This window comes from Urocitellus parryii, chromosome 11 (genome assembly GCF_045843805.1).
Source record: "Urocitellus parryii isolate mUroPar1 chromosome 11, mUroPar1.hap1, whole genome shotgun sequence".
NCBI lineage: Eukaryota > Metazoa > Chordata > Mammalia > Rodentia > Sciuridae > Urocitellus > Urocitellus parryii.
Window position 1 is genome coordinate 66497315 of NC_135541.1, and position 136903 is coordinate 66634217.

General features: G+C 36.0%; 2 protein-coding genes and 1 pseudogene across 2 annotated transcripts; all 3 read left to right on the forward strand.

The window, feature by feature from the left end:
- Positions 1-28559: 28559 nt before the first annotated feature.
- Positions 28560-30282, forward strand: LOC113193028 (DNA-directed RNA polymerase III subunit RPC6-like; annotated as a pseudogene).
- Positions 30283-33640: 3358 nt separating this feature from the next.
- Positions 33641-58469, forward strand: LOC113193024 (calcium-activated chloride channel regulator 4-like). Its single transcript, XM_077791282.1, has 14 exons — positions 33641-33799; positions 36308-36448; positions 36596-36743; positions 39578-39686; positions 40308-40485; positions 40920-41138; positions 43138-43365; positions 46806-46983; positions 48396-48502; positions 51912-52127; positions 52645-52912; positions 54658-54828; positions 57470-57712; positions 58075-58469. Exons 1-14 carry the CDS (start codon positions 33641-33643, stop codon positions 58467-58469), a joined length of 2760 nt encoding a protein of 919 aa, XP_077647408.1.
- Positions 58470-70444: 11975 nt separating this feature from the next.
- On the forward strand, positions 70445-99593 carry LOC113193008 (calcium-activated chloride channel regulator 4-like). Its single transcript, XM_026403320.2, has 14 exons — positions 70445-70603; positions 74413-74553; positions 74703-74850; positions 77684-77792; positions 78412-78589; positions 79019-79237; positions 81766-81993; positions 85397-85574; positions 86763-86869; positions 89371-89586; positions 90092-90359; positions 92145-92315; positions 98534-98776; positions 99145-99593. Exons 1-14 carry the CDS (start codon positions 70445-70447, stop codon positions 99591-99593), a joined length of 2814 nt encoding a protein of 937 aa, XP_026259105.2.
- The last annotated feature ends 37310 nt before the right edge of the window (positions 99594-136903 follow it).

Below are 136903 nucleotides of genomic sequence, written 5' to 3' on the forward strand. Positions count from 1 at the left end.
AATTTAAGTAGTTTTTTAAAAATTACAAAAAATCAAATAAATGATAATTGTGGAAATTCACTGGTTTTGGTGCCATTGGTATAAATTGATGGCATTATACCTAAAAGCTCCACTATAGCACTGAAATGTCTATAATCATATTTGTTGCAATTCATGAAATATGGAAGGTAGCAGTTAAAAAAAATCAGATACCACCTGTCAAACAATAGTTTTTTTCTGATTTCAGTTCAATATAAACATACGCGTATTTTTCCTTAAAAAGCCATACCTACCCATGTACTGTTACTTTCATCATAGGAATTATTGAAGCTACTGTGTATTGACTGTTTTCAGAGAAAAAACCTAAAATATGTAAAAAATAATTTCATTCATAACTCAGAGTCACAAGGTCCCAAAAACAACTGTAGGGGAAGAAAACTTTACTAAGGGCTCATGGTTTCAGAGGTCTCCGTCCATGACAGCAGGCTCCATTCTCTGTGGCTCAAAATGAGGCAGAACATCATGGTAGAGTGTGTGGCAGAGGGAAGTGACTCACATGGGTCAGGAAGTAGAGAGAGAGGTCTCCACTTGCCAGATACAAATATATACCCCAAAGCCATACCCCCCAATTCTCACCACCTCCAGCTTCACCCTACCATTTCAGTTTCCACTCAGATAATCCCTATCCGGGGATTAATTCACTGATTTGTTAAGACTCTCACAACCCAATTATTTCTCCTCTGAACCTTCTTGCATTCTCTCACTTTTGAATATTTTGGGGACCTCACATCCGAACCATAACAAGAATTGTGTTGTTGAGGAAGAACAAATATTGCAGTCTTACTCCTTCTTGCAGGTTAGCACCTGTTCAACTACTGCTAATAGGTAGAGAGATATAGGTCAATGTGGAGAACATAGAAAAGGCCTGTTACACTTTGGAATTTTACAAAGAGGGGAATGAAGGCCTGAGATTCTGGGTTAGCAATAGTGATACTACTGAATCAGACTTTCTCAGTATCCTTCCCACCCAGCCACCCCATACCTCTGAAGGCAAAGCTTATTGGCATGGTTGTTTCCCTTTGTGATGCTACTGTATAATAACTAGGCACAGGCAGATCCCTATATTGGGCTATTCCCACCAAGATCTAGCTCTGAATTAGTTCTATTACCAGATTTCTATAAGTAACTAGTTGTTAACTAGTTAGAATTAGATAACCAAATGATTGTTATTATTATAGTCAGGACAGGTAAATAACTTGTTTCCCAGTAGGAAATGGAAACAAGAGGCCTCTGTTTAAAAAATTATTGAGAATTTCAAAACAACAGCAAAATTTCAAGCAATTTCAAAAACAGTGAAACCAAGTTCAAAGTCCTGCTGAGCACAAAGCTCTGAACAACTGCACAGACCCCATATCCACAAAGCCAGCCCTACCTATGCTGCAGGAAAAACTAGCAACAGCCCCAGTTGTGTAGGGACTCTGTAGGGTCCAATAAAACCACAAAGTACCCTCCATGGTCTCATAGTAGGTCTCGTTAATCAAGAAAAAGTATCAGATTTGGGTACAGACACGTAGACCCATCACCTCTGATTAGGAATCTAGAAACAGAAAGTAAATCTAAGTTTCCAAGTAAAGAAGAGAGTCAGCCCTATGTGGGAAGGAACAGCTCCTGTACCAACCTCAGAGAATTAGCTCTCTGAAGGGTTCCTGAACAGAAAAAAACCTGTCACAGCAGCCATCCAAGTGGATGATGCCCTGGAGTTAGCCAGTCACAGTGTCACAAGTTAAATACCCGCCCTCAGAGATTTACACAAGCCTCTAGATGTTTTTCCATTTGTAATCACTAGACTTCAAGAATAACCAGCAAACAAACCTTTCATTTAATCCCAGTCAACCAACATAATCATGGAGAAAATATAATTATTGTTTTAAGCTACTAAATTTTGGCATAATTTAGTCCATAGCACTAGATTAGCATAACAGCCAATTCCTGTTAGTAGTCCAGATTCCATTAGGGAAACAGAACCACTATGAATACTACAGAGCATAGAACTTCTCACCAGTTCTACCCAGAATCACAGTTTCTGCCAGATGCAGTTTCAATACATCTAAGTTGCCTGAGCAAAGCCTGAACAATCACAGAAATATGCAATCATGCCACATGGTGGAATCACAAGGAATTTCCTCATGTGGTAGTGAGTGGTCCTTGTCCTCAGCCTAGTAATTTTAATAGGCAGAAAGCTGGAAGCTATGAGCTCTTGTGACATGGTGACCCTCACTCCACACTGGTGGCACTGATTAAGACTTCTAGCCCAATCCCCTGTTGTACTGCAGAGTCATGTGTCATTGTCTGTGTATTCACTTTAATCTCAATCTTGTAAATCTTCTATAATGCTTGTTTGTTGGTTCAGTAAGGAGCCTAAGGAAAAACAATTTCAGATGAATTGAAGTTGCCATTTTCATAAACTAATAGATGTATTTTGAGATTGAATAGGGAGGAAGAGCTGTCCCTTGACTTATCCCCACACCAAACAACAACAACAAAAGGCTAGGAAAGACTTCTGAAGACAACTGTGATTTTCCAAGACTGTGGGGTCATAGGCAGAACAGGAAGCAAGCACAAAAGAGCAAGTGACTGTTTCGATTAATGCTGAGAAATGGACAGTGAATTTAGCAACACAAAGTGATCAGTGAACTTAATAAATGCAATTCTCACAAAGAAATAATAAAGAGAGTGAACAAAGATTCTTTCAGAATCTTGACTGTGAAGTACAGTATAGAGAAGTGGAAATTAGAAGAATTAGTATGTTTGAAGCCAAGAGAGGCTTTATTTGTAGAGTAATTGTTAAATTCTATTATAAGTATTATAGAACTATTTTATATTTTAAACCTTGTACATATGAAATGGAAAAAAGTTTTTAAAATTTTAAAAGAACACTTTGGATTCAGACTTACAGTATTGTAATCTGCAATCTGGGACAATTGAGCCTACCTCCAAGTATTTTGTGGATTCCATTAAATAATGGCAGGTTTTGGGTCCTGTTCCTATATGTACTTAGTGCTGAATTCATGGCAGCTCTCATGTTTAGAACTTGTTAACTCTGAAGCTCAAGGATCTTAGCATTTAGGACTATCTGCCCATCTTAGCCCAACTGACATATTGAATCCTACTATTTACCAGACGTCATCACTTAGTGCTGAAGTAGAAAGGTGAATGAAAATAGAGCCTCAGAATGGAAGGAAAAAAATTAAAAGCCATGTACCTAAAAGGCTAATATTAAAATATGTCAGAAGCCAAAACCTTCCCAGAGCAAAGTAATAATAATAAAAATGATGATTCTAAACATTCTCCACTAACAGTTGTTCCTTTTTAATTAATGAGTGTTTCATCCTTCCAAGTATTTAGACAAAAATCTAGATTTACTTTCCTTCCAAATTCCCCAATCCCACACCCATCTATACCATCAGGAAATATTGTACATGATACCCTCAGACTATGTTCAGAATTACACACATTAACTATCTCTTCCACAATATCTCTGTCCTTGTCACCATAACTGCTCACCTGCCACAGCTTCCTACTTGGGTCCTTCTATACCTCTGTGATACATCAGAATTTACACAGGATGGGTGACAAGTGCCAATCCTCCACCATTTACACCACACCACAGTCAGAGCTATCTCAGAACACTTAGGAGAATGCACAACTCCTCTGCTCAAACTTTCCTGTGGATTCACATCTCAGAATAGTTACCAAAGTCTTTCCAGTGGTCTGGGCTCTGTTTTGCCTCCAGTTTCAGCTAGTCACACTCTTCCTCCTATTCATCCACAATTTTTCCTTGGTCATTACAAGCATGCTGTCACCTCCATGCTGTGCACAATTTACAGATTGTTAGTGGGCTCTTCCCTCACTCATCTTGGTTTCTGAGATTTAAAGTGGGCAAGGGATCTGATTAGGCATTTCTCAAAGAAAAACATTGGGATAGTGGAAGATGGCAGAGTAGATAGTAACAATGGTTCTCGTAGCTCCAAGGACAGGGGATTCAAACATCCACAACACTGCTTCTCTGGGTGGTAAGTGAAAGAGATTTCACTAAAACTCAATAGCCGACAGCCAGAGTGCCTTAGAGACATAAATTTGGGGATCATTAAACAAGGAAAAAGTGACAAAAGTAGGAATGAAAAGATTTGGAGTTAATTTAGGGCATTTTGAAATTCAGACTCTATTGGACATCCAAGTAGAGGATGCAGGAAACTGAATTTATGGTTAAAATTTGTGTGTAGGTAAAAATTTTAAAGTCCTCAATGTAAAGGATACAAGTCCACTAGCTGAGTGCAAACAGAAGAGAAAGACCAGGATCTTAAATGAAAGACTCTAATTTTCTAAACTTACTCTCAACCATAAAATACAAGATAATACAGAGATTGGGCTTACAGTAATGTGAATTGTTTCTCTGTACCTGACTTCTACATGTACTCATTTCTTGTATTCAATTTCCGGATGACATAAAAGATGATATATGATATATAATAGATGCTCACTTTTGAAGTCTTCTTTAGTGATTCCAAAGCTACTATTTATTGCTCATTCCCTATAAAATTTCTTGCAGCATAGAGGTGTTTGTTTATTGGTACCTTATGGATTCTAGAAAAGATAAATATTCCTTTAACTTGAAAATATGGGTTCAAAGAGCAGATAGCACAACCAAATTTTAACGATCAATTCTTAGTATACAAAGCTAAGCATTCAATTTTAAACATTTCTGAACTAAGAAATTAGTATTTGCTAAAATGCTTTGATGAGGTAAAAAGTTTCTTAACATGGTCCTCTTTTGAAAACTAAAAGGTAAATTAAATTCCTAGTAGACATCTGTAGATTTCACATTGGTTCTTGACATTTTCTTAGCTCTTTACAAATTTTTTATTTTTATATCATCAGATAACTTAGTAAAATACTATCATCCACATTACACAGAAAAAGAAAACTGGGGTTCTGAAAAGATAGATGATCTTTCTCAGGTTACACTAAATACAATCAGAACTGAGATCTTTCTCATGAGCTGTGAAGACTGATGGACCTTGTTTTGAGTTCTAACTTGAATAAGATGGCAAAAACCCGAACCAAAATATTCTTTCCTAAAAACTTATGAACCAAAGTGGTTTTAAACCTATTTTTAGAGATACCTGAGATGTTCAATTTTTAAGTTTACTTTTTCTATGTTTTAATATTTATTCTTGGTTTGAGAGTAATTACTTCTGCAAACACTGAAACTGTCATCTTCTTCATCCAACTAGGTTATTATAGGAACTCTGAGAAATAATTTAGAAGAAATATTATGGGTATCCTGCTTCCAAATCTTAGGGAACAATTATTAGCTATTCCAAGATATCCCAGGGGGTGGCAGTCATCTAAGGGTCTCTGGCACCCCTCCTCACCACTATCCAAGACAGCCCACTTGGACCATTGAGACTCCAACATAAATGCAATCCCTTGGAGCTGTACAACGTCTTACCCACACAATCACACACAGCAACCCTGTTCAATACACAACTCTATTTGAACCATCAAATACACTTCCTTCTTGTGACTATTTCTCTGTAAAATTTCCTCCAAAAAACATTCCAAAGCTTTCTAGAATAGTTTGTTTTAAACGCTGCAACCATTTCCTTGTAAAACTTCCTGATGCAACTTAAAACCAGTGCTACAGTTTTGGATGAAATAAAGAACACCTGCTTCAGATTAAAGTATCCTGTCCTGTACCATAAAAATGCTTTAATAGGCTCTTATCTCTCTATGGACTATACCACCAATCTGCCTCATGTTGGTAGTTTTTAGAGGTTAAGCAATTCATTATACATTTGTTGTCATGCTTATTTAGACAAAAATTACTGTTATTTACTGACATTTAAATTTTTATTACATCTTATTGATCCTTTTTAGAGTTATTTTGTTGCTTGCTGGAGATTTTCCTCCAAGAGAGCTATTTTGGAGTGGTGCAGGGACTGGGGATTAAACCCAGAGCCTCAGGCATACTGAGCACACACTCTACCACCTGGCTGCAATCCAGGTCCCAAAGTACATTTAGCATGTGTGTTTGGTCATATGAGGCCTAAAATATCTGACTTATTTTTATTTCACCCTAATAATTAAGTGATAATTAAAGATGCTATATTTCACTGTTTCTTCTTTCAACACTTCAAAAGTATTATTTCATTGCCTCTTGCAGCAAGGGTTGCTGCTAAGAAATCCAGGCTGGACATTAAAATTGGTCATCATCAGCATATAGAAATAATGGAAGCATGGTCCAGAGTGAGATAAGCAACTGGAATAGAGAGGGAGGCAAGAAGGAAGCCAAGAATCAACTCTTGAGAAGACCTGACCTTTAAGGAGGTGGTCAAGAGGAGGACAAAAAACCAAGACAGGACACATTTTTAAAAAAATAAGAAATTATCAACAACATCAGGTATTACAAGGAGGTCAAGTAAGATAAGTATACTAAATTATTCATTGCTTGAAACAATATATCCAGGTCATTGCTGGTAGCAGGCCTTCCCTGGCCCCGGGGCCCAGCCCCCAATTCCTTGTTCTGCATGTCAAAGTGGCCAGCTCACAAGGCCATGACGCAGACTTGCGGTTCTCCTGTTTATCCGCCTGAGACATATGTGCTCCACGGGAATGTCTTGACCTTTAGCTAACAATGGCAGATGTCACAACCGAATTTCTCCCCTCTCCCTCCTTCTTTTGGGTAACTTTCCACTTCTGCTGCTGGGGGTATAAAAGGAGATGATGTGAGTAATAAAGTGCTGACTCTGGAGACTCCTGGATGAAGAACCTTGGTGTCCTGTGATTTTTTTTATTTTATTTTATTTTATTTTTTAACCTTGACGTCTCTCGCCGGACTCAGTTCCCGTTAGCCGGACGCGGCAGGTCATTGGGTTTTTCCTTTAAAGATGAGAAAAATCTGTATTATTTTCAAATGCTGATAAGAGGAGTAGGAAGCCAGGAGAGAAGAAGCTACAAAAAAAATTAAATTAAAATTTAAAAAAAAGAGAGAACAGTGCATCTTCTAAATACTAGAAGACAATGTTGGAGAACACAAATAGAGAGAGATTAACTGTTAAAAATGTAATATGTGGTGTTCCTGAGGCTTGAGAATAGAAACAGTCCAAATAAAGACACATTTGTAGACGCGAAGACAAGCATTTGATGAAATTCACATCTAGGCGTTTCTATTTTCCTTGTGAAACATCAAGAATCAATTTTGCTGATAGGTAAGAAATGAGGTGAGTTGATAGCATGAGTAGCACTGTAACTTTAATAATACCAGTAAACAGGATCAGTAGCAATGGGCATCCCTTCAGATTAGACCAACGTATGGAAACGTTTGCCTAGAACATAAATGGATTTCATGTATTCCCAGGAACTACAAACCAGACTAGACTAAGAGAAGAAACGGTGCTTCAATTACCCTTGAAAGTTATTTAACAGAAATGTAATGCTTCAAATGCAGGTTTAAGAACCAATTACATTTTCCTTTTAACGTTATGAGAAAAGTTATTAGATGAGGCACTGTTTTTTTTCTCAGAAAAATTTTGGTTTCAACTCTGATTTTCATAATTCTAAGTCCTATAATTAAGGCAAAAAGCAGCTAATAAAGTTTAAAAAGTTAAAGAATAATGAGAAGCAAAATGTTAGTCCTTCTATTTTCTATGCTACTGCAACAAAGTACCAAAAACTGCATGGAAAAAAATTATATTCTCAGTTTTGGAGACTAGCATTCAAGATTAAGGTGTCTGCAGGATGGTCCCTTCTGGGTGCCATGAAGGAGAATCTATTCTACACCCATCTAGTGGTTCTCTGGCACTGGTTGACTTGTAGACACATCATCCAATCTCTCATTTTTATATACTTCTGGTGTTCCCCCTGTTTGAGGACCTATGTCTAATTTCCCCCTTTGTATAAAGACACCAGTCACATTGGAATAGGGAGCCACCCTAGGCCAGTATGATTTCATCTTAACTAGTTACATTTGCAATGGCCCTTTCCCAAGTAAGGCAATATTCTGAGTGACTAAGAGTTGGACTACAGCCTGTGAATTTGGGGAAAACATGATTCAACCCAGACAGTACATTTTCAAACTTGCAAAGAGGTTTCCAAAGACCTTTTTCAAACAGTTCCTTTCAAAATTTTTCAGATTGTGAAAAGTCACCTATGGGATTTAAAACTTTCAATCTATGATGATTATCTTTGTTTTTGTTTCTATTTTTCCTCTGATAATAGGAAGAAGGCAAAGGTAGAAAGGAGGAAGCTAAGTATATGAACAACCTAGAAGAAGGGTGCTGGCAGCCTAAAAGAAATAGGTGTGAGTAGAATTCCAGTCTCTCCAAGAAGTCTAGCTGCAATTTAAGAATCAAAAAAAATTTTTTTTGTTTGGGGGTCAAAATTATCAGTTAACCAATAATTGATAAAAATTAGTGAATGTGATCCTGATAAAAATTAACAGAACTTAAGAACTGAAAAAGAATTTAAGGATAATCTATTCTAATACCCTCTTTTGCTACACTCACAAGCACACACACATTTATTTACATGCTTATTTATTTTGTAAGTGGATATGTGTGTAAGTATATAAGTGTATACATGGATAGATAGAGAAATAGAGAGATTATAGATAGACAAATAGATAAACAAGTCTCTTCTACCTACATGTCCCTTTGATGACTCAAACTCAGCTCATTCAAAACTGAATCAATAAATATGGTTCTTCCTCCCTCTTCCTAATCTGGTCTTCTTACTTTCTTCCTTGAATGGGTAGCACTAGGGTGTCCCAACATTCTACCTCCCTAGGCAAACTATAAAGCTGAGAGTCCTCTCATGGCTTTCTTCACCCTCAGTCACAAAGTTCTAGAGAATATGTACTGTAATGACCTACAAAATTCATAGCTCTCCTTTCTATCCCCATCAACACCCCTTAGTTTGGGTGTTATGTTCTTTTGTCTGGATTAGAGCAAACCCTTCCCTCTGTTTGCTCTCTAGTCAGCACCATCAGAAGCTGGTCCCCTCAGCCCCTGCCCAGTGCATCCTCTATCTCCTGGCAGAGTCACATCTATCATACACTCTAATCAGGTTGCAACATTTATTAAAAGATTTCCAACTCTTTATGAAGTCAATGACACAGTTTTCTCCATAGTTGACTCCATAGTCTAATCCTCACAGGATGGCATTTCAGGTTGTTCATATAAGATCCCAAAGACTAGAATAGTAGTCACTGCAATCCAAGCACCTGACACAGTGTCAGGAAGGCAATTACTAAACTAAATATCTCACAATAAACTTATCTATTATTCTGGTCACATCTTGGACCATTCCTCACCTCATTCATTACAACCTGAAAATACTACACGAATGATTGCTCCTCAGATAGTCCATGCTTCTTCACCTCCATGGCTATCACACTGCTCTGTCAGGAATGACTGCTCCCTCCCTCTCACTGTTTCATGGCAAATTTATTTATCTATCACGTTCCTGTTGAGGTATTACTTCTTCTAACCACCTACCCACTTGGCCCCCAAACTCTTCTTTCTTTAATAGTTCTGAACCTCATTTTCCTCAACTGTAAAGTAATAACATTTCTTTATATGTGTCATATCATCTCCTGATCATTGAGGATTCAGTAGAGGGGGAAAAAAGAAGACAAAATCGTTACCTTATATCCTTCTACTACTATTGCCTTGTAAATGGCCAAAGCTGATCCTTGCTAGATTTAATAAACATTTACTAGATCCAAGCACTGTTTTCATATTTTTATGATATGAACTCATTTAATTCTCACAACAAGTCTATGAGAATGGAATCATTATTACCTGAATTTTATAAACGAGAAAAGTGAAGCACAAACATATCTATCAACTTGCTTAGGATCATAGTACCAGTGAAAGTAATTAAGCCAGGATAGAACATGCATTCTCAACTACAGTGATATATATATATATATATATATTTCTGCTATGTGTTAGTCAGATTTCTATTGCTGTGACAAATGCCTAAGGTAAATCAACTTAAAAGGAGGAAAGGTTTATTTGGGTTCTCAGTTTCAGAGATTTCAGTCCATGGCTGGTTGGCTACATTGTTTGGAGGCCTGTGGCAAGACGAATATCCTGGCAGAGGGTATGTGGTGGAGAAAAGCCGTTTACCTCACAGTGGCCATAAAATAAAGGGAGAAAGAGGAAGGGACTGGATTCCCAATATTCCATTCAAGGGCACAACCCCAACAACCTCCTTTCACTAGGCCTTACCTCTTAAAGGTTCCACCACCACCCAACAGAGCCACAGTCTGGTGACCAAGCCTTTAGCACATGTGCCTTTGGTGAATATTTAAGATCCATACCCCAAAGTGTTATGTGTTGCATTGCACCAAACTGCGATCATTTATCTTTGTGTCCATATTCCACGTTAATTTGGGGTCACACAAAAATCGAAGACTATATTTAATTTGTTTTTATATCCCTAAGGCCTACTAAAATGTCTGCTTGTTGACAGTAGGGCTCAACAAATACTTGTTGAATCATTGGCACACGGGTTCAAATACCAAATACAAACCTACCTAACAAATACCAAGTCACCTGGTAGAGGAAAGAACACTGCGATAAGTATTGAGCCCATTAACAAAAGCAAGTCAGATAATATAAAAATGCTAAAAATTCATCCCTTCAAACCTCTGATTGTTTTCATTATGCTAAGAAATAAAATTTACCTTTTTAACCATTTTTAAATGCACAGTTCAGTGACATTAGGTACATTCATGCTGTTGTACAAGCATCAACCCTATCCATCTCCAAGTCTTTTTCACCTTCCCAAAACTTAAACTCCTTACCCAATACTCCCTGATCCCCCTTCTCTCCAGCCCCTGGCAACCATTACTTTATTTTCTGTCTCTATGAATCTTCCTAGTCTGAGTACCCCATTTGAGTGGATTCAAAATTTGTTCTTTTGTGCCTGGCTCATTTTGCTTAACATAATGTTGTCAGGGTTCATCCATATTATAGCGCATGTCAAAATTTTTCTTCCTTTTTAAGGATATATATATATCATATTTTGCTCATTTATTTGATCTACATCAGTGACACTTGAGTTGCTATTGTGAATAGTGGTGTTATATGATCCTGTGTGTACAGATATTAGTTCATATTCCTGCTTTCAATTCTTTTGGTTCATACCCAGAAGTGAAATTGCTGGATCATAGGGTTATTCTGTTTGATTCTGTGAGGAATCACCACACCATATTCCACATGGCTGCACCATTTTACATTCCTTACCAGCAATGCACAAGAGTTCCGATTTCAACTCACACTTGGCATTACTTATTTTATGTTTTTGTTCTGTTTTGTTTGTTTTTATGATAGCTGTTCTAATCGGTGTGAAGCAGTGTCTCATCATGAAATTTCTAATTTTATTTTTTGGGCAACTCTAAATCCTCTCCAAATCTCATATTTCTCTTGAGTCCTGAACTGAAAGAAAATCTCTTTGAAGTCATGTGCGTGAAGGACACTTTCCACAGAATATTGTTCTTCTCACACACATTTTTTGGAGGTGCTGAAAAATTTGATATTTTTTTAATACATAAACAACAAGTTTTTTCCTCTACTGTTAATCCTAAATAGTGTTTTTTCTCTTGATTGTGTAGTTTGTTTAACAGCCATTAAACTTCATTCTGTTTTTACTAGCTTTCCAACTCTGTAGTCATTCAAAATTACTACACACAAGAGCCACAGCATGTTAATGGTGATCCCCACTATTTATCAACTGCACTTTAAAAATCTAGGAGTAAATTTTAAAATACTTTTAATGTTGTCACTATTTGTTAGGCTCTCTTCCTTAGAGATATATTTCCTTAAGTAAGTATTCTAATGAAATTTACTTTTTAAAAGAAACAGAGCAAGTATTTTATTGATTCATGTTACAAAAGCAATTTTCCTAAAAGAAATTTAAATTGATTTATTATTTGACAGTCTTCTCAACAAAATCTCTCAAAGTATATAAGAACAGGCTGTATTTATATATTCTTATCCAGAGGAAGAACCCATTGTGTAAACAATATATTTCACTAAACAAGGACTCAATAATGATTCTGGATTTTTATTACTTTAATATACACATATGTAGAAAAAAAGAAAAACAAGCAATCCAGCCAATAACTAATTGGAGAAGTATTTCACTGAAAGAAGGGCCTCTCCTCTTGGTCATCAGATGGCAAGGATCAGCCAGAAACAAGAGAAGTATCTGAGCAGTTTGTACAAGAATACTATGAAACACATAATAAGACATGAATACACAAGCTTACTCTGTACCAAACCCCAAGGCCACGCCAACAAAGGAAATGCAAAGATGTGAATGACTGGCAAAGAAAGTATGGCAAGCATGAAGGATTATGTGAGTGTAAAGTCTGTCACCCATAGCCTATTGAATGTCATCAGGAAGTCAATGGTAATAATGCATTTGTACCCAAGTCAACCAAAGTCAGTATGTGCCAGTTATTGTCAATAATGGCAAACACTGTTTTTTCTCAAAATTCAATGTGCATAAGAATCACCTGGGAATCTTGTTAAAAATGCAGATTTTGATTCAGTAGGTCTGGGGTAATTGCTGAGACTCTGCATTTCTAACAAACTGTCAGGTGATGCTAAGGCATCTGGCCCATAGGCCGTCCTTTTAATAGCATGATGTACAGATTTACATTAAACAGGGATGAGAGGTGGGAGGGAAAGGGAGTGAGAAGGGAAATCGCATGAAATGGAAGGCGATCCTCAGGGTTATACAAAATGACATATAAGAGGAAAGGAGGGGTAAGACAAGATAATACAAATCGAAGAAATGATTTACAGTAGAAGGGGTAGAGAGAGAAAAGGGGAGGGGAGGGGAGGGGAGGGGGGACAGTAGAGAATAGGACAGACAGCAGAATACATCAGACACTAGAAAGGCAATATGTCAATCAATGGAAGGGTAATTGATGTGATTCAGCAATCTGTATACGGGGTAAAAGTGGGAGTTCATAACCCACTTGAATCAAACCATGTAATATGATGTATTAAGAACTATGTAATGTTTTGAACAACCAATAATAAAAAAAGGAGCAATTAAATAAATAAGGCACAAAAAATTTTAAAAAAAAGAAGGTCTAGCCAATTATATCCAAGTTGACATCTTATGGAGATTTGGTCAAACTCTTGCTTTTCTAATGAAAGAACAGACATTGTTGGGGCCACCACATTCCTGTGGAATAGCTTAGATATGGGGCCTGTGGCTGCAGCAGCCATCTTTTGATTGTGAGTAAAAGCCACCAATCCAAGGTTGGTGGAGAAGAAATTTGAAAAGAAACTGTGTCTTTAGTGCAATCATTTTGCCACTGCACCAGCCCTGAAGTGCTGTGTATGGATAATATACCAATATTTGAGTAAGTCACTATGAATTAGATTTTATAACAGAAAACACTCCTAATGCATACAAATAGGCCTTGGTACTAATGTGTAAAATATAGACAAAAAAGCTAGCAAAATGGGGAGAAAGAAGAAGAGTAAAGGACCTGGGTAATCCAAACCCAGATAAGCTTCTTCAGGTAAATAAGGACCTGATAGAGAACTGTGATCCCTAACTTTAAAAAAAAATTTAGAAAAAACAGTTTGGGTTCACAGCAAAATTGAGAGGAATGTCTACACATTTCTTATATACCCACTGCCTCAACACATGTACGGCCTCCCCATAAACAACATCCCTCACCAGCGTGGTATATTTGCTCCAATTGGTGATCTTGCATTGACACATTATCACTACCGGAAGACCACAGTTTACGTTAGGACTCACTCTTGATTTTGTACATTCTATGGGTTTTAACAAACATATAATGCCAGGTGTCTACCACTATGGTACCATACACAGTATTTTCACAGCCTAAAAATCCTCTGTGCTCTGACTATTCATCTCTTTCCTGAATAACCCCTGAAAATCTATGTAATATGTAATATCTATGTAATATGTGATAAATGTAATATGTAATTTATGTAATATCACCATAATTTTACCTCTTCCAGAATGTCAACGACTGGAATTATACAATGATTGGAATTACACCTAGTGATACAGTATGTATGCCTTTGTCCTATAGTCCTTGGATATTCTGTTCTTTTTTTTTTTTTTTTGTCTTTCTCTTATTTGTTTTCTTGTCTTTTTCTCTTTAAATTTCAGTTTTGAAAATTTGGAGATTTGTATTGATAATAGCCTTAAACTCTGAGATTCCTTCCTCAGCTATGTCCAATCTACTAATAAACTCACCAAAGGCATTCTATATTTTGGTTATAGTATTTTTGACCTCAAACATAATTTTTTTATCCTTTATCAGAATTTCTATCTGATTACATTTCTCATCTGTTCACACATGTTGCCTACTTTATCCTCTAGATCCTTTCATATAATAGTTTTAAATTTCTGACCTGACAATTTTAATATTCCTGTCATGTCTGGTTTTCATGCTTCCTGTGTCTTTAGAAATTGTATTTTGCCTTTTACTATGTCTTATAATTTCTTCATATACGGATATGATGCCCTGGGTAAAAGGAACTAAATTAAACAGGTGTTTAGTAACATGGTGGTGAGGTGTACGGGAGGAGATGTTCTGTAATCCTATGATTAGGCCTCTGGATTGTGAATGTCACAAGTATGTCTCAGGCTTTTTTCCCCCACCATTGATGTGACAGGACAGCTAGAGTGAGCCGAGTTGTATATTTCCTTTCTCCACGTCAAAGGGTAGGGTTGACTGGGGCTGGGTGTTGTCCTTTCCCCCTGACAGGCTAGGACAAGACTCCCAGCAGAGTAGGCTCTGGATAACTAGTTTCTCCAGAGGGCACGCCTTATTAAGAACAAGTGCTCTAGCATATTCCAAAATGGTGTTTCCCCTCCTCCTGCTGGAAGCATGAGGGTTTTTTCCCTACGTATTTACTGTAAGAACTTGGTCAGACTCTTCAATGCAAAACTTACAAAAGTGTGGGTCCCACTCTGACTGGGTGGCCCAGGGCTTTTAGATTCTCAGACTTAGCCATACTGAGCTTCCAGTACTTTGTCAACTGCAGTTCAGAGTTTCCCACCTTGGCATCAGTTTGCAAGGTGGTTTGCACCTCGTCTCTGCTCCAGTAAGAAGACTCCCTATGTTCACCTGTCTGTATTTCCCTTCTTGGGACAGCAGTTTTCCCTGTGTCCTCCTTACCATATAGAGCCATTCTGCTAACAAAACTCCTTGCATGCTGCACCAAGACAGATGTCAATCTGCAGCTCTTTCAGAAATAATCTAGTAATTTTTCAATGTAGAAAAGATGGTGATCCACTTCCCCAACTCATAGTGGTAACAATTGGTATTCACTGAGCACTTACCATAGTGTTCTAAGTGTTTTATATGTAATTTGTTTATGTCCTAAAATTCTTTGAAGCAGGGTTTATTGTTATAATTCTCCTGATGAGGAAATTGAAGCAAAAAGAAGTTAAGTAATTATCAGGTTGAGGCTCAGACCCTGGGAAAAAAAATTTCTTCCACCTGGGATCCCACCAGGTAGAAGAAGATGCTAGGCACAGTTGGGATAGTAGACATGCTTTGAAAAGGTTGCAGTAGACCCCAAGCCCCCAGTTTTCAACCATCCAGCCTTCTGAGTTTTTCCATAAGCCTTTTTTATATGCAGGCCAAAGAATGCACATTGCCATCAATTTACATATGTGAGCACATGTTCACAAGCAAATGTTTCCGACCTTGAGTACATATGCTGAATCAGGTGTTCATGACCTTAGCAATATATTGCAATGTAACCTCAGTAAGAGGGCCTAAATATAGCCATCTTGGGCCTGCCCTTACAGTAACTTAAATAACTTTGCTCATTTACTAAGTGATGGGGATGGGATTTGAACTCAGACAGCACAACTTTAAACCCTGTACCCTCAACTGCTTTGTCTTATTGCTATCCTACAACATAAGAATTCTAGTATCTTTAGCTTGGAAAAGGAGTCACATATGCATATGAATTTGGATACCAATCTCAATAAACTTGACTTTCTCAGGTTCTCTTAAACCACCGGGCTGGAAATCACTTTCCTTTATCCATGTTGCCATTAACATCTTCAATTTCTCACCTCCATATTAGAAACTTTTGAAAATTTAAAACCTCAATTTTAGGATCACCCATTAGATATAGCTATGAATAACTATGAACATAAGCAATCATTACTTGGAAGCAAACATGTTAATTGTAAAATAATTAATTCTCAGTCATTTTAAAGACTACAGTGACTCTGCCTACTCTAGCAATCAGAGAAAGAAGCACTGCTCTTGCACCTATCAAAGGAAATACTTTGGTGTCGCGACCCCTTGCCCGCAAGGAAGACGCAACTCAGGAATCTTCTTTCAGCAGTTTATTCAGGTCCTTGTTTTGACATGTCTTTTAGCTTGTTTCTCTCTCTACTACTACTACTACTACTACTCCTACTGCCACTACTCCTACTGCCACTACTCCTACTGCCACTACTACTCCTCCCGTGTGCCCCAGCCTTAATAAAGCAGATAAAGCCCCAATGCACAACTGCCACGTGGACTTTTCTCATAGGGTGCCAAGTCACAGCGTGCCAACTCATTCTGATAAGGAGTTGTTTGTCACAGACTACAGCGGAGCCAGCGCCATCTTGTAATGGCGGCCACAGTACACAGAAACAGCTCACCACAGTTCCCCCTTTTTTGTTTTATTACGACAATACAGGCTAGAGTAGAGGTCCTATCCCACTGTGCAGAAGTGGCTGTATAGTATGGCCCAGCCTTAAGGAGGGCCCTTCCCCAAACCTGAGGTCATATCAGCCGACGCCTTTTTTCATGGGGCGGGGCGTGGACGTCAAACCCGCATGCAATAGGACATGCTCCCCTTGAGGTCCACTCAAGTGGATCACTCAAGTGCAGTGCCTTGCCTCGCATCCTGTATCGTGACGATGGTAGACGAAGGGGGACAGCTGAGGCTGTCTTCGTAGTGCAGACAAAATGAAGTTGGCAACACCCCAAGAGAAAGGCACGGACAGTAGAGAGGGGGAGAAATTCGGTCGTGACATCTGTCATTGTTAGATAAAGGTCAAGACGTTCCCATGGAACACATATATCATGGCCCTCTGAGCTGGCCACTTTGACATGCAGAACAAGGAATTGGGGGCTGGGACCTGCTACCAGCAAGTCAACCTCTCTTGCATGTCAAGGGGAATCAAGTAGCCCCTGCACTGCTTACCCGTCTCTGGGGAGGCCCCATTCCCCTGTCTTAGGTTGTAGTGCAAGCGTGGAAGTTGCCCGTCACTGGGTACTACAAGATTAGCTCAGCGTGTTGTGGCCAACAGGACATTGTTATGGTAACCGCCTCCATAAACAGGACCCATGACCATCACCATCAAATGGCAGGTGTAGTTGAACCGTAAGATTAGCTAGTAAAGATCCTAGTGCAGAAAGGCAGGGAGGACAGGTGTGCACAAAGGAAAGATATGGTAGAAGTTCCAGCATTAGAAGAGTGACAAAAGAAGGACATGTCGATCCCAGTGCAATGTTATAATAACTTGGGGTGTAACGACCATGTCAAAGGTTTACTGTTTAAGATGTGCAAGCCAGACTTGAGGTGAGTTGCCATTTTCTAAAGCAGCAAGAGCTTGGACGAGCATAGCCTTATCCTGAGCATTGCGGGCCTTGAGACGACAGAGAAGCCACAAACAAAGAATCACACCAAAGCAACACATAGTGCCCAAAATGCCTACTCCCACCCATTCCTTAAAAAAGGAAAAAGCAGAGGATAGCCAACTGGTGAATTGACCCAAAGTCACTGGTTCGACACGGGTGCTATTCAAAACAGCAATCTGAGTTAGTTGAGACTGGATCAAGTTTTCTGCTTCCATGGACCAGGTTCCGGATAGATACTCCCCGATGATGCGTGAGGCATTTCTGGAATCATAAAATCTGACAGAGGTTATACATAAATGTGCACGTTGATCAATACAACCCAAATGTACTAGGTCAGACAATTCCTCAACTTGAGCTTGAAGCAGATCTATCCTTTGATTAGCAGCCAAAATCCCAGATAAAATGTGTTGATTAATTCTACTTTGAGATTTAAGTATGGTGGATGTTTGTTGAATAACCTGATTAATAGTGGCAGCAGTTTGGACCTGATTAAGAGCCTGTTTGTATTTAGCAAGTTGATCCTTAATCTTCACTTTATCAGTTAAAAGAGCATCCTTTACCAATCTCCATAGAGAGAAAGTAGCAATCGGGACTCTATCTGGACCCTGGTCCCTCAACAACTTTTGGAGATCCTGCTTTACCAAATCCCAATCACTGTAATTAAGAAAGCCTCCTGTCAGAAACCAAGGACAAGCCTGGGCTATAGCTTCAACGAATTCAGTTGCTTTCTTGGTTTTTATTCCTGTTCCTTGTTTGTTTAACAGTTCTTTAACTTCGTTGGCCAGACGAAGTTTCACTGTTAAGTTACCCATGGTACGTACCCTGTCTCTTTAAATTATCTTTGATCCAATCCTCCCCATTCTCCCTTAGAAGGTGAGCCTTGTCCGCTTACCTCTGCTTTCCGAATCTCGGTAAGGACCTCCAGATGCCAAGTCCGGCTAACGGAAACCGAGTCCGGCGAGAGACGTCGAGGTTAAAAAATAAAAAAAAATCACAGGACACCAAGGTTCTTCATCCAGGAGGAGGCATGTGTGCCTTTTTTTTTTTTTAATTTCTTTTTATACTTTGGAACAATTTTTGAAAACCTTAGAATCTATAAACAAATTATTATATTTTGATAAGAAATATCAATGAAAATAAAGTTAAAACCTTTAGATATTTTGGAGAAATAATTATAATAATTTATCATTTTATGAGTTTGAACAATAACCTTGAGAATTAGAAATTACTTGATTGTATTTTTACTTAAAAGCAAATTTATAGTAAACACATTTATCTCAAATATCTGTAACTGAAAAGGCAAAGTATCTGATAAATGTAAATATAAAACATAAATTATGGGTTTTCTGTTGAAGAAAACAATTAGGCAAATATATATTAACTAATCAATTAGGCATGTGCTAATTAATTTATAGATTAACAAATATAGGTTATCTAAATATCTAAAATATATATATATATATTAAGAATAAGAACATAACTTATAATTGTATTAACTTTATGTAACCACGTGGTCTTAAAATATTTGGATCCATTTTAATTTATTTTTAACTAGGAGTGCACTCTTCTATGTGACGTCACTTGATGTAACTGAAATAGGATCCTTGAGTATACATTTTTATTTTTATAGTTAGCAATGAAAATAAGGATTTTTTGGTCATCACAGGAACTTTGCCGGCTTGTTCCTGTGGCGAGCAAATGCATCCTCATAACCTTCAAAATTAAAAGTAAAATATAAAGAAGCATATTTGATATTTCTCATCAATAGAACATTATTTAGTAACACAACTATAGAGAAAAAGTCAGGTTATTTAACTTAGAACTAGCTTAAATTTAGGACCGTAACATAGAAACCTGTGGAATTAAATTTTGTCTGAAAAAGATATCTTTCATTAGCATTTACAGGTAGGCATTTTTTAAAAAAAAAATACAGGCTCTGAGCAGCTCCGGTAGAAATCTGAAACACAGCAGTACAGGTTAGTGGCTGGAAAGCGGGACTAGAAGTCCTGTCTGAGTGACTGTGGAAGAACCAATAGCTCGCGACACCTCTCTTGATTTTCTCGTGTACATCCTGCACTTCCTGGCATTTGTTTAATATCCTTAAAGGCTAAAGGAACATGCACTCTGGCCAGCTGTCCATCGGCATCCAGGTTTTCAATTACTGGAAAAGTTTGGGCTGTCTTAGGCTGCCACTGAACACCGCCCCGTCTTCTGGGGTTGTCCTCATCCCAATCAGGGTTATAAGGAGGGAGCGTGACAGCGATCGGGGCCGTAGGTGCTTTAAATCTTGACTTCCTTAATCGACCCTCCAGTTCCTCCTCCTGCCAGCTGTTACCATGGAGCCCAATTAGTAACTCCCTTATCTTAGAAATGTAGTCAGCACTGTGAAGCCCAGATCAAGGCCAGAGGCCTTGTTTACATATTTTTGTGAAAAACTAGTAAGGGAGTGTCCAGCACCTGGAGTGCTGATTTTTTCAGACAGTGGCCAAGTAAAACAGGGCAACATGAAAATAGGAAATTTTATTTATATTGAACTTTTTTGTAGAGATTTTTTTTGCTAAGAGTCCTAAAATCAGCCATGGTGAATATTCTGGAGAAGGTCAATTAAGACTTTGGGCTTGAGGAGTTAACACCCATAATGTTTTCAAAACTATAAAGAAAGTGAAAGTACAAAGCCCCGCTCTCTCTTTATCTACAGAGGAGCGTCCTGTTTAATTATTTTTCCGCTCTCTCTTCATTTACCGAGGAGCGTTTTATTTTATTATTTTTTCCCCGCTCGCTCTTTATCTACAGAGGAGCGTCCTATTTTATTATTTTTTTTCCCGCTCTCTCTTTATCTACAGAGGAGCGTCCCGCTTTCATTTGTGGATTCCCACTTACCTGGGAATTTATTATTTTTTCCCCGCTCTCTCTTTATCTACAGAGGAGCTGCCCCGCTTTAATCGCTGATCCCACTTACCTGGGACTAACTGGTGCACCACCCCTGACTGCTGAAAGTTCTGGTTCCCGGGTTTCGGCACCACTTGTTGTGACCCCTTGCCCGCAAGGAAGACGCAACTCAGGAATCTTCTTTCAGCAGTTTATTCAGGCCCTTGTTTTGACATGTCTTTTAGCTTGTTTCTCTCTCTACTACTACTACTACTACTACTCCTACTACTACTACTCCTACTGCCACTACTCCTACTGCCACTACTACTATTGCCACTACTACTCCTCCCGTGTGCCCCAGCCTTAATAAAGCAGATAATGCACAACTGCCACGTGGACTTTTCTCATAGGGTGCCAAGTCACAGCGTGCCAACTCATTCTGATAAGGAGTTGTTTGTCACAGACTACAAGGGAGACCAGCGCCATCTTGTAATGGCGGCCACAGTACACAGAAACGGCTCACCACACTTTGGAATATAGATTTTTGTGTGTGTGTGTTGCAATTTTAGTTAGCAGAAGTAGAGATATAGGCCATTTTCTAATTCCATCATTTTGGTCTCTCAAGTAAAATTTGGGTATTGTTCTTCTTTTATAATAGAATAAAATAGAATGATAAAACACTTAATAAAATGTTAAAATCCTGTCCACTCTTTATAACCCAGCTTAAATCATCCTATTTCAACTTTATCACTAGCTCTGACTCATCCAAGGAATCACTGGGGTGTGAGTCTTTGTTCCATTTTCCTTGCTGTTATATATTTTTATTATAGTATTCATCAGTTTATATGATAGGTCTTCATAGTCCAGATCCCTCTAGTAAATTGCAGATTTCTTAAGGGAAAGAACTTTTTATCTTCTGAGCTTATTGCAGAACATACTCTCCATAATTACTCAAGGGTTTAGTCTAAAGCCCACATGACCTCTTATATATATTTTCCTCAGACAAGAGTTCTATTTCTTCTAGTAACAGAATTCTAGATCTTCTGGATTAGGGAAAGAAAATTATAAAATTGTGATAATTTGGTTTTGTACTGGAATTTTAATAATTTGTTTTTAATATTCTTCCTAAGATAGAGGGTTTGACTAAATATGAATTGGACTTCCTACCAGGGGAAATAATGTGTCCTCAAGGAATGCAGCACAAAGGATAAAAGATGACTTTGAGTCAGAGTAGGATTTTTATTTGGTTCTGACAACTACTGTCTGTATGACTTTGAGTAAGTTTTCTCATTTGTATCATGAGAGATGGTGTCTACTTCTGTAGTTGTTTGAGAGATCAAATGAGTTAAAACTTGCAATGTCACATGGTGCTTGGCATACAATAAAGGCTTAATAAATATTATTTTATTTCTTAGAAAATGACACCCTATCTTAAATTGGGGTCATTAGAGGCAGGCTCTGAGACAAGGATTTATGTATAAACAATTTACAAATGAAGTTTTCAGGGGAAAAATTAGGGAGTTGTAGGAAAGGGCAGTAAAAAAGAAACAGTCAATTAGAGATGTGATTACAAAGTCCTACTGATCCACAGGGATCTCTGTCACACCTTAGAACTTGTCCCAACCCACAGGAAAGGCACTGAGATTTCATATTCCGATACTCTCTGGCATTGGTTAGGGACCACCTTCATGGAATTAAGCTACCTCTGGTTTTCCACATGAAGCAATGTCAGCAGCCTGGAGGTCATCATACAAAGAAGAGCTGCAGGTATGGATCCTTGGAAGCAAAAGCATATTTAAGCACAGAGAAGGAGCATACAGGAACCAGAAAGAGGATATGAAAGAACTTGGGGGGAACACCATACCCCATGGTATAACCAACTGGACATAATATAACTAGCCATAGCATGGCATAGGGACAGAAAAACAGGTTTAGATCCCATCTTCTCCACTTTCCTGGATATACAAACTTGGATAGTTGACTCAAGATCTCTGAGTCTGTGTCTCACCATTTATAGATAGGGGAAGAATTAATGAAAACTAAATAAATTAATAATATAAAGTAACTATCGAAGTATCTGACATACTCAGGTAGGCTCAGTAAATATTAGTTCTCTCTAATCCTTGCAAGATTCTTAATCTATCCCAAGAATGGATTATAGTGATCATGGTGGATAAATGAATTTGTAAGGTACTCACTCCTGGTGTAAATTTCTTCAGACAAACTCTGTTTAAAGCAAGTTTGTTCAAAGGATATTTCTCCTTACGGCTTCTTCATTCTTTTGATTATATGAAGAGAAATTCTTTAATACAATATTTCTACAGCATCTGCTAAGTTTATAGTTTCTAAGAAGAAATAAATGCCCTGAACTAAGGGTTCAGGAGGTATAACAAATAGAAGGAGCAAAAAAGCAGCCAGGGAGAGTCAGGAGGGCCCGGCACAGCAATGACCAGCAGGAAGCCATGAGAGGAAACCACACTGGGCTAAAAGTCACGTATCTCTAGTCTAAGTTTTTCTATTCAGTCAGACACTTCCTTGGACACCAGGATTCTCAATTCTAAGTCAGTGTTTTCCCTAGATGCCTCTAGGGTGGTTTCTAGTTCTAAAACTGTATCATGTGACTTTTCAAAACCTCAAATCCTTATCCAAAATCTCCAGGATTTCCTCTGTGGAAAAATTCCTTTATGGTACAAAGGGCACAGAAGTTTAAGGAAGGGAAATTACAGCCTAGATTGCTCAGAAAAACTTCATAGGGAAGTAGAACTTGAGCTGGATATGGAGAAGAAAGCAGAATTACAAACATGGGTGTGTACAATGACATTACAGTGGGAAATTTTTTAAAAATTCACAAAACATGAACATATCAAGAGGTATAATGACAGGAGGGTAAGGTTTATTATATGTAGTATTCAGAAATAACCCTGGAAATGATAAGTTGGTGCCAGATTGTAATGGGTTCGGATAGCATGTAAGGGATTGTGACAACCTAAGTAATGATATGTTCTTGAAGAATCTGACAAAGGAAAGGTGGCATTGTACACAATACAACTAGGTGATATGTAAGATAAGTCAGAGCCAGAAATTACTGTTAACTAAAAAATCTTTAATAAGTCTGCCAAATTGCCTAGTTATAAATGAAAAGTCTTTGAAAGTTGAGGTTTTGTACCATTTCGTTAATACCAACAGAGAGAGGAAAAAATGGAATTACCTCCAATAGTCCAACCCCTACAGGAAGATGGGTTTCTTTTGTTTTATGTAAGACTATACAGCTCTTTATAAACATAATTACGTCCCATTGATGGATTTGGAGGGTGAAAATTTGGGAGGAAAGGTAAGAGCTAACATATAGCTTTGTAGGTTAGAAGAAAAGTAATTGGACTTCCAGGAATTTATCAATCCAAGAAAGAAGAAAAGGATAAAGGAAAGAGAGGGGGGAAATGGACACTAAGAATAATTTGATTTCACATTGTTCCCTGTTTTGGTGTATTGGAGCTTTCAACTAGCAAGAACAAAGCACAGCCCTTTTGTTTCAGAGTTTGGAACTAATTTGGAAATAGACATAGGGGTCAGGCAGATGATCAAAACAGTAGTTATACATATGGTGAAATTAGACTAAAATTGTGTGGTATGATCTAAAGCCACACTTGGGATTTCTTTTTTCTTTGTAATCTTTCAATTTGTTTTAATTAGTTATACATTCTATATTTACATTCTATATATAGAATGCATTTATGCACTTTGATATACACAGATGAAATATAATTTCTCACGTTTCTGAGTGTACATGTTGCAGAATAATATTGGTCATGTAGTCACCTATATACATACAGTAATAATGTCTATTTCATTCTACTATCTTTCCTATCCCCACATCCCCTCCCCTTCCTTCCCATCACTTCCATCTACTGAATCTAAGGTAATGCTATTCTTCCCTAGTGCCCTTCACCTTATTGTGAATTAATATCTGCATATTAGAGAAAACATTCAGCCTTTGGTTTTGTGGGATTGGCTTATTTCATTTAACATGATATTCTCCAACTCCAACCATTTACTGGCAAATGCCTATAATTTCACTCTTCTTTAAAGCTGAGTAATAGTCCATTGGGTATATATACCACACTTTCTTTATCCACTCATCTATTGAGGGAAACCTAGGTTGGTTCCATAGTCTAGCTATTGTTAATTGAAGTGCTATAAATATTGATGTGGCTGTGTCACTATACTATGTTGATTTTAAGTCCTTTGGGTATAAACCAAGGAGTGGGATAGCTGGGTCAAGGGGTGGTTCCATTCCCAATTTTCTGAAGAATCTCCATACTGCTTTCCATACTGGTTGCATCAATTTGCAGTCCCACCAGCAAAGTATGAGTGTGCCTTTTCCCCCACATCCTCGCCAACATTTATTGTTGTTTGTCTTCATAATAGCTGCCATTCTTATTGGAATGAGATGATATCTTAGAGTACTTTTGATTTGCATTTCTCTAATTGTTAGAGATGTTGAACACTTTTTCATATAATTTTGATTAATTGCAATTCTTCTTCTGTGAAGTGTTGTTCAGTTCCTTAGCCCATTTATTGATTGAGTTTTTTAGGATTTTTTGGTGCTAAGTTTTTTGAGTTCTTTATATATCCTAGAGATTAATGCTTTACCAGAGGTGCATGTGGTAAAGATTTTCTCCCAATCTGTAGGCTCTCTCCTTACATTATTAATTATTTTCTTTGCTAAGAAGAAGCCTTTTAATTTGAATCCATCCCATTTATTGATTCTTAATTTTACCTCTTGTGCTTTAGGAGTCTTATTAAGGAAGTCAGATCCTAGGAATTAGGAAAACTACTCCATTCACAATAGCCTAAAAAAAATATCTGGGAATCAATCTAACAAAAGAGGTGAAAGACCTCTACAATGAAAACTACAGAACACTAAAGAAAGAAACTGAAGGAAACCTCAGAAGATGGAAAGATTTCCCATGCTCCTAGATAGGCAGAATTAACATTGTCAAAATGGCCATACTACCCAAAGCATCATACAGATTTAATGCAACTCCTATTAAAATCCTAATGACATTCTTCATAAAAATAGAAAAGGCAATCATAAAATTTATTTGGAAAAATAAGAGACCCAGAATAGCTAAAGAAATCCTTAGCAAGAAAAGTGAAGCAGGAGGCATCACAATATCAGAGCTTAAACTATACTACAGAGCTATAATAACCAAAATGGCATGGTTTTGGCACCAAAATAGACTTGTAGACCAATGGTACAGAATAGAGGACACAGAAACTAACCCACATAAACACAGTTATCTCATACTAGACAAGGGTTCCAAAAACACTTATTGGAGAAAAGATGGCATAGTCAACAAATGGTGCTGGCAAAACTGGAAATCCATATGTATAAAAATGAAATTAAACCTCTATCTCTCAACCTGCACAAAAATCAGCTCAAGTGAATCAAAGACTTAGGAACAAGAACAAAGACCCTGTGGCTAAAAGAAGAAAAAATAGGCCCAAATCTTCACCACAGTTAGGATTTCTAATACTTCTTCTCATGTCTGGAAATCATAAAGACACTCCCATTATGATTCCAAAGATACAGTCTGATGGGAAGGCATTTATCTGACTAGGTACAAAGGGAATCATACCTTACATTAATTGGACTCTGGTGGGGAGAGAAACTAGTTTCCAGATCTGCCTCTTTAAAGACAGGACAGGACTCTGACCATGTGTGCTCAGCCCAAGGAATTTTGGAGCAGAAGGCACACATTGAGAATGGACAGATTCAAAGGGAAAGAAGAAGAAACCAAGCTTCATAGATAATTTCTAGCCCACTTATATCCCAGGTTCTGTGTTAAAGGTAACTTATAATAACTAAAATCCAGTATCACCTTCAGAAAATGTATAAAGAGAGTAACTCGGCTTTGCAAAAGGAACCTCTTCCCATTTTTTAAAGCTAGCAATCTCACAAATATGAGTTCTTCCAGGAAATGAAAAGTGAAATCATAGACCACATATCTACCTCAATAATAATATAAATCTTCCTGTCATAATGAAAGTAAGTGATTTTTACTCTCCTAGCATGTGACTGATCAATGATTTTAATCTCATGACAGAAGACCTTCTGTCGCCATGATAATCAAAAGTACTTACACTCCCTGGAGAATTCAGTGTTGTTCATCTGAAGCCCCAGAGAAGAACCTGGAGTAGGAGGTCAAAAATAAAAAGAGAACAAAAAAGTAGCACCCCATTTTCTGTATTTTCTGGCATTTTCATTCTTCCTATGAGGAACATATAAGGAAATTCTCTCGAGATAAATTTAACATGGGAAAGTCCAAATATGTTTCTTTTATGGTTCCTGTTTTAAAAAAAGTGTTATTGAGACAATAAAATGTCTGTTAGATCTACAAAGAGAGTAGAAGAGAGAATTATTAACACAGTAAAGGTATGTTCTCCTAAGATATTAAATGTTCATCCAATCTGTCAGTATTCTATGACAGAATCTGTTATCCACCAAAATCAGTTTTTCTTTCTTTTTAAATTAACATACATTAATTGTACATATTAATGGGATTCACTGTAATGTTTCCATACATGCATATAGATTGCATTGATCATATTGAAATCAATTATTAATTTAAATATATGTATTATTTCCTTCTTGAGTTATGATCTGATAACTAAATCTAAAAAATATTTTGAAGTTGAATAAATAGATTATATGTAACAAATGTTTTATATAGGAACATGTATAGTAATTATATTTGAAAAATTAAACATTTACCAATTTTGTAACATTGTACTTATAAACGTAAACATACTATTAAGGGTAAAATAAAAATGAGCACAACCAAATCTAAATATGTATATGATATTCAAGGACCCTGGGAAAATTTTTGCAAAATATTAATTTTGCAAAATAAATTTTGCAAAAATATTAATTGCATAATTAAATATACCAAATACCCCAAATCTGGTGTAGAATTAGAGAGGAAATCAAAACTTAAATTCATCTTATAAACTATGTGGAAACAAATGTTAAGTATATCAATGAACAAAAGAGACTATAGACACTGATATACACTATGCTAAAACTTGTGGAATGTGGCCAAAATAGTGCTCAAGGTATTTGTTTAAAACATATTCCTAAAAAACAATAAAACAAACACAAATAAATTAGTTAAGTAATTAAATTGGGAAAGCAGCTAGAGAATTACATTAGAAATCAAAAAGTAACAAAAACAATGACTAATAAAGAAGAAATTAATGAAATGTAAACAACACCAATAACAACCAAAAGCTACAAAAATAATTTTAAATATACAATTCCTAGGACTTGTAAAGGCATGGGGAAAGCTTTTCTTACATTTATGATCCCCTGAATTGTAAACATGAATATAGATAAATGTTCATTATTAATGGAATTCGTAAATCATAATTAATCTATATTATAAAATTATATATTCAATGTTTAAGAAATATAAGATGATTGCATGTTTACCACGATAAACTAACACCATGCCTACACATGCCAACCTCAAGCATACTCTTGGATCCACTATACTATTTCCCTAATATTTTCTTTTCTTTTTTATATTAGTTGCTCAAAACATTACAATGATCTTGACATATCATATATCATACATTTGATTCAAATGGGGTATGAATTCTTATCTTTCCCACGTGTACAGATTGCAGGATCACATTGGTTATCTATATACAGCCAAGTTTATACATACTGCCATACTAGTGTCTGTTGTATTCTGCTGCCCTTCCTATCTCTTTCTATTTCCCCCTCCCCTCCGCTCCCCTCCCAGCACCTAATATTTTCTTTAAATAAAACATTCTTTAAAAGAAAAACACAGGAAGGACTGGCTGCAACAAAAGGAAGAAGTCCTCTCACTCTGGGCCTATGCTGTCTTCCATGGTTTACCAGTGTTCCCCCAGTGAGTTATCCAGTGACTCTATGTGTCTCTTCCTCCAGGACCTCATGGCAGAGGTGAAGGTGAAGGTGCAGCTCCCCCAGTGTGGATCCAGTCAAAATCGAAAGCAGGATTATAGAATGATGCCAATTTCCTCATGGAATCACTGACCAAGTAATTCAAAATGAAATGCCTCATATAGAAACCCAATAGCAGGCAGTGGCCATCGATAGACTGTTGTCCATGGGTCAGTTGAATCTCTTAAGGAGCAATACAGGCCCCCTTTCTTTCTTTCTTTTTCTTTTCTTTTTTTTTTTAATTAGTTCTAATCAGTTATACATGACAGTAGAAAGCTCTTCCATTCATTGTACACAAACAGAATAGAAGTTTTTGCTTCTCTGGTTGTACATGAAGTAGAATCACACCATTCGTGCAATCATACCTATGCCCAGGATAATGATGTCCATTACATTTTACCATATTTCCTAATCCCTTACCTCTGCTCCTCCCCTTTGCCCATCCAAAGTTCATTCCAGTGGAACTTTGTTCCAATGTGCCCCACCCATTATGGCTTACCATCTGCTTATCAGAAAAAAAACATTCAGCCCTGGTTTTTGGAGATAGGCTAATTTTGCTTAGCGTGATGATCTCCAACTCCATCCATTTATCTGCAAATGCCATAATTTTATTCTCTTTTAATGCTGAGTAATATCTCACAGTTTCTTTATCCATTCATCTAAGGGCATCTAAGTTGGTTCCACAGTTTAGCAATTGTGAATTGTGCTGCTATAAACATTGAAGTGGCTACACCACCAAATGTGCTGTTTTTAAGTCCTTTGGGTATAGAATATAGGCCTTTTATACAGAATAAAAAAACTCTTAGAATGCTGGTAAAATAAAGGGCTCAGACAACCAAGAAAAACTACTATATGAAATTATAGAGGATACAGGAAATAAAGGAATATGGAGCAGAGATATTTGATATAAAAGTAACTTATCATTAACAGAAATCAACAAAATTCTAAAGAATTCAGAAAGTAAAAAGCTTATCAAAGGGGCTGGGGATGTGGCTCAAGCGGTAGCGCGCTCGCCTGGCATGCAGGGTTCGATCCTCAGCACCACATACCAACAAAGATGTTGTGTCCGCCGAGAACTAAAAAATAAATATTAAAAATTCTCTCTCTCTATCTCTTTCTCTCCTCTCTCACTCTCTCTTTAAAAAAAAAAAAAAAAAAAAAAAAAAAAGCTTATCAAAGTTCTTAAGTCTGTAGCAGCCTCCAAAAAAGAAAGTATATATGCTCTGTAATCTGAGCCAGACCAGTCTGTGACTGGTAGAGCCTGGCACAGTGATCAGGATTTTGAATCTGAATTTGTACAAGTGCTTAACAGTGTTTCAAATTCCTACAAACCAAGGCAGAAACATCATGAGAAAGCAAACAGAATCCAGTGATACAAAGAAATAGTTCATTTCCTTCATTACATGAAGTATGGAAATCTATCTGCAAACTGGGAATCAGTAAGGTAGAATTGTCCATGAAGAACATTGAAATGAGCTTAAATACACTTATTTATGATGAGTAAAGTAGATTTGACTATTATTGCTACAAAAGAAGGCACAGTTGGCAGTGTAGACAGACATATGAAACTGTACAGGGCAGTCAATCCAATCATCCACCCATGGGTTTAATCCGATGACCCTGCAGGCTCTGCCGGGTTTTTGATGACTGCCATGAAGGTGGTGAGATTTCATCATCTAACTGTATTTACATGACAGAATGGCTCAAATTTTGATGCAGAGTGATGAACTTTACTGGCATGCAAATGAAGTTGCCTGGAGAGCATTTTAATTCGTGATGGAATAACAAATTTCCTTGAAAGCAGATTCACAGTAATGGATACAGACTTGCTGCTGTGAGAACTTTTTTTTTTTAATTTATGAAGACTAAATTTATATTGGTAGAGTGGCCATCAGAATATGAAACAGATGAGGTTAGTACTGAAATCTATTCTTCAATAAATAAAATACTTTGAAGCCCTGGAGGAAAAAGAAACCAACAAACCCATATTTGCCAAGTACCATGGCTAGAGCACAAATATGTTCATTTTAAAGTTATTGATTAAGGTCTTCATTGAAAATTTTTTTTTATGTCTGGCTCATTACCACCATCTTTGTTTTCTGTTTTCTCAGTGGTTTCATTGAGAAGAAATTAAAAGTGGTGAAGACAAGAACAGCATAAGAGTGAATGAAAATTTAAGGAAACATTAAGTGAGGGAGAGTAGAACATTCCTTTTTTACACAATATTGATTCCTTCCTGTATCAGTAATATTCTTTCGAAGGATTATGCTAACGTACCTCAAAACAAAGGATAAATATTGTAGAGGATATTTCAGTGTGTAAATATTATCATTTTCATCATAAAAGGAATATTTTCATTGTTCTTTTGTTAAAGCCTTACAAGCTTCATTCATTGACTCAAGTGTATTTTTCACCACAATTTCCTTGAATTCTTACATAATGTCTACAATGTTTGTGTGTCTGAATCCTCCCACTCCCACAGATTCAGATGTTAAAATACAACCCACAATGTGATAGTATTTGAGGCCTTTGGAAGGTGACAGTTTAAGGGTGGAGTACTCATGAATGGAATTTGTGCCCTTTTAAAAGAATCCAGAGAGCTCTATTGCACCTTCTGTGGTGTCAGTACACAGGGAAAAGAAAACCATCTGTGAACCAGGAAGTAGTCCTTGCCAGACACCAAATCTGCCAGTACCTTCATCTTGAACATCCCAGGCTAAAGAATTGTGAGAAATCAATTTGTTGTTGATAAACCACCAGTCCATAGTATTCTGTATAGCACACAGAAGGGACTAAGACAATGTGTATCCATTTAACTAAAATTAAGACTGAACAAACCAAAAAAAAAGAAAACAACAAACTTGGTGTCATTCTACAGGTAGTATCTGGGGAAATACAAGTTTTATATGTTGGATACATTTTTCTGTCATACACAAGAATGAAGCCATAACACATGACTCTTTCAAAGTCTTCATTGATCCAATCAGGGCAAGGAAACCCAGCCCTCTCCAATGTTGCAATTGAGCCTGTTTACCTAAGTTGTATCTGGTTTACACCCACTAAGCATAGTCCTTTCTAACTTGTGAGGAGCTGGCCTCTGCTGGAATGAGACAATGGGCTTGTAGCTGGACCAGTCACCTGGGAATATGTCAGAAGTGGATCAGTCATGAACAAGGATGTGTCAGAGGGCCCTGGAGCAGCTCCCCACTTCCTTCTGTACCAAGAGAGTAGAAATTCAGCCAGGGAGATGAGTCGAAAATAAGTCAAGTCCAATTCAAAGATTCCTGAGATAAAAGGAATTTGTGGAAGTGGACTGTTGTAAGTATTCACTAGGCTTCATATGCTCTGTTCCAGACTTGAAAGGAGATTTTCCAAACAGCTTTGGCAAATGGAAAATATCTCCCTTCGTATTTTATTACAAAGACCTTCCCAACTTTATTGAAGGGTAATAGCACCTTCTCAAATGAACTAGATAATCTACCAAACAGAGAGGATCCACATCTCCCAGGGATCTCCAATGTTTCAAAGACCTTGGACAGACTTCTATTTAGACATGGGGATGTGTTGTTATTTTTGGCTTAAGTGATATCATTTACTAATTCAGTCAATCCCCTGGTCAAAACAATTCCCAAGCACCAACTCCATCGGCTCAGAACATGTCTGGTTTGCTTGAAGCAAGTTAAGAGAGAGGTAGGGAGTAAAAGGAAGGCAGCTCAGGAGGAACAAAGGCAAGGCCATGCAATATATATTTGTTAATAACCCTTCTACTTATATCACAGTGTCCCTGGGGCTGCTGCAACAGGGCCATCCAGAAACTTTCACAGCACAGTAATTCTATGAATGTAGAACTATCCAGCAGTATTCCAAGGGGATGGAACAAGGGCATGGGAGCTACCTGAGAAGGCAAAGCCAGGGCACACATGACAAAGCCTCTATCTTGGAAATGTGGCCAAGAATCCAACATTGAATACTCACATTCATGAAGGTGTTCTTTGCTAGTCTATTTTCAGTCCTCTTTTGGGTTCTAATATGTTTGGCTCCTTCTACTTTAGGACAAGACTTCTGGATTTATTATTGTAACTCCTAACCTGACCTCTTTTCTCCTTTTAAAAAACTTATTGTATTATTTGCCTTATAAAACCACATTGCCTCATTATGGAGTGATTAGATCCCTGGTACCTGGTATAACAATGCCAAGTTTAAATCCTGATTCTGAAATTCCCTGGCTGTGTGATCTTCACAAGTTTTAAACTCTATATGCTTCAGATCTCCATACTATAAGTATTTACATTAAAGAGTTGCCATGAGGACTAAGGGAATGAATCTGTGCCTTGGTAAACAATGAAAAAATGTTAACCATTCGTCTTTCAAAATAGTAACCAGCAAAGTACCAGGTCTTTTTTTATATGCTAGTATCAAAATTAATTCTTTTCATTCTTTACTGGACAAGATTTTAAAATTTCATGCTAATAACTTCATTTAATCAAATCTTTAATTTATAAAAGTCTTTAATTAAGCAACCTTGGTTTCAATCCCTGGTACCAGAAAAAAAAAGTCTTTAAGATCTTCAATTTGGGTTTTAAGTCTATTTTACCTAATTTGGGATCATTTACATTTAATGATCTTATATTTTATTCCATTATTTACATCATTTATTCCTAGATGGTAAATGGCTCAGATAATTCAGTTGCTCTGTAGCACTGAAGAGCAGTATTAGCACTCTGGGAATTGCTCATTTTATTATGAGTTTTTATGAATTTTTCATCCTCCACTCTACAGAAGATATAGTCTATGTCTATATTTAGGAAATTAACCAAAATTAGGAAGAATAAAAATGTGCCTTAAGAGGAAAATGTGCAAGTACACTTTATAGAAAGACCTGATTTCTATATTATGATTCTTGATCACTTTTACAGTAACATACAATAAAAGTGTTGTGTAAATTGAAGTCAAATACTTTCCCATATATGTAATATTGACCTTTAAACAGTCAACATCCATAATTTTTAGAGGTATATATAGACAGAGAGAGACAGGGGGAAAGAAGCCTTTTGAATAACCAGAAAGGAACAATGGGGTTATTCAGAGGTTTGGTCTCCCTGTTAGTCCTATTCCTGCTGCAGAGGTCAAACACTTCCCTTGTGAGGCTGAATGACAATGGTTATGAAGACCTGGTCATTGCTATAGATCCTGGTGTGCCAGAAGATGGAAAACTAATTGAACAACTAAAGGTAAGACAGATGTGATATCTTCTGTTTTAATTATGGAAAAGAAAAAATGTTAATTAAAGTTAATAATTATCATGGAAACTCTGAAATCTCCAGAAAGTTTAAAAGCAGCATGGTGCAGTGGGGACAATGTTGGAATGGGCAGAGGGAAGTAGAGGTTCTAGATGGGGTTCTAGCCTACCTCATCACAGTATGAACAATATGGCATAGGGCCCCCTGATCCTCAGTTTCCTCATCTGGAAATTAGTATTTGAACTTATCTGTTCTTTGGTAAGTTATTTATTGAATGCTTATGGCATGCTAGAGGAGAAAGCAGTGATTTAAATTTTTAAAAGCCTTTGGTCTCATGGAGTGTATTTTTTTTTCAGAGATCTAATTAATAAAAATGAGTAAATCAGCAGGTCAGGTGTTAGCAGGTTGCTGTGGAATACACCAAATCAGGAAAGAGAGTTCAGAGTATGGGTGGGAGTAGAATAAGGGGAGAATATTAGTGTCATGTAGGATAGTCAGGGAAGACCTCTCTGATCAGTTGACGTCTCAAGGAGACGGACATGAGTGAAAGGAGAGCCCACTGACAACCTGTGGGATGGGCACAGCATGGAGATGACAGCATTCTTCCTGTGACCAAGGAAATGACATGGATGAAGAGGAGGAAGAGTGAGTTTAGCTGAAGAGGAAGCAGAGCACATACCAATGGAAAGCCTTTGGCTTCTACTCTGAGAATCTATTAAGGAGTTTGTTAGGGGAGGTGTGCGCTGTAATTCATGTTCTAGGATTGTTCCAACAGTGCTGTGGAGGAAATGGTGAAGGGTTGGCACTTGTTGCTCATCCTGTGTGAATGCTGTTGCAACACAGGAGTACAGGTAGAAAGCTGTGGCAGGTGAGCAGTAATTGTGACAAGGACAGTGATATTGTGGTAGAGATAGTTAGTATGTGTGATTCTGAACATGTTCTGAGGGTATCATGGACAATACTTCCTGATGATTTAGATGGGTGTGTGACAGGGGAAAGTAAGAATCGAGACAGGACCTATGCTTTTGTGTAAACACTTGGATTGATTATATTCTCCTCAATTGAGAAGGGTACAACTGTGAGTAAGGAAGTTTGGCAGTTTGGAGATCTGGAGTTAGTTTAAGGGTTTTGAAATTAAGATGCTTATTAGATATCCAAGTAGAGAAGACAAGAAACTGAATCTAGGATGACAATTTGTGTGTAGGTAAAAATTTAAGATTCATCAATCAGTGTGTGATGATTTGAATGCACTAGGTAAGTGCAAACAGAAAAGAGAAAGGCATCAAGACCCTGATTTTCCAGTTTCTCTGAACCATAAAAATCCCACATAATACAGAGTTTGGGCTTACAGTGATGTGAGTTGTTTCTCTCTACCTGACATCTACACATACTCATTCCTTATATTCAATTACCACAACTGTGTTGGGATGTTCACTTTAGAAGCCTTCATTATAAATTCTGTTGCAACATAGAGGTCTTTGCTTATTGTACCCTTTGAATTTCAAAAAAGATAAATATTCCTTTTGCTAAAAAGTATGGGTTATAAGAGCAGATAGCACATCTAATTCTTAATGATAGTTTCTTAGTGTTCAGGGCTAATAGATCAACTGTAAACATTTCTGAACTCAGAAATCAATATTTGATAAAATGTTTTGTTGGATTAAAGAGTGTCTTAACATGGTCTTTTATGACCACTAAAAGTGTAAATTCAATCCTTGCAGACATGCCTAGATATCACAATATTTCTTGGTATTCCCTCAGCCCTCAACGAATTCTTACATTTATAACTTGTAACAGTATAAAATACTATCATTCACATTACACAGAAAGAGAAATCTGGGGTTCTGAAAAGATAGATGACTTTTGCCAAGTCATATAAAATAAACTCAGAATTGAAATCCTGCTCATGAGCTTTAAATGCTGATAGACCTGGGTTTTAGTTCTGGCTTGAATAAGAGGGCAAGAACCCACACCAAAATATTCTTTCCCAGACTGTTTTCCTGAGCTTGCATCCATTAAAGCTTTTCTTGACTCAGATTTTTAGTACTGATATCAAGCAGCTTTAGGGCTGCTTATGGACAGAGTAATTTCTAATTCATCTCATCTTTATGACAACCATCAAAATAGGTGTGTGGCAGTGATTCATTGAAGAGGTGAGGAAACTGAACTTCAGAACATTATATAAATCAACCAAGATCTGTAAACCAGAAAGAACTAATGACCAGTACTGAGATGAAGAAAATTAACCCAAAGTTCATGTATATATTCATATTAATCAGTTCCTCTAAACACCAACAAAAGCAATTGTCTTTTGGTGTAAGAGAACAGAAGACTGAGAAGCCTTTTAATCTGTAGGACAAAGCATTAGTTTGAGTTTGACAGGTTGCAGAATAGTGGGCAATCATCAGGCAGGTGGTTTTGTGTTGACAGGTACCAGGGAGAGATGTCAGAGATGAACTCTGCTCAGCAATACTCACATATTGTTTTTCATTGAAATAGGACATGGTCACTACAGCATCTACCTACTTGTTTGAAGCCACACAGAAAAGATTTTTTTTCAAAAATGTTTCTATATTAATTCCTGAGAATTGGGAAGGAAGTCCTGAATACAAGAGGCCAAAACATGAGAGCTATGAACACGTAAGTGTAAAAATCTTCTCTAACAAAAACAAAGAATATTTTCAGATACTTTTCAGGTTTGCCACAACTGATTGTCTCAGAGTCTTTCTAATTAAATATTATCATTTCTGTTCTTCTTATTTTAATGATCTTTTGAAACATTCTCAGGCTGATGTTAGAGTTGCAGCACCAGCCCTCCCAGGCAGAGATGAACCCTACACCAGGCAGTTCACAGAATGTGGAGAGAAAGCAGAGTACATTCATTTCACCCCTGACTTTGTACTGGGAAAAAAACAAAATGAATATGGACCATCAGGTATGAAATTTGGCTAAAACCACTCATTTTAATTAAGCATTTCTGTTCCCAGCTTTAGTGGACAGATCTTGGAGCCAAAGTATTCCAATTTCAAATCCTGGCTCCTCTGGGTTTTTTTTTTTGTTGTTGTTGTTGTTAGGTGTGATGTTAAACAAGTGACCCACCCTTTCTGTGCTTATTCCTGACAAAACGGTGACTAGTTGAGTTTCTACCTTGTAGAATTTTTGTGAACCACAATCTAGAGAATCCATGTAAAAGTATACAATATAGTGTCAATAATGTTTCAGAAATTTTGACACCAGAATTAATAAATGTTTTCTAAGGCATACTTTTTAGATTTCAGTTTTCTAGTTCTCCATATCTGTTAATCAATCACATGTAAGTTCCATAAAAACCAGATGGGGTGCAAGTTGGAGAGAGCCATGATGCCAGTTACTGATTAAAAGAAAAATTCATAGGCCATTATTTGCTGATATTATTATTTAAACTACTTGCTTATATCAAATGAAATTGTTTGTAGTTGATCATTTGGGCCTATTAAAAATGGAAATTTCATCTAATTCAATATAATGTTGAGATTATTTATTCAGCTGAATGAAAGCAATTATTTTCCAGACAAAAATGAAAATCACTATTAAAGGAGAGTCCAGTTCACATGTCACTATTCAGTAAAAACTTTCATGCAACCCCATACCCTATAATTGCCTCTCCCATTGCCTGTTAAGTGAAAGTTCATTAGTCTCTGTTTCTGCCAACACAGCCAGCGATAGTTATCAATACCTGGACCAATTTCTCTCTCCAACCTTGAAAGCTCTATCATTCCCTCCATCCCAATCTTACCTCTCTTCCACACATTATCCTGACAAGAATTGCTCTCCTTGGTTCCCCAAAATATCACACCACCCTAAGTGCAATTTCTTTCTACCCTGACATGTCCAGCAAATCTAGTCACTTGAGCCACAAATACAAATAGCTCAATTCCCCAGCCACTCTTATCCTTAACTTCCATCTCCTGCACTATATGCTCTTGTCTGTCTCTTTTTGGCTCCTGTTACCTGTTTCCCAGACTGTTTAAGGAATACATAACACTAACTGGCATCATTACAAACATACAGTTTCTAAGCTCAGTTATGTTCTCAAATCTATTTAACATTATTCTTACTTGGTTATTCTCAGTTACCTTTCTCATTTCCCATAGTAGCTATTTCAAAACTTCTACCATTTTTCTCAAGATCTAGTCACTCTCCTCATCTATTATCAGAGGCCTAAAGTGAGAAAACTGAAGCCAATACCTTTTTTGTTTTATAATCCAAATTCATGTCCACTTTTACCTCCTCTACCTATACTAGTCATAGAAAAGACTTCCAATTTTCCCCATCTTGGATCTTGATCCTTCATCATATCCCATAACTCAGACCTATTCTATTACTGACAGTCCCACCCTTCCTTTTAGACAGGAGTTTGTTATGTCATTTGATGTATGTATTTATAAAAAGAAAATTCACATTCTCCAAACCTTGCCCTAAAAACAACAAGGCTTTTGGAAAAATAGGATGAAGAAGAGAGGCCTCAAAATCTGCTTATTTTCATACCAACCACAATGGTAATATGGTATCTAGACAGAACATTTGGACCTACCAGGCAGCAACTCAGTATGGCTGGAGGATGCATTAGCAGATATTAAAAGTACACACATATATATATATATATATATATATATATATATATATATACATACATACACACACACAGTAAAATTTCTGTTAGAATTGAGAACAATGAAGGCTGAAATGACATGATTTCAATAACAATAAAATCCTAAGTCAGAAGGGCTGGTTTTCAAGTGTGGATGGGAGGTAGAGCAACCTGAGGAGGGCAGAAGGCTGAGGGTGGAACTTTCTAGAAGATAATCACAGATAAAGGGAATTTTAAATTTTCTTAAAATTTATCAAAATCCTATAGTAGTACTTGATATGAGGGGTTTCCCCTCCACTGAAGGTTATAATTCCAGTCCCACTAATCAGGTCTCATTTGCCCAGAAAATCATAAAATTTTAAATTTTAAAGATTATTGCATAAACAATAACATAGGGATATTGTTAAAATCCAGACTTTGATTTAATAGGTTTATTAGGTTTAGAGTGAGATTCTGCATTTCCAGCAAGCTCCCCAGTGATGTTGATGCTGCTGGTCCAGGACCATATTTTGAGGTCTATATTTTTCATTTTTTAGGTCCTTAATATTTTGAGGTCTTTATTTTTTAAATACCCAATATTGCATTCAATGTATATAAATAAAAATAATTATTATTTTATATAATTAATGCTTACATATATCATAAATGTATCACTTTATTTTGACATACCCCAAATTCTCTGTGGTCTACAATACTGTTTCCCAGTCTCTTCATTACCACTCTCTTAAGAGATTTTTTACACAAATTTTCCTGATTATATCGTTTGGTATCTTAATACAATAATTATTACATATCTGATTGTATTGTTGATGGAGTTGAAGTTTAGAGAACCATAAATCATTATATTATGTAATATCTTTTGCTCTCAAGCTACCAAACCCCAAATATTTGTCTACTTTGATGATAGCATATGCTCCGTAGATGCTTCATTGATTTAACATGTTGTGGAATAAAAATATAATATATTAATTAACAGTATAGTCATCTAATACCACTGGTCTTTTATAAACAAAACTATTAGGAGTTATGGAAATCCTCAATAAAAATATATGTTGTGATAGAAAGATCTTCTTTAAATTTTTAAGATACAAAAATTTTCACCTGAATTATCATCATGCATTTGAAATAATTTCCTACAGGTAGATTGTTTGTCCATGAGTGGGCTCATCTCCGATGGGGAGTGTTTGATGAGTACAACGAAGAGAAGCCTTTCTACAGTGGCACGTCAAAGAAAATTGAAGCAACAAGGCATGGATATTTATATTCTCCTAATGACCTCAGGCTTTTAACTGTTTTTTTTTACTTCTTTCAAATCACAATTATTCATTTTTGTCTCAATGCAAATAACAGGAGCTATATTACAGAACTGCCTCTTTTTAGGGAAATACATCTTAATGCAGTTGGTTTTCTATTTAAATTACACATAACTTTCATGGCAATTATTTGATTGGCATTTGGCATTTTGGTGTATTTTACACCTGTCTATCATAACTGCCAGAACTCATTTAGACTAAAATTGCACACTACATAGTTGGACTAACTACAAAATTGATCCAAATTATTTCTGTTTGTATAAAAGTAAACAAAAATGGTTAAGTACTTCTAAGTGTGGGCTGAATAAGAAACCAAATGCTCTAAGAAGCCAATTAGTAACTTCTTGGAAACTAATTAGAGGTCATTTTAGAATGTCAATCTAGCATCACAGTTAATAAAAGACTGTCCACTTGATTCTAAGATTAAGAAAACAAAGTGGTGGGGAATCCACTTAAAATTGGGTGCCCATGTCCAACTGGGGAGGGGAACTTGTCACACAAGTGCAAGCTAGTAATAACTAAATTGCCTCAAAATTAACTGTCACATTTTTTTCAGGTGTTCCACAGGTATCACTGGCAAAAATAGCGTTTATAAGTGTCAAGGAGGCAGTTGTATAACAAGATCATGCAGACGAAATTCTATAACAAATTTGTATGAAAAGGACTGTCAATTCTTCCCTAATAAAGTTCAAACAGAAAAGGCATCCATAATGTTCATGCAAAGCATTGATTCTGTAAGTCTGTCAATCATGATTTTCAGAATTTATAATCAAAGGGCATTTCTAGTTTTATTCATTTTTATTTTTATTATTTTGTGGTGCTGAAGGGTCAAACCCAAGGCCTTATGCATGTTAGATGAGCAGTCTATCCATTGAACTACATTCCCTGCCCCACATATCCTATTTTAAATGGTCTTTCCAGGTGAAGTAAGGCTTAAATATAATAACATAGAGTTCTTTGAATATTGGCTGGTGCATGGTAAGCACACAAATAGTGTAATTTGTTATCACTATCACTATTGTGGTAAAGTTACTTGATTCCCATTAATTACATTTTATTCAGTAAAAGCATATTTGCAGAACATATTTTAAATTTTTTTCCAATTTTATAGTTAGGCTTTTTTAGTTCAGGGGATAACAAATTATTTTTCATTTTATTAATCTTTTAGGTGTTGGAGTTTTGTAATGCAGAAAACCATAACCAAGAAGCTCCAAGTTTACAAAACATTAAGTGCAATTTTAGAAGTACATGGGAGGTAATCAGCGATTCTGAGGATTTTAAAAACACTACACCCATGGCAGCACCACCTCCTCCACCTGTGTTCTCATTGTTGAGGATCAGTGAAAGAATTCTGTGCTTAGTTCTTGATAAGTCTGGAAGCATGTCTGTAAGTTCATTTCTGAAGGGTGGGAATGGAAATAATTGAATGCTAAGAATACACTGAACTCTACCTGTACCTGGGTTATTCTAAATCACATGGTGACATAAAATACCATCACTTCCTGTGATCATAAGATCAAGGCGTAGCAACAAAATATTGTAGCAAAAGATTATATCAGCAGAGTTAAGAAGACCTAACCTAAGGATCTCCTTCCTTTTTCCACAGAAAATGGATGGTTACTAGGAGAAGATGTGGGATTTTAGTTGGAAAATTAATACTAGACATTGAAATACAAAGTTGTTTTTAATTATGGTCCTTTTACTGAAAATGCTTGAGAGACATGGAGATAGAGCGGGTTAGTGGATGCTAAACCCCATTCCAGTTCAAGGAACAAAAACAATCAGCAGAATTTCTAACATGGCTTTCTCTTATTTATACCAACTGTACATGTGACCTCTTTATGCTTAAAGACACACACACACACACACACACACACACACACACGATATACAGCTAGATGCAGCCATTCATTCCATTATATTTTGGAAATCATTCTGTTAGGCTCATGTCCATGTCATTCAGATGTTCAGAGTCCAAAACATAATTTTGTATCCCTTTTCTCACTACTTGAATGACTTATATTATTCTACAAAATTTGGGAGAGGCACTCACCCATAGATGGGCTAGGATTATAACATGCTGTAGGTTCTTCTGATCCTAACACTGCCCTGTGCTCATGTCCATTACTATCATTATATGGAAACTACACATGTCTTTCCCAACAAGCCTGGGAGCTCTTCTAGGAAATGGAAATTTATCTGATGCACCTTTTGATCCTATGGCCTAGAACAGAGTTTATCATGTAGGGTCAGTCAATAAAAATTTGTTGAAATGTATGGACTACTAAAAAGCAGATGCAATGTGATAAAGCACCCAGAGGATGACACATTTGAAGCAGAACAGAGCATTCATGCTGCAGGCCAGGAATAAAAACTTCAGCAAATAGGGAAAGGGTGGATATTGAAAGGGCAGAGAAAGATACGATTAATGAGATGAACCACAGTAACACAGAGTTCCAGAGAGAGCAGCAAAATGCTATACAGCAGCCCATAAAGTGAACAGTAGATGTCACTGAGGAAAGAAAATGCTCCTGATTGGCAGATGAGGAGTCTTCCCTAGACAGGGTGTTGGCAAATCCAGTGTTAAAGGCAAAGTAAAGTAGCAAAGTGGTGGAGAGTACTCAAATATGGGGGTATAGAAGTTTTTCCCTGTAATTTGTTCAGGAAGTTCAGAGAGAAACTTGGTTGTGGTTGTGGAGAGGAACCCTCTGAGTGTGGTGAGGAGGGATGGAGAGGACAAATTATGAAGAAGTATACATCCTCAAAAACCCAATACCAGGAAGAGGGATGTGAATCCTGAAGTATTACCAAAGAACCAATTCAAATTAATCCATAGCTGGAGAGGTGGTGGGGAAGGTTAGGAGAAAGGGAAAGGATGGAGGGAGGGACTGGGCTTCTCAGCATTCACTGCAGCTCAAGTAAGTTTTGCATTTTGGGAAGACTAGTCCCTAGTAGTTGAACCATTTGAGTTCTGGGTAGAGGTCAAGATAGTCTGGTTGGATTGAGAGTTCTGGGGTGTGTGATTTCATCCAAGGACAACAGGCACAGAGGCTCCCAGGAGGAATTAGAGAGACTCTAAAATGTGTATCATCATTTGCAACTCAATCTCCTCCCTAGCTTCCACCTCTAACTTGGGTGGTTAGCAGCAGTAATCAGTTCAAGTTGAAAAATATGTGCTCCTTAATATACTGTATGTGTTCCATAACACACATAACGATATTTTTCAATTTTACAAATTAATAACTGCTTTCTTCAACAATACCAATTAATATTTATAGAAATTTCTTATCAGTAAGGTTTATCCACTCATTTTGTGTGATCTGCTATTATATTCCAGATGAAAACCACTTGATTGTTTTCTTGTCTTTTTTCAGTTCTCCTCTCAGAATTCTACTCGCCTCAATCGAATGAATCAAGCAGCAAAATATTTCCTACTACAGACTGTTGAAAATGGATCCTGGGTAGGGATGGTTCACTTTGATAGTACAGCCAGTGTTAAAAGTGAGTTAATCCAAATAAAAAGTGACAGCGAAAAAAACAAGCTCTTGGAGAGCTTACCTACTGTAGCTTCTGGAGGAACTTCCATCTGCTCTGGAATTGCAGCTGCATTTCAGGTAAAACGCATATTTCAAATATGTATTTTTTTCTTTTTTGTTTGTTTTTAGGACATTTTAATACAAAGTGCTTCTACACATGCTTTCTGCCTAATTTTAACATAATTTATCCTAAGAGGCACAGAACACACAGAAAAAAAATTCAGTTCATTTTTAAATGAATCAGTGAATCAATGAATAAAATATAGGGAAATAAATAAGTATAAAAATGCCATTACATTGTATGTCCAATAAGGCCAGATATTTTGCTCTTGTTCGCATAGAAGAGTTGGTGCTAAATAAATGTCAGTTAAGTAAATAATAGTGTGTGGACACAAAAGCCATCAACTTTGGGAGCAATGAAGCAAATTACTTGGTGTGATTCCACTTTGGGCCAGTTCTCTTTCTAGTTTATGTGGCATTCAGACAGGGCAAACGGATGCCTATCTATTAAGTAGGGACTATTAATCCTATTAGTGTAAGCCATGTGAGTCAGGGCATGACCTTTCACATCAGAGTACTGGCTCTGTTTATTAGCTTTGTAACCTTAGGCAAACTTTTTGGTCTCTATGGATTCCATATGCCTTATCTATACAATAGAGGACAGAGGAATGCCTACTCATAGGATTATTATAAAGATAATGTGAACTTATACAGTTATATACTTGGAATGATCTTTGCTGTATTATAGAGTAAATTTTATCCAAATGGTCATATTGAACACATCATTAATATCAACTGTCATTTTATTTCTGTTTAGAAATCCTGTCTATCCCCTCACAGTCTACAAAATTAAGTCCAAATTCCTCAGTCTGAAGTTACTCCAAAGTCTCCTGAGGCTAAGATTACCCTCTTCTATTTTCCAGCCTTTTTCTCAGTTCTCCACTCCTGATGCTCTATGCCCCAAGAACTTACTGTGCACATTGCTCTCCAAGCCCCCTGTGTGCTAGCAGTCCCTGTACCTATGCACATGTAATTCCTCTGCCTAAAATGCTTCCTTCTTTCCCATCTTGACATATTAAAATTCTACTAGGTCTTCAAAATACTCTCTCTTTTTAGCTTTTACTACCCCTCTACCACCCTATAGAGTCTCTTTTATGAATTACATGGGCTTTTAAGTGTAGGTTTATAAAATGAAGACCTGCATCTAAATCTCATTGTCACAATTAGCTTTGTGACACTAAACATGATTGACCTCTGAGTCCTTGAGTTCCTCCTTTGTAAAATGTGATAATGAAAGCCAATACATAAGATTGCTCATTTTTTCATTTATTCAACATGTATTTAATGTCTAGCTGGTATGGGCCAATCAAAGCTGCTTGTCTCTATCGTGTTTGCTGTGGTGTTTGCGAACAGATATTACCTCTAGGTGAATACAAACAGTAATGCACATTATGGAGACAGTGTTGTGGAAGAACCTAGCAGTGTGCTATGATTCTGAGTAACTGGGAAAGGAGGGAATCACTTCAGAAAAAGAGCCCACTGAGGCCTTCCTTAAAAAGTGACATCTAAACTAAGACTTGAAAGATGAGAAGAAGCCAATGGTTTATGTCGAAAAAAGAGCACAAATTCCTTGGGAAGAGTTGGATAAAAACTGGATTATTCCAAGAAATGGTAAAACCTGGTGGCACTGGAGACTAGCAAGTGAGGGGGTATGAAATGTGGTTGGAAAATTAAATGATGGCTAAGCATTCAAAACTTCAAAAATATATAAGAATTGTAATTTGTTTTAAGTACAACAGACAGCTACTGAGGGCTTCTGCCAGAATCTGATTATCAATTTATGTTTTAGGAAGGTGATCTGGTTGCCTCACGTAAAACCAAGTGTAGGGAGCAAGAATGGTAATAGGCACACAGTTCAAGAGATTGGGCTTCGTAAATTACATACTATGTAAAACATCAATGTTCAATAAATGGCAACTCTATAATATGCCATCTCTCTTAAACTACAGAGTACTCTGTTATAGTATTTGTTGTATTTTTTCTTACTCATGTCTACATTTTCTCAGTCTCAAGACACAAAACTCAGTAGAGATTATTAAATTGAATTTAATTCTTTCCATGAATGTAGGAACTATGCAGTTCCTACTGAATTTCCACACAGTGGCTGACCCATGGCAAGTGCTCAGTAAGTAATACAAAAAAGGGAGAGATGAAGGATAGAGAACGCTACTTCATCTTTGGGTCTTTGTTTTGACTTCGTGTGGGGAATGTGATTTTGGAATGCTGTACAGATGTCATAAGTGTATAAAAGTCTTCCTCTTCAGTTGATTTCAATGCATCTCAGAGAATATTTCCCATGTGTTAAAATATATATAAGTTGCTTTGCCTCAAGCCATAGGCAAATTGTAATATGGGTGGTAATTTTTCCCCTGATACCAGTTCTATTAGGAATTTCTATATTCTCAAACTTTTTCTGTATACATGTCTCTACTCCTTGAGCAAAGAAGCCACTGATAATCTGACATTTTTTTCCCTTGCTGGCTGGACTCAGTTTTCCAAAATGGTGCTCAAAGAAGCCACTACTAATTAAAACTGACAGAGAAGTTGAAATAGAATTGCTCTCCCAGGCTAAGTTCTCTTTTTCCTCTACCACAACCATCTAGATTCAGAACTCCAAGGTTCAAACTGCTAGACTTGTAGGAAAGCAATTCAGTTGCAAACAGAAATCAACAAATATTGTTCATGTTGTCTTTGAATACCACTAATATGGTTAGATCTGTGCCAGTTACTATTAAAAGTAAAATAAAGTTATACAAGATCCCTAGCTCTACCATGCTTAGAATTGAACATATCTTTTTTAAAAATATGCTAAGAGTTTTCTAATTTGAAATCAAGACTTTTATTTTGAGTGGACTCTTTTTTCTTCATTTGTTCATTTCAGTTATATAAAATATTAGGGTTCTTTTTGACAAAATTATACAAGGATGATACATAATCTGCTCCTATTTAGTCCCCAGTATTTCCCTTTTTCCTCCCCCCTGTTCCCTTTAGTGAGGTAGATTCTTAATGCATTTATCTGAATATACAACAGAAACTATACACTGAATTTTGTTGCAAGATAGTCCAGTCAAAGAAAGCAGTAAATATTACTTCCATATTACACAGTTAAATTTTAGGTGTCTGGTTGACTTTAATTTCCCAGGCTGAGACACCACTGCCATTTGGTCCAGGCAGGATTTTCCAATGTCAGATAGCTTTAGGTTTTAACTCTGAAATGCCAATTTAAAAATGGTATCAGAAGTTATTACATTTGAATAAATATTCTCTTCAATGGGCAGGGGTCAGGAGGCAGGAAAAGGTAATGTTTAAATTTCCCCAGGGATTGTTCATTTCTATGATTTTATAAGAAACTATCTCCTCTATTCTTCACACTATTGTTTATTCCTCTATTTTTTCTCTAATTTCCCTTTGGTCTTTTGGATCTAGGATGGTAATTGTGGTCTGAATTATGTTTGCAGGTGATTGAAAAGCTAAACCCCCAAATAGATGGATCTGAAATAGTGCTGCTGACTGATGGGGAGGACAGCACTACAGGGAGCTGTGCTGATGCTGTGAAACAGAGTGGGGCCGTCATTCATTTAATTGCTTTGGGGCCATCTGCTGAACAAGCAGTAAAAGACATGAGCACTGAAACAGGTAAAACATGATCTGTACATTCTAGACCTTTAATACCAATGTATATAAAGAGGCTGACAACTCAACAACTTCTCTTGAGCACCTGGTTTTCAGGTGCTGGGCCAAGAGTTGAAAACCCCAGTCAAACCAGATGCAATCTGTGTTCTAACAGTACTCAGAATTCAGTTGTCTGGAGTGGGAAATGAAACTGCAAATCAGATCACATAAGATGATAACATTCCTTGACAACATGCGAAATATCAAAGAATAAATCTCTATGTGAGAAAAGAAAGCCATCAGTTCTCCCAAGGTTGTAGAGAATAAGGGCAAGAAGGTCTGAGCAACGAGGAGATTTCTTTGCTGGGCCTCGAACAAGGTGTTAAATTTCTCCAGGAAGGAAAAAGGGAGAGAGAAAATAATCAGGCCATGAGCAAAAAAAAAAAAAACATTGTGGAGTGACAATGTGAGGCACTCTATGGAAACAGTGGTGTTCCTGTGAGGTAGATGTAGGTGCTTATTTGTGAAGCAGGCTGTGAGGTGGGAGGCCATGTTGGACAGAAGCTCAGCCAAAATATCCAAATAATAGATATTAACTATGGTAGCTGTTATTTTAGGCACACAGATGAATGATTCAGATTAAATGTTTCTAATGCCTTCTAAATAGCAGAGAAAACATACTTCATGAGTACAAATTACCAAATTGGCTTTAATGTCACAAATATAATGTGCTTGTAGTTGTACAGACTCATCATTTTAAAGTGTTTCTGTTTTGTTTTTGTTGTTTTGTTTTGTTTGAGACACGGTCTCTTAAGTTGCCAAGGCTGGCTTCAAATTTATAATTCTCCTGCCTCAGCCTCCCAAGCAGCTAGGATTACAGACCTGAGTTGCCATGCCCATTCAAAGGGCTTTTAGAGCAAATGTCTAATTTAAATATTTTCCAAGTAGTACTTTTTAAACTTGACTCCACTGCTTACTTTTCTTCTATCTCCTGTCAATGATTGTCAGGGTACTGCAGCATCTTTCTAATATTTTTGTAACTTATATATTATCATTCTAATTTGCTGTTTGATCTATACTTTGTAAAATCTAAAAACCGCTTTTTTTAGAATTATATCCTATATAAAAGTGAATAATTCCCCGAAAGGGCTGTGTAAAGACTGCAATCTTAGCCACGTAGAATTGTCACATCTTCTTTCGTAGTCCATAATTATTTGATGTATTTCAGGTAGCTGAGATTTTGATGTTGAGATATTAAAATAGCTTCTGATACCATTTTTAAATTGGCATTTCAGAGTTAAAACCTACAGCTATCTGACATTGGTCTATTTTACTAATATATTCTGAAACTGATTTTATTTAAACTGTTACCTTATTAACCACTAATATGTACTTATTTTCTAGAAAGTAAACCGATTAATGCATTTACATTTTAGGAGGAAAACATGTTTATGCTTCAGATAATGCTGAGAACAATGGCCTCATTGACGCTTTTGGGGCCCTTACATCAGAAAATGCTGATCCCACCCAGAAGTCACTTCAGGTCAGAGTTGGCACTCTTGGGTTTTTGTGTTTGCATTACCATAACTGAGCATAAGATTTTGGTAGTCTTAAGTTTTGAGTTCTGTATTTATCTCAAAGTAAACTTTTAATTAAAATCAAAACTTCAGCCAGAATTAGAAATTATTCTTTAGCTATAACCAAATTAAGTGCTAAAACGAGAGTAAAATAAATGGTGAGATAGCTAAGATTGTTTTTCATATTCCCATAGAATTTGGTTAAGGGATAATGTTAAAATCAAATTACATCCACTTTCTTTTTTTTATTTGTATTTTTTTTCATTTTATTTATTTTTTTATTGGTTGTTCAAAACATTACATAGCTCTTGACATATCATATTTCATACTTTAGATTCAAGTGGGTTATGAACTCCCATTTTTACCCCGTATACAGATTGCAGAATCACATCGGTTACACATCCACATTTTTACATACTGCCATACTAGTGACTGTTGTATTCTGCTACCTTTCCTATCCTCTACTATCCCCCCTCTCCTCCCCTCCCATCTTCTCTCCCTATCCCATCTGCTGTAATTTAATTCTCTCCCTTGTTTTTTTCCCTTTCCCCTCACAACCTCTTATATGTAAATTTTTATAACAATGAGGGTCGCCTTCCATTTCCATGCAATTTCCCTTTTCTCTCCCTTTCCCTCCCACCTCATGTCTCTGTTCAATGTTAATCTTTTCCTCCTGCTCTTCCTCTCTGCTCTGTTCTTAGTTGCTCTCATTATATCAAAGAAGACATTTGGCGTTTGTTCTTTAGGGATTGGCTAGCTTCACTTAGCATAATCTGCTCTAATGCCATCCATTTCCCTGCAAATTCCATGAATTTGTCATTTTTTAGTGCTGCGTAATACTCCATTGTGTATAAATGCCACATTTTTTTAATTCATTCATCTATTGAAGGGCATCTGGGTTGGTTCCACAGTCTAGCTATTGTGAATTGTGCTTCTATGAACATTGATGTGGCAGTATCCCTGTAGTACGCTCTTTTAAGGTCTTCAGGGAATAGTCCGAGAAGGGCAATAGCTGGGTCAAATGGTGGTTCCATTCCCAGCTTTCCCAGGAATCTCCATACTGCTTTCCAAATTGGCCGCACCAATTTGCAGTCCCACCAGCAAGGTAGAAGAGTACCCCTTTCCCCACATCCTCGCCAGCACTTGTTGTTGTTTGACTTCATAATGGGTGCCAATCTTACTGGAGTGAGATGGTATCTTAGGGTGGTTTTGATTTGCATTTCTCTGACTGCTAGAGATGGTGAGCATTTTTTCATGTACTTGTTGATTGATTGTATGTCCTCCTCTGAGAAGTGTCTGTTCAGGTCCTTGGCCCATTTGTTGATTGGGTTATTTGTTATCTTATTGTCTAATTTTTTGAGTTCTTTGTATACTCTGGATATTAGGGCTCTATCTGAAGTGTGAGGAGTAAAAATTTGTTCCCAGGATGTAGGCTCTTCTACATCCATTTTCTTCATCTAAAATAAAGCAACCATATTGAATGAAAAACAACAAAAAAACCTCACCATATTTCCAAGCTTTCTTTACACTTCATTGTTACAAAATAAATTTAGACAAATGAACTCAACTGCCTAATTTGGAAATGGAAGAAATGTATCTTGGAAATAAATACGAGAAAGAAGGGTGAATGATTATTGTATCTACAAGGTTAGGGCTTCTCCCATATTTTCAACCACACTTTTCGCTGGCATTTTATTTTACTCACCTCTCCTCTGAACTCAACTCTTTTTCTCATCTATATCACAATGACACCATCATTTTCTGCTACTTAACTTCAAGAACTTTGATTAAGCTCTGGTTCTTCAATTCAGATCCCATGTACAATGTCAACAAAGCCTGTTTCCATCAAAATATATTTTTTAAAAAATCTGTTTATCTTCTTCCCAAAAGTCTGTGTCATGCATCCTTATGTCAAGACTTCTGTGTTCAGTTTTTCTATTCATCAAATCACTATGTACATTAAAATTAGCATGATCACCTGGACAGACCTATTTTCCAAGAATAAAGAGAGAATAGAAGGAGAGCCTGTGGCTTAGAATATGTACATATTGGTTTGGAGATTTAAATCAATAATAATAAATTAAAGATATGTTTACTTAACAGGAGATGGAGATTTTTATAACAATGATTTTCAAAGTATCAATGTGCTCACTTTTATTAGCATGAAGGTATTTTGGGTTATGGAGTAAGTGGAAATAGAAATGAGATTTCTTATTCTACAGAGAATGCTCCACCTAGGAAGCATGTAGTGAGTGAATTAAGTTGGATATTTTGTGACATTATGTTACCTGAAACAAGCCAGGCCCAGAAAGACAAAAGTGCATGATTTTACACAATTGAACTCAGAGAAACAAAGAGTATAATGATGATTACAAGCGGCTGGTAGGATGTTGGGCTTGGAGAGATATTAGACAAGGATACAACATTTCTGTTAGATGGGAGAAATGAGATCAAGATATCTATCATACAAACATGGTGTTGAAAGTTAATAACATGCATTATTTCCTTGAAAATTGTTCAGCATGAAATTAAGTCCTTTCACCATAAAAAAATGACAACTTGATTTAGCCCATCTATAACATGTATACAATATAACATCTATAACATGTATACTTTTCAAAACACCATGTTGTATATGATAAATTTATACCATTTTTGTCACTTTAAAAATAATAATAAAGCAAAAGAGTTGAATCTCCTAGACTAAGTGCTATCCACAGAGATTTTAATAATTTCTTTAAAGTTTCTCTCTGAGAAGATCCTATGTTTTATTGGTCTTTTCTCAGAATTCCATCCTGTACACATTAGTTTCCTCTTTTGTATTTACTGTTCAGAGCTTCACTCTCTATCTTGTGAAAAACTATTTCAAGATTCCAGATCAGGGAAAAGTATCCATGAGAGCTTTTCCCCAGTAATATGGTCCTTATTTATAAAGGACCATAAACATAATGACACATAAACATTATACTTTGGATCATCATGAAGATGGGGAAACTGAGGATAACCACACACATACACAAAAACTCACACACGTACATACCCCCAATAGTCCATCTCTGTCCATAGCACCCGTTAATACTAAAGACTGGCATGGGTGTTTATCCCAAAAACTGAAAAAAAAATAATAACGAGTTCATGCCCCCCAACTGTAAATGGCTCTTTTATATGCTGTTCTTCTCTCAGACCCTCTTATTTCCACATTTTCTAGCTGACAACTGCTACATACCAATGAGCTTTCAGAAAGAGTCCAAGTATAAGGTGGCATGCCATATAAAACATCGTATTCATATGAGAAATTGAGATTGATCTTTAAAAGAAAAAAAAATAAAATTATTCTATTCTACAGTCATTGATTTTTAAAATGTATCTAAACAGCTCGAAAGTAAGGGATTAACCCTGAACAATGATACCTGGATGAATGACACTGTAATAATCGATAGCACTGTGGGAAAGGACACATTCTTTCTCGTCACGTGGGAAAAACAGCCTCCTAGTATTTCTCTCTGGAATCCCAATGGGACACTGACAGAAGCTTTCACACAGGACACTGTTTTCAAAATGGCCTATCTCAGCATTCCAGGAACTGCACAGGTAAGTAATCGGCTTTTAGACATTCTCTGAATTTAAAAGCTGAAAATTCATTGTTTAATGTCATAAGTGTGAGTATTGATGATTATATCATCTACAAAATTATTTTATCATACACTCTCTTAGACTTTGTGATCCTAAAAACTGTGGTGGATAGCTGGAAAAAGAAATAAAGAACTCTTGCATCAGGAGAAAATCTAACAAGAACCCTCACGAAAAACTATGGGAAGACTTTGTGCAGTTAGTGTGCAGATTGCTGTTGAGGTCAATGAATAAGACCAAAGGCAGACTGTCCAGTAATTACTTTTTCCAGATGAGGATGTCACAAAATACAGACACCATACATGACAATAATCAGAGTACCTGCCTGAACCCCAACTCACACCATTTTAAAACCTCAAACCATCAAAACCCTGTTTATCATACTTCATACTTCTAAGATTTATTGTAGATTTGAATAATAGAAACCAGAATATGATTTAACTCTGGAAACTTACTATCTTTCCACTGGAAATTTTAGGTGGGCACTTGGACTTACAGTCTTCAGGCCAAAGCAAACACAGAAATACTAACCATGACAGTAACCTCTCGGGCAGCAAATTCTTCTGTGCCTCCAATCACAGTGAATGCTAAAATGAACAAAGACACAAACAGCTTCCCCAGCCCAATGATCGTCTATGCACAAGTTCTCCAAGGTTATCTTCCCATTCTTGGAGCCAATGTGACTGCAATCATTGAATCAAACAGTGGAAAAACACAAGTTTTGGAACTTTTGGACAATGGTGCAGGTAATTCACTGGTTTTATGAATAAGCCTATATTTTCAAAACTCAGGATATGGTAAGGGTCCTGTGTCAAAATGGGGCAGTAAGATAGATACCCAAGGAATGGAGAAATAGCAGGATCAGTAGGGAATCCTACCAGATAAAACCTACAATCAATGATGTTGACAATAATCGTTATTTGTTGTCATTATTATTGTTTGTCATTGGTCAGCCAATGATTGTCACCATTTAAGTAGATCTCATTCAGGCAGTTTAGGACAGCATCAGCAATGCTGGGCCAGTGTTTCATAGGGAAACATCACCAAGAAAGTCTGCTTAGAGACAGTTAAGCACAAGCAGCCAGATGAGATCTAGTGGTACTACCTGGGCCCCTGGTAGGAAAAGGGAAAGAAACAAGAGAACTCCCAACAACTGAAAAAATGACATGAGAGCTAAGACCCAGGGGCAGCAGGAGCTAACTGAAGAAAGGAGGGCTCCTCACTGGGGCATCAGATACCAGTTGTTACAAATAGGAAAAAAGGAACTGTGCTGGCTTCTGGGTAAGAGGTCAGTAAGCAAGGAAATAAACAATTTGATTCACATCTTAATTATTACAAATTTGAATCAGTACCTTCCACAATGTAATTTATTCACTCTTTTGATAATACTGTCTTCAACTAGAGTTGGCAAAGTATCCTTACATGCAACTCAATTCCTTCTTTAGGCATAACGATATTTACACAACTGTCCTTTGCCTTTTCTTTCCCTTTCCATAAACCCATCTGCACTATATTAAATTTACCTGCATCTTGTTTGATTTATTTGCATTTTACCAGACGAATATTTAGCTAATTGGAAAGTAACTGAATTGAAATGTCTTTAACTAAAAAGGCATTGGTGGCTAACAATGGCTCAATGAAGGCATTCTCAAACTTTAGTGTACAAGGGAATCATCTAGAGAGTTTGGTAAAATATGGAATGCTGAGGCCCTTCCAAAGTAGTATGAGAAATTTACATGCCTAAAAATCTCTAGATTTTTAGAGATACAGATATTGGTGGTTCAAGGACTTCATTGTAATACACTGTTTTTGAATTTTAAACTATGGGAAATCTTTTGGCAATTGAACAGGTAATGCCAATGCTGGTGTTATCAAGAAGTATACATATGATATAATATCCCACAAATCCTCCAATTTTTTTTTCTAATAGCAGATGAGATTTTCCTCTGTCAGACCAGAAAGTTAATGGATCAGAAGAATAAAGGCTGGAGAAACGAAAAAGAAAGAGTTGTGGAAGATAAAAAATACAAGTAATGTAGTCAACTAGAGTGAGAAATAGATTCTATACAAAGTCACTGTTTTTTCCTAGTGGGAACCTTTTTTGATTTAAACACAAGGATGACATAATATGACTAGATAAATTAAGGTAAAATTGGAGCAATTGGCAGAGAAATGGTAAAAGCACTATAAAATATATGTAAATAGATTAAGGACAGGAATATGAGGTATTTGTTTACATATACAAATATAAATGTGTTGTATATGTGCTATATGGATATAAAGATATCAAAACAACTCTAGTATCAATTCAACTCTAGTATCAATATATTGAGCTGACAGAGCATAATAGAACTAGTTTCCAGAAGGTCAAACTCTAAATATGAGGCCTGGTCTAGAGGGCATGTTATAGAGGCCAAAGCTTGTTGTATTAGAAAATGCATGAATTTCTCTTTGTATTTACAATCATTTATTTCTTCATTTCTATGATAAGGTGCTGATACTTTCAAAGATGATGGGGTCTACTCCAGGTATTTTACATCTTATTCAGAAAATGGCAGATATAACTTAAAAGTGCGGGCTCACGGAGGAACACACTCTGCCAGGCGAAGCTTGCAGTACCCACTGAATAGAGCTGCCTATATACCAGGCTGGGTGGTAGATGGTGAGTAGCTCATGGCATCTGAATTCATGTATAGATTGAATAATATTTGGGATTTGGTATAATTGAGGCTTCAGACAACTTACAACTCAAAATATAGCTTCTCCCACTTCTGGAATGAAGTTCTTGGCTAATTGCCCTCAAATTGATCTAAGCTTTAGAATAATGCCTAGCACCTAGTAAATATTTAAAAACTGTTAGCTAGTATTAGATTAGTTTGAGAAAAACTAATATCAACAAAATATGCCGAATTTTCAGCTCAGGACATAAAAGCAAATCAATATGTTATGAGCCTAAGTATAAGCAGAATTTATCCTTCAGATTACACGTGCTATTAAAAATAAACATTTATTTGTAATATTGTTTTCTGTTTGTTTGCCTTTAAAGTATCTTTTATATTTTAAAAGTTAATATGCACATTAGAGGAAACAGAAAAACACAAGAACAAAGTCATGGAGTCACAAGTAGCTTAGCTGGACATGTCCTTTCAGAACCTGCATGTCCATATACAACATCTCATTTTGTGTGGTTGAAATCATAGTGTGAATTGGGTTTTTCTGTGCATCATAAATATTCACCAGTTCAAAATGCCAAAGCTACATGAGCATTTTTGATAATCAAGAGTACACTACAGCAATACCTTCTGTTAGAAAAAAAATTGTAATCCTGCCTTTCCTGCGACAAAATTTTCACTCAAGGCAGAAATGGCAACAGGTCTCTAGATACATATATTAGCAAAGTTACAACTACAATAATGTATTCCTTTAATGCTCAATTTAAAATGAGACATAAAGCAACACAATACACCAAGCATAATGTTTCTCAGAAGGTTCTCTATCAGATTTCTACTACTAAAATACTAGCAAGAGAGCATGTCCCCAGTGAATTGAAGTATTCCTACAGTACAGCCAGAAGATGCACACACATCAGTAGCTCACATCAAAATGTAATCTTTCAGTGTTTGCTCCCATGTTTACTTGTGTGCTTCCTTCTGCTCCTCTGACGCTAGCCTAAGGAATAAGTCCTGAAAAACATTGCCCAGAGATAAAAATAATTTCATGTCCAAGATGCATCTTTCCTATCAATTGTACCAAAAAGATATTTACAAGTTGGCTAATTCACTAGGTTTAATTTTTATGATATACTATCACCTTGGGCATCTAGAAAATTTAGATGTTATGAAATTTATGAAATAAAGTATGAACTTTGTACACAATAAGCGCAAGTACATTACAAAAAATGCACATATAGATTTATGATTATGATCTAAAACAGACTTCCAGATATGGGGATGCTAGCAAATAGTCATTCCCCTTACCCTTCCTCCTCTTCCTTTTCAGTGACTAAGTATAGGACTACCACTAGGTTTAAGAGGTAAGCAAACAAAGGTCACTCCCAGAAGATAGTTCTTCCTTAAAGAATAATAATAAAAATAACAAAAGGATAATCACATAGAGATTATTTTGCTACTTCTAATATAATTTTTGGTATTAGGACTTATCCTTTAATACCCAGAAATATTAACTAAATTATACATTTAACAGTAGCTAGAGAATCTGAACTAATATAAGGGGAACAGAAGAATTCTTGCTCCATACTTTCTTCTCTCTCCAACCCCCACCCAGTGAACAGTCAACACACTCTCCAAAACATCAAGTTTAATAACTCCATTCCCCTAAATTCCAACCATTCCTATACAGTAACAAAAAATATATAAAGGGCACTATTTCAGCCCTCTACTTTTGCCATAGGTTTTGTACTTTTAAACATCCAGAAAGACTAGATGTTTCCAACAAAGTACTTAAGTTTCCCACGAAACATACACTAGCACTGAATCAACCACACACACTTATTTAACACAGGCTAGACTTTAAAGCAAAGGAACAGAAACGAGAAAAAAAAAAAGACCTTTTTTTTAAAGGTTAGAATGTGAAAGTGACTCCAAACAGGAACATTATGGCCTGGAACCTCTCTCCTTCTCATCTCTTATCAAGGCAGGGGTCAGATATATGCATCTGTAATGCTTAGAGAGAACTCTAATGATTTCAATTCCTAAGGGGTTTTAAGAACAATCCTTCCTATGAATTTTAACACAAAGTGTACTCAGGATGTTAGTTAACTAACCATACTTTTGTCATATACTGGAATGCTTTTTTTTAAGTCAAAAGAAGAAATGTGTAGAGCAAGGTGATGATAAGCATAAAGAATGCATTCTTTGCTAACTTTCCCTCGCATAGTCACTTCTCTTGTGACTTTCAGGGGCTTTTTCTTAGCAATTAGAGTACAATAAGTATTATTCCATAGCACTTGCAGCATGGAGTGGTTGGAAGGAAACTGGTTTTTCCCCAGGTATATTCCAGCCTGAAGATAATTTGAAATGTAAAGCAAACTTTTTTGAAGGCATATATTGAACTTGTAGATAACATTATTCTCATGTGACAGTCTTTACTCCAAAGCAATTTATTATCCAGTTTTATCCTAAAGGAAACTAAAAGATGAATTATCCCACCAATTGGCACTTATGATTGTGTCACAGGCCTTACTAAAAATTTGACTATACACATGAAGAAAAAAAAGGGAAAGACTAGTGGGATGAAGAAGGTGATTTATTTACTCACTTTAAACTAGAGAATTTTTAATGCAGGCAAAATTGAACAGAATCCAACAAGACCTGAAACTACTGAGGATACTCAGACAATATTGGAGAATTTCAGCCGAACAGCATCTGGAGGTGCATTTGTGGTATCACAAGTTCCAGACTCTACAAATGTTCCCTTGCCTGACCTGTTCCCTCCAAGTCAAATCACAGACCTTGATGCCACATCTGAGGGGGATCATATCAATCTAACATGGACAGCACCAGGAGATAATTTTGATGTCGGAACAGGTAAGCATAAAGTATCATGTGGTTTCAACTTAAGTTAAAGGTGCTCATTGCAAAAGCAAGGGTGTATGGGCAGGTTAGGGAAGAACAGTTTTTTACTGACAGCTCACTGAACTTTTAATTTTATAATCTGATATTTTTTAATCAATCAAACGAGATATTTTAATAAGGTTTTACTTCTCATGCAAAGATAGTAACATTTGGCAGAGCTTAAAAGTCAGAATTTAGGTTTATTTAAAAAGCAGTAACTTTTTTTGTGAGTATATTCTATGCATAAGTAAACAACATTTTTGAGAGTAAATGGAAAGAAATTTACTATGGTATCTATGCTACAGTTACTAAACTGCCTGTAACTCTTTCCTTAGTCCGAGAGTATATCATAAGAATAAGTGGAAATATCACCGATCTAAGAGACAATTTTGATGATGCACTTCAAGTGAACACTACCGACCTATCACCAAAAGAGGCGAACTCCAAGGAAACCTTTGCATTTAAACCAGGAAACATCTCAGAAGAAAACATAACCCACATATTCATTGCCATTCAAAGTGTAGACAAAAGCAATTTGAAATCAAAAGTATCCAATATTGCACAAGTGGCTTTGTTTATCCCTCAAGCAGATCCTGTTCCTGATGAAGGCCAACCAACTCCTAATCCTGGTGAAAGTCATCCTAATCATAATTCTGGAGTTAATATTTCTACTGTGGTCTGTCAGTGGTGGGGTCTATTGTGGTTGTTGTGGTTGTTAGTATTATTTTAAGTACCACTATTTGTATCTTAAAGAAGAGAAAATCTTCAAGAAGACCTAGAACAGAGTTTTAAAAACAAAAGCAATATGAGTAAGGATACTTCTGAATTTTTAAATCCATCCTGTGTGATTATAAACTTATAAAAGATATTTAAGAGGTCTAGAAAGGATATTGTGATCAAATATAAACATGCATGAGTTTGTGAAAAACTGCCAATACTAAAGTTCAATAGTTTTATTCACTCATTTAATTTATCGTAAGTAGTGATAAATACTTTTTTCATGTTGTCTCCCCAGTTGTGTATTATTTTTCTAATTCAAAACTTTCAGAAATATTTTCAAATTTTATGAAGAAGTTAAAATTATCAATTTAAGTATTTAAAGTACAAAAAGTAAATAAATGATAATTGTAAAAATTGGTTTGGTGCCACTGGTATAAATTGATGGCATCATATTCACCTAAAAGCTCCACTATAGCACTGAAATTTCTACAATCATGTTTGTTGCAATTTATGAAATATGGAAGGAACTCGTAATAAAAAAAATCAGATACCACCTATCTAACCATAGTTTTCCCTAATTTAGTTCGATTTAAAAATATACCTCTTTGGGGCTGGGGCTGGGGCTCAGTAGTAGCGCACTTGTTGGCATGTGTGAGGCACTGGCTTCGATTCTCAGCACCATATATAAATAAATGAAATAAAAGTCTATCAATAACTAGAAAAAATTAATATATATATATATATATATATATATATATTTAATTAAGTACCACTATTTGTATCTTATATATATGATATATAAGATATATATCTATACATCTATATATATATATAGATGTATAGATATATATATCTTTTCCCTTAAAAAGCCATGCCTACCCATGTACTATTTCTTTTTTCATAGGAGTTATTGAAGCTACTGTATATTGACTTTGTTTTCAGAGAAAGAAAATAAAATACATTAAAAACATTTTCATTCATCACTCAGAGTCACAGCCTAGGAGTTGAAAACATATTGATGAATAAAACCAATGAAAGTGACAATGTAGGCTGAGAAGAGCAGGTTCCACATATTCAGAAGCCTATCATGAGTCCCCATTTACAAGAATAGTTTCCTTATCGTCCAACTGATGTTTTTCTCACATTGCACATTGAGTTTTACTGCCATAATTCGGCAACCAGAGGAACTTGAGAGAAACTAAGGTCATATCCATTCATTTACATCCTTATCTCACATAGCTTTGGCAAGTATTACTTGCTGATGTGGAAGCTAACTAAAATGAAAGTCATATGAGCTGAATCCAGGAGTCACTCCTAACAATCTTTGAACATCAACTAGACTTTCTGACCTGGCATAATTTATTTGGTCTGATTAACAAGGGTGACAAAAGAAGGGCCTTTGATTTAAATTGGGTACAAAAGATCAAGGGAGGATAAAATAGGCAGAAGTCTCCTGATTACTGAAAAGGTTTGATTTACTCTAATGGCATTAAGAGGAAAATGAGTTGTGCAGCAGGGCACATGGGAACTGTTTTAGTCAGCTTTTACGCCCATGTGATGCAAGGACCCAACCAGAACAACTGTAGGGGAGGAAAAGTTTATTTAGGGGATCACAGTTTCAGATGTCTCAGTCCCTGGGCAGCAGGCTCCATTCTTCAGGGCTCAAGGTGAGGCTGAACATTGAGGCTGAGTGTGTGGCAGAGGGAATCAAAGAGAAGTCTTCAGTTGCCAGATACAAATATGTACCCAAAGCCACACCAATTCCTACCTCCCCCACCCACACCCTATCACTTTAGTTACCACTCAGTTAATCCCTATCAGGAGATTAATTCACTGATTGGGTTACGATTCTCAAAAGCCAAACATTTCTCCTCTGAACCTTCTTGCATTGTCTCCCATGTAAGCTTTTGGGGATCACCTCACATCCATACCGTAACAGGAGCTATGCTGTTGAGGAAGAACGGCTATTGCACTGGGAATTCTTCTGGAAGGTTAGCATCTATTCAACCAGTTCTAATGACTAGGGAGATACAGGTCAATGTGGAGAAAATGTAGGAAAGGGGTGTTGGACCCCTGGACTTTTACAAAGAGAGGAATGAAGGTCTGAGATTCTGTGTTAGAAATTGTGATACTATGTAATAATCAGACTTTTCCCATTTTCCTTCCTACCCAGCCACACGATAGCTCTGAAGGCAAAGTCTATCAGCATGGTTATTTCCCTCTCTAATATGACAGTACAATTACTAGGCTCAGGTGGGTCCCTGTCCTGGGCTATTCCCTCCAAGATCAGGCTCTGATTTAGTTCTGTTATCAGAACTGCTTAAGTAATGGGTTGTTAATTAGCAAGAATAAGAAAACAGAATGATTGTTGTTATTATTATAGTCAGGACAGGAAAATAACTTATGTTTCCCAGTACAAAATAAAAACAAGAGGCCTCTTTTTAAAAATTATTGAGAATTTCAAGACAACAGCAAAATTTCAAGTAATGACAAAAACAGTGAAACCAAGTTCAGAGCCTTCTAAGCACAAAGCTCTAAACAACTGCATGAACCCCATACTCACAAAGCCAGCCCTACCTATGCTGCAGGAAAAACTAGCAATAGCACCAGTTGTGTAAGGTCTCTATATGATCCATTAAAACTACAAAGCACCCTTCATGATCTTATGGTTGGTCTCCATAATCAAGAAAAAGTATCAGATTTGAGTAGATCGGATCCATAGGCCCATCACCTCTGATTAGGAATCTAGAAACAGAAAGTAAATCTAAGTTTCCCAGTAACAAAGACAGTCACCCCTATGTGAGAAGGAGCAGCTTCTGTACCAATCAGCTATCTGAAGGGTTCCTGAATAGAAAAAACCTGTAGCAGCAGCCATCCAAGTGGATGATGGCCTGAAGCTGGCCAGTCACAGTGTTACAATATAAATACCTGCCCTCAGAGGAATGCACAAACCTCTAGATGTTTTCCCATTTGTAATCATTAAACTTCAAGAATAACCAGCAAATGAACCTCCCATTTATTTTTTATTTTATTTTTTATTTATATATGTCAGCAGAATGCATTACAATTCCTATTACACATATAGAGCATAATTTTTCATATCTCTGGTTGTATGCACAGTACATTCACACCAATTCATGTCTTTGGATAATAATGCCCATCACATTCCACCAAAATTTATAACCCCATGCCCCCACCCTTCTCCTCCAAGCCCTCTGGCCCTATCTAGAGTTTGTCTATTCCTCCCATGCTCCTGCTCCCTATCCCACTATGAATCCGCCTCATTATATCAAAGAAAACATTTCGGCATTTGTTATTTTGGGATTGGCTAACTTCACTTAGCATTATCTTCTCCAACTCCATCCATTTTCCTGCAAATGTGATGATTTTTTTCTCTTTTATTGCTGAGTAATATTCCATTGTGTATATATGCCACATTTTTTAATCCATTCACCTATTGAAGGGCATCTAGGTTGGTTCCACAGTTTAGCTATTGTGAATTGTGCTGCTATAAACATTGATGTGGCTGTGTCCTTGTAGTATGCTGTTTTTAAGTACTTTGGGTATAGACTGAGGAGAGGGATAGTTGGATCAAATGGTGGCTCCATTCCAAATTTTCCAAGAAATCTCCATACTGCTTTCCATATTGGCTGCACCAATTTGCATTCCCGCCAGCAGTGTATGAGTGTACCTTTTCCCCCACATCCTTGACAACATTTATTGTTATTTGTATACATAATAGCTGCCATTCTTACTGGAGTGAGATGAAACCTTAGAGTGATTTTGATTTCCATTTCTCTAATTGCTAGTGATGATGAACATTTTCTCATATATTTGTTGATTAATTGTATATTATCTTCTGAGAAGTGTGTGTTCAGGTCCTTGGCCCATTTATTAATTGGGCTATTTGGGTTTTTATGTTTGTTTGTTTGTATTTTGTTTTGGTGCTTAGCTTTTTGAGTTCTTTATATATCCTAGGATTAGTGCTCTATCTGATGTGTGAGGACTAAAGATTTGCTCCTAAAATGTAGGCTCTCTATTCACCTCAAAGATTGTTTCTTTTGTTGAGAAGAAACTTTTTGGTTTGAGTCCATCCCATTTATTGATTCTTGGTTTTAATTCTTGCACAATAGGGCTCTTATTAAGGAAGTTGGGGCCTAATCCCACATGATGGAGATTAGGGGCTACTTTTTCTTCTATTAGATGCAGGGTCTCTGGTTGGATTCCTAAGTCCTTGGTCCATTTTGAGTTGAGTTTTGTGTATTATGAGAGAAAGTGATTTAATTTCATTTTGTTGCATATGGATTTCCAGTTTTCTCAGCACCATTTGTTGAAGAGGCTATCTTTTCTTCAGTGCTTGTTTTGGGCACCTTTGTCTAATATAAGATAATTGTAATTTTGTGAGTTAGTCTCTGTATCCTCTATTCTATACCATTGGTCTACCAGTCTAATTTGGTGCCAATAGCATGCTGTTTCTGTTATTATTGCTCTGTAGTATAGTTTAAGGTCTGGTATAGTGATGCCACCTGCTTCACTCTTGCTGCTAGGAATTGCTTTATCTGTTCTGGGTCTCTTATTTTTCCAGATGAATTTCATGACTGCTTTTTCTATTTCTATGAGGAATGCCACTGGGATTTTGATCAGAATTGCATTAAATCTCCATAGTGCTTTTGGTAGTATGATCATTTTGATAATATTAATTCTGCCTATCCAAGAGCAAGGTAGATCTTTCCATCTTCTAAGGTCTTCTTTGATTTCTCTCTTTAGAGTTCTGTAATTTTCATTATATAGATCTTTCACCTCTTTCATTAAGGTGATTCCCAAGTTTATTTTTTTTTGAGGCTGTTGTAAATGGGATAGTTTTCCTCATTTCCCTTTCTGAGGATTTGTCACTGATATACAGAAATGCCTTTGATTTATGGGTGTTGATTTTATATCCTGCTACTTTGCTGAATTCAGTTACTAGTTCCTGAAGTTTTCTGGTAGAACTTTTAGGGTCTTCTAGGTATAAAATCATATCATCAGCAAATAGTGCCAATTTGAGTTCTTTATCTATGTGTATCCCATTAATTTCTTTTGTCTGTCTAATTGCTCTGGCTACTGTTTCAATAACTATGTTAAATAGAAGTGGTGAAAGAGGGCATTCCTGGCTTGTTCCAGGATTTAGAGAGAGTGCCTTCAATTTTTCTTCATTTAGAATGATGTTGGCCTGGGGCTTAGCATAGATAGCCTTTATTATGTTGAGATATGTTCCTGTTATCCCTAGTTTTTCTAGTGTTTTGAACATAAAGGGGTGCTGTATTTTGTTAAATGCTTTTTCTGCATCTATTGACATGATCATATGATTCTTATCTTTAAGTCTATTGCTATGATGATTTACATTTATTGATTTCCATTTGTTGAACCAACCTTGCATTCCTGGGATGAATCCCACTTGATGGTGGTGCACAGTCTTTTATATGTCTTTGTATTCGATTTGCCAGAATTTTATTGAGAATTTTTTGCATCTATGTTCATTTGAAGTTTTCTTTTTTTTTTTTTTTGATGTGTCTTTGCCTGGTTTTGGAATCAGAGTGATATTGGCCTCATAGAATGAGTTTGGAAGTGCTGCCTCTTTTTTTTATTTCCTGAAATAAATTGAAGAGTGTTGGTATTAGTTCTTCTTTAAAGGTCTTGTAGTACTCAGCTGTGTATCTGTCTTGTCCTGGGCTTTTCTTGGTTGGTAGACTTTTGATGGTGTCTGCTATTTCATCACTTGAAATTGATTTGTTTAAATTGTGTATATCACCCTGATGCAATTTGGACAAATCATATGACTCTAGAAATTTTTCAATGCCTTTGATATTTTCTATTTTATTAGAGTACAAGTTTTCAAAATATTTTCTAATTATCTTCTGTATTTCTGTAGTGTCTGTTGTGATATTTCCTTTTTATCATGTATGTTAGTGATTTGAGTTTTCTCTCTCCTTCTCTTCCTTAGCATGACTAAGGGTCTGTCAATTTTATTCTGTCAATTTTTTCATTGTTTCTTTTGTTTCTATTTCATTGATTTCAGCTCTGATTTTAATTATTTCCTGTCTTCTGCTGCTTTTGATGTTGATTTGTTCTTCTTTTTCTATGGCTTTGAAATGTAATGTTAAGTCATTTATTTGTTGACTTTTTCTTCTTTTAAGGAATGAACTTCGTGCAATGAACTTTCCTCTTAGAACTGCTTTTATAATGTCCCAGAGATTTCGATATATTGTATCTGTGTTCTCATTCACATCTAAAAATTTTTTAATCTCCTCCCTGATATTTTCTGTAACCCATTGTTCATTCCAGTAGCATATTATTTAGTCTCCAGGTGTTGGAGTGGATTTTATTTCTTACTTACCATTGATTTTTAATTTAATTCCATTATGATCTGATAGAATGAAGGGTAATATATTTACTTTTTTATATTTGCTAAGAGTTGCTTTGTGGCACAGTATATGGTCTATTTTAGAGAAGGATCCATGTGCTGCTGAGAAAAAAGTGTATTCGTTCATTAAAGGATGAAATATTCTGTACATGTCAGTTAAGTCTAAGTTATTGATTGTATTATTGAGTTCTATAGTTTCTTTGTTCAGTTTTTGTTTGGAAGATCTATTCAGTGGTGAAAGAGGTGTGTTAAATTTCCCCAAAAAATATTGTGTTGTGGTCTATTTGCTTCTTGAACTTGAGAAGAGTTTGTTTGATGAACAAAGCTGCTCCATTGTTTGAGGCATATACATTTATAACTATTAAGTCTTGTTGGTGTATGGTTCACTTGAGCAGTATGTAGTGTTCTTTCTTTATCCTTTTTGATTGACTTTATTTGAAGTCTACTTTATTTGATATGAGAAAAATCCTTGCTTGCTTCCACAGTCCATGTGAGTTGTATGATTTTTCCCAACCCTTCACCTGCAGTCAATGGATGTCTCTTTCTATGAGATGAGTCTCTTGTAGGCAGCATATCGGTGGGTCTTTTTTTTTTAATCCAATATGCTAGTCTATGTCTTTTGATTGGTGAGTGTAGGTCATTAACATTCAGGGTTATTATTGAGACATGATTTGTATTCCCGGCCATTTTTGCTTATGTTGGTACTTAACGGAACTTGGTTTCTCCTCTAATTAGATTTTCCTTTAGTGTAATCCCTCCCTCTGCTGATTTTCATCATTGTTTTTCATTTTCTCTTCTTGGAATATTTTGCTGAGGATGTTCTATAGTACAGGCTTTTGGAGTGGGTGGATCTGGGCTGCTGGGCTTGACCTCCCTCTTTAGTCTGTTGGTTGGAAGGGGCAGTCCTGTCCCAGAGGCTATGCTCTGGTGGGTGTCTGCCCCACCTGGGGGTGTACCGGGCCTACTGTGCACCTGAGATGGACACAGGCTGGTGTGGGTAGATCTGGGCCACCAGGCTTGACCTCCCCCAGTAGTCTGCTGGCTGGAAGGAGTGATCCTGCACCAGAGGCTAGGGTCTGGCAGGTGACTGCCCTACTCGGGGAGGGATGAACCGGGATTCCTGTGAGCCTGGGTGCTGCACAGGCTGGTGTGGATGGTTCTGGGCCACCAGGCTTGACCTCCCTGTGGTAATCTACTGGTCAGAAGGGGTGGTCCTGCACCAGAGGCTGGGCTGTGGTGGGTGTCTGCCTCGAATGCTGTGCGCCTGGGACCTGCACAGGCTGGTGTGAGTGGATCTGATGAACCTCCCATTTAAACCCAGTCAATAAACAGAATCATGAAGAAAATACAATTAATGTTTTAAGCTACCAAATTTTGTTATAATTTAGTCCACAGCACCAGATTTGCATAACAGCCAATTCCTTTCATTAGTCCAGATTCCATGGGGAAAACAGAACCACTATGAATACTACTGAGCATAGAACTTCTCACCAGTTCTACCCCAGAATCACAGTTTCTGCCAGATGCAGTTTCAATACATCTAAGCTGCCTGAGCAAAGCCCGTACAATCACAGAAATCATGCCACATGGTGGAATCACAAGGAATTTCCTCATGTGGTAGAGAGTGGTCCTTGTCCTCAGCCTAGTAATTTTAATAGGCAGAAAGCTGAAAGCTATGAGCTCTTGTGACATGGTGACACTCATTCCACACTGGTGGCACTGATTACAGACTTCTGGCCCAATCCCCTATTGTACTGCAGAGTCATGTGTCATTGTCTATGTATTCACTTTAATCTCAATCTTGTAAATCTTCTATAATGCTTGTTTGTTGGTTCAGTAAGGAGCCCAAGTAAAAAAATTTCAGATGAATTGAAGTTGCCATTTTCATACACTAATAGATGTATTTTGAGATTGAATAGGGAGGAAGAGCTGTCCCTTGACTTATCCCCACACCCAACAACAACAACAAATGGCTAGAAAGGACTTCTGAAGACAACTGCGATTTTCCAAGACTGTGGGGTCATAGGCAGAACAGGAAGCAAGCACAAAAGAGCAAGTGACTGTTGTGATTAATGCTGAGAAATGGACAGTGAATTTAGCAACACAAAGTGATCAGTGAACTTAATAAATGCAATTCTCACAAAGAAATAATAAAGAGAGTAAACAAAGATTCTTTCAGAATCTTGACTGTGAAGTACAGTATAGAGAAGTGGAAATTAGAAGAATTAGTATGTTTGAAGCCAAGAGAGGCTTTATTTGTAGAGTAATTGTTAAATTCTATTATAAGTATTATAGAACTATTTCATATTTTAAACCTTGTACATATGACACTAAAAATGTTTTTAAAAATTTAAAAGAACACTTTGGATTCAGACTTACAGTATTGTAATCTGCAAACTGGGACAATTGTGCCAACCTCCAAGTATTTTGTGGATTCCATTAAATAATGGCAGAGTTTAGGCCCTGTTCCTATACGTACCTAGTGCTGAATTCATGGCAGCTCTCATGTTTAGAACTTTTGTCTTACTAACTCTGAAGTTCAGGGATCTTAGGACTGAGGACTATCTGTCCATCAGTGAACTGACATATTGAATCCTGCTATTTACCAGACATTCTGCTATTTCCCAGACTAAGTGCTGTGGTAGAGAGGTAAATGAAAAGAGAACTTCAGATGGAAGAAAAAAATTAAAAGCCACATGGAAGAAATGGAAAGAAAGACTGTTGGCAGTTGGGTACAGAAGGGGAACCTATATTCTCATTGACTTTTTTGTCCACTGCAATGTAAACAGTCCCTTAATTTTGAATCATTTCTTTTTTGTTGTTGTATTTTGGATTTTTTTAGCATGCTGAATAATTCATGGATATTTATACATATACATATTTGTTTCTGTTTTCTCATTTCTTGCATTTGAAGTTAGTCATTTTTTCTTGCCCTGCCGAGGGTTAGGGTATTTGATTAGTGTATTTTGATTTTGTGTTGTATTGTCTTTTTCAAAATTCTGTTCCCCTTGTCTCTCTTTCTCCCTCTTCTCTTGCTAACAGTCAAGTTCTATTGTTCTTTTCTTATTCTTCTTTTAATTTTTTACTTTTATTTCTTCCTCATCCCTCCACCTAATTTTCATGTTCTACATCACTTTTGCACTTTCCACATTCACCTATTGAAATTTCGATTTATTTTCTGCCCTCCCATGCCTTCATCATTCCTCTTAATTAACTCTATTCTTAACATCTTAGTGCTAATTGGTGTATATAATGCCAAACCACACCAGTAAGGCTGTAGTTCTAAGTAATACTACAGAAGCCAGAGATAACACCTATAATATGATTTTATGCCAGATATATAATACATGATCACTTAATGATGGAAATCAATGATCATACCATTTCTGTTTATTGTGAAAATTAACATTATAGATGTCATAATAGGAACAAAGCACTTAGTTTACTGCTATGTATTGTTTACATAGGTTGCTATATTACTTGGCTCCCCCTAAACTGTGAGGTACTAGAAACCAAAAGGGACACTATAAGTTTATAGTGTAGAAACTCTGCTGCTTCAGATACATTCAGATAGAGGGTAGACACACAAACAATATTAAAAATCAAGGGAACAAACCATTTCAAACAACCCAAAATACTCCTACATTATGGAGACAGTGGGCTTGTAGCTGCACCAGCCACTCGGGAATATGTGAAAAGTGGACTAGTCATGAGCAGGGATGCCTCTGAGGGCACTGGAGCAGCTCCCCACTTCCCTCTCCACCAGGGAGATGGATGGAGCATAGGTGAAGTCCAATTCCAAGTTGCCTATGATATGAGGAATCAGTAGAAGGGGCCTGTTATAAGTATTCACCAGGCTTCATATGCTCAGGGCTGGTGCTCAGAGGGAGATTTCTCCATCAACTTTGGCAAAGAGGAAGTCTCTCCTTTACAAAAATATTACAAAGACTTTCTCACATTTATTGAGGAGGAAATAGTACCTCCTCAAATAAATTAATCCATTAAACATTGGAGAGAATTCAAGTCCTCCAGGTGTCTCCAGTGTTTTAAAGACCTTGGATAAGCTTCTGTTGAGGCATTGTGATGTGTCATTATTTTGGGCTTATATGATAAGTCATTTAGTAATTCAGTCAATCTACTGGTCGAAACAATTTCCTAAGCACCAACTCCTGAGGCTCAGAATGAACCTGGTTTGCTTGAAGTAAGTTGAGAGAGATTTGTGGAATAATTGGAAGGCTGCTCAGGATAGGACCAGGGAAAGAATGCATAAGATGTATTTGTTAATACCCCATCCTCTACCTACTTCAAAGTTTCCCTGGAGTTGCCACTGCAACAGCTCTGACCAGAATCTTCTACAACACAGTGATTCTATGAATGTAGAATTATCCTGCCAGATTCCCAAGGGGTTGGAAGGAGGGCACAGGAGCCACCTGAGAAGGCAAAGTCCAGGCACAAGTGACAAAGCCTCTATCTTGGGAATGTGGCCAACAATCCAACATAGTATCCTGTATCTGAACTATTGAAGGTAGTCTATTTCAGTCTTTTGGGGGGTTCTGATATATTCTAGCTCCTTCTACTTTAGGACAAGACTCCTGGATTTATCATCATAACTCCTAACCTGACCTCTTTTCTCCTATTTTAAAAAAATTACTGTATTATTTGCCTCATAAAACTACATTGCCTCATTATGGAGTGATTAATGGTATAAGAATGCCAGGTTTAGATCCTGCTTCTGAAATTCACTGGCTGTGTGATCTTAACAAGTTTTAAACTCTATACGCCTCAGATTCTCCATACATAAGATAGTGTATATATTTACTTTAGAGAATTGTCATGAGGATGAAGAGAATGAATCTGCACCTTTGGTAAAGAATAAATAAATATTTACAATTAATATTATTTTCCCTGTAATTAAGTAATCAGCAAAGTACCAGGACTTTTTTATATGCTTGGATCAAAACAAATTCTTTGCATTCTTTACTGGACAGGATTTTAAAATTTAATGCTAATAACTTGACTTTATCAAATCTTTAATTATAAAAGTCTTTATAATTAAAACTTAAGTTCTTTAATTTGGATTTCAAATGTATTTTACCTAATTTGAGGTTATTTATATTTAGTGATCTTATATTTTCTTTCATTATTTACACCATTATTCCTTGATGATAAATAACCTAGATAATTCAGTTGCTCTGTAATACTGAAGAGCAGCATTAGCATTTCAGTGTCTGCTCATTTTACTGAAAATTTTTATGAATTTTCACACTCCACTCCACATAAAATATAGTCTATGTTTATATTTAGGAAATTAACCAAAATTAGGAAGAATAAAAATATATCTTAAAGGAAAATTGGCAGTGCGCTTTATAGAAAGATCTGATTTCTATTATGATTCTTGATCACTTTTACAGTAACATACAATAAAACTGTTGCATAAACTGATGTCAAATATTTTCCCATATATGTAATATTGACCTTTAAACAGTCAACATCCCATAATAAGTCAACACTGATAATTTTTAGAGGTATATATAGATGGAGAGACACAAGATGAAAGAAACCTTTTGAAGAACCAGGGAGGAACAATGGGGTTATTCAGAGGTTTGGTCTCCCTCTTAGTCCTATTCCTGCTGCAGAGGTCAAACACTTCCCTTGTGAGGCTGAATGACAATGGTTATGAAGACCTGGTCATTGCTATAGATCCTGGTGTGCCAGAAGATGGAAAACTAATTGAACAACTAAAGGTAAGATAGATGGAATTTCTTCTGTTTGAATTATGGAAAATAAAAAATGTTAATGGTGAATAATTGTTATAGAAACTCTGAATGCTCCATGAAGGTCAAAAGCAGTATGGTGCAGTGAGGACAATGTTGGGATGTGCAGAGAAAGGTAGAGGTTCTAGATGGGGTTCTTCCCAATCTTACCACAACACCTACAATAAGGCACAGGGCCTCCCTGATCCTCAGTGTCCTCCTCTATAAATTAGTAGTTGTACTTATCTCTTTTTAAATAAGTGTTTAACTCATGGTATGCTAGAGGAAAGAGCAGTGAATGAAAGGAAAAGGCCCCTGGTCTCATGGAGTGTGTATTCTTTTCAGAGATCTAATTAATAAAAATGAGTAAATCAGCAGGTCAGATGTTAGCAGGTCGCTCAGAATATACCATATCAGGAGAGGGAGTACAGAGTGTGGGTGGGACTGGAATCAGGGGAGCATGTTAGTTTCATGTATGATCATCATGGAAGACTTCAGTGATGAGGTGACATCTCAGCAGAGATGGAGGTGAGTGAGGGAAGAGCCCACTGACAACCTGTGGATTGGGCACAGCATGGAGGTGACAGTATGCTTGCTGTGACCAAGGAAAAGATGTGGATGAACAGGAGGAAGGGTGTAGCTAGCTGAAACTGGAGATGAAACAGAGCCCAGACCACTGGAAAGACTCTGGTAACTACTATGAGATGTGATTCAACAGGAAAGTTTGAGCAGAGGAGTTGGCATTCTCCTAAATGTTCTGAGATAGCTCTGACTGTGGGGTGATGGAAATGGTGGAGGATTTGAACTTGTCACTCATCCTGTTAAATTCTGATGTATCACAGAAGTATAGAAGGACCCAAGTAGGAAGCTGTGGCAGGTGAGCAGTGATGGTGACAAGGAAAGAGATATTGTGGTAGAGATAGTTAATGTGTGTGATTCTGAACATAGTCTGAGTGTAAAATGTACAATATTTCCGGATGGTTTAGATGAGTGTGGGATAGAGGAATTTAGGAAGGAAAGTAATACTCAAGAAACGTTCTAGACTTTTGTCTAAACACTAGGAAGGATGAACTATCATCAATTAGGAAGGAACAACTGTTAGTGGAGAATGGTCAGCAATGGGGAGATCTGGAGTTAGTTTAGGGCATTGTGAAATTAAGATGCTTATTAGACACCCAAGTGGAGAAGGCAGGAAAATGAATTTATGGTTAAAATTTGTGTGCAGGTAAAAATTTGAGAGTCCTCAATGTGTAAAGGATATGAATCCACTAGCTGAGTGCAAACAGAAGAGAAAGATCCCAATCTTAAATGAAGGATAGCAATTTTCTAAACTTTCTATCAACCATAAAATACCACGTAATATAGAGATTGGGCTTACAGGTGATGCGAGTTGTTTCTCTCTTTCTCTGACTTCTACATTTACTCATTCCTTGTATTCATTTCCAGGACTGTGTCCTCATTTTCATCTTTAAAAGTCTTCTTTGGTGATTCCATGGCTACTATTTATTATTCATTCCCTATAAATTTTGTTGCAGCATACAGGTGTTTATTGGTACCTGGTGAATTCCAGAAAAGATAAAAATTTGTTTTAGTTGAAAATATGGGTTGGAAGAGCAGATAGCACAAATAAATCTTAATTGTAAGGTCTTGGTGTACAGAACAAAACTGTACATTCAATTTTAAACATTTCTGAACTAAGAAATCAGTATTTGATAGAATGCTTTGATGAGTTTAAAAAGTTTCTTAACATGGTCCTCTTTTGAAAACTAAAAGGTAAATTAAAGTCCTTGCAGACATGCCTAGATTTCACAATGGTTCTTGCATTTTCTTAGCTTTCTACAAAGTTCTTGTTTTTAGATCATCCAGTAACTGAGTGAAATATTATCATCCACATTACACAGAAAAGAAATCTGGTGTTCAGAAAAGATAGAAAAATTTTCCCAGGTCACACTAAATATAATCAGAACTGAGATCCTGCTCATGAGCTGAAGACTGATAGACCTGTTTTTGAGTTCTGGCTTGAATAAGATGGCAAAAACTCAAACCAACATGTTCTTTCCTAAAATCTTATAAACCAATGTGGTCTTAAACCCATTCTTATGGATATTTGAGATGTTCAATTTTCAAGTTTCCTTTTTCTGTGTTTTAATATTTATTCTTGGTATGAGAGTAATTACTTCTGCAAACACTAGATTATTGTAGGAACTCTGAGAAAGAATTTAGAAGGAATATTATGGGACTCCTGCTTCCAAATCTTAGGGAACAATTACGAGCTAGTTCAGGATACCCCAGGGGGTGGCAAGTGTTCCCCTCCATAACCTCAGAGTCCACCACTATTCAAAACAGCCCACTTGGGCCATTGAAACTCCAAAGTAAACACAATCCCTTAGAGTTATGCAATTCGTGACTCACACAATCATACATAGCAATGCTGTTCAATCCATAACTCAATTTGAACCAACAAATATACTTTCTTCCCATATGAAAAGAGAACCATCATTTGAACAGAATGTGACAACCTGCTGAGACCTAAATATCACACCACCCACTAAAAAAGCGGGGTGGGGGGGTGACAAATGAAGAGAAGCATCCTTAGGAAACACAGACAATTCTTTCATCTGAATTAGGTCAGCACCTACTCTTCAGCTCTCCAAAGCCTGTTTTCCTAATTCTCAGCCAGTCCACTGGGCCTTCAGTTCTCTGAACTCTGGCCTTCTGACTGATCCTATGGTTCTGAAACAATCAGGTTGCTGACTTCTTACAGTACATGTGAGTCAGCACATTGGACTCTCTTACATAAGAAAGCCCGGAAGGAGCCCTTGAATTCCTGAACAACAGTTCTTTGGTAGGCTTATGGTAAAGGAAGATGAATCACAGAGGAACCTGTCCTGAAAAAAAATGACAGTGAGAATGGGGGTCCTTAGAGCTGATAAAGAAGTTGCCATTACCATTCATTACTCAGGATTTTACAATTATTCAGGGGCTTGGTCCTGTCAAATTAATCACCATAAATGCATTTTACCCATTGACTTCCCCTCTGTGGAGGGGCAATTTGTCTTATTAAGCATTGTAAATTTGGGATCATGTTACTAAATATTAGGTGATATTATTTTCAGGTTGGTGGAAGAACCACAGTTCCACAATCAAAAATTTACCACTACTATGGGTTTCTCTGTAACCCCATCCATTGACACCCAACGATGTTGCTTCCCCCATGGATATGGTAGGGAAGGAAACCTGCCCCATACCAATTCCTACAGACTGTCCCCCTCAGCTTCATCCGTTAAAGATGTTCTTGACTCAGATTTTTAGTAATGATATCAAACAGTTTAAGACTGCTTATGGGCAGAATATTTTCTAATCCATCCCATCTTTATGACAACCATCAAGATAGGTGTGTAGCAAAGGTTCGTTAAAGAGATTAGGTAATTAAACTTCAGAGTATTACATAAATCAACCAAAACCTGTGAACCAGAAAGTACTAACAACAGTACTGAGACAAAGAAAATTACTCTAAAGTCCAGGTGCATATTCAAATTAATCATTTCCTCTAAACACCAAGCATAAGCAATTGTCTTTCAGGGTAAGAGAACAGAAGACTGAGAACACTTTCACTGTATAGGACAAAGCATTAGTCTGAGTTTGACAGGTTGCAGAAATGGGACAGCAGGTAGAGACAATGTTCATCGGACAAGTGCTTTTGTGTTGAAAGGTACAAGAGAGAGATGTCAGAGATAAGTCCTGCTCTGTCAGTCCATTCTTGCTCAGCAATACTCACATATTGTTTTTCTTTGAAATAGGACATGGTCACTACAGCATCTACCTATTTATTTGAAGCCACACAGAAAAGATTTTTTTTCAAAAATGTTTCTATATTAATTCCTAAGAATTGGGAAGGAAGTCCTGAATACAAGAGGCCAAAACATGAGAAATATGATCAGGTAAGTATCAAAGTCTTGTCTAATTAAAAAAAAAAGAATATTCTCAGATGCTTCTCAGATTTATCACAACTGATTGTCTCATAGTCTTTCTAACTAAATATTATCATTTGTGTTCTTCATGTTTTAATGATCTTTTGAAACATTCTCAGGCTGATGTTAGAGTTGCAGCACCAGCCCTCCCAGGCAGAGATGAACCCTACACCAGGCAGTTCACAGAATGTGGAGAGAAAGCAGAGTACATTCATTTCACCCCTGACTTTGTACTGGGAAAAAAACAAAATGAATACGGATCATCAGGTAGGAAATTTGGCTAAAACCACTCATTTTAAGTAAGCATTTCTGTTCCCAGCTTTAGTGGACAGATCTTGGAGCCAAAGTCTTTGGGTTCAAATTCTGGATCCTCTGTTTTTTGTTTTTGTTTTTGTTTTTTTGCCAAGTGTATGTTAAACAAGTGACCCACCCTCTCTGTGTTTATTCCTGGCAAAATGGTGACCAGTTGAGTTTCTACCTTATAGAATTTTTGTGAACCACAATCTACATAATCCATGTAAAGTTATACAATCTAGTGTCGATATGTTTCAGAAATTTTGACAGCAGAATTAACAAATGTTTTCTAAGGCATACTTTTTAGATTTCAGTTTTCTAGTTCTCCACATCTGTTAACCAATCACATGTAAATTCCTTGAAAACCAGATGGAGAGAGCCATGATGCCAGTTACTGATCAAGAGAAAATTTCATAGGCTATTAGTTACTGATATTATTTAAATTACTTGCTTGTATCAGATGAAATTGTTTATAGTTAATCATTTGGGCCTATTAAAATGGAAATTTAATCTAATTCAATCTAAATGTAAGATTATTTATTCAGATGAATGAAAGCAATTATTTTCCAGACAAAAATGAAAATCACTATTAAATGAGAGTTCAGTTCTCATGTCACTATTCAGTGAAAACTTTCATGCAACCCCATACCCTATAATTGCCTCTCCCATTGCCCGTTGAGTGAAAGTTCATTAATCTCTGTCTCTGCCAACACAGCCAGTCCTAGTTATCAATACCTGGACCAGTTCCTCTCTCCAACCTTGAAAGCTCCATCATCCCTTCCATCCCAATCTTATCTTTCTTCCATACATCATCCTGACCAGAATTGCTCTCATTGGTTCCCCAAAATGTCACACCATCCTAAGTGCAATTTCTTTCTACCCTGACATGTTCAGCAAATCTAGTCACTTGAGCCACAAATACAAATAGCTCAATCCCCCAGCCACTTAATTTACATCTCCTGTACTGTATGCTCTTGCCTGTCTCTTTTTGGCTCCTGTTACCTGTTTCCCGACTGTTTAAGAAATGTATAATACTAATTGGCATCATTACAAACACACAGTTTCTAAGCTCAGTTATGCTCTCAAGTCTGTTTAACAGTATTCTTACTTGGCTCTTCTCAGTTACCTTTCTCATTTCCCATAGTAGCTATTTCAAAGCTTCTGCCATTTTTGTCAAGAATCTCTAGCCACTCTCCTCACTCCCATAAATTACCAGATGCCTGGAGTGAACAAACTGAAGCCACTACCATTTGTTAATTAATTTTTTATTTATATATGATAAATCACTACCTTTTTTTGTTTTATCACCCAAATTCATGTCCACATTATACTGATCATAGAAAAGACTTCCAATTTTTACATCCAGTGTCCCCATCTCTGTTCTTGATCTTTCCTCATATCCCATAATTTAGATCTATTCTATTATTGACAGTTCCACCCTTCCTCTTAGACAGGAGTTTGTTATGTCATTTGATGTATCTGTTTGTAAAAGAAAATTCACATTCTCCAAACCTTGCCCTAAAAACAACAGGATTTTGGAAAAATAGGATGAGGAAGAGAGCCTTCAAAATCTACATAATTTCATTAACAACTACGAAAGTATAGTGTATAAAAAGATCATTTGGACCAACCAGGCAGCAACTAACTCAGTATGGTTGGTTGCTGCCACACAGATATTGAAAGTGCAAATGTGTATATACACACACACACGGGGAAAAGGAGAAAGAGGGGGGGAGAGAGAGAGGAAATTCTATTAGAAATAAGAACAAGAAAAGCTGAAATGACACATGTCACTGGCAATGGAATCCTAAGTCAGAAGGACTGCTTTTAAGGTGTGGATGGTACTTAGAGTAACTTGAGGAGGGTAGAAGGCTGAGGGTGGAACTTTCTAGAAGATAGTCACAGATGAAGGGAGTTTTAAATGTTCTTAAAATTCACCAAAATCCTGTAGTAGTACTTGATGTGAGGGCTTTTCCCTCCCACACTGAAGGTTATCATTCTACTCCCACGAGCCAGGTCTCATTTGCTCAGAAAATCATAAAGTTTTAAATTTTACAATTTATTGCATAAACAATAATTTAGGGATATTGTTAAAATCCAGACTTTGATTTAATAGGTTTAGTAGATTTAGAGTAAGATTCTGCATTTCCAGCAAGCTCCCCAGTGATGTTGATGCTGCTTGTCCAGAACCATATTTTGAGGTATATACTTTTCATTTTTTAGGTCCTTAATTTTTTATTTTTTTAATACCCAATATTGCATTTAATGTATATAAATAAAAAATTATTGTTTTATACATTTAGTGCTTAAATGTATCACTTCACTCTGACACCCCCAAAATTCTCTGTGGTCTATAATACTGTTTCTAAGTTTTTTCATTATCACTCTCTCAAGAGCATTTTTAGACAAAATTTCCAGATTATATTATATGGTATCTTAATACAAACTAATTATTATATATCTGATTGTATTGTTGGTAGAGTTGAAGTTTAGAGAACCATAAATCATTATATTATGTAATATCTTTTGCTCTCAAGCTACCAAACCCCAAATATTTGTCTACTTTGATGACAGCATATGCTCCATAGATGCTTCATTGATTTAACATGTTGTGGAATAAAAATATAATATATTATTTAACAGTGTAGTCATCTAATACCACCGGTCTTTTATAAACAAAACTATTAGGAGTTATGGAAATCCTCAATAAAAATATATGTTGTAATGGAAAGATCTTCTTAAAATTTTTGAGATACAAAATTTTTCACCTGAATTATCATCATGCATTTGAAATAATTTCCTACAGGTAGATTGTTTGTCCATGAGTGGGCTCATCTCCGCTGGGGAGTGTTTGATGAGTACAACGAAGAGAAGCCTTTCTACAGCGGCACGTCAAAGAAAATTGAAGCAACAAGGCATGGATACTTATATTCTCCTAATGACATCAGACTTTTAACTGTTTTTTTTCCTTATTTCAAACCACAATTATTCATTTTTGTCTCATTTTTGCAAATAACAGGTGCTATATTACAGAACTGCCTCTTTTTAGGGAAATACGTCTTAGTGCAGTTGGTTTTCTATTTAAAATACACATAACTTTGATGGCAATTATTTAACTGGCATTTTGATGTATCTTACACCTGTCTACCACAATGGCCAGAACTCATTTAGACTAAAATTGTACACTACATAGTTGGACTAACTACAAAATTGATCAAAATTATTTCTGTTTGTATAAAGTAAACAAAAGTACTGCTAAATGTGGGCTGAATAAGAAACCAAATGCTCTAAGAAGCCAATTAGTAACTTCCTGGAAATGAATAGAGGTCATTTTAGAATGTCAATCTAGCATCACAGTTAATAAAAGACTATCTGCTTGATTTTAAGATCAAGAAAATAAAGTGGTTGGGGAATCCACTTAAAACTGGGTGCCCAATCAATGATACATGTCCACCTGTGGATAGGAACTTGTCACACAAGTGCAAACTAGTAATAACTAAAATGCCTCAAAATTAACTGTCACATATTTTTCAGGTGTTCCACAGGTATCACTGGCAAAAATAGAGTTTATAAGTGTCAAGGAGGCAGTTGTACAACTAGATCATGCAGAACTAATTCTACAACAAAATTGTATGAAAAGGACTGTCAATTCTTCCCTGATAAAGTTCAAACAGAAAAGGCATCCATAATGTTCATGCAAAGCATTGATTCTGTAAGTATGTCAATCATTGTTTTCAGAATTTATAATCAAAGGGCATTTCTAGTTTTATTCATTTTTATTTTTATTATTTTGTGGTGCTGAAGGGTCAAACCCAAGGTCTTACTAGATGAGCACTTTATCCATTGAACTATGTTCCCAGACCCACATATCCTATTTTAAATGATCTGTCCAGGTGAAGTAAGGCTTAAATATAATAACATAGAGTTCTTTGAACATTGGCTGGTACATGGTAAGCACACAAATAGTGTAACCTGTTATCATTATCACTATTGCGGTAAAGCTAGTTGATTCTCATTAATTACATTTTATTCAGTAAAAGTATATTTGCAGAACATATTTTAATTTTTTTCCAATTTTGAAATTAGAGTTTTTTAGTGCAAGGTATAGTAAATTATTTTTTTTATTTCATTAATCTTTTAGGTGTTGGAGTTCTGTAATGCTGAAAACCATAACCAAGAAGCTCCAAGTTTACAAAACATTAAGTGCAATTTTAGAAGTACCTGGGAGGTAATCAGCAATTCTGAGGATTTTAAAAACACTATACCCATGGCAGCACCACCTCCTCCACCTGTGTTCTCATTGTTGAGGATCAGTGAAAGAATTCTGTGCTTAGTTCTTGATAAGTCTGGAAGCATGTCTGTAAGTTTATGGATCCATATTTTCTCAATATGGGAATGGAAATAATCAAATGCTAAGAACACACTGAACTCTATCTGTACCTGGATTGCTCTAAATCACATAGTAACATAAAATACCATCACTTCCTGTAATCATGAGTTCATGATGTTACAACATTGCTGTAGTAAAAGAAAGATGAAAAAAGAGTTAAGAATATTCTAATAACCTAATAACATAAGAATATCTGTTTTTCCCCAGAAAATGGATGGTTACTAGGGGAAGATATAAGGCTTTAGCTGGAAAATTAAAACTAGACATTGAAATATGAAGTTGTTTTAAACCATGGTCCTTGTACTGAAAACGCTTGAGACATGGAAATAGAGTGGGTTAGTGGTTGCCAAACCCCATTCCAGTTCAAGGAACAAAAACAATCAGCAGAATTCTGAATGCGGCTTTATCTTATTTGTATCAACTGTGCAAGTGACCTCTTTATACTTGAAGACACACACAAAAAGTATCATATAGGAGTGAGGGCCTGCTTCCTCCTCTGCCTACAGCTGGCTTCCACCTGGCCTGTGTGTGCTGCTTCCTGGGAGCCCAGCTTTTCCTCTGGTACTTCTCTCCCTCTGGCTGCCTGATTCTCTTCCACAACCAGTAGCTCATTTAGGCCCCTTTTCACCCTGCCAGCATACCACAGGGCCCTTGATTGCCGCTCATTCAGATTGAGTTTGCTGTTGTCCTGACCTGCTGAGCTGTTTCCACTCTTAGGAGTGTAGAGAGCACTTGTGACCAGTCCAAGCTGAGCCCCTTTTGTTTTGCCATGGTTATATGTTCTCTAGTCCTACAGGAGTTCTGTGAAGCAGGCCATCTAGTTCTAATAGTTGCAAAACTTACTTGAGCTGCAGTAAATGCTGGGGTAGACTGGTCTGCAGTAGATGGACCATTTGAGCTCTGGGTAGAGGTCCAGATAGTCTGGTTAGGCCATTAATAGTTCTCCTGGGGCAATAAAATATATTATCATGTGGGGAGAAAAAAATAGAATATATAGCTGTAGCCATTCATTCCATTATCATTTGGTTAATAGAAAGCATTGTATTGGACTCTGAGAATATATGTCCATGTCATTCAGAAATTGAGAGTCCAATAGAAAAAAATTTTCTCATTACCTGGATTAGTCATATTTATTCTACAAAATTTGGAAGATGCACTCACTCAGGAGATGGGATGGATTTATTGGCTGTTATATGCTCTTCTGATGGCAACACTGCCTGTGAATACGTCTGTTTACTATATATTATATTGAAACTAATGTGTCTTTCCCAACTAGCTTGGGAGCTCTTCTAGGAAGTAGAACCTTGTCTGATGCATCTTTGTATCCCCATGGCCTAGAACAGAGTTTATCATGTAGGGTTAGTCAATAAAAAATTGTAAAAATGAATGGACTATTAATAAGCAAATGCAATGTTATAAAGCACTCAGAGAACAGGAAGTTTGAAGCAGACAGAGCATGCATGCTGCAGGCCAGGAATAAAAACTTCAGCAAATAGGGAAAGGGTGGCTATTAAAAAAAGGGCAGAGAAAGATACAGATTAATGAAATGAACCACAATAACACAGAGTTCCAGAGAGAGAGCAGCAAAATGCTATACAGCAGCCCATAAAGTGACCAGAAACTGTCACTGAGAAAAGAAGAGACTCCTGATTGGCAGCTGAGGAGTCTTCCCTAAAGAGGGTGCTGGCAGATCCAGGGTTAAAGTCAAAGCAAAGAAGAAAAGTGGTGTAGAATACTCAAATATGGGGGTGTAGAAGTTTTTCCCTATAATTTGTTCAGGAAGTTCAGAGAGAAACTTGGGTGTAGTTGTGGAGAGGAACCCCATGAGTGTGGCTAGGAGGGATGGAGAGGACAAATTATAAAGAAGTATACATACTCAAAAACCCAATACCAGGAAGAGGGATGTGAGTCCTGAAGTGTTACCAAAGAACCAATTCAAATTGATCCATAGATGATTAAGTGGTGGGGAAGGTTAAGAGAAAGGGAAAGGAAGGAGGGAGGGACTGGGCTTCTCAGCATTTACTGCAGCTCAAGTAAGTTTTGCATTTTGGGAGGACTAGTCCACAGTAGATGCACCATTTGAGCTCTGGGTGGAGGTCGAGATAGTCTGGTTGGATTGGGAGTTCTGGGGTGTGATTTCATCCAAGGACAACAGGCATAGAGGCTCCCAGGAGGAATCTGAGAGGCTGTAAAATGTGTATCTTCACTTGCAACTCAATCTCCTCCCTAGCTTCCACCTCTAACTTGGGTGGTTAGCAGAAGGAATCATTCCTAATTGAAAAATCTGAGCTCCTTACTATTCTGTATGTGTTCCGTAACAGACATAACAATATTTTTCAATTTCACCAATTAAATAATTGCTTTCTTCAACAATACCAATTAATAGTTATAGAAATTTCTTACCAATAAAGTTTATCCACTCATTTTGTGTGATCTGCTATTATATTCCAGATGAAAACCACTAGTTGTTTTCTTGTCTTTTTTTTTTTTTAATTCAGCTTTCTAATCGCCTCAATCGAATGAATCAAGCAGCAAAACATTTCCTACTACAGACTGTTGAAAATGGATCCTGGGTAGGGACGGTTCACTTTGATAGTACAGCCAGTGTTAAAAGTGAGCTAATCCAAATAAAAAGTAACAGTGAAAGAAACAAGCTCTTGGAGAGTTTACCTACGAAAGCTTCTGGAGGAACTTCCATCTGCTCTGGAATTGAAGCTGCATTTCAGGTGAAAAGCATACTGCAAATATATTTTTCCTTTTTGTTTATTTTCAGCATATTTTGCTACAAAATGCTGCTGCACATACATTCTGCCTAGTTTTAACATAATTTATTCTAAAAGGCACAGAACACACAGAAAAAAATTTACTTGATTTTTAATGAATCAATGAATAAAATGTAGGGAAACAAATAAGTATTAAAATGCCACTACATTATATGACCAATAAGACCAGAGATTTTGCTCTTGTTTGGATAGAAGAGTTGGTGCTAAATAACTGTCAGTTAAGTAAATAATAATGTGTGGGCACAAAAACCATCAACTTTGGGGGCAATGAAACAAATTACCTATTGTGATTCCACTTTGGGCCAGTTCTCCTTTTAGTTTATGTGGCATTCAGACAGGGGAAACTGATGCTTATCTATTAAAGCAGATGGAATAGGGACTATTAATCCTATCTAGTGTAAGTATCAGAGTACTGGCTCTGTTTATTAGCTTTGTAACCTTAGACAAACTTTTTGCGTCTATGGATTCTATATGCCTTATCTATACAATAGAGGACAGAGGAATGCCTACTCATAGGATTATTATAAAGATAATGTGAACTTATACAGTTATATTCTTGGAATGATCTTTGCTGTATTATAGAGTAAATTTTATCCAAATGGTCATATTGAACATATCATTAATGTCAATTGGGTCATTTTCCTTCTTAGAAACCCTCTCTATCCCCTCATAATCTACAGAATTAAATCTGGATTCCTCAGTCTGAAATTATTCCAAAGTTTCCTGAGGCTAAGATTGCCCTCTTCTATCTCCCAGCCTTTTTCTCAGTTCTCCCCTCCTGATTCTCTACACCCCAAGAACTTATAGTACACATTGTTCTCCAAGCCCTCTGTGAGCTAGCAGTCCCTGTACCTATGCACATGCAATTTCTCTATCTAAAATGCTTCCTTCTTTCCCATCTTGACATGTTAAAATTCTACTAGTTCTTTAAAATCCTCTCTCTTTTTAGCTTTTACTGCCCCGACACAACCCTATAGAGTCTCTCTTATGATGACATGGCTTTTTATGTGTAGGTTTATCAAATAAAGGTCTGCATTCAAATCACAATTGTCACTATTAGCTTTGTGACAGGAAGCATGATTCTTGATCCTTCTAATCCTTGATTTCCTCCTTAATAAAATGGGATAATGAAAGCCAGCACATAAGGTTGTTCATGTTTTCATTTATTCAACATGCATTTAATGTCTAGCTGCTTCCCTCTGTGGTGTTTGCTATATCCATGGGGAACAGATTTTACCATATAGGTGAGTACAAACAATAATGCACATTATGGAGACAGTGTTGTGAAAGAACCCAACAGGGTGATATGATTCTGAGTAACTAGGAAAGGAGGTAATCACTTCAGAAAAAGAAGCCATTGAATCCTTCCCTAAAAAGTGACATCTAAAGTAAGATTTGAAGGATAAGAAAGAGCCAATGGTTCATGTAGAATGTAGAGTACAAAGTTCCTTAGATAGAGTTGGGGAAAAATGGATTATCACAAGAAATGGTAGAAGCTGGTAGCACTGGAGAATAGCAAATGAGGGGGTATGAAATGTGGTTGGAAAATTAGATTATGGCTAAACTCAAAGCTTCAAAAGTATGAGAGATTTTTACTTTTTTTTACAATAAAAAACAGCTACTGAAGAGCTTGAAACATCAGAATCTGGTTATCAATTTATGTTTTATGAAGGTGACCTGTTGCCCCAAGTAAAACCACGTGTAGGGAGCAAGAGTGGAAATGTGTAGACAGTTTGGGAGCTTGGGCTTGAAATAAATTACATAACATATAAAACATAGTTAACACATATTTAATGTTCAGTAAAAGGGACATCTCTAATATTTTGTCATCTTTCTTGAACTACAGAGTACTCTGTTGAACATATTTGTTGTGTTTATCTTACTGTTCTTTACATCTCCTCAGTATCAGCAACTCTGTAAGATTATTGAATTGAATTGAATTTTTCCTATGAATGCAGGAGCACATAGTTCCTATTGAATTCCAGCATAGTGGCTGACCCACTGCAAGTGCTCAGTGAATATACTAATTTTAAAAAGGAGAGATGAAGAAGAGAGAATGTTACTTCATCTTTGGATCTTCATTTTGCATTCACATGTGGAGGAGTTGTGTGTTATGAATGCAGTATAAATACCATAAATGTATATAGCCTCCTCTATTCTTCAGTTTCATTTCAATGCATATCTGAGTATATTTTCCATATACTACAATATGTATAAGTCTCTTTGACTCAGAATCTAAACAAATCATAATGAGGGTGGTGATTTTTCACCTTGAAATGACCTTTATTAGGGATTCTACACTCTAAAACCTATTCTATGAATCTATATATACCTCCACTCCATGAACAAGAAAGCCACTGATAATCTGGCTTTTCTTTTCTTGAAGTCTACCCTCAATTTCCCAAAATGGTGCTCAAAGAGGCCACCACTAATTAAAGCTGTCACAGAAGTTGAAATATAATAGCTATCCCAGTCTAAGTTCTCTTTATCCTCTTACACAGCCATCTACATTTAGAGCTCCAAGGTTCAAACTGTTGGACTTTTAGGAAAGCAACTCAATTGCAAATAAAAATTGACAATTATTATTCATGGTGTCTTTTGAATACCACTAATATGTTTAGTTCTATGCCAGTTACTATTAAGAGTAAAATAAAGTTATACAGCATCCCTAACCTCAACATGCTTAGAATTGAACATATCTTTTTGAAAAGTATGCTAAGAGTCTTAATTTGAAATTAAGTCTAATTTGAAATTAAGACTTTTTTATTTTGAGTGGACACTATTTTTCATTAGTTCATTTTAGTTACACATAATATTAGGGTTCTTTTTGACAAAATTATACAAGGGTGAAATAAAGTTTGCTCCAATTTAGACTCCAGTACTTCCTGTTTCCTCTCCCTGTTCCCTTTCTTGAGGTGGATTTTTAATGTATCCATCTGTATATACAATCGGCACTATACACTGAAGCTTTCGTGTAGGATAGTCAGTCAAAGAAAGCAGAAAAATATTACTTCTATATTCCACAATTATATTGTAGGTGTCTGGTTGACCTGCATTTTCCAGGCTGAGATACCACTGTCATTTGGTACAGGCAGGATTTTCCAAAGCCCTGCTCCCAGCTACCTACATTTGAGTAAATATTTTCTTCAATGGGCAGGGATGGAGGTGGGGCAGGAAAAGGTAATGTTTAAATTTCCCCAGGGATTATTGATTTCAGATTCTATGATTTTAAAAGAGTCTAACACCTCTATTCCTTACATTATCATTTATTCGTTTAAAATTTTCTCTAATTTCCCATTGGTCTTTGGATCTAGGATGGTAATTTTGGTCTGAATTATGCTTGCAGGTGATTAAAAAGCTAACCCCCCAAATAGATGGATCTGAAATAGTGCTGCTGACTGATGGGGAGGACAGCACTACAGGGAGCTGTGTTGATGCTGTGAAACAGAGTGGGGCCATCATTCATTCAATTGCTTTGGGGCCAAATGCTGAAAAAGCAGTAATACAGATGAGCAATGAAACAGGTAAAACATGATCTGTACATTCTATACCTTTAATACCAATGTATATAAAGAGGCTGATAACTCAACAACTTCTCTTAAGCTCCTTGTTTGGAAGTGCTGGGCCAGGAGATGGAAACCACAGTCAAACCAGATGCAATCTCTGTTCTCACAGTAATCAGAAGCCAGTTGCCTGGAAAGGCAAATGACACTGTAAATCAGATCATATAAGCTGATAACATTCCTTGACAACCTGAGAAATATCAAAGAATAAATTTCTATGTGGGAAAAGGAAGCCATCAGTTCTCCAAAGGTTGTAGAGAATAAGGGCAAGGAGGTCTGAGCAACGAGGTGACTTCTTTGCTGGTCCTTGAACAAGGGGTTAAATTTCTCCAGGAAGGAAAAAGGGAGAGAGAAGATAATCAGGCCATGAGCAAAAAAAAAAGTCATGTTGTGAGGCAATGTGTTGGAAGCAATAGTGTTCTTGTGAGGTCAGAGCATAGGTGCCCCTCTGTGAGGTAGGAAGTCATGACTAACAGAAGCTCAGCCAAAATATCCAAATAACAATGAAGTTTCTAAATAAATAATAACTAGGTAGCTGTTATTTTAGGTACACAGATATGATGTAAATAAATTACATGTCTTAATGCCTTCTAAAAATAACAGAGAAAACATAATTCATGAGTACCATTTTATCAAATTGGTTTTAATGACACCAAATATAAACCTGCTTTTAGTTGTACAAACTCATTGTTTTCAGGTGTTTTGTTTTGTTTGTTTTTGTTGTTTTATTTTGCTTTGAGATAAAATTGCTTTAGTTGACAAGGCTGGGATCAAAATTGTAATTCTCCTGCTTCAGCCTCCCAAGTGGATGGGATTAGAGGCCTGTGCTACCATGCATGTTCAAAGTGCTTTTATAACAATTTTAAAATGTATTCCTCTTCCAAATGTTCCATTCAGTGGTAATACTTTTTAGGATTTGTCCCCACTGTTTACTGTTCTATCTCTGACTAATTATTACCAGGATACATCAATATCTTTCTAATTTACTTATTATCTTTTTAATTGACTAATTCTGATATACTGTTTGTAAATCTAAAAACAACTTTGTTACAACTATATCTTAAATAAAAGTAATAATTCCCCTAAAGGGGAATTTACTTATTTTCTTATTTTCCAGAAAGCAAACTAATTAATGCATTTACATTTTAGGAGGAAAACATATTTATGCTTCAGATGAAGCCGTGAACAATGGCCTCATTGACGCTTTTGGGGCCCTTACATCAGAAAATGCTGATCCCACCCAGAAGTCACTTCAGGTCAGAGTTGGCACTCTTGGGGTTTTTGTGTTTGCATTTACCATAACTGAGCAGAAGAATTTGGTAGTCTTAAGTTTTGAGTTCTATATTTATCTCAAAGTGAATTTTTAATTAAAATCAAAACTTCTGCCAGAAATAGAAGTTATACTTTAGCTATAACCAAATTAAGTGCTAAAATAAGAGTAAAATAAATGGTGAGATAGCTAAGATTGTTTTTCATATTCCCATAGAATTTGGTTAAGGGATAATGTTAAAAACTAACCACATCCATTTTCCACCAAAAGACTTCACCCAAAATAAAGCAACTATTTTGAATGAAAAAAACAAAAACTCATGTTTCCAAGCTTTCCTTACACTTCACTGTTATAAAATAAATTTAGACAAATGAACTCATGCACCTAATTTGCAAATAGAAGAAATATATCTTGGAAATAAACACAAGAAAGGCTAGGGATTCTCCCTTCTCTATAACCACATTTTTTTTTTTTTGGCTGGGATTTTATTTTACTCACCTCTCTTCTGAACTCAACTCTTTTTCTCATCTATATCACAATAGCTCCATTATTTTCTCATTTGTCATTTCTCTCATCTAACAGAAATGTGTGTCCTTGTCTAACATCTCTCTGAGTCCTACATCCTACCAGCTGCTTGTAATCATCATTATACTATTTGCTTCTCAGAGTTCAACTGTTTAAGGTCATGCACGTTTGTCTTTCTGGGCCTGGCTTGTTTCAGGTAACATAATGTCACAGGAGATCCAACTTGATCCACTCACTACATGTTTCCACATTTAGATACTTAGGTTCAAGATACTTAGATTCAAGAAGTTTGATTAAGCTTCGGTTCTTTAATTCAGATCCCACGTACAGTGTCCACATAGCCTGTTTCCATGGAAATGTTTTTTAAAATATTTCTCTTCTTTCTCCATTCACAAAAGTCTATGTCATACCTCCTTATGGCAAGACTTCTGTGTTCAGTTTTCCTATTTATCAAGTCACTCTCTACATTAAAACTTAGCATGATCACCTTGACAGACCTATTTTTCAACAATAAGCAGAGCATAGAACACGAGTCTGTGGCTTAGAATATGTACATATTGGTTTGGAGATTTATCTCAATGATAATACTTTCTTAAATCAAAGACATATTCTCTTAACTGGAGATGAAGATTTTTATAACAATGATGTTTCAAAGTAGAATTCACTTACTTTTATCAGCATGAGGGTATTTTGGGTTGTGGAATAAGTTGAAGTAGAAATGAGATTTCTTGTTGTTCTGAGAAGGCTCCACCTAGGAAACATGTAATGAATGGATCAAGTTGGATCTTCTGTGACATTATGTTACCTGAAACAAGCCAGGCCCAGAAAGACAAAAGTTCATGATCTTACACAGTTGAACTCAGAGAAGCAAATAGTATAATAATGATTACAAGGGGCTGATACAATGTAGGGCTCAGAGAGATATTAGACAAGGATACAACATTTCTGTTAGATGGAAGAAATGAGTTCAAGAGATCTATCATAAAAATGTATGGTGATGATAGTTAATAACATGTATTTTATCCTTCAAAATTGTTCAGAGTGGAATTAAGTCCTTTTACTACACACACACACACACACACACACACACACACAAAATGACAAGGATGTGAGGTAATGCTCATGTAAATTGGCTTGATTTAGCCCTTCCATAATGGGTAGACTTTTCAAAACTACATGTTGTATATGATAAATTTATACCATTTTGTCACTTTAAAAAAATAGTAATAAAGCAAAAAGAATTGGCTCTCCTTGACTAAGTGCTATCCACAGAGATTTTAATAATTTCTTTAAAGTTTCTCTCTGAGAAGATCCTATGCTTTATTGTTCTTTTCTCAGGATTCCATCCTGTACACATCAGTTTCCCCTATTGTGTTTACTGTCCACAGCTTCACATCCTATCCTGTGTGAAAAACTATTTCAAGATTCTAGATGAGGAAAATATATCCATGAGAACTTTTTTCCAATGATTTATGGTCCTTATTTATAAAGCTCTCATTCTCTCTGTCAAATGCTCTTAGGACACATAAACATTATATCTTGGATCATCATGAAGATGGGAATTGAGGGTAATCACACACATGCACAAACACACACACACACACACACACACACTCCCAATACTCCATCTCTGTCCATAACACCCTTTAATACTAAAGACTGGCGTGGTTGTTTATCCAAAAAAAAAAAAATGGAAAAAAATTAATCAGTTCATGACCCCAACTGTAAATTCATTCTCCTGCTGTATACCTCTTTTATACCCTATTCTTCTCTCAGACCCTCTATTTCCACATATTCTAGCTGACAACTGCTATATACTCATGAGCTTTCAGAAAGATTCCAATTATAAGGTGGCCATATATAAGATTGTGTTCAGATGAGAAATTGTAGATTATCTTTAAAAGAAAAAGAATAAAATTATTCTATTCTACAGTCATTAATTTTAAAAATATATCTAAACAGCTTGAAAGTAAGGGATTAACCCTGGACAATGATCTCTGGATGAATGACACTGTAATAATCGATAGCACTGTGGGAAAGGACACATTCTTTCTCGTCACGTGGGAAAAACAGTTTCCCAGTATTTTTCTCTGGAATCCCAATGGGACACTGACAGAAGGTTTCACACAGGACCCTGTTTCCAAAATGGCCTATCTCAGCATTCCAGGAACTGCACAGGTAAGTGATCGGCTTTTAGACATTCTCTGAATTTAAAAGCTGAAATAAATTGTTTAACGTTATAAATGTGAGTATTGATGATTATATATCTACAAATTAATTTGTCATGCACTCTCCTTGCCTTTGTAATCCTAAAGACTGTGAATGGCAGGAAAAATAAAGAACTCTTACTTCAGGAGAAAATCTAACAAAAACTCTCAGGAAAAACTATGGGAAGAATGTGCAGTTAGTGTGCAGATTGCTGTTGAGGTCAATAAATAAGGCCAAATGCAGAGTATCCAGTAATTAATTTTTCCAATTGAGTTCTCACACAATATAAGACACCATGCATGACAATAATGAGAGTACCTGCCTGAACCTTAACTCACATCATTTAAAAACTTCAAACCATCAAAAACCTGTTCATAATACTTCATACTTCTAAGATTTGTTGTAGATTTGCATAGTGGGAACCAGGATATCATTTAACTCGGGAAACTTACTATCTTTCCACTGGAAATTTTAGGTGGGCACTTGGACTTACAGTCTTCAGGCCAAAGCAAACACAGAAACATTAACCATGACAGTAACCTCTCGGGCAGCAAGTTCTTCTGTGCCTCCAATCACAGTGAATGCTAAAATGAACAAAGACACAAACAGCTTCCCCAGCCCAATGATCGTTTATGCACAAGTTCTCCAAGGGTATCTCCCCATTCTTGGAGCCAATGTGACTGCAATCATTGAATCAAACAGTGGAGAAACACAAGTTTTGGAACTTTTGGACAATGGTGCAGGTAATTCACCAGTTTTATGAATAAGCCTATATTTCATAACTCAGGATATGGTAAGGGTCCCTGTGGCATCATGGGTCAGCAAGACAGAATCCCATGGAACAGAGGACCAGCAGGAAATTCTATCAGATAAAACCTACAATCAATGTTGACAATAAATGTTATTTGTTGTTATTATTATTGTTTGTCTTTGGTTTATCAGCCAATGTCTGTCATCATTTAAGTAGATCTCATTCAGGAGGTTGAGGACATCGTCAAAAAAGTGTGCTCAGGGAGGGTGAAGCACAAGCAGCCAGATGAGATCTAGTGGTAGAACCTGGGCTTCTGGTAGGAAAAGGGAGAAAAGCAAGAGTAATTCCCAATAGCTGGAAAAAAAGACAGACTAGAGCCAAGGCCCAAAAGCAACCAGAGCTACAACAAAAAAGAGGGGGCATCAGATAATAGGTCTTAGTGACAGAAAACAGGACCTATGAGCCATTTTCTGTCTCCCTGGTACATGTTGGTGTGTGGTGCTTATATATCCTTTCCAGAGCCTGGATGGTCCTAGACAACGGAACCTTCTGGTAAGAGGTCAGTGAATAAGAAAATCAGCAATTTGATACACATCTGAATTATTACAGTTTGTATCAGTACCTTTCACAATGTAATTTTTTCAGTCTTTGGATAATACTGTCTTCAACTAGAGTTGGCAAAATATTCTGACATGCAACTCAATTTCCGTCTTCGGGCATAACAATATTTACACCACTGTCCTTAGCTTTTTCTTTCCCTTTCCACAAAACTATCTGCAGTATATAAAACCTATCTGTATCTTGTTTGATTTCTTAGCATTTTACCAGATGAATATTTAGCTAATTGGGAAGTATCTAGTTTGAAATGCCTTCCCCTCAGAAGGCATTGGTGATTAACAATGGCTTAGTGCAGGCATTCTCAAGCTTTAGCATACAAGGAATAATCTGGAGAGTTTGATTAAAATATGGAATGCCAAGGCCCTTCCCTAGGTAGTATGAGAAATTTACATGTCTGATAATCCCTATACTTATAGAGATACAGATAGTGGAGGTTCAAGGACCTCACTTAGTACCCTCTGATTTAGAATTTATACCCCACAAGATACTTGTTTTGCAATATAACAGGTGACACCAATGCTAGTGTTATCAGGAAGTATACTTATGATATAGTGTTCCTGAAATCCTCCAATTTTTATTCCAATAGTAGATGGGATTTTTCTGTGTCAGAACAGAAAATTAATGGATCAGCAAAGACCAGAGAAAAGAAAAAGGAAGTGTTGTTGAAGATAAAGCAAAACAAATATTTGTAGTTGGCTTGAGTGAGAATTAGATCCTACACAAAGTCACTTTTTTTTTCCTATTGTGGACATTTTTTTAGTTAAATACAAGGATGACATATGAGTAGATAAATTAATATGACTACATAAATTAAGGTGAAAACAAAGCAAATGGCAGAGAAATGGTAAGAGTAGTATCATAAAATATATTTAAATTGATAAATGATAAAAATATGAGGTTTTATGTTTATTATACATACACAAATATAAATGTATGTATATGTGGTATATGGATATAAAGGTATAAAAATAACTTGAGTATAAATTCAACAATACTTTGAGCTGACAGAGCATAATGGAAATATTCTCCAAAAGATCAAACCCTAAATATGAAGCCTGGTCGAGAGAACATGTTATAGAGGCCACAGCTTGTTGTTTTGGAAAATGCATGAATTTCTCTTTGTATTTACAATCATTTATTTCTTCATTTCTATGATAAGGTGCTGATTCTTTCAAAGATGACGGGGTCTACTCCAGGTACTTTACATCTTATTCAGAAAATGGCAGATATAACTTAAAAGTGCGAGCTCACGGAGGAACAGACTCTGCCAGGCGAAGCTTGCAGTACCCACTGAATAGAGCTGCCTATATACCAGGCTGGGTGGTAGATGGTGAGTAGCTCATGGCAGCTGAATTCATGTATAGATTGAATAATATTTGAGGTTTGATATAATTGAGGCTTCAAACATCTTACAACTCACAATATAGCTTTTCCCACTTCTGGAATGAAGTTCTTAGCTAATTCTTTCCAAATTAATCTAGGCTTTAGAATAATGCCTGGCACCTAGTAAGCACTTAAAAACTGTTAGCTAGAATTATGACAGTTTGGGAAACCTTCATAATATCAACAAAAATATGCCAAATTTTCAGCTCAGGACATGAAAACAAATCAATATGTTATGAGCCTAAGTATAAGCAGAATTTATCCTTCAGATTACATGTGCTATTAAAAATAAACATATATTTGTAATGGTGTTTTCTGGTTTGTTTGCCTTTAAACTGCTTTTATATTTTAAAAGTTAATATGCACATTATAGGAAACAGAGAAACACAAGCAAAGAACAAAGTCATGGAGTCACAAGTAGCTTAGCTGGACATGTCCTTTCAGAACCTGCATGTCCATATACAACATCTCATTTTGTATGATTGAAATCATAGTGTGAATCAGGCTTTTATGTGTATCATGAATATTCACCAATTCAAAATCCCAAAGCTACATGAGTATTTTTGATAACTAAGAATACATTACAGCAATACCTTCTGTTAGAAAAAAAAATTGCAATCCTGCCTTTCCTGGGACAAAATTTTCACTCAAGGCAGAAATGGCAACAGGTCTCTAGATAGATATATTGGCAAAGTTACAACTACAATAATCCATTCCTTTAATGCTCAATTTAAAATGAGACATAAAGCAACAGAATACACCAAGCATAATGTTTCTCAGAAGGTTCACTGTCAGATTTCTACTACTAAAATACTGGCAAGAGAGCATGTTCCCAGTGAATTGAAGTATTCCTACAGTACAGCCAGAAGATGCACACACATCAGTAGCTCACATCAAAATGAAAATCAGTGTTTGCTCCCATGACATTGGAATGCATTACAATTCTTATTACACATATACATCACAATTTTTCGTATCTCTGTATATAAATTATGCTCACACCAATTTGTGTTTTCATACATGTACTTTGAATAATGATGTCCATCACATTTCACCATCCTTGATAACCCCCTGGCCTCTCCCTTCCCTTCCCACCTCTCTTCCCTATCTAGAATTCATCTATTCCTCCCATGCTCCCCCTCCCTACCCCACTATGAATCAGCCTTCTTATATAAGAGAAAACATTTGGCATTTGTTCTTTTTAAGATTGGCTAACTTCACTTAGCATTATCTTCTCCAGCGTCATCTATTGACCTGAAAGTGCCATGATTTTTTTCTCCTTTATTGCCGAGTAATATTCCATTGTGTATATATGCCACATTTTTTCTATCCATTCATCTATTGAAGGGCATATAGGTTGGTTCCACAGTTTAGCTATTATGAATTGTGCTGCTATGAACATTGATGTGGCTGTGTCCCTGTAGTATGCTGTTTTTAAGTCCTTTGAGTGTAGACCAAGGAGAGGGATAGCTTGGTCAAAAGGTGATTCCTTTCCAGTTTTCCAAGGAATCTCCATACTGCTTTCCATATTGCCTGGACCAATTTACAGTCCCATCAGCATTGTATGAGTGTACCTTTTTCCCCACATCCTCACCAACACTTATTGTTGTTTGTCTTCATAATAGCTGCCATTCTGACTAGAGTGAGCTTATATCTTAGAGTGGTTTTGATTTGCATTTCTCTAATTGCTAGAGATGATGAACATTTTCTCATATATTTGTTGATTGATTGTATATCCTCTTCTGAGAAGTGTCTGTTCATGTCCTTGGCCCATTTATTGATTGGGTTATTTGTTTTTTGGTGTTTAACTTTTTGAATTCTTTATATACCCTAGAGATTAGTGCTCTATCTGATGTGTAAGGGGTAAAAATTTGCTCCTAAGATGTAGGCTCTCTGTTCACCTCACAGATTGTTTCTTTTGCTGACAAGAAACTTTTTAGTTTGAACCCATCCCATTATTAATTCTTGGTTTTAATTCTTGTGCAATAGGAGGCTTATTTTGGAAGTTGGAGCCAATTCCTCCATGATGGAGATTAGGGCCCACTTTTTCTTCTATTAGACGCAGGGTCTCTGGTTGTATTCCCAGGTCCTTGACTCACTTTGAGTTGAGTTTTGAATATGGTGAGAGATAGCAGTTTAATTTCATTTTGATACATATGGATTTCCAGTTTTCCCCAGACAATTTGTTGAAGAGACTATCTTTTCTCCAATGCATGTTTTTGGTGCCTTTGTCTAATTTAAGATAATTGTAATTTTGTGGGTTAGTCTCTGTGTCCTCTATTCTGTACCATTGGTCTACCAGTCTGTTTTGATGCCACTACCATACTGTTTTAGTTACTATTGCTCTGTAGTATAGTTTAAGGTCTGGTATAGTGATGACACCTGCTTCACTCTTCCTGCTAAGGATTGCTTTTGCTATTCAGGGTCTCTTATTTTTCCAGATGAATTTCATGATTGCTTCTTCTATTTCTATTAGTAATGCCATAGGGATTTTGATTGGAAGTGCATTAAATCTGTATAGTGCTTTTGGTAGTATGGTCATTTTGATAATATTAATTCTGCCCACCCAAGAGCAAGGTAGATCTTTCCATTTACTAAGGTATTCTTTGATTTCTTTCCTTAGGGTTCTGTAGTTTTCATCATATTGACCTTTCGCCACTTTTGTTAAGTTGATTCCCAAGTGTTTGTTTTTGTGTTGCAGCTGTTGTAAATGGGGTAGTTTTCGTCTCAGAAGATTTGTTACTGATATACAGAAATGCCTTTGATTTATGGGTGTTGAATTTTGTATTCTGCTACTTTGCTGAATTCATTTACTAGTTCTTGAAGTTCTGGTGGAGCTTTGGGGGTCTTTTAGGTATAGAATCATATCATCAGCAAATAGTGCTAATTTAAGTTCTTTCCCTATACTATCCCTTTAATTTCTTTCATCTGTCTCATTGCTCTGGCCAGTGTTTCAAGAACTATGTTAAATAGAAGTGGTGAAAGAGGGCATCTTGTCTTGCTCCAGTTTTTAGAGGGAATGCCTTCAATTTTTCTCCATTTAGAATGATGTTGGCCTGGGGCTTAGCATAGATAGCCTTTAGGATGTCTGCTTGTAAATTCTTTTAACTTTTGTTTATCAGGGAAGGTTTTTATTTCAATGTCAAATTTAAAGCTTATTTTGCTGGTTACAAGATTCTTGGTTGGCATCCATTTTCTTTCAGAACTTGATCTATGTTATTCCAGAATCTTTTAGCTTTTAGCGTCCAGGTTGAAAAATCTGCACATAACCTGATTGGTTTTCCCCTGAATATAATCTGATTCCTTTCTTTCATGGCTTTTAAGATTCTCTCTTTATTCTGTATGTTAGGCATTTTCATTATAATGTGTCTTGGTGTGGATCTGTTGTGATTTTGTACATTTGGTGTCCTGTAAGCCTCTTGAATTTTATTTTTCATGTTTGGAAATTTTTCTGATAGTACTTCATTGACTAGATTGTTCATTCCTTTGGTTTGGAACTTTGTGCCTTCCTCTATCCCAATAATTCTTGAATTTGGTCTTTTTATGCTATCCCATATTTCTTGAATGTTCTGCTCATGGTTTCTTACCATTTTCATTGTGCAGTCTACATTATTTTTCAAGATTATACAGTTTGTCTTCATTGTCTGGGGTCCTGCTTCCAAGTGGTCTAATCTGTTGGTGATGCTTTCAATTAAGCTTTTAATTTGGTTCATGGTTTCTTTCATTTCAAGGATTTCTGTTTGGTTTTTCTTTAGAACCTCTATCTCCCTATTGAAGTAAACTTTTGCTTCTTGAATTTGTTTATGTAACTCTTTGTCAAAATGATCTTTTGCTGCTTGCATTTGCTCTCTTATATCATCCTTTAATTCACAGAACATTTTAATTTTGTGCAGCCTGAACTCCTACGCTATAATTTCATCTGTTGTTCTGGCCATGGGTTTTAATAATGTGGTATCTTGATTTGTTTGGGGTACTTTTTTCCCTTGTCTTTCCATGTTGCTCAGGTATCTTCCTTTCCAGTTCTGTGGATCTGAGGCATTCCCATGTTTACTCTATAGGCTTGTAATGCCCCTGTAGGGTTCCAATACCTCACCAATACCTCACCTTTGAGGGGAAGGATAATGTTAACAGATCCAAATATAAACAAAATACCACCTGGTTATCTGATGTTCTAAACTGGTAGTTGCCACAACTAAAGATGGTCCAGCAGAATGTTTTCAATTTATAGTACATATATAAAGCACAAATTTTTATGTCTCTTATTGTATACAAAGTAGAGTCACACCATTCGTGTCTTCAGATGGGTACTAAGGATAATGATGTCCATCTCATTCCACCATCTTTCCTACCCCCAAAACTCCTCCCTCCTCTCCCTCCCCTTTGCCCTATCTAGAGTTCCTCCATACTTCCCATACTCCCCCATCCATCCGCATTATGGATCAGCATCTACATATCAGAGAAAATATTCAGACTTTGGCTTACTTCCCTTAGCATAATATTCTCCAATTCCATCATTTACCTGCAAATGCCATGATTTTATTCTCTTTTAATGTGGAGTAATATTCCATTGTGTATATATACCACATTTTCTTTATCCATTCATCTACTGAAGGGCATATAGCTTGGTTCCACAATTTAGCTATTGTGAATTGTGCTGCTATAAACATTGATGTGGCTGCTTCACTGTAGTATGCTGTTTTGGGATATAGATCAAGGAGTGGGATTGCTGTGTCAAATGGTGGTTCCATTCTAAGTTTTCCAAGGAATCTCCATACTGCTTTTCATATTGGCTGCACCAGTTTTCAGTCCCACTGGCAATGTGTGGGTCTGCCTTTTTCCCCACATCCTTGACAACATATATTGTTGTTTGTATTCTTAATAGCTGCCATTCTGACTGGAGTGAGATGAAATCTTAAGAGTAGTTTTGATTTTAATTTCTCTAATTGCTAGAGATGTTGAACAGTTTTTCATATATTTGTTGATTGATTCTATATCATCTCCTGAGAAGTGTCTGTTCAGTTGCTTGAATCATTTATTCATTGGGGTTTTTTGTTTTGTTGTTTTGTTTTGTTTTGTTGTTAAGATTTTTGAGTTCTTTATATATCCTAGAAATTAGTGCTCTATCTGATGTGTGTGTGGTAAAAATTTGCTCCCCAAATGTAGGCTGTCTTTTCACATCACTCATTGTTTCTTTTGCTGAGAAGAAGCTTTTAAGTTTGAATCCATCCCATTTATTGATTCTTGATTTTATTTTTTGCACTACAGGAGTATTATTAAGGAAGTTGGGACCTAATCCAATATGATGGAGATTTGGGCCTACTTTTTCTTCTGTTAGGCACAGGATCTCTGGTTTTATTCCTAGGTCCTTGATCCACTTTGAGTTGAGTTTTGTGCATCGTGAGAGATTGGGGCTTAATTTCATTTGGTTGCATAAGGATTTCCAGTTTTCCCAGCACCATTTGTTGAAGAGGCTATCTTTTCTCCAATGTATGTTTTTGGCACCTTTGTCTAATATGAGATAATTGTATTTATGTAGGTTTCTCTGTGTCCTCTATTCTCTACCATTGGCGTACAATTCTATTTTGGTAAGAACAATCCTTCCTGTGAATTTTCACACAAAGTTTATTCAGAGTGTTATTTAACTAACTGTCCTTTTGTCATACACTGGAATGTTTTCATTAAATCAAAAGAAAAAATGTGTACAGCAAGGTGATGATAAGCATGAAGAATGCATTCTTTGCCAACTTTGCTTTGCATAGTTACTTCTCTTGTGACTTTTAGGGGCTTTTTCTTAGCAATTAGAATACCATCATAAATATTATTCCTTAGCACTTGCAGCATGGAGTGGTTGAAAGGAAACTGGCTTTTCCCCAGGTATATTCCATCCTGAAGATAATTTGAGAAATAAAGCAACACTTTTTAAAAGTCATATATTGAATTATTGAATTATTATATATCTTTATTCTTGTTTAGTGTAGTCCTCATTTTAGAGCAATTTTTTATCCTAAAGGATACTAAAATGTGAATTATCCCAGCAATTGGTGCTTATGATTGTGTCAGAAGACTTAGTAACAATCTGACTATACATATGAAGCGGGGGAAAAACCAGTGGGATGAAGAAGGTGATTTGTTTGCTAACTTTGAACTAGTGAATTTTTAATGCAGGGGTAATTGAAGTGAACCCACCAAGACCCGAAACTAATGAGGATACTCAGGCAATATTGGAGAATTTCAGCCGAACAGCATCTGGAGGTGCATTTGTGATATCAAATGTTTCAGGCACTACAAATGTTCCCTTGCCTGACCTGTTTCCTCCAAGTCAAATCACAGACCTTGATGCCACACCTGAGGGTGATCAGATCAATCTAACATGGACAGCACCAGGAGATAATTTTGATGTAGGAACAGGTAAGCAAAAAGTATCATGTGGTTTCAACTTAAGTTAAAGGTGCTCATTGCAAAAGCAAGGGTGTATGGGCAGGTTAGGAAAGAACAGTTTTTGACTGACAGCTCACTGAACTTTTAATTTTATAATCTGATATTTTTTAATCAATCAAACAGGAGATATTTTAATATGGTTTTATTTCTCATGCAAAGATAGTAGCATTTGGCAGAGCTTAAAAGTCAGAATTCAGGTTTCTTTAAAAAGCAGTAATGTTTTTTTATGTGAGTATACACTATGCATAAGTAAACAACATTTTTTGAGAGTAAATGGAAAGAAATTTACTATGGTATCTATGCTACAGTTACTAAACTGCCTGTACCTCTTTTCTTAGTCCAAGAGTATATCATAAGAATAAGTGGAAGTATCATTGATCTAAGAGACAATTTTGATGATGCACTTCAAGTGAACACTACCGACCTATCACCAAAAGAGGCGAACTCCAAGGAAACCTTTGCATTTAAACCAGGAAACATCTCAGAAGAAAACATAACCCACATATTCATTGCCATTCAAAGTGTAGACAAAAGCAATTTGACATCAAAAGTATCCAATATTGCACAAGTGGCTTTGTTTATCCCTAAAGCAGATCCTGGTCCTGATGAAAGCCAACCAAATCCTAATCCTGGTGAAAGTCATCCTAATCATAATTCTGGAGTTAATATTTCTACAGTGGTGCTATCAGTGGTGGGGTGTGTTGTGGTTGTTAGTATTATTTTAAGTACCACTATTTGTATCTTAAAGAAGAGAAAATCTTCACGAAGACCTAGAACAGAGTTTTAACAAACAAAACAATATGAGTAAGGATACTTCTGAACTTTTAAATTTATCCTGTGTGATAATAAACTATTAAAGATAACTTTAAGAGGCCTGGATAGGATAGTTTGATTAAATATAAACTGCCAATACTAAAGTTTAATAATTTTATTCACTAAATTTTTCATAAATTGGGATGAATAAAGCCCTTTTTCACGTTAACCTCCAGTTGTGTACTATTTTTTGTAATGCAAAATTTTCAGAAATAATATTGTCAAATTTCATGAGGAACTTAAAATTGTCAATTTAATCAGTGAAAACTCAAGTGCAAAAACCAAATAAATGATATTTGTGGAAAATGACCTTGGTTTGGGGTACCATTGGTATAAATTAATGGCATTATATTCACCTAAAAGCTCTGCTATAGCAGTACAATTGCTAAGATCAGGTTTGCTGCAATTCAAGAATATGGAAGCTACCAGTAAAAAAAAGAAAATCAGTACCACCTGTCAACCATAGTTTTTCCTGATTTCAGTTCAATATAAACATATACCTCTTTTTCCTTAAAAAGCCCTACCTACCCATGTACTGTTTGTTTCATCATACGAATTATTGAAACTACTGTGTATTGATTTTTTTTTCAGAAAGAAAATAAAATACATTAAAAACATTTTAATTCATTACTCAGAGTCACAGCCAAGGAATTGAAGTAATATTGATGAATAAGACCAATAAAGGTGACAATGTAAGCTAAGAGCAGGTTCACATATTCATAACCCTGTCATGACAAGTTTACAAGAACAATTTCCTTCCAATTGATGGTTTTCTAACTTTGCACTTTGAGTTTTACTGCCATAATTCAGCAACCAAAGGAAATGGAGAGAAACTAAACCTTATCCACTCATTTACATCCTTATCTCATGTGGCTTTGGCAGGAGTTATTTGCTGATTTGGAAATTAACTAAAATGAAATTCATATAAGCTGAGTCCATGGGTCACTTCTAACAATATTTGAACATGGACTAGACTTTCTGACCTGGCATAATTTATTTGGTCTGATTAGTAAGGTTGAAAAAAAGGGGCCTTTGGTTTAAATTGGAAGTCACAAAAGATTAGGGGAAAAGGAAATAAGCTGAAATGTCCTGATTACTGAGAAGGTTTGATTTGCTTTAATGACATTAAGAGGAAAATGAGTCATGGAGCAGGGCATTTGGGAACTGTGCTGTTCAGGCAGAAGTTCTATTGGCACATTTAGTTTTTCTAAAAGGTTAGCACCTGTTCATCCAGAGCTAATGGCTAAGCAGATATAAGTCAATGTGAAGAAAATGTAGGAAAGGGGTGTTTAGACACCTGGCTTTTTACCAAGAGGGGAATAAAGGCCTGAGATTCTGTGTTGGCAATAGTGATACTATGTAATACTCAGACTTTCCCTGTGCCCTTTCCACCCAGTCTCCCCAGAGTTCTGAAGGCAAAGCCTATCAGCATAGTTATTTCCCTCTCTGATGCTACAATATAATTACTAAGCTCAGGTGGGTCCCTATATTGGGTATTCTCTCCAACATCAGGCTCAGACTTAGTTTTACTACCAGATCTGCATAAGTAGCTAGTTGTTAATTAGTAAGAATAAGGAAAGTAAATGATTGTTATTACTGCAGTCAGGAAAGGCTACATAATCTGTTTCCCAGTACAAAATGAAAACAAGAGGCCTCTTTTTAAAAATTATTGATAATTTCAAGACAACAGCAAAATTTCAAGCAATAACAAAAACAATGAAACCAAATTCAAAGCCCTGCTGAGCACAAAGCTCTGAACAACTGCACGGACCCCATGCCTACAAAGCCAGCCCTACCTAGGCTGCAGGAAAAACTAGCAATAGCACCAGTTGTGTAGGGTCTCTGTATGGTCCATTAAAACCACAAAGCACTTATGGTTGGTCTCAATAATCAAGAAAAAGTATCAGATTTGGGTAGGGACACATAGATCCATAATCTTTGACTGGGAATCTAGAAACAGAAAGTAAATCTGTTTCCCAGTAAGGAAGAGAGTCAGCCCTATGTGGGAAGGAACAGCTTCTGTACCAACCTCAGAGAATCAGCTGTGTGAAGGGTTCCTGAATAGAAAAAAAACCTGAAGCAGCAGCCATCCAAGCGGATGATGCCCTGGAGTTGGCCAGTCACAGTGTCACAAGCTAAACACCTGCCCTCAGAGGACTGCAGAAACCTCTAGCTCTTTTCTCTTTTATAATCACTACACTTCAAGAATAACCAGCAAACAAACCTTCCATTTAATCCCAGCCAACTAACAGAATCATGGAGAAAATATAATTATTGTTTAAAGCTACTAAATTTGGGCATAATTTAGTCCACAGCACTAGATTAGCAAAACAGCCAATTCTTTCTATTAGTCCAGATTCCATGGGGAAAACAGAACCACTATGAATACTACAGAGCATGGAACTTCTCACCAATTCTACCCCAGAATTGCATAGTTTCTGACAGATGCAGTTTCAATATATCCAAGTTGCCTAGGCAAAGCCTGTAAAATCAAAGAAATATTCAATCGTGCCACATGGGGAATAGCAAGGAATTTCCTCGGGTGGCACTGAATGGTCCTTATCCTCAGCCTAATAATTTTAAAAGGCAGAAAGAAGGAAGCTACAAGCTCTTGTGACATGGTAACATTCACTCCACACCGCTGGCACTGATTACAGACCTCTGGCCTAACCCCTTATCGAACTATAGAGCCATGTGGCTATGTTTTCACTTTAATCTCAATCTTGCAAATCTTTTGTTATGCTTGTTTGTTGGTTCAAATAGGAGCCCAAGTAAAAATAATTAAAGATGAATCCATGTTGCTATTTCCATCTATCTTCTTCCTAATGCATGTATTTTTTATATTGAATGGGGAGTCGGGAGGATTCTTGACTTATACCCCACCCAATAACAACAACAACAACAAAAAAGGCTAGAAAGGGCTTCTGAAGACAAATGAGAAAATCCAAGAATGTGAGGTCATAGACAGAAAAGGAAACCAGCAAGAAGGAAGGAGCAAGTGACCATTCTGATTAATGCTGAGCAATGGCTAGTGAATTTAGTAACACAAAGTGATTAGTGATCTCAATAAGTGCAATTCTCATAAAGAATGGAGAGAGTAAATGAAGATTCTCTCAGAATCTTGTCTGTGTAGTACAATATAGAAAAAATAGAAAATTAGAAGAATTAGTAATGTGTGAAGGCAAGACTTTATTTGTAGAGCAAATGTTAAATTCTATTTTAAGTATTTTAGAATTATTTTAGATTTTAAACTTTGTACAAATAAAACTGAGAAATTTTTTTTAAATTTAAAAGAAGACTTTGGATTCAGATTTATAGTATTGTAATCTGTAAAACTGTGATAATAGTGCCTACCTCCAAGTATTGTGTGGATTCTATTAAATAATGGCAGGTTTTGGGTCCTGTTCCTATATGTAGTTAGTGTTCAATTCATGGCAGCTCTCATGTAAGAACTTTTGTCTTGCTACTCTGAAGTTCAGGGATCTTAGCACTGAAGACTATCTGCCCATTGGTCTGTCAACTGACACGTTGATTTCTGCTACTTATCAGACACTCAGCACTAAATGCTATGGATGGATACAGATGTGAATGAAAAATAGAGCCTCAGAAGGGAAGAAAAAATTTTAAAACTATGTATTTTAATGGCTAATATCAAAATATGTCAGAAGCCCAAACCACTCCAGAGTAAAGTAATAATAATAACAATTATGACTTAAAACGGGCAAGGGATCTGATTAGACATTTCTCAGAAGAACAATGGCTAACAGGTACATATATATAGAAAAACCCAAGCTTATCACCTGCAGGAAAAAGCAATTAAAGAAGACTGAGGCCATGTACCTTGACTCTTCTCCTACTTCAGACCTCTAGAGACATAAGTCCGCCTGATTTGCAGAGAGAACTTCAACTCAGATAAATGAAGGAAGTTTCAAAATGAAGAGGCAGGATTAGATTTTGATCAAAAAACAAGACAATTTGAATACTCCAAAGTGACAATAATAATAAAATTGGCTGATATATCATTAAAATAAATTGCTACCCAGTAAGATGAGGGAACTCATCAAATTTGAGCTGATCATAGCTATTAAGAAAAAAAAATGTTTTTTCATGTTTATCTTCCTGTAAGTTGAGGCAGCTCAGTAAACTAATTTCATGGCAATAATAAACAATATCACTACTTAAATTGCAGTGACAAACCCACAGACATATAGACCAATGCTCTGAGCATCCAGTTCCCACTTGTCTTTCCACATCCTTCCCTCCAATAGTAAATATTTGTGTTCATGTCTTCAACATCCATTCTCCCTTCTTCAGGTAAAAACCAGTCATTTTCCATGCTAGACTTCTTGGCAAGCCCTTTTCTGCATCCCCAGTCTTCCCCTCTGACCTTTGTCCCCTACTTCTGATGCCCAAAATGGCTTCTTCCCTTGGGTTGGGATTATTTCTATCTTGTCTTTCCACATAGTCCTAACCCTTACCTAGGACTACCACATCATACAATTGTAAATAATTCTGTAACACCTTAGATGAATCTCATCTTTGGAGTTTTACAGTTCACAGTCTCTGCATTTTCATGTGGTGACCCTCCCCTTAGATCGTACATATGAAAAAATACATATTTTGGCTTCATATCCATCTATAATGCATGAAGTTGTCCTACTTCATTTTAGTAAAAATGCATCTGTTTATGTAACATGTTACAAATGATTATTTGGTTTATTATTCCAGTACCTTATTTTCTTTAATAATCTATGTGATAATCAGCACATTGGTTCCTGGTACATTTGTCCCCAGTAGGAACACAATCAAAGTTCTAAACACTGTATTCCTTGCTATTTGTTGTCAGCTTATCTTCAGGAAATAAGGGAGTGTCTTTTACAAGAAGATTTTGTAAGGGCCTATAGAAAAGACTGAACAGTAGGAGTTTAGTAGCATGAATGCAGATCCATAACTTACTGTATAATTTGAAAATCTAGTAGTAAGTAGCAGCTATACTAACATTATAGTTTTCTCCAAACGATCATCCATCCACAGTCTCTTAAATGTAGACCTATATAGACCCTTGATTAAGCATCCTTCCTAGAAGCAAAACAGGACTTTCCAGATTCTTGAGAATCTTATATCAGGAATAATGCTCTCACAAAAAGCCCACTATTGAGTATGTGTTCTACACTCAACATCTTCACCACATCTGTGATGAATGTTACATATATACACACATGCAATTTTAACCAAAACTAGACATATAGGTTTAGAAATATGATTTAGTGAGCTATCTGAATGGAAGCTTATCAATTTTTGTGAGAAAAGAGTACAATTCTAAAAATCCATTCTCTTTATCCATACCTTCTTCTGGATTTCCATCCCAGTAAAAGAAATGCACCTCACCACCCAGTCACTCAAATCAGATTTGAGAAGTCCTTCTACTGACCCTTCAATTTCCTCACCCTTCACATGTAAAGAACAAGTCCAGTCTGATACATCTCTTTAATTCTTATCTCTTGTCCCACTTCAGCAACACTGCCACAGTCAATTTCCCTCTACTGCTGGAAAATATGGTTCCTACCTGGTCTCTGTCTTCAGCCATGTTCCACGTTGAACCCACAGTAATCTGAGGAAAACTAGCAAAGCTCCCACGTGGACTTGTTGATAATATCTAATTACATTGACATGTCTCTGTAGCAGACACGTTGCCTGTTTTATTCATCACATTTATCCAAGTTTTCTGATGAATCTCCATTCTACTTTCTATAGTGGTTGCACCAATTTGCAGTCCCACCAGGAATGTATGAGGGTACCTTTTTCTCCACATCTTCACCAACACTTATTATTGCTTGTATTCGTGATAATTGGAAGAATGAATTTTAAATACAAGGCCCAACTCTATGTTGTTTGTAAGACACTCATCCTTCAGCAATGATAGCCACAAACTGAAAGTGAAAGGATGGAAATTGATATACCATGTGAATGAAGTCACAAAACAAGCAGGATTAGCTACTTTTATACCTTACAAAGCAGAATTCAAGTCAAAATTAACCACAAGAGAAAAAGAAGATCACTTCTTAGTGGTAAAGAGAACAATACCACATAAAGCTATGATAGTAAATATTTATGCCTCAAATGTTATTATTGCTTTAGAATCATACATAGTAATTGAGTTAATAGTAATTGAGTTCATCCCAACAAATTCATGTATCTATTTCAGTTCATGATCCTCTCCCTTTTCCCTCCCCATTTTTATTCTTATCCTCCCTTCCCTCTTCCATGTCACTTTATATATAAATACATAAATATGTATGATAGTAAATATTTATGCCTCAAATTTTACATAAAATAGAAACTACCCAAATCAACACCTCACATAGGCCCCAGTAAAATAATAGTGGGTAATTTCAATACACCTCTCTCACCAACAGATGGGTCATCCATTCATAAACCAGTAAGTCTCTTTAGACCGAAACAATTTTATGAATCAAATGGACTTAACAGACATCTATGTAATATTTCATCCAACAAAAACTGAATATTCTTATATGTTCTTAGTTGCTTGTGGAACTTTCTCCAAACTAGCTTGAATTTTAGGCTACAAAGCAACTCTTAGTGAATACCAAAAAAAAATATATATGATTTCTTGCATTTTATCACATCATAATGAAGTAAAACTGGAAAAAAATATCAAGAAACCCTACAGAAAATATAAACAGATGGATATTGAACAATACCCATTTGATGGTTCTAGGTAATCTGAATAACTATATGTAGAAAAATAAAATTAGACCCCTATCTCTCATCCTAAATAAAACTTAAATCAAAATGGATCAAAGACTTAGGAATTATAGAAGAAACTTCTTAAAGAAAACAGGGTCAACTCCATCATATAGGTGATGGCACTGACTTTCTCAAAAAGACCCCCAAAATGCCTACATAAGAAAATCAGGAAGATTCTAAATAAACAAACTAGTGATGCATCTCAAAGCCCTCGAAAAAAGAAGAACAAATCAATTTCAAAACTAGTAGAAGGAAGAAAATAATTAAGATAATAGACAAAATCAATAAAATTGAGGATTAGAAAACAAAGAATTGATAAAATGAAGAGTTGGTTCTTTGAAAAATAAAAATGATTGTTAAGCCTTAGCCATACCAGCCAAAAGAAACAGACAGAAGACCCAAATTAATAAAATTAAGAGATGAAAAAGAAGAAATCACCAAAGAAATCGAGAGGATCATTAGGGACTATTTTGAAAACTTATATTCCAGTAAATTGGAAAACCTAGAAGAAATGGATACATTTCTAGACACATATGATCTACCAAAATTGAATAAAGAGGACATGAAAAATCTAAACAGGCCAATAACTAGCAATGAGATATAAACAATAATAAAAAGCCATACAACAAAGAAAAGCCCAGGACCAAATATATTCTCAATGGAATTCTATCAGACTTTTAAAGAAGAATTAATGCCAGAGCTCCTCAAATTGTTCCATGAAATAAAAATTTCATTCTATGAATTCAGTATCATACTCTTATCAAAACTAGATAAGAGCACATAAAGGAAAGAAAATTACAGACCAATAAATAAATGGATGTATTGTGTCCATCTACAACCAAAATACATTTTTAAAAAATTAAAATAAAATAAACTACCTAGGAATAAACCTAACCAATGAAGTGAAACACCTCTACACTGAAAATTATAGATTTATCTTTGATAAACTTAGATTCAAAAATCCTTAGTAAAATATTAGTAAATAATATCAACAACATATTAAGAAGATTATATATTAAGACTAAGTTGGTTCTATCCCAGGGACTTCAAGGATGATTTAACATGCATAAATGAATAAATGTAATCTATCATATAAATAGAATTAAGGAGGTCAATAGATGCAAAGAATACCTTCAACAAAATTCAGCACCTATTTAAAATCAAAACATCAAGAAGCTAAAGATGGAAGAAACCTACTTCAATATCAAAAGGCTTACATATGAAAAACCCAAAGTCAACATCATAATGAATGGGGAAAAACTAAAAGTAAATCTGAAACAAGACAAGAATGTTTACTCTACTCTTACCACTCATATTTAATATAGTGCTAAAAATTCTAGCCAGAGCAATTAGGCATGATAAGGAAACAAAAGGGATAAAAATAGGAAAGGGAGAAGTCAAAGTATCATTGTTTGTAGATGACATAATCCTATACCTAGAAGATCCAAAAAGCTCCACCAAAATAATACAAGAGCTAATAAGCAAATTCATGAAAGTAACAAGTTACAAAATCAATAAACAAAAATGAATAACTTTCCTATACACTGATAATGAATCTGTTAAGAAAGAAATCAGGAAAATAATCCCATTCACAATAGCTTCAAAAAATAAAACAGGGGGATGGGATTTTGGCTCAGTTGTAGAGTGCTCACCTATCATGAATGAGGCACTGGTTTGATCCTCAGCACCATATATAAATAAGTAAATACATATGTGTCCATCTACAACTAATAGACATTTAAAAATAAAAATAAAATAAAATACCTAGGACTAAATCTAACCAATGAGCTGAAACACCTCTACAATGAAAATTATAGAATACTGAAGAAAGAAATTGAAGAAGACAAGATGAAAAGACCTTTTATTCTCATAGATAGGCACAGAATTAATATTGTTAAAATGGCCATATTACCAAAACCAAAATACTGATCCAATGGAATCCCTATCAAAATATCAATGAGGGGCTAGGATTGTGGCTCAGTGGTAGAACGCTGGTCTAGCATATTCAAAGCCCTGGCTTCGATCCTCAGCACCACATAAAAATAAATAAATAAAGATTTTTTTTTAAATCAATGATATTCTTCACAGCACTAAAAAAGCAGTCTTCAAATTCCTTTTAAAAGAATAAAGGACTCAGAATAGCCAAACCAATTCTAAGCTGGTAAAACAATGCTGGAGGCATAACAATATTTTACTTCAATCTATACTACACAGAATAGTAACAAAAACTGCATGGTACCAGCATAAAAATACACACAAAGATCAATGGTACAGAATAAAAGACACAGAAATAATGTACTTAGATACAGTCATCTGATCTTTGACAAAGGTACCAAAAACACGTTGGAGAAAAAGACAATCTAAACAAATAATCCTAGGAAATATGGTTAATCAAATGTTGAAGAACAAGACTAGACCCTTATCTCTCACCCTGCACAAACATCAATTCAAAATGGATCACAGATGTAGGAATTATACTATGCAATTTATAGGGTTGACATTTCAACATACAGGCAACAATTTTCAAAGCTCAGAAAATAATGGCATGCTAATAAATGAATGGCATCAAATTCCGAAGCTTCTGAACAGCAAAGGAAATAATTAAAAATATGAAGAGAGAATAAGAAAAAATATTTGCTAGCTATTCATTTGACATATCATTAATATCCAGAATATGTAAAGAACTCAAAAACTTAATGTCAAAAATTCAAATAGGGCTGGGGTTGTGGCTCAGAGGTAGAGCGCTGGCCCAGCATGGGTGGGGCACTGGGTTCAATCCTCAGCACCACATAAAAATAAAATAAAGATATTGTGTCCACCTATAACTAAAAAATAAATATTTTTAAATTCAAATAACTCAATTAATAAATGATTGTATGAACTAAATAGACATTTCTCAAAAGAATGAATACAAATGTCCAAAAAATATGAAAAAATGTTCAACATCATTAGCAATTAAAGAAATGTAAATAAAAACTATTCTGAGATTTCATCTCAATCCAGTCAGAATGGCAGCTATCAAGAATACAAACAATAATAAATACTGGAGACGATGTGAAGAAAAAGGAACACTTTTACACTGTTGGTAGGATTGTAAATTAGTACAATGAATATTGAAATCAGTATGAAGATTCCTCAAAAGACTAGGAATGAAACTATGATATGAATTAGCTATTCTACTCTTCAGTATTTATCCTAAAAAATAAAAGTTATCATACTATAGCAGTACATGTATACCCATGTTCAGAGCAGCATAATTCACAATAGTCAAACTATGGAACCAGCCTAAGTATGCATCAGTAGATGAGTAGAAAAAGAAAATGTGGTGTATATATACACAATAGAGTTTTAGTCAGCCATAAGTAAAAATGAAATTTTGTCATTTGCAGGAAAATGGTTGCAACTTGAGAGAATTGTGCTAAGCAAAATCCAGAAGGTTAAGGGGTTGCATGTTTTCTCTCATATATGAAAGCTACAGAGGAAAAAGTAAAAGAAGATAGAGGGTGTCTCATAAAAATTGAAGGAAGATCAGAAAAGTAAATAAAAAGGATCCAGGGAGAGGGAGAAGAAAGGGAAAGGAAAAACATTGGGAAATTATATTGGCTAAATTATATTATTATATTGTGTGCACATACAAATATGTAACAACCATTATATACAACTATAATACACCAATTAAAAATATGAAAAATAAAAAGAATTTGTTAAATGACCTGCTGTTCAAAGGAAACGAGTTTAAGAGAGCCCCAACAGAATGGGAGAAAGTATTTGCCAGTTGCACTTCTAACAGGGAATTAATGTCTAGAATGCATAAAGAGCTCAAAAAAACTTAACATCCTGGGCAAAAGAGTTAAAAAGACATTTCTCAAAAGAAGAAATACAAATGGCAACAAATATGTGGGGAAAAAAAAGTGTTCAACATCCCTAGCAATCAAGGAAATGCAAATCAACTCTACACTAATATTTCATATTACTCCAGTTAGAATGCAGTTATCAAGAACACAAATAATAAATGCTGGTGAGGATGTGGGGGAAGGTACATACTCGCACATTATAAGTGGAACTGCAAATTAGTATAACTACTCTGGAAAGCAGCATGGAGATTCCTCAAAAAATTACATGGAACCACCATATGACTCAGCTATGCTACTGCTCGGCATTTATCCAATTGAACTAAAATAGCATACTATAATGATACAGCCACATCAATGCAACTTTATAGCAGTGCAACTCACAATGGTCAAGTATAGAACCAACCCAGGTATCTGTCAATAGAAAAAAAATGGATTAATAAAGTTTGGCATATATACATAATGGAGTTTTACTTTGCCATAAAGAAGAATGAAATTATGACATTTGTCAGTAAATTGATGGAACTAGAGAACATCATACTAAGTGAAATAAGTCAGACTCAGGAAGTCAAGGGTTAAATGTTTTCTCTCCTATTCAGAATCTAGAGAAAAGTAAGGAAAAATTGTGGGGAAGGGGTATTCTTAAGATAAAAGGAAGACCAGTAGAGTATAAGAAGGAAATTGAGTGATAGGAAGGAGGAATGGGAAAGGAAAGAAAATGTGGAATGAATGTGACAAAAATACTCTATGTTCATGTTTTAGCCAGTTTTTTCATGATTGTGATGAAAATACATAACCAGAACAATTATGGAGAGTGTAAAGTTTATTTGGTACCCATGGTTTCATAGGTCTCAGTCCATAGATAGACAATTCCATTGCTTTGGGCCAGAGGTGAGGCTGAATATCATGTCAAAAAGGTGTGGAGGAGGAAAGCAGCTTAGTACTTAGAACCAGTACTTAGAAAGACTTCTCTGCTCAACAAGGATGAAACGTAAGTCCCAAAGGCATACCCTTAGTAACTACATCTTCAGCTTTACCCTTACCTGCCTACAGTTACCATCCAGTTAATCCCTATCAGAAGATTAATGCACTGATTAGGTTGAAGCTCTCATAATCCAATCACGCCATTTCTAAACTATCTTGCATTGTCCCACACATGAGCTTTTCAGGAACACTTTATAGCTAAACCATAACTTTTGGCCCCTTTCCCCCAAAAGCTCATGCCCATCTCACAAAACAAAATAGTCCATTTTCAAGCATCCCTACAGTCTTAACAACTCCAGCCCTATCAAAAATACAAATTTCCTCTGAGACTCAAGGCAAACTCTCAGTATGATCCTCCATAAAAATCAAAAGCAATTTACATATGTCTTCTACATGAAGACCCAGAGTAAATGTATCCATTGAAAAGGAAGAAATAACGGCATAGAAAAGGGAATAGAAGCAAAGCAAGACGAAAATTCAGTGGGGCAAACAAGTTCCATAGGACCATGTCCAGTGTCTGGAGCACATGGCATCATGCTATTCTTTTCAAAGGGCTTCAAAGGTCCACCCCTATGGCCTTGCTGGGTTTAGCCCACATGGCCTCTCTCTTGGCTTATCTGTACTCTATTTCTCCAGATTTCCTCAGCATGTTTTGCACTACTGGCATTTCTTAATTTGAGGGTCTCCACAGCAGCTTCAGGTTCCTTCTCACATCTTCACATATTGCCCCCTCCTGGGTTGCCTGCAGGGATTCCAACCCTGCTGCACTTTGATTGGCTTCCAAGGCCTTCTTTTGAAATCTCAGTGGAAGCCTTCATTACCTTCTAGCTCCTGCATCCTGTAATCCTGCAGAACTAGCATCATATTGTTTATGTCAAAGTCTGCTGACATCTCTAGCAGTAGCCAAGCCTCCTGGAACCAGGGCTGCAGTAGCCTCTGAGTGCCTGGGTAGCTGAACTGATGAAACAACTTCCTGCCCATCCCCCATCATGCAAGTAGGGTATCTCAGTGGTATTTTCTCAAAGGAATTTTTACTTTTACATCCTTGTGACTCAGATGGGTGTGATCTTGACAATTCCTCAGATGTCCTCAAGCCACCCTGGTGTCTTTGGGTGAAGTATTCAGAATCACCTTAGTGATTATAAAGTCTTCAACAAACTCAACTTACTTAGCCCTAGTTTTACACTTATTTAGCTGAACTTCAAGTTGTTCCAATCTTTCTGCTCTGCTTTCTTCTCCTGCTCATCACAGTAAACTTTGCTAAAAGCTGTCAGCAAAATTCATGCAACTACCTGAATGCTGTGCTGCCTAGACACTTCTTTTCTCAGATTAATTAGTCTATCAGGTTTAAAGTCAGCCTCACAGAAAGTTTTAAGACTTTAAGAGAGAACATTTTATTAGGGAAAATGTAGACAACTTCTTTGCTAAAATGTAATCCGAATGGCCTTCTAGTCCAATTTCCAACAGAGACCTCTTCCTCCTCTGAAACTTCACAAACCCAGTCTACTGTCCACAGTCCTGTCAGCATCTTGGACTTTTTTTTTTGTATCAAGGATTATATCCAGGGGTGTTTAACCTCTGAGCCCCATCCCAACTCTGTTTTTATGTTTTATTTTGAGACAGGGTTTCACTAATTTTATCAGAGGCTGGCTTTGAATTTGTGATCTTCCTGTCTCAGCCTGCCAAGCCGATGGGATTACAAGCATGCACCAGAACAACCAGCTCATCGTGGACTTCTAAACTCCCACAGGAATCATCCATTAAGTTCCACTTACAACAATCTAAAACTTTTCCTGTGTGCATCCCTAAATGTCTCAAAATTTCTCCCACAAATTCCAAAAAGATCCAAAAGTTATGAACCACATGGTCAGGTTAGTTAGAGAAACTACCCCACTCCTGGTACTCATTTCTGCTTTAGTCAGTTTTTCATTGTTGTGAACAATTTTAGAGGATGAAAAGTTTACTCAGGGCTCACAGTTTCAGAGGTCTAAGTTCATAGATGGCCAATTCCATTGTTTTGGGTCCTATGTACATCAAATCATGACAGAAAGGTATTGAGGAGGAAACAGTGTCGTACTTGGAACCAGGAAACAGAGACTTCTCTGCTCAACAAGAACAAATATAAATCCCAAAGACACACCTTCAGAGACCACATCTTCAGCTACACCCTACCTGCCTACAGTTACCACCCAGTTAATCCCTATCAGAGGATTAATGTACTGATTAGGTTAAAACTATCATAACCCAATCATTTCACCTCTAGCCTTTCTTGCATTGTCTCACACATGAGCTTTTTTGGCACATCACAAATCCAAACTATAACAATACATGTATAAATATACCACAGTTAATCCCACCTTCATGTATATTTATGATGCACCAATTAATAATGAATAAATAAAGAATACTTGTGGAAAGAATACCAGTGGAATAAAAGAAAGGGAATAAAGGGAAGGGAAGAAGGATGAGTTAGGAGGTGGTCAATAGACAGAAATAGAATAAATTAAGTTCCATAAATGTATGATAATATCAAAGTAAACTCAAGTATTATGTATAACTATAATACATAATAAATGCATTTTTAAATGTTCTAAAAGAAAAGAAAAAATTGACTGCTTTTGAGTAATTAAAGTGTATATCCAATGGTCAGTGGACATTCCCTGATCACATGATGATTCCTACCATTCTTCCAGCCCTCTACAAATCCCTTGTATCTGTGTCTTTTCATATCTTTATATTCTCAACCTCGTGTAGCATTCTGATTTTATTTTATGGAAGATAAATTGGATCAGAGAGGTTAATGGCTTGATGTCCACCAAACACAGTTCAAGTTTGTTATGGTTTGAATAAGTGTTTTAAAGGCTTTGAGGCACTACTGGCACTATTGGGAGGTAGTAAATCCTTTAAAATGTTAGTCCTAGTGGGAGGTCTTTAGGTCATTGGAGGCTTACCCTTAAAAAGGGGATACTAGACCCTGGCCCCTCCTCATTCTCTCTTTTGCTTCCCAGACATAGGGTAAGAGGTTTTATCCATTAAGAACTACTATCATGGGGCTGGGGATATAGCTCAGTAGGTAGGGTGCTTGCCTCACATGCACAAGGCTCTGGGTGCAATCTCCAGTACCACAAAATTAAAAAAAAAAAGAACTACCATGATGTACTGTCTCACCATAGGACCAAAAGCAATGGAGCCAACTGTTCACAGACTGAAACATTCAAAACTGTGAGCCAAAACAAACCTTGTCTCTTATTTAAAAGTTAATTATTTCAGGTATTTGTTAGAGTACAAAGAAGCTAACATAGAGGAAAGATGAAGACATTGTATAATGATAAAACACATGTGCTTTACCAAACAAAAAGACTTGCGTTTATATCCTGGCTTTGATAAAATGTCAAAAATGATTCTGTGTAAATTAGCGAACCAATTTTTGGTCTTTACTTTTAGGAATACTACCTTATTAAATTGAAAGTTATAATAAATTGGCTCAAGTTATGATCTGAAATATTTAATTTTAATTTTTCTTATTTCTTGAATTCATGTTTCTCAGTGGTTTGAGAGTATTTACTTTTTGAAATGTTGTTATCTTAATCACCTTTATTAGTATGGCCATTTTAACAATACTATTTCTACCTATCCAAGAATGGGGGGTCTTTCCATCTTCTAAGCTCTTCTTCAATTTCTTTTTTTATTTTTCTATAGTTTTTAATGTAGATTTCCTTCACCTCATTTGTTAGATTGACTCCCAAACACTGGGGGTTATTTTTTTTTAGGCTACTGTGATTGGGGTACCTTTCCTAATTTCTTCTTCAACATATCCATCATTGGAATATACAAATTGATTTGTGGGTATTGATTTTGTATCCTGCTACTTTGCTGAATTCATTTATGAGTTTTAGAAGTTTTCTGGTGGAGTTTTTTTTTTTTTTTGGATCTTCTATAGGATCATGTCATTTGCAGAAATAATTTGAGCTCTTCTTTTCCTATTTGTATCCCTTTAATTTCCTTCTCTTGCCTAATTGCTCTGGCTATAGATTCAAGGACTATGTTGAATAGGAATAATAAAAGTGGGCTTTTGTGTCTGTTTCCTGCTTTTAGAGGGAATGTGCTCAGTTATTCTCAATTCAGAATGATGTTGGCTTTGCGTTTGTTGTGTATAGCATTTACAATGTTGAGGTTTGTTCCTTCTAACCCTAATTTTTCTAGTGTTTAAATACAAATGGATGTTGAATTTTGTCAAATGCTTTTTCTGCATCTATTGAAATAATCATGTGATTCTTGTCTATAAGTCTATTGATGTGATGAATTAAATTTATTGATTTGTTGATATATTGATATGTTGAACCAACCTTGCATCCCTGGGATGAAACCCACTTGACCACGATGTATTATCTTTTTAATGTTTTTGTATGTAATTTGCCAATATTTTATTGAGAATTTTTGCACCTATGTTCATCAGTGATATTGGTCTGAAGTATTCTTGACGTGTCTTTGGTTTTGATATCAAGGTGATACTAGCCTCATAGAATGAGTTTGGAAGGGTTCTCTCCTTTTTTATTTCATGGAATGATTTGAATAGAATTGATGTAAGTTCTTCTTTGAAAGTCTGGTATTACTTGGCTTAGAATCCATCTGGTCCTGGGCTTTTCTTTATTGGTAGCTTTTGATGATTTCCTCAATTTCATTTTCTGAAATTGATCTATTTAAATTGTTTATATCCTCCTGGTTCAATTTGGGTAGGTCATATGTTTCTAGGAATGTGTTGATGTCATCAAGATTTTCTAGTTTATTGGAGTATAATTTTCAAGTTTCTGGAAATTTCTTTATTTCAATAGTATCTGCATTGATATTTCCTTTTTCATCAGACATTCTAATAGCTTGAGTTTTCCCTCTTTCTTTCCATTAGCTTGGCTAAGGGTATTTCAAATCAATTTTGTTAATTTTCTCAAAACTATTTTTTCCATTGATTTTTTTAATTTTTAAAATTTTTATTTGTTCTTTTTAGTTATACATGAGAATAGAATATTTTTAATTATTTTTTTAATTTATGGGACAGTGGAATGCATTAAAATTCTTATAACACATATAGAGCACAATTTTTCATATCTCTGGTTGTATACAAATTATATTCACACCAATTCATGTCTTCATACATGTACTTTGAATAATGATGTCCATCACATTTCACCATCCTTGATAACCCCCTGACCTTTCCCTTTCCCTTCCACCCCTCTGCCCTGAGTTCATCTATTCCTCCCATGCTCCCCCTCCCTACCCCACTATGAGTCAGCCTCCTTATATCAGAAAAAACATTCAGCATTTGTTTTTTTGGGATTGGCTAACTTCACTTAACATTATCTTCTCTAACTCCATTCATTTACCTGCAAATGCCATGATTTTATTCTCTTTTATTGCTGAACAATATTCCATTGTGTATATTTGTCACATTTTTTATCCATTCACCTATTAAAGGGCATCTAGATTGGTTCCACAATTTAGCTATTGTGAATTGTGCTGCTATAAGCATTGATATGGCTGTGTCCCTGTAGTGTGCTGTTTTTAAGCCCTTTGGTTATAGACCAAGGAGTGGGATAGCTGGGTCAAATAGTAGTTCCATTTCAATTTTTCCAAGGAATCTCCATACTGCTTTCCATATTGGCTGCACCAATTTGCAGCCCCACCAGCAATGTGTGTGTGTGCCTTTCTCCCACATCCTCACCAACACTTATTGTTGTTTGTCTTCATAATAGCTGCCATTCTGACTGGAGTAAGATGAAATATTAAAGTAGTTTTGATTTGCATTTCTCTGGTTGCTAGTGATGATGAACATTTTTTCATATATTTGTTGAATGATTGTATATCATCTTCTGATGATATACAGGTCCTTGGCCCATTTATTGATTAGGGTTTTTTTTTTTTTTTTGGCGTGTGTGTGTGTGCTTAGCTTTTTGAGCTCAGTAGAATATTTGTAAAAAAAAAAAAACTTTTTAGTTGTAAATGTATCTTTTATTATTTATTTATTTATTGTAAATGTATCTTTTATTATTTATTTATTTATTTATATGTGGTGCTGAGGATTGAACCCACATATGCCAGGCAAGCACTCTAGCACTGCGCCACAACTCAGTGAATTTTGACATTTCATATATACATGGAGTATAACTTCCCATTTTTGTGGTTGTACATGATGAAGAGATCCTATGATCCTTTATTCACATTTGAACAATCGAAAGTTATATCCAATTTATTCTATTGTCTTTCCATCCCTACTCTCCTTTATTTGCCCTCCATTTGGCCCTATCCAATCCAGTGAACCTCCTCTTCTCCTCCCCTGCCTATTGTGAGTCAGCATCTGCATATCAGAGAGAACATTTGGCCTTTGTTTTGCAGGGGTTGGCTTATTTCATTTAGCATGATAGACTCCAGTTCCATTCATTTACTGGAAAATACCATAATTTTGTTCTTCTCTAAGACTGAGTAATATTCCATTGTGTATGTATATCACATTTTCCTTATCCATTTATCTATGAAGGGTACGTATGTTGGTTCCATAGCTTATCTATTATGAATTGAGCTGCTATAAATACTAAGGTGGCCATACTACTGTAGTTTGCTGATTTTAAGTCCTTTGGATATATGCCAAGGAGTGGGATAACTGGGTCAAATGGTGGTTTCATTACAAGTTTTTAATTTTTTAATCTCAGTTATATTGATTTTGTCTCTTATTTTAATTATCTTCTGTTTTCTAATGACTTTCATGTTGGTTTATTCTTTTTCTAGGGCTTTGAGATGTGATGTTAGATTATTCATTTGTTATCTTTCTATTCTTATAATGTAGGAGTTTAACACTATGAACTTTCCTCTTAGAACAGCTTTCATAGTGTCTTAGAGATTTTTATATGTTGTATTATTATTCTCATTTGCCTCTAAGTATTGTTTTATTTTACCTCTGATTTCTTCTGTTATCCTTTCATCATTCAAAAGTATATTATTTAGTCTACAGGTGTTAGAGTGGTTTCTATTCTTTAGCTTATCATTGATTTCTGATTTCATTCCATGATGATCTGATAGAATGAAAGTTATTATCTAATATCTCTATTTTGTTTATTTGCTAAGATTTGCTTTGTGGCCTAAAATATGTCTATTTTCAAAAATGTCCCATGTGCTACTGAGAAGAAAGTGTATTCAGGCATTTATGAATGAAATATTATATACATATATATAAATATATTATATATATGTTAAGTCTAATTTATTAATTGTATTTTTTTAGTTTTGTAGCATCTCTATTTAGTTTTTGTATGTATGACCTATTTAGCAATGTATCAGGCATGTTAAAGTCACCTAGAATTATTGTGTTGTGGCCTATTTTATTCTTAATATCGAGAAGGGTTTGTTTGATCCATGAAGACACTCCATTGTTTGGGGCATTAATATTTACAATCACTTTTCTTCAGCAGTATAAAATGACCTTTCTTGTCTCTTCTGATTAATTTTGGCTTGAAGTCTACGTTATCTGGTATGAGAATAGTAAGATGTTGTTTTTGAGAAAGATCCATGTAAATGGTATATTTATTTTTTCCCATTCTTGCACCTTCAGTCTGTGATCCAGCAAGAATTCTGAGAAGGAATCTACAAGGAATAGTCTAGGAATTCTGCTTGGAACCCTGAGGAAACCCTCATTAGCCAACTACCTAGCCCCAGGAGATCAGTCATCTAATTAAAGGACTTGCAAAATAAATCCTGACATAATAACATATCATTTCAGTGATTTCAAAGTAAATGGCATCCCTTGGACTTGTACAGTGCACAACCAGAACAATCATGTATTATCAATTGTTCCCTTCCCATCCATACCTCAGTTCAAACCACCAAATATATCTTTATTATATAACAGACAATATTACTTCAAGAAAAAAGTGATAATCTATTGAGACCTAAGCATCTTTAAATGTCTAAAAAAGGAGAGGGATCCTTAGAACAGAACTCTTTGATCTGCATTAAGCTAGCAGTGAAATGACTGCTATTGGAATTCCTGTTGTGATTTTCTCAGATCCCAGCCAATGCTGTCAGTCTTCAGGCCCTTAACTCCAGATTCTGACTGATTCCATGACTGTGAACTCAATTAAACTATTTTCTCACTTCATCAGTGACAAGATTTAGCATACTAGACCCTCTTCAAGAAAATAGAGATGTGAGCCTTAAAATTCCTAAAGAACTATTCTACTGTGGGCTTCATTAGGTCAGAAAGCCTCAGGGAAGAAGAAGACTACAATGAAGAAAATAGCACTAGAGACTGAGGTTGCTAGCAAGATGAAGAGGTTGACTCCTCCATCATCCAGCATCTTCTCAACAATTCAGTGGGTTTTGATTATGTAGAAGTGATCAACATAAGAGTTTTTCACCACTAGATAGTAAGCTGTATTCTGGGACTATTAACCTTATTCATCATTGTATCCTCAGGCTTCCAAACTCTAAAATATAAAGTGATAGAATTTTTGAAGTTGTTTAGCAGAGTAACAAGGTTACCACTCATGTGATTTTTTTCAATCACTCACCCTCCAACCCAAGACTCCAAATCCAGCTTCCTCTCTGTTGTCATTATGTAACTCAGAGACTTCTTTGTCCAAATGATACAGACTGTCCTCTTTAGCTTATATCAACTAATGTTTTTTCTCTTTGAAGGTTTTTTGAAAATGATAATGCTATTGATCAATTTCATTGACTTACGTGCACAGTACTTTATAATTTATTCTATGATTTAATTAACCATAGATTGAAAATGGGCAGTAATAGTTCATTTATGCAACAACGGAACTAAACCTCAGAGCAGTTACATAAATCAGCCAAGATTTAATAGGCAGAAAATATTAAGTCAGGGTTAGAACCAACTCTAGATGACCCTAGAATCTATGTCTTTTATCTTATTAAATATTGCCAGGCACTTGCCTTTGATAAAGGATGTAGAAGACTGGGAAGCTTTTCAACATGCAGGATGAAGTGGTAGATTGGGACTGATGGGCAAAAGAGTTGGAATGGTTGGCAGAGACACCCCTCATCAGGAAGTACTTTGTAATGACAACAAAAGTTAGGAATGCCTGAGATAAGCCCTGCACCATCAGTCCATTCTCACTTAGTCATTCTCACATATTTTTTTCTTTGATAATAGGACATGGCCACTATAGCAACTACTTACTTGCCTGAAGTGACGGAAAAAAAGATTTTCTTTCAAAAATGTTTCTATATGAATTCCTGATAATTGGGAAGGAAGTTCTGAATACAGGAGGCTAAAAACATGACAGCTACAAACATGTGTCAATGCCTTCTCTGAAAAAAAAAAGAATATTTTCTAATGCTTCTCAATTTTGCCACAAATTGATTGCATCAGAGTATTTCTAACTAAGTATTAAATTTTCTGTTCTGATGTTTTAATGATCTTTTTAAACATTCATAGGTCGATGTTGGAGTTACAGCACCAGTCCTCCCAGACAGAGATGAACCCGACCAACACCAGGCAGTTCACAAACTATGGAAAGAAAGCAGAACACATTCATTTCACCCTCAACTATGTACCTGGAAAAATACAAAATGAGTATGGGCCATCAAGTAGGAAATGTGGTTTAGACATCTCATTTTAAAAACATCTCTGTTCACAGTTTTAAGTGCATACACTTTTCAAAACATGCTGTACATGATAAATTTATACAATTTTTGTCACTTTAAAACAAAAATTATTTAAGCAAAAGAGCTGGCTTTTCTAGACTAAGTGCTAACCACAGAGATTTGAATATCTTCTTTAAAGTTCCCCTCCAAGAAGTCCCTGTCTTTTACTTTGTCTTTTCTCAGGATTCTATTCAGCACATGTCAGTTTGCACTTTTGTTGAATCTATTTAGTGTCCAGAGCTTCACTCTCTATCCTGTATGAAAACGTATTTCAAGATTCTAGATCAGGAAAATATCCATGAGAGCTTTTATCCAATGATTTACTGGTCCTTATTTCTAAGGCCCTTGCTCTCTCTATTCAAATATTCTAGTCACTCATATGCATTATCTTTTGGATATCATCATGAAGATGGGTAAACTGAGGGTAATACACCTACACACACACACACACACACACACACACACACACACACACACACCAGTTCTTCTTTGTCGATTCTGGCCCATGTCCTGTGCAGACGATGGAATTGGGATCCCTCTTTGGGGAGTGGGCTGGCTGCGGAATAAAAGCTAATAAAGAGAAAACAGAAAAAAAAAAAACAGTACTTGGGAAGTAATTTTGAAAAACAGGGGCAGGACAGCTCTTTGATCTTCGGGATTGAGCTTCCACTCTGGAAAGTGACCAATGGAGACTACACTTGCTTTATTTTATGGGGGGACATCAAAGGTTTCCCATAGAATGTTCTTTGCCAAATAAGGTAGGTGGTGGACTGTCCAGTTCCCAATAGGTTACACCCAACTCCAGAGCCACAAGAGTTGTCTCACTAGTAAAGCAAAGACAGAGATCCCATGTCTTGGGTGGTCTGATATGCATGGAAAAGCTGGGATAGTTCCCAAGGAAAAAACCTAAGTCTCCATGGCTCAATATTGAGTAAAGACCCCCTCAAGTAGCTCATGGTTGGCTTTCTCACAGTCTTATAGCACCCTTTAATACTAAAGACTGGCATGGGTATTTACCCAGCAAACTAAAATAATAATAATAATAATAATAATAGAATTATGCCCTCAACTATAAATCCATTCTTGCATCCTAAGGCTCCTATCGTACTCTGTTTTTCTCTAAGGCCCTCTATTTCCACGCTTTCTAACTGACAACTGCATCCCAAACAGCTTTCAGAAAGATCTCAAGTCTAAGGTGTTATGCCATATATTATTTTCAGATCAGAAATTGCAAAATTACAAATAATCTTTAAAAGAAAAGGAATAGAATTCTTCTATTCTACAGTCATTAGTATTTAAACAACATTTAAACAGCTAAAAAGTGAGGTATTAACTCTGAGCAATGACTTCTGGATGAATGACACTGTAATAATTGATAGCCCTGTGGGAAAGGGCACATTCTTCTCGTCATATGGGACACACTCCCAGTATTTCTCCATGGAATCCCAACAGAATACTAAGGGAAGTTTCCATACAGGACACTGTTTCAAAAAATGACCTACGTATTTCAAGAAGGGGATGAGTAAGCAATGGACTTGTAAAGATTTAAAAAATTTTGTCAGAAAATAAAAATAAATTATTTATGTCATACATGTGATTTTCAAATGTCTATGTTGCAATAATTATATCATATTCAAAATTATTTTTCATATGTGATCCTAAGAATTTTATGAGAGGAGAAAAAAAACAACTTAAGTGGGAGTAAGAAAAAAATAAAATAAAATGGTAAAATACAAGTTGCCCAAAGAGTTTTGAAGAGTAAATATGGAGAGAATCGTTTGAACTGGCACATACTTTGCTAAAATTTCCTTCCTAATTAACCCCAATTAGCACCATGAAATGTTACTCTTAAGCCAAAGAGTAAGACCTAAACATTGGCACTTTTCAAGGTATGCATTTCCAACCAGAAATTCACCAGGTGTATACACTATGCATCACATTAGTTGAGGTTATATAACTGAATTGCCTTAGTTCTCATTATGGGATATTATGAAATGCCTCAAAAATCTGTTTGAAATATTACTCAGCTTTAAAGAATAGTAAAATTATGGAATTTGCCAGTAAATAGTTGGAGTTGAAGAATATCATGCTAATCAAAATAAGCCAATTCCACAAAACCAAAGGCTGGAAAGTTTTCTCTAATATGTGAATGCTAATTCACAATAAGTTTGGGGCACTAGGGAAGAACAGCGTTACCTTAGATTAGGTAGAGGGAAGTGATGGGAGGGGAGGAGAGGCAATGTGGAGATAGGAAAGAGTAGAATGAAGCAGACATTATTACTGTATGTATATATGTGACTGCATGACCAATATGATTCTGCAACATGTACACTAAGAAAAAATGAGAAATTAAATCTCATCTATGTATGATATATCAAAGTACATAAATGCATACTGTCATGTATAACTAATTAAAACAAATAAAAAATTTAAATCACAATTTAGAAACACATACTATAAAAAAGAAACAAAAGTAGATTTAGATAGTGAAAAATACAATGTATTTTGGACATTTAGTTTTCATAAACAGAATGAAGTTGACATAGAAAAAGAATCAGTAAACTTGGAGAGTTAACAACAAACATTATTTACAGGAAGATTAGAGAGGAAAAAGAAAAAAAAATGTTTAAATAACTGACCAAAACCTCAAGGAACTGTGGGACAATATCAAAAGATCTAAGATTAGTGTATTTAACTCCAATTAAGTATAGAAGTTTAAATATGCATATTGTAATCCTCATAGTAACCACTAAAACAAAACAAAACAAAAAGATATAACCAAAAAGTCAATAGATAAAATAAAATAAAATGATTTTTAAAAAGTCAAATCATTCATTAGAAGGCAGAAAAGGGAGAAAGGAAACAAACCAACTAGGAAAAAAAGCATCAAAAAAATAGGTACTCTGAAATTCCGCCATATCAATAATTACATTAAGTGTTAATCAGGCAACATAAAATACTACCTGCAAGTCAAATCCAGCCTGCTACCTGTTATTATAAATAAAATTTTATTGGGACACACACACACAAAAGTCTGTTTGGTCTCTCTTACAAGAATTTTTTTTTTAATTGCAAAAGGAAAACATAGAAAATAGCTTCATAGCAGAAACATATCATATTGCCACTGAAACTATTAAGTGGGCATTTGGATTTACAGTCTTAAGGCCAAAGCAAACCCAGAAATACTGTGATAGTAACTTCGCAAGCAACAAATTCTTCTGTGCTTTCCAATCACAACTAATGCTAATTTGAACAAAGACAGAGTTTCACCAGCCCAGTGATTACCATCATCAAAAGAGTCTGGACAAGGAGGGTGAAGCATAAGCAGACAGATGGGATTAACCCATGCCCCTGGAAGGAAAAGGGTGAGAGGCAAGAGTAACTCCCAACAGCTAGAACAAAGACTGAGTCTTGAGAGCCAAAGCCAGTCAGAGCTGCTGCAAGAGAGAGGGCTCATGGCTGGGACATCAAATACAAGATCTTAATGGTAGGAAACAAGGAACTATGCCTGCCATCTCTGTCTCCCTTCTTTGTATGGGTTTGTGGTGCTTAAAAACCTATTTCCAGAGTCTGTATTGTTCTCTGACCTGAACCTTCCGGTAAGAGGTCATTGAGCAAGAAAATAAGCAATTACACACAACTGAATCATAACAGATTTCCATCAGTACCTTTCCCAATATAATTACTCTGTCATTTTATAATACTGTCTAAAACTAGAGTTGGCAAATTATTCCTAGTGCACCTCAATATCTTCTTTAGGTATAACAATAGTTCCAAACTATCCTTTGGTATTTTTTTCCCTTTCCACAAAACCATCTATACCACATTAACTTATCTCTCTTAATTTATTCCTTAGCATTTTACCAGATGAATATTTAGCTAATTGGGAAATAGCAAGTTTGAAATTCCTTTACCTCAGAAAGCGTTGTTGATTAACAATAGCTTAGAGCAGGCATTCTCAAACTTCAATGTTAAAGGAAATCATCAGGAGAGTTTGTTAAAACACAGAATGCTGAGGCCCTTCCCATGGTAGTCTGAGAGATTTACATGTATAAACATCTCCAGATTTATAGAGAAACCGGTATTACTGGTCCAAGGACCTTATTTTAATTCCTTTAGTTAAAATGTAAAGCCTCCTTGGAAATGTGTTTTGCAATTTCAAAGGTGACTCCAAAACTAGTGTTATCGAGAAGCTCTTTATAAACATAATCACTTCCTGATGATGGGTTTGAATGTGTAAGTTGGGGATGAACATGAAAGAGTTGAAGTACGGTTTTGTAGAATAAATAAAAGTTATTTGGAGTTCCAGGAATTTAGCAATCCAAGAAGAAAGAACAGAATAAAGGAAAGAGGATGATGGACACTAAGAAAAAAAGGGTCAACAAGCCATTTTTAATGGTGGGGTGTATCAAGAATGTAAAAATATGTGACTTCACATTGTTCCTTGTGTTGGTGTATTTGTGTTGGTTCCCTGTATTGCTTTAATCTGGCAAAAACAAAGCACAGCCATCTTCTTTCAGAGTCTAGAACTAATTTGGAAATAGACATAGGAGTCATGACCGAAATGTTAGTTGTATATATAGTGAAGTTCAACTAACAAGTGTGGTTTGATCTAAAGCCACAGTTGGGATATCTAATGCTTTTCCTCATGTCTGAAAATCAGACAGACCCTCCTTTTATTACCCTAAAGATATTGTCTGAAAGGCAGATGCTCATCTCACTAGGTACAAAGCGAATCACAGCTCACATTAATTAGAATCTGAGGGTAGGGAAAGAAAAACTGGTTTCCAGATCTGCCTTTTCTTCAAAAGGACAGTACCCTGACCATGTGTGCTCAGCCCAAGGAATCCAGAGCAGAATGCACACACTGAGGATGGGAAGATCAAAAAGAAAGAGGAAGAAACTAAACTTCCTAGATAAATTTCAACCCATTTATATCCCAGGTTCTGCGCTAATGGCAAGTAACTTATAATAACTGAAATCTAGTATCACCTTCAGAAAATGTATAAGGGTGAGCAACTAGGCTTTGCATAAAGAAACTCTTCCCATTTTTTCTTAGAAATATGATTCCTTTAGGAACAGAAATGAAATAATAGACCACATGCCTACATAAATAATAATATAAATATTCCTATCATAATGAAAGAAAATGGCTATTACTCTTCTAACATGTGACTGACCCATGATTTTAAAATCCTATGACAAAAGATCCTTCTATTATCATGGTAGTCAGTTCTGACTCTACTTGGAGAATTCAGTGTTGTTCATCTGAAGACCCAGAAAGCCTGGAATGGGATGGTAAAAAGAAAAAAGAAAAAAAGAAAATTAGCACTCCATTTTATGTACTTGGCATTTTCATTCTCCCTCTGAGTAATAAGTAAGGAACTTCTCTCATGATAAATTTAACATGGAAAAGTACAAATACATTTATTTTATGACTCTTGAAAAAAAAAGTTATTGAGTCAATAAAATGTCTGTTAGAGCTACAAAGGGAGTAGAAGAGAGAATTATTAACCCAGTAAAGATAAGTTCTCCTAAGATCTTAAATGTTAACCCAAAATGTCAATACTGTATGACAGAACCAAAATCAGTTTTCAATTCTTTATAAATTCACACACATTAATTGTACATATTAATGGGATTCACTGTGATATTTCCATATACACACAAAGATTACATTAATCATATGAAAACAACTATTAATTTAACTTTATATATTGATTTCCCTTTTGAGTTATGATCTGAAAACTAAGTCTAATATAATCATACTTGAAGTTGAAAAGATTATGCATAATAAAAGTTTAGGAATAGTGCATAGTAATTATATTTGAAAAAAATGAAACATTTACCAATTTTGCATTTTTGCACTTATAAACTTAAAGATACCATTAAAGGTGAAATAAAAATTTGTACAAATAAATCTGGAATTTGTGTATGATATTCCAGGACATAGGAAGGATTGTAGCAAAATAGTCTCAGCATTAAAAACACCAAATACCCCAATCTGGTGTAGAATTAGAGAGTAAATAAAAATTGAAATTCACCTTAAAAACTCTGTGGAAACAAATGTTAAGTATATAGGTTGAATAAAAGAGACTATTGACACTGCTATACTAAAACTTGTGGGATGTGGCCAAAATAGTAGTCAGTGTACTTGTTTTAACCTTATTTCTAAACAACAATAAAACAAAAATATATTAGCTAAGCAATTAACGTGGTAAAGCAGCTAGAAAATTGTATTAAAAACCAAAAAGTAACAAAAGAAATGACTAATAATAAAAGAAGAAATTAATGAAATGCAAGTGATATCAATAATAACTAAGAGCTACAAAAATTATCTTAAATGTATAATTTCTAGGACTAGTAAAGGCATGGGAAAAGTTTCCTTACATTTTATAATCCCCTGAACTGGAAACCTGAATGCAGAGAAATATTAATCAATAATGGAATTCTTCAATTATAGTTAAACTATATTGTAAAATTGTTTTCAACATTTAAGAAAATGGAGATGATTGTATTTGTACCATCATGGACTAAGTCATGCATACACATTGCCAACCTCAGGCACACTCCTGTACCCACTGTACAATTTCCCTATTATTATCTTTAAATCAATTCACTTTAAGAGAAAAAAACAAACTTGATGTCATTTTATCTGTGGAAACAAAAGTTTGATATGTTAGATACATTTTTTTTGTCATGCATGAAAATGAATCCCCAACAAATGACATTTTCAAAACTCTTCCTTGACCCAGTCACAGCAAGGAAACCCAGGCCTCTCCAATGTTGCAATAGAGCCTGTTTGCCTAAGATGGATCTGGATCAGACCCACTAAGCATAGTCCTTTCTCACATGTGAGGAGCTGGCCTCTGCCTGAATGCCTTTCTGAGGTCAGTCTGATGGAGACAGTGGGCTTGTAGCTGCACCAGCCACTCGGGAATATGTAAGAAGTGGACTAGTCATGGAAAGGGATGTCTCTGAGGGCACTGGAGCAGTTCCCCACTTCCCTCTCTACCAAGAGAGTAGAAACTCAGCCAGGGAGAAGGATGGAAAAATAAAGTCAAGAACATACATTTGTCTCCAATTCCAAGGTTCTCATCATATTGCAACCAAAGGAAAGTGACTGTTATGAACATTCACCAGGCTGCATATGCTCAGTGCCAATGTTTGGAGGGAGATTTTTCCCAACAGCTTTGGCAAAGAGGACATCTCTCCTTTTCAGCCTTATTACAAAGACCTTCCCACATTTATTGAGGGGGTAATAGCACCTCCTCAAATGAAGTAGATAATGTACCAAATATTGGAGAGGATCCAAGTCTCCCCAGTTGTCTCCAGTGTTCCAAAGACATTGAACAAACTTTTGTTTAGGCATTGTGATGTGTTGTTATTTATGGCTTAAGTGATAATCATTTACTATTTCAGTCAACACTGGTCAAAAAAATTTCCTAAGTACCAATTCCATAGGTTCAGAACATGCCTGGTTTGCTTGAAGCAAGTTAAAAGAGAGGTGGGGAGTAATAGGAAGGCAGCCTAGGGAGGAATCAGGGCAAGACTGCATAGAATGTAACTGTCAATACCTTTCTTCATCTACATCACAGTTTCCCTGGGGTTGTTACTGCAACAGGTCCATCCAGAATCTTCTACAACAGTAATTCTATGAGTATAGAATTATCCTGCAGAAATCCCAAGGGAATGGAAGGAGGGAAAGGGTACCACCTGAGAAGGCAAAGTCTAGACACACATGACAAAGCCTCTATCTTGGGAATGTGGCCAAGAATTCAACATTGCATCCTGTATCTGAACTATTAAGATAGTCTATTTTCAGTCCTTTCATGGGTTCTGTTATGTCCTGACTCATTCTACTTTAGGACAAGACTTCTAGATTTATCATAACTCCTAACCTGACCTCTTTGCTCCTTTTAAAAAAAAACTTACTGTAATATTTGCCTAATAAAACCACATTGCCTCTTTATAGAGTAATTAGATCCCTGGTGCCTGGCATAAGAATGCTGGGTTCAGATCCTGATTATGAAATTCACTGGCGGTGTGATCTTGGCAAGTTTTAAACTCTACATGCCTCAGATTATCCATACATAAGATACTATATGTATTTACATTTGAAAGATGCCATGAGGACTAAGGGAATGAATCTGTGCCTCAGTAACCAATGAATAAATGTTAACAATTAATATAATTTATCTGCCAATATAGTGACCAGCAAAGTACCAGGTGTTTCATTTAATTAATTTATTTTTTATTCTAATTTGTTATATATGACAGCAGAATTTTACCAGCACTATCTGTGGAAACACAAGTTTCATATTACACATATACAGCACAACTTTACATATCTCTGGTTGTACACAAAATAGAGTCACACCATTTGTATCTTCATACATGTACTTAGGGTAATGATGTCCATCTCCATGTTTCCTACCCCCATGCCCCCTCCCATCCCCTCCCACTCCTTTACCCTATCTAGAGTTCATCTAATCCTCCCATACTCCGCCTCCCAACCCCACTATGTATCAGCTTCCTTGTATCAGAGAAAACATTCAGCATTTGCTTTTTAGGGATTGGCTAAATTCACATAGCATTATATTCTCCAACTCTATCCATTTACCTGCAAATGCCATGACTTTATTATTTTTTAATGCTGCATAATATTCCATTGTGTAAATATACTACAGGTTTTTTTTATCCATTCATCTACTGAAGGGCATCTAGGTTGGTTCCACAGTTTAGCTATTGTGAACTGTGCTGCTATAAACACTGATGTGGCTGTGTCCCTGTAGTATGCTGTTTTTAAGTCCTTTGAGTATGACTGAGGAGTGAGATAGCTGAGTCAAATGGTTCCATTCCCAGTTTTCCAAGGATTCTCCATACTACTTTCCATATTGGCTGCAACAATGTGTGGTCCCACCAGCAATGTATGAGGGTGCCTTTTCCCCCACATCCTCAGCAATGATGTTCATCTTATTGTTGTTTGTATTCTTAATAGCTGCCATTCTGACTGGAGTGAGATGAAATCTTAGAGTAGTTTTGATTTCATTTCTCTAATTGCTAGAGATGTTGAAAATTTTTTCATATGTTTGTTGATTAATTGTATATCCTCTTCTGAGAAGTGTCTGTTCAGTTCCTTGGCCCAATTATTGATTGGTTTATTTGGTATTTTGGTGTTTAGCTTTTTGAGTTCTTTATATACCCTAGACATTAGTGCTATATCTGATGTGCAAGTGGTAAAAATTTGCTCCCAAGATGTAGGCTCTCTATTCACTTCACAGATTGTTTCTTTTGCTGAGAAGAAGCTTTTCAGCTTGAAACCATCCCATTTATTGATTCTTGATTTTAATTCTTGCACTATAGTATTCTTACTAAGGAAGTCTGGACCTAATCTAACATGATGGAGATTTGGTCCTAATTTTTCTTCTATTAGATGCAGGGTCTCTGGTTTAATTCCTAGGTCTTTGATTTATTTTGAGTTGAGTTTTGTGCATGATGTGTGATAGGGGTTTAATTTCATTTTGTTGCATATCGATTTCCAGTTTTCCCAGCACCATTTGTTTAAGAGGCTATCTATTCTCCAGTGTATGTTTTTGGCACCTTTCTCTAATATAAGATAACTTTAATTATGTGGGTTAGTCTCGGTGTCCTCTATTCTGTACTATTGTTCTACAAGTTTATTTTGGTGCCAATACCATGCTGTTTTTGTTAGTCTTGCTCTGTAGTATAGTTTAAGATCTGGTATAGTGATGACACCTGCTTCACTCTTCTTGCTAAGGATTGCTTTAGCTATTCTGGGTCTCTTATTTTTTCCAGATGAATTTCATAACTGCTTTTTCTATTTCTATGAGGAATGTCATTGGGATTTTGATTGAAATTACATTAAATCTGTATGGTGGTATTTTGGTAGTATGGTCATTTTGACAATATTAATTATGCATACTTAATTAATTTTGCTCAAGAACAAGGGAGATCCTCCATCTTCTAAGGTCTTCTTTAATTTCTTTCTTTAGTTTTCTGTAGTTTTCATTGCAGAAGTCTTTCACTTCATTTGTTAGGTTGATTCCCAAGTGTTGTTTTCTTTTCTTTTCTTTTTTTTTTTTTTGAGGATATTGTAAATGGGGTAGTTTTCCTTGTTTCCCTTTCTGAGGATTTGCCACTGATATACAGAAATGCCTTTGATTTATGGGTGCTGATTTTATATCCTGCTACTTTGCTGAATTCATTTACTAGTTCCTGAAGTTTTCTGGTGGAATTTTTTGGGACTTCTAGGTATAGAATCATATTATCAGCAAAGAGTGCTAATTTGAGTTCTTCTTTTCCTATCTGTTTTCCTTTAATTTCTTTCATCTGTCTAATTGCTCTGACTAGTGCCCCAACAACTGTTAAATAGAATTAGTGAAAGAGGGTATCCCTGTCTTGTTTCAGTTTTTAGAGGGAATGCTTTCAATTTTTCTCCATTAGAATGATGTTGGCCTGGGGCTTAGCATAGATGGCTTTTATGATGTTGAGATATGTTTATGTTATCCCTAGTTTTTCTAGCATTTTGAATATAAAGGGGTGCTGTATTTTGTCAAATGCTTTTTCTGCATCTATTGAGATGATCATATGATTCTTATCTTTGGTCTATTGATGTGATGATTTACACTTATTGATTTCTTTATGTTGAACTAACTTTGCATCCCTGGGATGAACCCCAGTTGATCGTGGTGCACAATCTTTTTGATATGTTTTTGTATTTGATTTGACAGAATTTTATTGAGAATTTTTGCATCTATGTTCATTAGAGATATTGGTCTGAAGTTCTTTTTTCTTTTTTTTAATGTGTCTTTGCCTGGTTTTGAAATAAGGGTGATATTGGCCTCATAGAATGAGTTTGGAAGTGCTCCCTTTTTTTCTATTTCACAAAAGAATTTGAAGAGTATAAGTATTAGTTCTTCTTTATAGGTCTTGTAGAACTCCATCTGGTCCTGGGCTTTTCTTGGTTGGTAGGCTTCTGATGGAATTTTCTACTTCATTGTTTGAAATTGATCTGTTTAAATTATGTATATCATCCTGATTCAATATAGGCAAATCATATGACTCTAGAAGTTTGTCGATACCTTTGATATTCTCTATTTTATTAGAGCACAAGTTTTCAAAATAATTTCTAATTATCTACTGTATTTCTGTAGTGTCTGTTGTGATATTTCCTTTTTCATCATGGATGTTGGTAATTTGAGGTTTATCTCTCCTTCTCTTTTCTAGCATGGCTAAGGGTTTGTCAATTTATTTTTTTCAAGGAACAATTTTTTGTTTTGTCATTTTTTTTCAATTGTTTCTTTTGTTTTAATTTCATTGATTTCACCTCTGATTTTAGTTATTTCCTGTCTTATACTAGTTTTGGTGTTGATTTGTTGTTCTTCTTTTTCTAGGGCTTTAAGATGTAATGTCAGATCATTTATTTGTTGAGTTTTTCTTTTTTTAAAGAATAAACTCCATGCAATGAACTTTCCTCTTAGTACTACCTTCATAGTGTCCCAGAGATTTCAATATGTTGTATCAGTGTTCTCATTCACTTCTAAATTTTTTTTTTAAATCTCCTCCTTGGTGTCTTCTGCAACCATTGTTCATTCAGTAGCATATTGTTTAGTCTCAGGTGTTGGAGTAATTTTTATTTTTTTATTTTATTATTGATTCCTAATTTCATTCCATTATGATCTGATAAAATGCAGAGTAGTATCTCTACTTTTCTATATTTGCTAAGAGTTGCTTTGTGGCATAACATATGGTCTGTTTTAGAGAAGGATCCATGTGCTGTTGAGAAGAAAGTGTATTCAGTTGTTGAAGGTCATCCTTCAACATATATTCTATATATGTCAGTTATGTCTAAGTTATTGATTGTATTGTTGAGTTCTATAGTTTCTTTTTAAAGATTTTGTTTGGAAGATCTATCCTGTGGTGAAAAAAGTGTGTTAAAGTCACCCAAAATTATTGTGTTGTTATCAATTTGACTCTTGAACTTGGGAAGAATTTGTTTGATGAACATAGATGCTCCATTGTTTGGGGCACATATATTTATAATTGTTAGTCTTGTTGATGTATGGTTTCCTTGAACAGTATGAAATGTCCTTCTTTATCCCTTTTGATTAACTTTAGCTTGAAGTCTACTCTATTTGATATGAGGATGGACACCTCTGCTTGCTTCCACAGTCCTTGTGAGTGGAATGATTTTTCCCAACCTTTCACTTTCAGTCTGGGTATATCATTTCCTATGAGATGAGTCTCCTGGAGACAGCATATTGTTGTTGTTTTTTTAAAAAAATTCAATCTGCTAGCCTATTCCTTTTGATTGGTGAGTTTAGGCCATTAATATTCAGGCTTATTACTGAGACATTACTTGTATTCCCAGTTATTTTTGTTTATTTTTGGTATTTAACTTGACTTGGTTTCTCCTTTGGTTAGTTTTTCCTTTAGTGTAATACTCCCCTGCACATTTTCATTGTTGTTTTCATTTCCTTTTCATAAAATATTTTGCCAAGGATGTTCTGTAGTGCAGGTTTTCTAGCTATAAATTCTTTTAACTTTTGTTTATCAGGGAAGGTTTTTATTTCATCATCAAATCTAAAGCTTAATTTTGCTGGATACAAGATTCTTGGTTGACATCCATTTTCTTTCAGAGCATGATCTATGTTGTTCCAGGATCTTCTAGATTTCAGGGTCTGGGTTGGAAAATCTATTTTTAGTGTTCCTAATTGGTTTCCCCCTATATGTAATATGATTCCTTTCTCTTGTGGCTTTTAAGATTCTGTCCTTATTCTGTATGTTAGGCATTTTCATTATAATGTGTCTTTGTGTGGATCTGTTGTGATTTTGTACATTGGGTGTCCTGTAAGTCTCTTGAATTTGGTTTCCCAATTCATTCCTTATGTTTGGAAAGTTTTCTGATATTATTTCATTGAATAGATTGTTCATTCCTTTGGTTGGAACTCTATGCCTTCCTCTATCCCAATAAGTCTTAAATTTCGTCTTTTATGCTATCCCATATTTTTTGAATATTCTGCTTATGGTTTCTTATCATTTTCACTGTGTGATCTACATTCTTTTCAAGGCTATATATTTTGCCTTCATTGTCTGAGGTCCTGTCTTCTAAGTGGTCTAATTTGTTGGTGATGTTTTCAATTAAGCTTTTAATTTGGTTTATAGTTTCTTTCATTTCTTTTTTTTTTTTTGTAAGTTCCATTTGATGCTTTTTTTTTTATTATTGGTCTTTCAAAATTTTACATAGTTCTTAATACATCATATTACACAGTTTGGTTCAAGTGGGTTATGAACTCCCAATTTTACCCAGTATACAGATTGCTGAATCACATCAGTTACCCTTCCATTGATTGACATATTGCCTATCTAGTGTCTGATGTATTCTGCTGTCTGTCCTATTTTCTATTATCCCCCCTCCCCTCCCCTCCCCTCCCCTTTTCTCTCTCTACCCCTTCTACTGTAAATCATTTCTTCCATTTGTATTATCTTGTCTTACCCCTCCTTTCCTCTTATATGTAATTTTGTATAACCCTGGGGATTGCCTTCCATTTCCATGCGATTCCCCTTCTCACTCCCTTTCCCTCCCACCTCTCATCCCTGTTTAATGTAAATCTTCTTCTCAAGCTCTTCATCCCTACCCTGTCCTTGTTGACTCCCCTTATATCAAAGGAGTCATTTGGTATTTGTTTTTTAAAGATTGACTAGCTTCACTTAGCATAATCTGCTCTAATGCCATCCATTTCCCTCCAAATTCTATGATTTTGTCATTTTTTAATGCAGAGTAATACTCCATAGTGTATAAATGCCACATTTTTTTTATCCATTCATCTATTGAAGGGCATCTAGGCTGATTCCACAGTCTTGCTATCGTGAATTGAGCTGCTATGAACATCGATGTAGCAGTGTCCCTGTAGCATGCTCTTATTAGGTCTTTAGGGAATAGACTGAGAAGGGGAATAGCTGGGTCAAATGGTGGTTCCATTCCCAGCTTTCCAAGAAATATCCATACTGCTTTCCAAATTGGCTGCACCAGTTTGCAGTCCCACCAGCAATGAACAAGAGTGCCCTTTTCCCGGCATCCTCTCCAGCACTTATTGTTGTTTGACTTCCTAATGGCTGCCAATCTTACTGGAGTGAGATGGTATCTTAGGGTAGTTTTGATTTGCATTTCTCTGACTGCTAGCGATGGTGAGCATTTTTTCATGTATTTATTGATTGATTGTATGTCCTCCTCTGAGAAGTGTCTGTTCAGGTCCTTGGCCCATTTATTGATTGGGTTATTTGTTATCTTATTGTCTAATTTTTTGAGTTCTTTGTATATTCTGGTTATTAGGGCTCTATCTGAAGTGTGTGGAGTAAAGATTTGTTCCCAGGATGAAGGCTCCCTGTTTATCTCTCTTATTGTATCTTTTGCTGAGAAAAAACTTTTTAGTTTGAGTAAGTCCCATTTGTTGATTCTAGTTGTTAACTCTTGCGCTATGGGTGTCCTATTGAGGAATTTGGAGCCCGATCCCACAGCATGTAGATCATAACCAACTTTTTCTTCTATCAGATACCGTGTCTCTGATTTAATATCAAGCTCCTTGATCCATTTTGAGTTAACTTTTGTGCATGGCGAGAGATAGGGATTCAGATTCATTTTGATGCAAATGGATTTCCAGTTTTCCCAGCACCATTTGTTGAAGATGCTATCCTTCCTCCATTGCATGCTTTTAGCCCCTTTATCAAATATAAGATAGTTGTAGTTTTGTGGATTGGTTACTGTGTCCTCTATTCTGTACCATTGGTCCACCCGCCTGTTTTGGTACCAGTACCATGCTGTTTTTGTTACTATTGCTCTGTAGTATAGTTTGAAGTCTGGTATCGCTATACCGCCTGATTCACACTTTCTGCTTAGCATAGTTTTTGCTATTCTGGGTCTTTTATTATTCCATATGAATTTCATGATTCTTTTATCAATTTCTACAAGATATGCTGTTGGGATTTTGATTGGCATTGCATTGAACTTATAGAGAACTTTTGGTAATATCGCCATTTTGATGATGTTAGTTCTGCCTATCCATGAGCAGGGTATATTTTTCCATCTTCTCAGGTCTTCTTCTATATCTTTCTTTAGGGTTCTGTAATTTTCATTGTATAAATCTTTCACCTCTTTTGTTAGGTTGATTCCCAAGTATTATATTTTTGGGGGGGATATTGTGAATGGAGTAGTTGTCCTCATTTCCTTTTCAGAGGATTTGTCGCTGATATACAGGAATGCCTTTGATTTATGCGTGTTGATCTTATATCCTGCCACTTTGCTGAATTCATTTATTAGCTCTAATAGCTTCTTTGTAGACCCTTTTGGGTCTGCTAGGTATAGAATCATATCATCTGCAAATAGTGATAATTTAAGTTCTTCTTTTCCTATTTTTATGCCTTTAATTTCTTTCGTTTGTCTAATTGCTCTGGCCAGTGTTTCGAGGACTATGTTGAACAGAAGTGGTGAGAGAGGGCATCCCTGTCTTGTACCAGATCTTAGAGGGAATGCCTTCAATTTTTCTCCATTTAGAATGATGCTGGCCTGTGGCTTATCATAGATTGCTTTTACAATGTTGAGGTATGATCCAGTTATCCCTAATTTTTCTAGAGTTTTGAACATAAAGGGATGCTGTACTTTGTCGAATGCTTTTTCTGCGTCAATCGAGATGATCATATGGTTCTTATTTTTAAGTCTATTGATGTGGTGAATAACATTTATTGATTTCCGTATATTGAACCAGCCTTGCATCCCAGGGATGAATCCTACTTGATCATGGTGTATAATTTTTTTGATATGTATTTGAATCCGATTCGCCAGAATTTTATTGAGGATTTTTGCATCAATGTTCATTAGAGATATTGGTCTGTAGTTTTCTTTCTTTGAAGTGTCTTTGTCTGGTTTCGGAATCAGGGTGATGTTGGCCTCGTAGAATGAATTTGGAAGTTCTCCCTCTTTTTCTATTTCCTGAAATAGCTT

Excerpts from the sequence above, each read along its gene's own strand:
- LOC113193024 (XM_077791282.1), top strand. The coding sequence starts at position 33,641 with ATGGGGTTATTCAGAGGTTTGGTCTCCCTGTTAGTCCTATTCCTGCTG. Across the intron at positions 36,449-36,595 it reads AACATGAGAGCTATGAACAC|GCTGATGTTAGAGTTGCAGC; the intron begins GTAAGTGTAAAA and ends AAACATTCTCAG. Across the intron at positions 36,744-39,577 it reads AAATGAATATGGACCATCAG|GTAGATTGTTTGTCCATGAG; the intron begins GTATGAAATTTG and ends AATTTCCTACAG.
- LOC113193008 (XM_026403320.2), top strand. The coding sequence starts at position 70,445 with ATGGGGTTATTCAGAGGTTTGGTCTCCCTCTTAGTCCTATTCCTGCTG. Across the intron at positions 70,604-74,412 it reads AACTAATTGAACAACTAAAG|GACATGGTCACTACAGCATC; the intron begins GTAAGATAGATG and ends TCTTTGAAATAG. Across the intron at positions 85,575-86,762 it reads ACAGATGAGCAATGAAACAG|GAGGAAAACATATTTATGCT; the intron begins GTAAAACATGAT and ends TTTACATTTTAG.